The 121,896-nt window shown below is 42.1% G+C and overlaps 3 protein-coding genes across 18 annotated transcripts; 2 read left to right on the forward strand and 1 right to left on the reverse strand.

Moving 5' to 3' along the window:
* Positions 1-2,589: 2,589 nt before the first annotated feature.
* Positions 2,590-23,345, forward strand: GPR148 (G protein-coupled receptor 148). Of its 5 annotated transcripts, none has more exons than XM_045517437.2 (5): positions 2,590-3,192; positions 5,367-5,518; positions 12,054-12,147; positions 12,461-12,557; positions 18,371-23,345. In XM_045517437.2, exons 3-5 carry the CDS (start codon positions 12,123-12,125, stop codon positions 19,308-19,310), a joined length of 1,062 nt encoding a protein of 353 aa, XP_045373393.1. In that variant the 5' UTR covers positions 2,590-3,192; positions 5,367-5,518; positions 12,054-12,122; the 3' UTR covers positions 19,311-23,345. The 5 variants fall into 5 exon arrangements, with proteins under 5 accessions (XP_045373393.1, XP_045373392.1, XP_074220560.1 ...); XM_045517436.2 differs by having other exon boundaries at positions 2,590-3,182; XM_074364459.1 differs by lacking the exon at positions 12,461-12,557 and having other exon boundaries at positions 2,601-3,192.
* A 7,421-nt stretch (positions 23,346-30,766) lies between these two features.
* On the reverse strand, positions 30,767-69,367 carry SP110 (SP110 nuclear body protein). 10 transcript variants are annotated; one of them, XM_045517440.2, is made up of 19 exons: positions 69,210-69,367; positions 67,897-68,044; positions 66,153-66,321; positions 65,082-65,348; positions 62,347-62,424; positions 60,512-60,580; positions 58,396-58,545; positions 56,084-56,170; positions 52,476-52,541; positions 50,514-50,663; positions 48,474-48,539; positions 43,847-43,945; positions 43,280-43,422; positions 42,432-42,473; positions 37,607-37,719; positions 36,887-36,968; positions 36,533-36,604; positions 35,848-35,988; positions 30,767-34,776 (listed from the first exon to the last, which is right to left on the reverse strand). In XM_045517440.2, the coding sequence occupies exons 1-19, from the start codon at positions 69,227-69,229 to the stop codon at positions 34,663-34,665; spliced, it is 2,076 nt and encodes a 691-aa protein (XP_045373396.2). In that variant the 5' UTR covers positions 69,230-69,367; the 3' UTR covers positions 30,767-34,662. The 10 variants fall into 10 exon arrangements, 9 of the variants coding, with proteins under 9 accessions (XP_045373396.2, XP_010954334.2, XP_045373399.2 ...); XM_010956032.3 differs by having other exon boundaries at positions 36,887-36,995; XM_045517443.2 differs by lacking the exon at positions 36,533-36,604.
* Positions 69,368-73,131: 3,764 nt separating this feature from the next.
* Positions 73,132-121,301, forward strand: SP140 (SP140 nuclear body protein). Of its 3 annotated transcripts, XM_010956033.3 has the most exons (21): positions 73,144-73,532; positions 80,724-80,901; positions 81,837-82,005; positions 84,241-84,324; positions 88,765-88,848; positions 90,643-90,723; positions 91,866-91,928; positions 94,874-94,957; positions 95,159-95,275; positions 96,104-96,157; positions 106,394-106,459; positions 108,103-108,189; positions 110,582-110,686; positions 112,310-112,452; positions 113,588-113,635; positions 116,012-116,053; positions 118,329-118,444; positions 119,149-119,257; positions 119,533-119,610; positions 119,820-119,963; positions 120,855-121,301. In XM_010956033.3, the coding sequence occupies exons 1-21, from the start codon at positions 73,465-73,467 to the stop codon at positions 120,960-120,962; spliced, it is 2,028 nt and encodes a 675-aa protein (XP_010954335.3). In that variant the 5' UTR covers positions 73,144-73,464; the 3' UTR covers positions 120,963-121,301. The 3 variants fall into 3 exon arrangements, with proteins under 3 accessions (XP_074220562.1, XP_074220561.1, XP_010954335.3); XM_074364460.1 differs by lacking the exon at positions 119,533-119,610 and having other exon boundaries at positions 73,138-73,532; XM_074364461.1 differs by lacking the exons at positions 119,533-119,610; positions 119,820-119,963 and having other exon boundaries at positions 73,132-73,532.
* Positions 121,302-121,896: the final 595 nt, after the last annotated feature.

Below are 121,896 nucleotides of genomic sequence, written 5' to 3' on the forward strand. Positions count from 1 at the left end.
CATCCCTAGAAAATCACAAGCTACAGATTTTTTCATTTAAAGACACTTTTTGTTTATTTTTTTCTACTCTTAATTTGAAAGTTTTCTGTTGTTTTTCAAATTTATGAACTCAGTATGTGAATTCAGCCTTATATTAAAAGTAAAAACAATACAAACTTGATTAATACAAAAAGTCAAGGAACCCTCCTACACTTCTGGTAGGAATGTAAATTGATGCATTCACTATGGAGAATAGTTTGGAGGTTCCTAAAACTAAAAATAGAGTTACCACATGAACCTGCAATCCCACTCCTGGGCATATACCCAGAAAAGACAAAAACTTTCATTTGAAAAGATACATGCACCACAGTGTTCATAGCAGCACTATATACAATAGCCAAGACGTGGAAGCAACCTAAGTGTCTATTGACAGATGACTGGATAAAGAAAATGTGGTATAGTTAGACAGTGGAATACTACTCAGCCATAAAAAAAGGATTTTGCCATTTGCAACAACATGGATGGACCTAGAGATTAATGTAGTAAGGGAAGTAGGTTAGACAGAGAATGACAAATATCATATGATAATACTTACATGTAGGATCTAAAAAAAATGACACAAATAAACTTTTTCCACAAAAGAAATAGACTGAAAGACATAGAAAACAAACTTACAGTTACCAAAAGGAAAGGGGTGGGGGAGGGATACATCAGGAGCTTAGAATTAACAGGTACAAATAACCATATATAAAATAGATAAACAAACAAGGATCTGCTGTATATCACAGAGAACTATATTCAATAACTTGTAATAACCTATAATGGAAAAGAATCTAAAAAAGAATATATATATATATATATACACACACACACACACATATATACACATAACTGAATCACTATGCTGTACACTAGAAAATAGTACAACATTGTAAATCAACTATACTTCAACAAAAAATAAAAAAAATTTTTCAATGGGCAAAGGATGTCAGTGGTAATTCAGAAAAGGAGAAAAACAATAAGCAAATAAATATATGAAAAATAATCACTCCAAGCACTCTACGGCGTTTTAAAAATGCAAATTAAACAGCAATGGGTTACCACTGATCACACAGACAGAGACTTTGTGTTGAAACTTTAAATGTATTGAGGGTCTGGCCTGGGAGGAGAGAGGGAGTTTTTTCTGACATTCTCATTCTGTGTTGGTTAGAATATAATTGAAACAGCCTTTTGGGAAAGCCATTTGGCAATATGAATAAAAAAATCTTTCAAAAAGTACATACGTTAACTCAGAAATCCTACATTAGAAATGTGTTCTAAGGAAATGTGTGTTCTGTAACATTTGGGAGTCTCAACGCAGAATTGTTTATATAATACAGAGAAAGCTGGAAACGATGTAAATGCCTCAAAGTAGGGGATTATATACGTAACTTAATGTTTGTCCATAAAATAGACTATGTTGAAGCAAAGAGTAATTTTGTAAAAATATCATTATCTTGAAAATGTATGATGGTTATGCCTTATTTTTAAACAGGAAGTTATAAACAATATGTACAATATGGTCTCATTTTTATAAAAATATTGAGATGAGTCATTTAGGATGCACTCACTTACAAGTCATAGAAAACTCAATTTAAATTGATTTCAACAAGCAACTCCAGAAGTAAGACAGATTTGGGTGTTAGTTTAGTGTAGCAGCTCAGAAATTTCTTTGAAAACCTAATTTTTTTTTAATGTTTTTAAATTTTATTTTTTAGGGTTTTTTTTTTTTTTGGAGGGTAATTAGGTTTATGTATTTATTTTTAATGGAAGTACTGAGGATTAAACCTAGGACCTTGTGCACGCTAGGCATGCACTCTGCCACTAAACTATATCCTTCCCTCCAAAAACCTGATGTAAAAATATATCTCTTGTTTTTTACCTTCTGAAGCATCTGTTTCAACTGAGAGCTGGTTTGTCTCATGGTGGCAAATGGCTGCCAATAGCTCCCAGGACTCTGGTCCAAACCCAGAGAAGGATTGAATGAATGAATGAATGTCCTCCCTGCCCGACTCTTTAGCAGGGGCCCTAAACTTCTCTCTGATTGGCCCATCTTGATGGCATGCCTTTCCTGGTGGCCAGGGAGTGCTTTATATCCTTTGACTTAGATCTAGATTAGATGCTGGTAAAAGCATGAGATCATTGCAATTTAGTTTAGCCAAATCAGGATCTATACAAGAGCTCCGCATGGAATAAATCCCAGCAAAACTGCGTGGATGTTCTACAATGGTGTGGAATGGAATGGGTGTTGAGACACTCATCCTAAGATCCACTTAAACAAAGAGAAAAGGCTGGAAGGATGTACCCCAAAGTGCCAATGGTGGTTATCCTCAAGTGGCGGAAATATGGGGAATTAAAAATTTTCCTTTTTATGTTTGTATTTTTCCTTTCTGACAACCAACATATATTACTTAAAGAACTTTAAAAAATGAAACGAAAGCTAAAAATAGGAGGAAAAGCTGGTGTGTAACACTTGCAATGTAACTAACTGCTTGAGAGATTTAAAGCAGACGTGTTGGCAAACAGGAAATAGGAGTTTTCAGAGTAGTACCAACTGCCTTGCAGAAGTCTCTAACTGCCTTTCTCTTGCCTCTGTTATGAAATTGTGGTCATTTCTAAAGGCGTAATCCGAGATCTTTGAAGGCTAGCCTGGTTTAAAACCACTGGTTCCAGTGGCTAGAATTTTCCCCTAGTGTTAGGGCAGGAAGTGTTTTAGCTTTCTCTAGAAACATTTTCCCTTGTCACCTTTGAATACCACAAAGTGGGTCCCAACCCCACAAGGGGTAGAGCATGAATCTCTTTGCAGAAGGACCTCTGTGTGCAGAAGGGGAGGTGCTGGTCCGGGTTCCTCCACTTCCTTCTTAGACAGAGAGCGCTGAATGTCCTTTCAGGAAGTGAGCACCCTGGATAGTCCCTGGCTTTCTCTTTCTCTGTTTCGTCAATCACAGTGTGACACTGGCTCCAGGCACCACGGAAGGGGCCCCAGGTCTGAAGGCTCGGGATCCTGGGAGAAGTCAAAGTGAGGCATGTCCCTGGACTCTCTTCCGTTAGAAGCTGGGTATCGGGAGTCCTTCCCATGATTCATGAAGACGCGCCTGCTGCTCCTCCATATACTTTTTCCTGGAAAAGAGAACTCATTCCATTGGCAGGAAAGCCCTCCACAGGTAAAGGAAGGTAAGGGGTTCTCATGTCAGTCTGGGGATCCCATTTCTCACTTTTACTTCTGCTTTACATTGATTCCCAGCTCTGCATTTTCAGAAACTTGATTCTATCTGATCCTGCACTTCTGAAATCATCCCACTGGGATGGGAAGCAACAAACCAGCAGTTCAGTTTCAGCCTGAGAGCTAAACTTACCCAGAGGACCAGAGTGCCCCACTTTGAGTGGTCAGGGTACTCTGGTCTCAGGAAAATACCTGTGGGAGAGGAGATGAGGCCAGAGGGTGGATATTGGATGGTCTTAGGAACCATTCTGTATTTCCCCTGGGGATGTCATCCACTCCCTGCATCAGAATGTAAACTTCATTCCGGGAGGGACCTTGTTTGTCTTGGCCAATGTATGCAAAGCATCTAGAACAATCAGAGGTACTCAACGTATACGTGATGAATGAATGATGGGAAGGCCAAAGAGCTGGATGGATGAATCCTTATTGTTTCCCAGAGACACTGCCTGTGAGAAGTGTTCCTGGACCTTTCTGGGATGGCCAGACTCCTCTGGGTTTCCATGGTACTTTGAATTAAAGCACTTAACTCATAGTATTGAAGCTATTTGCTTACATATCTGTCTTCCCTAAAAGACTATGAGCTCCTCAAATGTGGGGATCCTGCTCTGTTTTTCCATTTAAAACTTTTCACAGTAGTCTGGCACATGGTAGCTCCTCATTGAATACTGTAATGATACAGAGGAAGCCTCATGAATGTCTCTCTACTTATGGGATATACTTGTTAAGTGGATCAGGAAATTACATTAATCAAAGCCCTTTTGCTTCTTCAGTGTTGACAATGCATTATTAACTTTTTACTGTTTGTTTTTCATTGCTTCCAAGGTTACACACTTCCTCCTCTTTTCAGCTGTTATTTCAATATCCTCTGTTGAATGTACAAATACACTGAATTCCATGGATTACACTTCCAGGATCCAATCAGTCACCTCCTGATGTTATACAAAGAGGCACCTTGGTCTCATCAGCAAACTGTCTCTAAGTCTTAGGGAAGGATGCGTTATTTCTGGGGGGGGGGGCGTGCCACCTAGAGACAGCACACCTCTCCTGGGTTACGTGGATTCTTACCTTGGTTACACAAACTTAGTCCCCAGTCGTGTCCCCACTCACTTCTGGCTCATCTCTTTTATCACCTATGGTCCTCTGTCTGGAGACTGCACTTCCTCCAGTAGGTACATTTGCCTCCGGACCAGGTCACGTTTCCTTGGAGTCTAGGTGGGGAATTGCATGGTATCACTCTGACAACTCTGAAAAAAGCAAATGGCCACATGTGGCCACCAGTCCTGGATCATCGAGAAATAATAGCCAATGTTTGGGATAAAGAACTTAGGAAGTCAAGACCTAGACTATGTGGCAAACACACACTGGGATCAAGGCAGGCTGACAGTCTGAAACAAAGGAGATACTCAAGTTAGGTAAAGTTGGCAATAACCAGGGATCGGTGATGTGAGCCTCATGCTTTGGCAGAGTTTGCGCCAGCCGAGGAGCCTACAGATAGACCATGGAGCCCATGGAAGTGGATGGTTTAAGTGGCCAAGGAGGTAGTGAAAGGAGAGGTGGGAAATTTAGAGTTCTATTGGAAGCTTCTTTGAGTGCAGGTGCGAGTCTCACTAGACCAGAGTGATACAGCTGTGCATTTGCTGGGAACCACCGCTGGGATTTGTTCATTTTGGTCATTGTTCCTTTATCTAAGGTCCACCCTCACCTCCAAGGAGGCCTTGCATCCTGTATTTGTGTTGTCACCTGGATTCCTCCAGTTGTGTCGTTCACGGAGAATTGCTGTGATGGCCGTTCCTTTGTTCTTCGATGGGGCATCTTCTCCATGTCTGTGTTCTGATGGCTTCGAAAGCCTCTTCGTCATTTGGGCCAAACCCCAAAGTTGGCCAGTATCTAGATCAAGCCAACTGTACCCTTCAAACACATGTTTCCTTAAATTAGATAATTTCTTGACTGTTCTTCGTTCTGTAGGCACCGTCTACAAGTTTGCCTTTATCAGATTTGCCGTTACTTCCTATCCATAGTGCCAGCCTTTTTTTGCACAACTGTGGTTTTCTGGAGGCCTCCTTTACCCTCTTCTGACTCCTTCAAACAGCCTTGCTAAAGTCTGATGCTTTTCCTTTTTTTCCAGGAGGGGTCTCCTGCTAGCCCCATGTCTGTGCTGCCCGGGATTCATCTCAACATCTCCTGCTCTGAATTTTCATGCAAGAGAAGAAAGAATACCTTCCCCAGATCCTCTTCTTGGGAAGGCGAGAAAGGAATTCACCTTTCTTTATTCTGAAGGTTTGTGGTTTTCATGCATTCTCTCAAAGTTAAAATATGTGAAACTTACCTATGTTTTTGCCTCACCTCTCATAAATGATACTATGGTTCATTCCTGCTCCTACTTCCAAATCAAAGAAGTAAATTTCTTGAGGCTAGAGGCCGTCTCTCACTCATTTTCGCATACCCACCAACATGGTGGGTGCCTGATACATGTTTATTGGGTGGGTGAAGTGGTGAATGTGTAAATGGAGAAACTGGGATAAAAGCATGAATTTTAAAATTCTGATTACAAATTTTTTGATCATTCAAAAGTGTTCAGTGATAATATAGATGGGGATTTCAAAGTTACTAATTTTCTTTGTCACTAACGCTCAGAATGTAAGTCCTTTTGAAGAATACAAAATATAGTTGCAAATAATGTTTGCAAAAATAACATAAATGACGATAATATATTTTCTATTTGGAAATAATTCCCTTAAATAAAAAGAAAATATATAATCATATTTTAAGATAATTTCAAGGATAAGTATTGAAATAGACATTTGCTCTATAAATATGATTCAAAATTCTATGCCAATTCTAAGAGGCAAATATAAATGCTAATGAGAATGAATAAGAACTTTAATAACTTGGTGTAAGTGGACTCTACCATGAAAGAATGCAAGCCCACTCATATGGTAACAGAAAATTTGCTGTGATAGTTCGGCTTATATCCCTGCAAAAGGAGTTTTATAAATATATATGTTCTGATGATTGTGAGAAATCAATTATACAATAATTACATAAAAATTCAAGTTAATCATCAATTATGTACTAAGTAAAAGTTCCCAGAGCAGGCAAAAAGTGAAGGCATTCCATGAATTTTCACTTTCAGTTATAAGATTTGTTTAAAATCATGTAGTTTCCAGCTCTAGAGAGCTGACTTTTCATGACCAGTATAATATGAATGGTGCAAAGATACCTAATAAAGGTAAGAATACTAACCAAGCAATGTAAATTATATGTAGATTTCAAAACTTAGGGAGTTCTTTTTTCATCAGTAAAACAAATTACAGCATATAAAAAAGGTTAGTAAGAATAGCTGTAATTAAGTTGTACGTTAATTTGGGGAAATAGAATGAAACCTGAAAGAAAGTTTACAATAATCGCCAATGCTGAGTCAGAGAGAGAAAACTGAAACACTTCAGGGAATCTGCTGATTTCAACTTTCCCAAGATTGTGCTGATAAAACATCTAGTTTACTGCTAAAGGCAGGTGTGGTCTGCTGAAATAGAAAGGGTGTGCCTTAGGATGGGGCAACTGTCTTAACTGCAATGAAAGAATACCCTTGACTATGGAGTAAAGGATTGCCTACTAGCAAAGCACAGAACTCACCATCTTGGCTGTTATGTGTTATTTTATAAGCTTTAATAATGTTAAGATCATGTACAGCTAAATTAACTTTTAACTAGCTTAATAATTGCAGCAATGTAACATTAAAATAGCTTCAGCTTTATTTCAAAAGTAAATGCTACAAGATGAACTCTTGTTAAAAACAAACTAATAGACCAAAGACGAAATCCTCTCACATTCTGAGCAGTACTATTGAGAACCATTTTCTCAGCAACATATAGATTGCCGTTTGCTCTTCGTGCTTTATAGACATCAAATTGACCTTTGGCGTCCAGAGAAATAGGTATGAAGGGAGAAAGGCCATCTGTTTGCTACCTGCCACGTAACTGTCTAGACATTCGGGATTGTGTAAACTCCCCGACATCAGAGACTTGGCCCATGTTGGTTACTGAGTATCCCTGCTCTTACATCCATGCACATAGATAGTTGGAATTCATCAATTGATTGAATAGCTAGCCATCTCTGCCACTTTTGTTCCTTGATTACTCCCATGTCAGTGCAGAGAGCTCCACCCAAGTAGAATTGAGTGACTTTTATTTTAACTACTGTACCATAATTTCATATAAACTTTTTACTTAAGTTTCTAAGATTCATGAAAATGTTATTTGTTACATATGACACTATTGTAGTTAGTATTGAACAATCTTTTTCTGAAATCCTGGAATGACTCCTGATGCCTTATTTCTGTCTGCAGATATATACAGGACAATGAAATCTGTCATTAAATTGTGTCCTCTTTGTTCATACAGACATTATTGTTAATATAATAATTCGGATCACAAACACCTATCATTATCTAAGTTATAAAATGAAAGAGCTTCACCACCATTTTTACAAGCTACCTTCTTTCCAATACTTCCTCCTTGAATATTTATTTATATTCCCAGTTTGAGGGTTTATTTCACCCTGCCCTTGTCCATGGACAGTCTGCTGTTCCAAATCTTAAGTTATTCACCATATGATATCACATATATGTGAAATCTAAAAAAGGACACAAATGAATTTAGTTGCAAAACAAAAATAGACTCCCACACATAGAAAACAAACTTACGGTTACCAGGGTGGGAAGAGGAGTGGAGGATAAATTGGGAGTTGGGGATTTGCAAATACTAACAACTATATGTTAAATAGAGGAACAACAAGGTCCTACTGTATAGCACAGGGAACTATATTAAATATCTTGTAATAGCCTATAATGAAAAAAGTATGAAAATAATATGCATATGTATAACTGAATCATTATGAAAAAATCATATAAGAAAATCATATAGGAAAAATTTAAAAATATAGTAGATGAATGAAAATATTTTAATAAATGAAGACTCATATAAAAACAAAAAATAGATAAGCAACAAAGATCTATTGTACAGCATAGGGAATTATAGCCATTATCTTATAACTTTTAATGGCATATCATATGTAAAAATATTGAATCACTATGCTGTATGCTTGAAACTAACGCAATGTTGTAAATCAAATATGCATCAGTAAAAATTCTGTTTTATCAAAAAAAAATAGAATAATGTCAAGTAAAATCAAAAGGAAAAATGCCATATAACTTTTACCTTCCACTCAGCCAGTTAATACTATAAGTGAACTTTTAGCAAAATTTAAAAATGTTGAAATATTGGGAAAAAAATTTCAAGATATTCAGTAAAGATGCATGTGTGCTTTTTTCATTTTTTAATTGAAGTATAGTTGATTTACAATGTTGTGTTAGTTTCAGGTGTATAGCAAAGTGATTCATACACACACACACACACACATATATATATATATTCTTTTACAGATTCTTTTCCATTATAGGTTATTACAAGATAGTGAATAGTTTCCTGTGCTATACAGTAGGTCCTTGCTGTTTATCTGTTTTGTATATAGTAGTGTATATATGTTAACCCCAAATTCCTAATTTATCCCTCCCCCCATTTCCCTTTTGGTAGCCATAAATTTGTGTTCTATGTCTGTGAGTCTATTTCTGTTTTGTAAATAACTTAATTTTATCATTTTTCTAGATTCCACATATAAATGATATTATATGATATTTGTCTTTCTCTGTCTGACTTCACTTAATATGATAATCTCTAGGTCCATTCATGTTGCTGTAAATGGCATTATTTCATTCTTTTTTATGACTGCATAATATTCCACACACACCACATCTTTATCCATTCACTTGTAAATCAAATATAGGTCAATAAAAATTCTATTTTATTACTTTAAACTCTTAGGTTGCTTCCATGTCTTGGCTATTGTAAATAGTGCTGCTGTGAGCATTGAGGTATACGTATCTTTTTGAATTAGAATTTTCATCTTTTCTGTATGCATGCCTAACAGTAGGATTGCAGGCTCATTTGGGAACTCTATTTTAGTTTTTAAGGAATCTCTACACTGTTCTCCATAGTGGTTGCATCAATTTAAATTCCCACCAACAGTGTAAAAAGGGTTCGTTTTTCTTCACACCCTCTCCAGCATCTTACTATTTGTAGATTTTTTGGTGATAGCCATTCAGACTGATGTGAGGCGATACCTCACTGTAGTTTTGATTTGCATTTCTCTGATAATTAGTGATATTGAGCATCTTTTCATGTACCTATTTGCCATCTGTATGTCTTCATTGGAGAAATGTCTGTTTAGGTCTTCTGCCCATTTTTTTGTTTGGGTTTTTTTTTTGTTATTGAGTTGTATGAGCTGTTTGTGTATTTTGGAAATTAAGCCCTTGTTAGTTGCATCATTTGCAAATATTTTCTCCCAGTCTGTAGGTTGTCTTTTCATTTTGTTTATGGTTTCCTTTGTTGTGCAAAAGCTTATTAGTTTGATTAGGTCCCATTTGTTTATTTTTCCTTTTATTTCTTTTGCCTTGGAGCACTGATTTGAGAAAGTCTTGCTACAATTTACGTCAGAGAATGTTTCGTCTGTTCTCTTCTAGAAGTTTTCTGGTGTCATGTCTTATATTTAAGTCTTTAAGCCATTTTGAGTTTATTTTTGTACATGGTGTGAGAGAGTGTTCTAACTTCATTGATTTACATGGGTCTGTTCAGCTTTCTCAACATCACTTGCTGAAGAGACTGTCTTCTCTCCATTGTATATTTTTGCCTCCTTTGTCAAAGATTAATTGACTGTAGGTGTGTGGTTCACGTTGCTTTTTAAGAAGTGTTTTTGAGCATTAAGTAGTTTAGAAAAGGTCAAGTTTTTATTAAAACAAGGTTGTGGGTCTCTAGATTAAGGAATCCTAGGAGCGCTTAGAAGATCAGAGTTCTGATTATAAAAAGTTGGGGAAGGAAGCTAGAGAATTTCCCTTTTTATAAAAAAAAAAAAAAAAGGCAGATTAACACTCAAAGTTTAACTGCCTGGGAAAGCACTCACTAGAAAAATGTGTAGTCCCTCTGTTGTCAGAAGTCCCGGGGTGTATCTTCAGAGGCTTTGTGGTCTCACCTGGTTCTCCACGTCGCCTCTGGGAGCTGCTTCCAGAAGGTTAACAACCACAGCTAATATTTACTCAGTGCTTATTCTTGCTGTCAAGTGCCTGACGTTCAGCAAACACCAGTTCCCTCCCTTCCTTCCTGCCTGCTTGGAGGAGGAGAACAGACGGGATCACAGGAGCTTCACAGACTAGATTGACTGTTAAAATACCAAAGAAGTAAGGCTACAATTAGAGCAAAGGGGAAGACATGTTTAAAGAGAAGGTGACATGTTTATTGTGGAAGAGGAGAAGGTCTGATCATCTGGGAAGGGTTTGAAGGGCCATTCTGGAAGTATCCACTTTTTCTCACTGGCCTTCTGCCGGGAGCCACTCATGCTGGAAATCATTTCTGAAGTTTGTTCTCAGCTAATGAGCTCTTCTCATTGGCAGTAAGTCAGATACTGGCCCGGGTCTTGGCAGACACTCACTGACTGACGGTGAGCGTCCAGGAAGGGAAGCCTTTCTCCCTTTCAGATGTCTGAGTTCTCTCCTCCTTCAGAAATTCCCAGGCGCACGTTCTGGGGGGAGTCTGGCTGGAGCCATGGGAAGCCATGCTCAGCGCCCTGGAGGTAAGGTGGCAGCCAATAGCTGCCTCTCCCTGCTGCATCAGCCAGCTCGGCTGCTATGACAGAATGCCAGTCTAGGAGGCTTAAACAACAGAATTTTAGTTTCTCATAGTCTTGGAGGCTGGAAGTCCAAGGTCAAGGTGCTGGCGGGGCTGGTTTCCTCTGAGGCCTCTCTCCTTGCCTTGCGGGTGGTTGGTCTCTTACCATCTCTTTACGTGACCTTTCCTCTAAGCACACACATCTCCAGTGTCTCTCTCTCTGTGTCCTAATCTCTTCTTACAAGGACACAGGGCATCAGTCAGATTGGATTAGCGCCCCCTAATGGCCTCATTTTAACTTAGTTACCTCTTTAAAGACCCTATCTCCAAATACAGTCACATTCTGAGGTTCTGGGGGTTAAGGCTTCAACATTTGAATTTCAGAGGGACACCATTCAGACCATAACAGCTAGTCAGTCTTTTTTATTCTTTTTTCTTTTTCAAAAAGAATTCAGTTCACATGCGTCAATATGGTACATCACTATGGCTGCAATATAATTGAGTTTTTTTTCAAACTCAACAAATGACAGTAAGAAAGTGTTATCTTGGAAATCATAACAACTGAGTTTGAAGCCAGACTTCACCACTCACCAGCAACTCCCTGAGAAGTGTGGGAGCCTTTTACAACTTTTAACTATTGACTTTTCCTGAATGGGGGCCCTGGGCCCAGGGGGTTAGGGAATGGTGTAGGGAGGTGGATTTCCTGGTTCAAATTCCAGTATCGCTGTCATGAGCTGATTAACTCTTGCGAGTTGCTTCCTTCCTCTATCCCTCAGTTTTCTTTACTGAAAAATGGGAATAATGATAGTATCTACTTAATAGGCTTGTTGTGCAGATGGAGAAGTCAGCCCTCACTAGCACTGTCTTACAGTGAACAGTCAACACATGTTATCTGCTATTATGTATATTCAAAAATATTTTGGGGGGTGCGGTAATCAGGTCTATTTATTTATTTTTAGAAGAGGTACTGGGGCTGAACCCAGGACCTCATGGATGCTAAGCATGTGCTCTATCTACCACTTGAGCTGTACCCTCCCCCTGCTATTGTATTTTGTCTGTGTCATAACCAAATATAATTTTCTTATGCTCCATTCCAGGCCTGTCACTCACATTTTTACATCCAGTGCTCCTTTGATTTTCTTCCCAAGTGTGCTGTCTGTTGAGGAATGGTTGCCTTGTGGACCCTCAGAGGTAAGAAAAGTGAGAAGTTCCCCCTGCTCAGTGACCCAGAGCTCACAATGAGGCCAGGGTGGCAGCTGACTCTCCACGAAGGGAATCTGTCTCACTCGGCCCAAGCTCCCCGCAGCGCTCCTGCTGCTGGCCGGGAGGGGCAGAGGATGGAGAGGGAGCATGAGCTGCCACAAATGCATTACTCCCTGGAGAAAGGGCTCCCGGAGCATGTCCTGATGCATGGCCGCTAGCACTGTCTTTTCTTGCCCATGTGGAGATAAACAAAGACCAACCACAGGAGAAAAACAAAGGCTATCTCTTCTGTGCTTGCTAGAACCAGGGAGTCAGCCACCATCATCCGCGTTTTGGCGAGACTCACGAGCACACAGAGGAGTGGGAAAGCTTTCTGATGGAAAAAGGGAGGCCTTGAGGTGAGCCCTAATGGGGGACTATGGGCCTGGGGAAGCTGGAGGTGGCCAACAGGAATTGGGGTGTCCTATGTGATCAGTTAAGGGTACCTATTTGACTTTGGTTGGTCCTAAGTTGGAAGCAGGGACAAAAATTAGGGAAGTTGTCTGCTATTAATCAAGTCCTGATTGTTTTGGACAGATTGTTACAGGGGTTGTTTGGCTTCCTGGTTTGTCACTAGAGACAGCTGTCTGACGCCCCCCAGGTCTGACTTACCGCAGGCTGCCTTCCTGGGCTGGTCACTGTAGATAAGGGCTTGGTTTCCTGGGCAGTTTGCTGCAGGTTGTGGGTCTGAATTCTGTTTTTATAAAGGGTCTGGCCAAATCTGTTCATATATTCAGTCCTTCACTGAGGGCAGCGTGTTGCCCTCAGGAGTTTGTCCCAAGCAGGGCGCTTAGGATGAGACCCCCAGGACTTCACTGATCCTGTCTGTACCCATTCCAGCCCTCCTACCCATCTGCTTCCTACAGGATTTGTGCAGGGAGTGGTGGTGGCTGATTCTGATTTTTTCAGGGCAATTGTGGACATAATTCTTTGCTGAAGTCTCTTAGCGCCAAGATTTTATTTCAAACTATAGAAATGATCCCTGAAAGTATAGTCTCTCCAGGATTTTATTTCAAAGCTGAAGCCAAAGTAAGATTTTGGGCCAGAAGGAAACACTTACTCCGCACTTTAGAATTCCAGAAGAAAAGGAATCTAAGAACTGTCATTAAGTGGAAGTAATATGCAGAGATGAGGGCTTATTATATGGGTTTGGTTGCCAAGTGCTGTTGATATGCAAATAAACCTCTGAGAAGGAATATGAATTTGGAAACCAGGAGATTCTTTCTGGCTGCACCATCCTGAATAAATTACTGATCTTCTTGAGGTCTCATAGATAAATTAAAGGCAACACCACTTGCCCTCATTGATATTGCACAGTTGCAACCCTCCTGGAGATTTCACGTGTGCAAAAAGTATTCTAAGCTATTTGCTGTGGTTGTACTGTCTTCATTGTGCAAATTTCTCCTTCAGGGGCTGCCTGCTCTGCAAAGCACCTGTCAAATACCACTGTGCCACTAGGCAGGGCATCTCCTATGGTTCTTAACCTGTGGCATGTGCTGCTCCTAAGTTTAATCATGCAAGCCTCCTTATCGCCACAAAATGAATTTGAACACTCCGGATGGTATCAAGGCACTCCACATCTGGTCCCGACCTTAGTTGATCCTTAGTCCTCTAAACAAGCCTTCACTCCACCAATAGCGATCTGCCCATTGTCCCCTGAACACCAAGGTCCCACCTTGGCTCCCACTGTTCTCTGTTGCCTGGAATCTGTACCTCTTCTCTCCCTTCCCCACCTCACCCTTGCCCTTCTTTGCTCTACTTTCCTTCTTTGGAAGGTCTGGTTCAGGTCTCGCCTCCTCCAGGGAGCTTTCTCTGACTGCCTTAGGCCACAGTGATCTCTTCTATCTCTGAACAGCCCTCCCATAGCACACCCAGCTTTCTTATGCATTTGATAAATAACTAAAACTAGACATGATGCTTTTGGTTATTGTTACATTGTATTTGGCATTTTCCACTGGACAATGAGCCTCTGTGTGCTCTGTGTTTTACCACCTTTCAGCCTCACTGCTTAGGGCGATGCTTTGTATGTTTCATGCTCAGTGGAGACCGGTTGAGTACAGTGATGAATGCGGTACCACGATGATTAGTGCCTTAGATATCGTAGCAAACTAAAGAAACTAGTCCTTGCCTGGTCTCAAAAATAAATTTTTCCCTGAAATCATTCCAGATGAGGGGGTGGTGAGGAGTGTTGTGGTGTAAACTTTATTATAACTGCAGCTGCTGTAACTCAGGGATGGCTTTAAACATTTTATTCCAAAGGACACACAATGACAGTCACTCATACTCTGTATAGGATTTCGAGTCTTAGAACACAGTTGGGTCAAGCCCAGCCCATAGCCATTGGGGAGGTGCTGTCAAATGAACTAGGCAGGTGTACGTGGGGAGGGAGGGAGTGAGGGAGGGGCAGGCAGGTGCAGGGAGGTCCAGCTGAGCAGGAATGAAGAATCCAGCAGGGATGCTACAGCTGACGACTGGGATTCTGGGCAGAATGGGGGCTGGGGAGCAAGACCAAATAATGGGGAAGATAACCATCAGCTGTGCCAGACCCGCCAGCCGTGAGCCCAGGAGTGATGGCGGCGCAGTCATCATTGTGGCTCCTGCCTTAAGCCTGGGGCTCGGGGGCTGGATTCCAGATCCTGGGAGGGGGTCTGGCAGGACAAGGTAGACCCTGTTCTAGAGAGTCAGGGGCTCTGTTTAAGTTGTTGAAATGGGAAGTAAGATGAGACGTTCTGGGGCAGAGGTGGGCGGTCTTGTTTTCAAGAACAAGTGAGAGCCCAGACACTGCAGGCCCAGGTTCAGGTTGGACATCGAGGGTGTGCGTGAGGATGACTCTGTAGATGCAGAGAGAAGGGACGTGGAGCTTGGCAGCACCGCAGGGAGGTGATACAAAGAGCCAAGGACCAGAGAAGCAAAGTGACTTCAGTATCCAAAGTCGTACTCTTCGCTGGGAGCAGGTCTAGGCTTAAAGCCCAGTTCGGGTGACTCCCCCAGTCTAAGGGAAGAGTGTTTGTTATGTCTCCCCAGAGTCTTCATGCAGCCTTGTGGGGGCCCTCGGTTTCTATGGTGGTCCCCTGAGGGCAGGTACAGCTGGGTGCTCTGTGAGTGAGAGATTAAGGAGGAGGCATTTCATGCAGGCAGGCGTGTTTTTTTCTGTTTATTATTGTGGGGTTCTTGTGGAAGATTTTGATGGGAAAAGTCTGCTGCTAAAAGAAATCTTAACAATGACAGTGACCATTACAATTCTATTTTTACAATTTTATAATTCTATAATTACGATTTCTATTTTTCTCTGAAGAGCTGGAGAGTAGAGAGAATAAAAGCCTGGAGTTCAACAACATGACAATGGCACAAAAATCCAGAACAGGGAAAATTCTCCACAAAGGGTGACAACACAATATATGTGTGTGGGGGGGCTGGGGGGACAAATGATGCCTTCAGCAAGGGATTTTGTAGGGAGCTATGGCATTTTAGATTCTCAGAAAGTTGAAATCATTGTATCACTGTAATCATTGTAATCATTGTATTGTGATTTGCCCCTTAGGAAATCAATAGCATTTATGGTGCCTCTTTAGGGTCAGTTTCACATACTTTGATCTGTAGGAGCCAGAATAAAGGAACAGAGACCCATTTAAGCTAGCTCAAATAGTAAAGGGATGTGTGATGTTTTTACAACTCGAGGGCAGAAAATTCAAGGCCTCTCGGTGGAATCGGAAGCTCAGGAGCCCAGGTTGCTCTCTGTCCTGCAAGGACTTTTGTGGTCCCTCAGGGACCTCATGGTCCTCTCTTCCTTCTGCTTCTCTCCTCCCTCTCTCTTCCACTCATCCACACTCCAGCATGACTGGCAGGTCAATTACCCGACATCACACTTGGACTCTGTGTGAATTCTTGGGTTGGATTTTTAAGAGACAGAATTTGGTAGACTCAGCACAGTCTGCAGTGTGATTTTCCCTGAGACAGATGTCTACTGCCAGTCCAATCAGCTGTGATGGAGGAGGAGGTGATGCTATAGTTCGTGAGGAAGCAAGCTGACCAGGCTGTGGTGGGGCCCATCGCCCTGAGTGTGGTGCAGTGGGGAGGCAATAGTTGGTATCTCTACAGCAGACTTTCACAGGGACAACAATGATATTGGAGTTTGGGGGCTCCCCAGGCTGCCACACAGTGTGTCATTCATTGCTGTACATGCTTGAGGTCTGTCAGGCTACTGCACACGTCTTATCATTTCAGTGGTTCCTGTCCCTCAGCAATCCTGAGATCCCAGCACTTTCCTGGGAAGGAAGTCTTCCAGCTCCTTAACAACAGAAACAATATTTCTACAAATGGGGCCAGTTGGTCTGTCAAATGACATTGAACTGAGAGAATGCATTCATTTGGCTTTGCATTGGACAGAACCCTCCTCGTCGTGGTTGAGACAGTGGGCTCTGGAGTTGTCCTCCCACATTCAAACCCTGGCCCCAGTAGGTAACCACCACATGGTCTTGAGCAGGCTACTTATCCACTTGAAGTCTCAGGTTCCCCATTTGTGAAAAGTGCATAATAAACCACGTGGAGGAAAATAAAACATACTCCAGGGTTACCAAGGAATTTGCTCAGATAACGGTTTTTGATCCCTAGGAAGTACTTGGTAAATGTCACCCACGATTGCCGTCATTACTGTGACTCTCCCTTTCGTGTCTTAGGGACCCAGATGAATTCAAGCATTTGCACCAGCGACTTCCTCACATTCCTCACAGCTTTGGGCCTAACTTCTCCCTCGGACCTTTGCAGGCATTAAATGTTAACAAGTGTTTGGTGGCCAATCAATTGACTTTAACGATGTCATGGTTTGTGCTCCAAAATGAGAAAAAGCTCTCACAATCAAAGATGGAAAATGATGCCTAAGCAGTAAAACTTTAACCTGCTTTTCAGCAATTTGCTGAGTACTGAGAGTACATCTTTCGAATCTTCCTTTTGTATGATTTGAGCCTGTGTCTAAAATTCTGATTCCAGTTCCCATGTGGAGTTCCCACTAACCCCCAACAAAGCCATTTTCTAACACCAGCTGGATGCGTGTCCTACAATTCAACCCACTGTTTTTTTCCTTTTTGTATGCAAGAAATTTACTAATTTTATTGAAATACAGTCAGTTACAATGTGTCAATTTCTGGTGTACAGCACAATGTCCAGTTATGCATACACGGACATATATTCATTTTCATATTCTTTTTCGTTAAAGGCTATTACAAGATATTGAATATAGTTCTCTGTACTATACAGAAGAAATTTCTTTTTTTTTGACCAGTTCTGAACCTGTATACCTGTATACCTGGAGATAGAGTCAGATCACACAGGTTAAGGGCTCAGTCCCACAAAACTGTCCCCACACCACCACTTCAGGCACCAGTTGCAAGTCCAGGTTGTCACCTGTGCTTCTGATCTAACCCCTCTTTGAGTTTAATTGATTTGCTAGAGGGGCTCACAGAACTCAGAGAAACATTTTACTTACTAGATCGCCAACTTATTACAAAAGGATATAACTCAGAAATGGCCAGATGGAAGAGAGGCATAGGGCAAGGTATGGGGAGGGGCCACAAAGCATCCATGCCCTCCCACGGCGTGCCACTGTCCCCCAATCTCCACGTGTTCACCCACATGGAAGCTCTCCCAGCCCTGTACTGTGGCTTTTATGGAGGCTTCACTACATAGCCAATGTTGATTAGATCACTGGTGATTGATTCAGCCTCTAGCCCCTCTCCGGGTACCTGGAGGCTGAGGGAGGGGGGTGGGACTGAAAGTTCCAAGCCTCTAATCACATGGTTGGGCCCTCTGGCAACAGTCCCTATTCTTACGTGACCTAAGGCCTTCCTGAAAGTCATCGCATTAACACAACGGAAGATATCTGCTGATCTCATCACTTAGGAAGTTACAAGGGTTTTAGGAGCTCTGTGCCAGAAACGGAATGAAGACCAAATATATATTTATTATCAATCGTGATATCACAGTGCCTCTTCCCTGAAATGAAGACTCCAGATAATGTCTCCTGTTTCTTTGATCCTTGTCAGCACTAAAGTTGTCATCCTCTGTGCTGAAAAAGGTGCAATCTGTTCCTTGAAACTATTCACAAGGTCAGAGAGTTGGAAAACCACACAAGAAGATGTAACCCAGATTCATTCTATCTTGGTCTTTTCTCCTGCAGGAAAAGCCAAGTTGCCCTCAAGATCATGAATGTGTCTTCTGAGCGCTGTAACATATCAGATTGGCTGAGGCTGGAAGCCACAGTGAAGGCCTCTGTATACCTGGTGACTTTCTCCTTTGCCACCTTCATCACTGTCATCATTATCGCCACAGTGTTGCAGAATTCCAAGCTGAGGAGAAAGGTCCGATACCTCCTCCTTTGCCACCATCTGCTGTGCATCTCCTCCTACTGCGGCCTGGGGGTGCTTTTCCAAGGGATGCGGGCCCTCCTGGCCAACAGCCCGGTGCTGATGTGCTGGCTGGTGTTTGGGGCACAGCTAAGTGTTGGAGAAGGGATTCTCGTCACCCTGGCCTTGATGGCTGTCAACGCCTGCCTAGCAATTTGTTGGCCCTTGAAATCTCTGTCCTTTGTAGATCTTTTCAAGTATAAGATTCTGGCTGGGGCTTGGCTAATTATTATACTAAAGAATGCTTGCTTATTTCTTATAGAAGGCACTAACCCCACCCAGGAGGCTGTTTTAAAATCTGAACCCCTTTGCCCAGTGATCTTGAATGGCGTTCCTGCCAGAGCCGTCGGCATGCTTTTCCTTTTCCTTCCTCTGTCTACCATTCTTATAAGTTACTCTCTGATCTACAAAGAAGGGAAGCGGGCTGGCCATTTTAATAGATCAAATGTCAAGGCGAGGAAGACAGTGCTAATTCACTTAGTGCAGCTGGCCCTACATGTGATACCAACCCTGATATTCATAGGTTTGGGAAAGATGTGTGGGGAATTTTTCTTTGCTTTAAATCTGGTGCTTTTTGGAGTCTTTGCATTTGCCCAGTGTTTTAACCCTCTGATCTATGGGCTCTGGAATAGAGAGTTGCAAAGCAAATTATGCCATTGGATGTGCTATCAACTGTGGTGTGGTCACACGGTGACCAGCAGAGGGCCAGTTTAAACCAAAACTCAGCGATTTTAAAGCAATAACTCCAGTCCCAATGGGCCATTAGCTAGGGTTGAGGATTGGCCATTTCCTCAACCTAAAATTGATGCCTTGATTTTGTTTTGAAAGTAACAGAGTAAATCAGAATTATCCATCTGGCTTACAAACTTTGCTGCGGCATACACTGAGTTGGCTCAGTGAAATCATTTTATGTCCTTGATTCTAAACCCAGATTATCATTTTTAGCAGCATGCCTTACTGTGTTTCAGGAGCTGGTCAGCTTTTGAGAATGCACTTGTTTTTAGAAACTGAGAAATAGTACATGGTTGATATGGATAGAAAAGGTTTGACTGTTCTTATAGTAATTAGGGGTAGATTTGTCTACATATAATAACAAATCAGCAACAAAATAACAGTGACTTTAAGAAGTTAGAGACTGATTTTTTTTTCTCATGTAAAAGAAATTTGGAGATACACAATCCAGGCCTATGTGTCAGCTCTTCAGGCAACAGGCTCATTCTCTTCTACTCTGCCATGATTAGTGTACTACCTCATGACCCAAGGTGGCTATTAGTGCTCCTGCCATCATATTCACACTCCAGCCAATCTGAAGGAAGAAAGGGGAAAGGAACCTCTGAATCTTCCTTCTAAAGACACTTTTTAGAAATTACAAAACACGTTTTCTTACACCTAACCGGCCAAAATTTAGTCATGTAACTATGATTTAGCTTTAAGGGACAGTGGGAGGAAATTTTAGCAGGGTTGGTGTCTCCAGTTAAAAATTGGAGTTCTTAATATTAAGAAAGGAAGGAAGAATGGATATTGGGAGGCAAAATTATTTCAGGGACCATTTTCCTTTCAACCAAATAAAACATAAGAAAGACAATGAATGGGTTATGATCATCATAAAAATATACTCTGTCTTTTAATATGATAGACAAATACAGAGCAGAGTTATCTGTTCAGGAGCCCAGGAAACTTTAATTGTGTTATGTCAACAACTCTCAAAGAGAATGGCATCAATTAGGAAATCACTGAACTGGTTTAAACATGGGAACTTATCATTTAAATCTAAGTAAGTTTGGGGCAATAGTATGAAATAAATTCTTTCACCGAAGTTCCCATATAATGTTTCCTTAGATAAAACACTCATTCCTGAATCATACAGAATTCAGTTCTAGAAATAGGAATCATCACTCTAGGTATTTTGAACAGAAAGGATTTAATACAGGAATTAAATGCTTATGAAGTCACTGGAAGGGCTAGAGGAATGGAAATCAGGGGACACCACTGACTGATGTCAAGAGCAAACACTGCAGCTGTGAATTGGAGGTCAAGCAGCTTCTTTCTTCCCTGTCCCCCTGCCTCGTGCCACTCATGTCCTTGCAACTTTGTTTGCAAAAGAAACAGCAACAGGAAGATGGCCTCCACCTCCTCCATCTTCCAAATCTCATGTGATTGCCTCTAAATGGTGGAACTCGACTGGTACCCAGACCCCAAGAGCAAAGGAGTCTGGGAAATGTGGCTCCTCGTTTCACAGACGTGGCAGTTCAGGAAGTTACCCAGAAGGAATGTGAAATAAGGATTGAATGAGCCAATCCATGGGCTCCACCATTATGATGTTTAGTTATATTTACTAGTAACAACAACAAGGACAAATGATGCCATGTATTGAGCAACTCTTATGCGCCTGATGCTATGCAAGCCGTTTTATAAGCACCATGTCAAGTCCTCCCAACCACTTTATAATGTAGGTTATTATTATTCCTGATTTACAAACGAGAAAAGCTGAGGCTTAGAAAAGCCATACAGGAGCTCAGGAGGTCAGGACCTTCCCTTTAAGATTTGTCATATACACGACATGGCCCCAGGGTGATCGTTTCTTCACTGTTGGGAGCTGGACCAATTGCTTGGGAAATTGGGACCTTGGTTCTCCACTTCGCTTTGGGTGTGGATGCCTGGCTTGTGGGAAAGAGCCTCTTTTTAACCCATTCCTTTAACCCATCCCTGGGCCACCGTTGATGCAACAGACACGTCAGTCAGCCAGCTAGACATGACTTTCTACAAACCTCCTCCCACAAAAACCAAGCTGTCTCTTTGTTCATTGAAATATTAAGCAATCTGAGAGCAGAAAGTAGGAGAAAAACGCCAAAAATTGACCAGGCTTAACTTGATTTCAAGTCCTAGATCTAATACACACACAATTCAATTTATCCTTAACCTTTAAAAATTCTGTTTTCTGATACCAAAAGGTAACTGCTACTTGTACCATTAACTGAATGTTAGAATGGTAGCTACATACTTTCAAATGCAAATTATTACTTTTAAAATTAAATTTTTCGAATTAGGAATATATAGTGTAAAATTCAAAAGACTCATAGTGGTATTTGGTTAAAAGTAAGTCTTCCTCCTCCCCATTTTTTGAGGCCCCCAGTTCTCTTCTAAGAGTGAACAACTGTTATCAGTTCCTGTGTTTCCCCCAAGAGATAATCTACAAAGGAGAAATTACTGAGAATTTCTCATTTGTAAGATAATTTTGGTTTTGGTATCCTGGACTTGGGTTGGAATGTTGTTTAAATTGGCATTAAGAATGATAGTTTATGTCATCAGTGACATCAGCAATAATCTTTCTCACGATGTGAAAAATCTTTGAGAAACTTAACCTTGAGCAAGATACAGAAAGAAAGGAGAAGGAGGAAGTGGTGGCTAAAGTTACTCGCAATTAGCTGAGAGTTCTTGTAAAGTGTTATTTTCCTCTATAGATATGATGCGATGATATTGAACTTGATGTCAGAAAGTGTAGGAGTTTGGGGGAAATGTTCAAATAGCTCTAAAAAAATTACTAACGGAAAAAATGTGCATTATCTCAAAATTCCTGAGTTCTTTTGAGCGTTTCATTTACTGTAACTGCAACTGTATTATCACTGCATGAAACTATTTCTGGCTTATATATAGCTATGTTCTACAAACACGTATTAGATAAATATGAATGAACTTGGGCAAAATTTTAAAAAATAGAAATAGAAAGTTAGTTTATAATATCCATCAAAAGAAAATGTTGAATGAACCCAGGCCATTTTTTAGAAGAAGTTCAAGACTGTAAAATCAGTCACATTAATGAATTTTAAGCTTTTGTCTTTCCTCTCTGAGGTCAAAGACTGTGACTAGAATTGCCTGCCTGTGGCCAAGCAAAGCCATATCTCTCCAATGGAGAGAAAACTGCACGTCTACCACTGGTGGGGGTGGGGAAAAGATGCAGCGCGTTCTTGTGAGCCAAGGGGACTTGTGGGAAGGATCTGGCCTTGGGATTGTTGGAAAAGACCTGTCCCAAAAGGCTTCATGCCTAAGGGGAGGGGCTCTCATCAGAAAGAGACTGGAGGTTACCACTGGCTGCAGAGGATGAGGATGGGGTGAGAAGCAGCTGACCAGGGACAAGGATTGCCCAAGGGCTTAGAAGGGATACATTTGACTGAGGGTCCCACAAAGTGCTACAGAAGAGAAAGAATCACCATTGGGAATCTGCCCCACTCAGAAGATGCAAACATCAGACTACATCTGCCTTCAATAAGGATGGTGTCTCCTGCCCCTTACATCTCCTCCCAGCCTCCAACTCTTCTAACTCTGGAAAAGTCACAGGCAACTGGGGGTTGGAGGAGCTGTAGAAACCTGAATTCCATCTGCAACTTTAATTCATCCTCGCAATGTAGCAAAACACCCACAGGTTCCAATGATTAGGGCATCTTTGCAGGGGAAAGGGTGTTATTCTGCCTATCACATTTATAAAATGAGCTTGTTCTTTGGAGCTGAAAATGATCAAAGGGCTTTTATTACTTAAGAATGACTAGATAAAATGTGTATCAAAACAGCAATGAAATAACGCCTCATGCCCATTTGGATAGCTACTACAAAAATAACAGAAAATAAGCACTGGCAAGGATGTGGAGAAACTGGTACCCTTGTGCACTCTTGATGAGATTGTAAAATGGTACAACTGCTGTAGAAATCAGTATGAAAGTTCCTTAAAAAATTAAAAATAGAACTATCATGTGATCCAGCAACCTCACTTTTGGGTATAAATCCAGAGAAGTTGAAAGCAGAGTCTAGAAAAGATATTTCCATGTTTGTGGCAGCACTATTCACAATAAGCCGAGAAGCAGAAACAACGCAAAAGTCCACTGATGGGTGGGTAAGCAAAATGTGGTATAGAATGAAATATCATGCAGCCTTCAAAAGGAAAGGAATTCTGTCACATGTTATAATATGAATGAACCTTGAGGACATTATGCTGAGTGAAATAAACCAGTCACAAAAAGACAAATGCTGTCTGATTCCGCTTATAGGACGTAGGTATATAAAGTAGTCGAATTCATAGAAGCAGGGAAACTTTGTGCAGGGCTCTCCAGCACTGCGTTCTGCTCTGCCCAACCCGTCACCCTCAGTGCTATCCGGAGGCTGTGGGTGGTGAACAGCCAGGGCTGGGTGGCAGCCAGGTCCTCATGCCTGCAGGACTTTCGGGCCCTGTCTTGATCTGGACCTGTCTCTTAAACAGGGCAGGGCAGTAGGGGTGGGCCAGGCCCTGGAACCAGATCAAGTAGGGTTGGTGCTGGCAGTACCAGCCAAGGGTTCTGCTTTCCAAGGTGAGGGTGAAGGCTCTCCCCTTGACCAAAACTTAGTCGTGCACTGCTAAGCCTTCTTCTCAGCTAGGCTTCTTCTCAGCTATCCATCCTTGTTGGGCCCACATGGGCCAGTTTTAGTAAGAATCTGGCTACGTCAGTTTAGAGAGAATTTCCCGTCCCTGATACCTGGTCACCCTTGATTTGTGATCACCCTTGACATCTGGCCAAATTCCTCACCCACCATTTTTGGTACCTCATCACCCTGCTTGCCTTCAGCAAGAATCCCGTTCAGTCTGTTTAACCAGAATCCACTCTCTTCCCCTACTTTTACCCTTGATTTTTCCTGTTAGTAGTATTTCATCCACTGACCTCCCCCCACCTCCACCTGCTCCTTGGCTGGAAATCCCCACTCATCCTTGTTATGTTCAGAATGGAGCTCAGTTCTATACAGCGGTCCCTTTCCCCCTATTGCAATAGTTCTGTTTTTACTGCATTAGCTACTGCCAGCCTCTGGTTTTCTCTAACAGTGGGAACACCTCTCAGGCGGAGCTTCGGTGAGCAGCGCAGACAGGGGGAAGTGGCACAGGGCTCTCTCTCCCAGGGGGACAGAGCTCAGCCAGACGTCCTGGTGGGAGGGGGGCATCCATCATCAGAGTGAAGCAAGGCCCTGGGCAGAGAGAGAACTGGGTACAGACAGGGTGCGCGGGGGCAGAATGGAGTCTCGGGGCAGAGCCAGGGCAGAAGCCGGGCTTACCACGTAGGGGCGTGGCCTGGGGCGGGGAGTCAGCCCGCCACTCATTAATGGAGGTGGGAGGCACAGGGAGGCGGGGTGCTGCCCTGGGAAGCTGTGGACCCCGCAGGCCAGCTGGCTGAGACTCACTGAGGGGATGGAGGCTTTCATTCAGCAAGTGTTTGTGAAGCACCTAGGAGCTCGATAGGGAAATATCAGCAAACGAAATAGAAGTTTTGCCCTTGAGGAACTTACATTATAGTGGCAAGAGACAGACACCAAACTCAATAAACCAAAGACTGGAGCGTTAGTTAGAACATGATAAATGGGGCACCGCGGAAGGAAAGCAGGCAAGTGAGAAGGCAGAAGAGCAGGTGAGGGGTTGCCGGGTAGGCCTTCCCGAAAGGTGATATTTGAACCTTAGGGAAGTAAGAATGAACCATGGGCATTTCTAGGGGGAGGAATCTTCCAGACACAGGGACGTGCTGGTGGAAAGGCCTTGAGCAGGGACGGCCTGGCGCTCCAGGCACAGTGAGGAGGCTGCGGGAGGAGGAGTGAGGAACAGAAAACCCAGCAAGTGGAGAAGGGGAGAGGAGGGCCCCCCTCGCGGACCCTGGGGCTTCCACCCTGCGGCGGATAAGATCTGATGGGTTTCACCAGCCCAGACTGGTGCGGTGCCGGGAATGGGCTTTGGGATGGGGGCTGGGCAGAGTAGAAGCAGGGAGACCGAGAGGCAACTACAGACCCAGGCAATGGTGGTTTGCAGTGAGGTGAGGCCGTGTGGCCAGTTCTCCACGTACGCCGCTCACAGGCAGAGCCAGCAGATCGCGGGCCAGCTCTTTGGGGGCTGTGGCTATTAGCTGACTTCCGGCTTCTTGTCTGGAATGTCACTGGGACTGGACCTCGGGCTAGATCAGGAATTTCCACCCTGGGGAGTTGGGGGAGGGATGGGGTCGGAAGTAAGCAGGATGCCTGGCTGTGAATGTGTCTGAGAAAAACATCCCTTCCCTCCACTTTAAAAAAAAGGTTTTGCACAATAAAAACTACCTCCAGGAAAACAAAGACCGAGAGCAGCCAACGCCAGGAATCCCAGCCTCGCGGCTCCTCTCAGTCCCCAGGCATCCACCCCTGGGCTGGGGCCGTGGTCACTGTTCTCTTTGGAGGTCCCCCTGCCTGACCTCTGTGGAGGCCGTGGATTCTGGCCAGCACGACAGAAGCTGGTCATTTTCTCTGTGCCTGGGCCAAAGCGGGAAGCTCCACGGGCCACTGACGGGCAGGGGGTGAGGGAGGCCCTGGGACACGCAGGTCAAGGGCGAGGAACTCTGGCTTATTGCAGGGACAGCAATGATGGAGCTTTACCGAGTCACCACTGTGCACAGGACACTTTGCATACATGGTTGGATCAAAGGACACTTCTCTCCTTCTGAGAAATTGGGATGATTCACTTGGGGCTGGGCACCCTCTGTTATCTGTCAGTGAAAGAAAACTTTTAGCCTCTGGAGCTGAAGGCAGGCATTTTAGCAGAATCAAGCCCAAGCCAGGCTTAGGAATTCTCAAGAATGATTTCCTTGACATAGACTGTGCTCAATGGTTAGAGAGAAAAAAGTTAAGGAGAAGGACTCTGCCAGCTAAATAGAACTATGAGTCTCCCTGGGGATCGGGAGCGGGAGTCAGGAGATGATTTCTTCAGGGTTAAGGTATGTTTTGACTTTAGGTAATTTAGGACAGAAGCTGAAGTCTAGAGTGGACTCCCCCTCCCCTCCTCCTCAATCTCCCCCTCACCTTCTCCAAACAGTGTGCCTTCTCCCCCACCCCCACTGCACCCCCTGAAAAGCCTGGGGAGTGGGAATTTGATCCTTCGTAGTTTTTTTTTTTTTTGGTAGGGGGAGATAATTAGGTTTATTTATTTATTCATTTTTAATGGAGGTACTGGGGATTGAACCCAGGACCTTGTCCATGCTAAGCAGTCACCCCACCACTGAGCTATACCCTCCCTGGGGACTGAAGCACTAAGAAGGAACAGGTGGTTATACTATTGGCAGCCCCCAGTCCACCCGCCACCTCTTGTCCGCCCCCCTCACCTGGTCCCTAGATGGTGGGTGTTCTCAGTGTTTCTTTCAAGATGTCACTGCTTCAGTGCCTCCTTGGGGCCTCCGGTCCTTAACTCTGGGCCCCTCTTGCAAAGCATTTCTACCCTGGACTTGTCAATATTCTGTATTCCTCGCTTTTTACAACTGCCTGTAGCCCAAATATAATGGGGGTGCCTGGCAGCCACCTCAGGGTGATTTCCCATTCAACTGTAACAGCAGCCCAACATCCAAGAAAAGCTTCAGAGTGACTGTAAACATCTCAGGTCTCTTGAGTTTGACCCCCACACAGCAAAGCATCTTAAAGATCCACTCACTCAGTTTCCCGAAGTCCTGTTGACAGCTGCTCAAGAAGGAGATTTCCCCCTCTCTCCTATGCGCCCCTCTTCCCTCCTGGCCCCAGTCTGGCCGCTGGGCTGCTTTTTCTCTTAGTTTTCCCTCCCTCTCACTCACAGCTGTTTTCTCTTCCTGGTTTAGTTTTTCCTTCTGCCAATGCTTTCATTCTTTTCTTATTACTGTTTCTGAGAACCGATTATACTTAACTAAACTAAAAAACGTTCAAATTAAACAAAATAACCACGAAATCAACCCAACCACACACACACATGGCTGGGCCAGCTCTCGCTGTGGAGTTGCAGGCTCCACTGCTGCCAGCATCACCCACACATCAGTTAGATTTGTTCCTCTCTTGAAAGATAAAGACCAGTCTTATCCTAGGGCAATGGATGCCAAACATAATTGGGGCAAAAAAGCATAGAAAAATTTAGAAAACTTGTTAAAAACACCACTTCCTGGGCATCAATTGTAAAGATTCAAAAAGAAAAAAAAGTAGAGATTCTCCTCCAGGGCTGGGGACCTCGGAATCTGCATCTTCACAAGCTCCTTGGTGACTCTGGAGCAGAGGTCCACGGATGCTTTCCATGGGAAGTTGTCAGATGTACAGCCATCTCAGGGGACTCCTCTCCAAGCACCTTCTGGTCAAATTTACTTTATTGAGACCAAAGACCCCTCTACTGGTGCAGCTTCCTCACCAGACTCTCACCTTCAGCGTCCTGGAGAGCAGATTTCCAGGGACATTCTTGCAAATGGGAGATGCTAGAGTTTAGGTCTGAGGATGCCGTTGGTCATCTCCGAGGTGGGCCTACCACCAGGCCCCAACCTGTTTAAATGAAAAGCTACACTGCCTGGCACTCTTTCCAGCCCATGTTGTTTACCACATCTCCGTCGTTACATTTTGCTAGCTGTGAGGTTGGAAGCTTGCGGCAAAGAACAGAAGGGACCTCTTGTCATGGTAAGGAAATCCTCACTTGAATGTCAGCGGTACAAGTGTACACCTAACCCTGACTGTCCGGCTGGTCATTCTTAGCTCGCCTAATCTGGGGGCGGGGGGGATCTGGCACACGTCCTTGGTTGGCTCTCCTGTTACTGAATGGTCAATTACAGAGCCTTTGAGAGCACCTTTGCCCCCTGAAAAGCCCTCACTCATTCCTTCTCCCTGTTCCTAGTTCCTGCGGGAGTTTTACTACCTAGCGTCTCTGGAGGGGGTTGACACTGGCCTCTGTGGTTGGGCAGCAGTGTCCCTTTGCCGTAGAAATCCAGACAGCCTGCGCCTTGACAGCTGGGCACAGTTGCAGCCCTGGATCTGAACGCTGCAACCACAGCGCCTGGATGCCTGCCTCTGCCCAGGCTGCCGAGCCTGGAGAACTGTCATTGCGCCTGAAGTTAGAAACCTCACCGTCGCCCTTGTGAAATAAGGATGTTTCTGCCTTACCCCACCCCTAGATGCTACAGCATTCGGTGTGTCAAGCCTTCACTCCACATTAAACAGGTACTGCCCGAGGGCGGCGGGACAGGTGAGTCCTGTATCAGGTGACATTCTGGACATGCAGCTGCCCCTTCCTCTGATCCTCTGGCCCTGGTCTGGTCATTGTCCTCACTGCTGAGTTCTTGTCTGAGGCTCCATGATGCTTTCTGCCAAACTGGCCTCCAGAAGTGTCACTTCTGGATGACGGAGGAGAGAGTTCCCACAGGGTCTGCTCAAACTCTGTGAATAAGCAGATGCTAGCGACTGCTCGTGGGTCAAAATGTCCCCAGTGCCAATGCGTCCTACCTCTGTTCTTGTCCAACCTGGATGCCTGTTGGCACACGGCCCAAGGAGTCCAGGCTGGGAGGGCCTCACTGGGCCCTTTTCTAGATGGCTGGGGAGATGAAGTGGTCTCAAGACCAGGGGAAAAGGCAGTAAGTCAATGGCTTCTTGGATTTCATCATCTCAAGTTTCACCCCCACCCCCAGTGGTAAAGGAAATAGAGTCTGTGCTTTTCTGTTTTTCAGGGACAACGACAGAACTGGGAATCCTGTAGCTCACATACCCAATTCCAAGCGGAGAGGGATTCCACGGGATGGAGTGGAAGCACCTTTAGGAGGAAAGAGAAGCAGTCAGGGATCTCAGGGTGTGGTGAGGGAAGAAGAGAGGCCAAGGTGCCCAGCAGGGCTGACCAGGCCAACAGAGGCAGACTACACAGCCACCTGCGGAAGGTGAGCTTGCTCGGCAGGGCCTGGCTCTGTAGAAGCTTGGAAAGCACCTGAGAAAGGCCCAGCCCAGACGCTGATTGTCAGTTAAGCCCACCTCTCCCGAGGGCAGGTGTGCGTGACCAGGAGACCGTGACTTCCCAGCTCCCAAGAATAATTTTCCAAGGTTGAGTTTCTGGTATCAGCTAGACGGGTGGCTATATGTATATATAATCCCTCCTGACAAGTTCTCAATAGAAAGCTTTTCTTTATCCCATTTTGCAGCTTTAGCTCTGCCCAGCTTCAGGGAACCACTTTAGAGTCATTTATAACCTCCTGTGTCACAGCTTGGGTGGAGGCGGTCCTGAGTTGACCTGGGCTCTCAGCAGCCCTAGCCAATGAGGAAGGGACTAAGCTGGACCAGGAAGGGAGAAATAGCCTGGGCACAGGACTAGAAGGGGTCCTTGGGGAGACACAATCGGCATTGTCTGTAGGGGCGTCGCTGACACTGGTTTCAGGAAGTCGATGCTGTAACTCAGTGGGCCTGTTCAGTGGGAGACCAAAAAGGGGTGGGCCTGAGCCTGCAGCTCAGAAGGACAGGATAGAGGGGGAAGCTAAGGACCAGCTGAGCTAAGCAGAATAAACCAAACTCTGCTCTTGCAGGAAGCAGTGCAGCAAAAAAAAGGCAGCCAAAGGGAGAGATGGTTCCAGGGATGGGGGTCTTGGTTGTCATGGCAACCAAACTGACAGTGGTTGAAACTTTCAACCTGAAAGAAAAAATGGCTCTTCAGTGTTTTATTTTGTTTTTCTCCCCATAATAGAGCAACCCAGAGCTTTGATAAGACACACACACACACACACACACACACACACACACACACACACACAGACCTGATTCAGCTTATCAGTGCCAGAATGAAAGACAGGGTCACAAATGGATGCAAGATAATTTAAAGCACAGCAATCCTGCCCACTGGGAAACCAGTGAGGAGGAGGGCCTTTTATCACAATGCAGTGAGATTATGCTAGAAAGAAAAAGCGTTAGTGCTCCCCCTCAGAAGGATTTGGAAGTCTGCAGCCTCTACCTATGGAATTATCATCCCTAGGAGCCACCATTCTCTGCCAGAATAGCACCAGGAGTGGCAGTTTTTATGGCCGTATTTGTCATCTTCCCATATAACAAAAGAAATTCAATTTCATTACGTGCTTTTCTTAAGTGCTTGAACTGCCTCCATCCTTTTCTGGCTCATCGGTGAAATCAGTTCACGTCACAGTTCACACTATTGTGGCAGCTCTAGGAAACAGGAACTAAAGGGACCTCTATGCATTCTCTGTTTGTTAGTCTGTGACCCCAGATACCTAAATGGAAACTCCAACACACCCTTCTCCCAGTTCCACATTGGGACGCTGGGAGATCCTGCTGAACAGTCTCTGCCTTGCTATGGGCGAGAGGATGGGAAGTCTGATGATGTTACTCACTCTGTATTAGTCAGTTTGTGCTGCCTGACAAAATCCCACAGACTCAGTGGCTTCAACAACAGACATTTATTTCTCACAGTTCTGGACAACTTGGGTGGAGACAGATCAGAACAATTTTGTAATTTGCAATGACTTTCTGTTTTTTTCTTGAGAGAAAAAAAGTGTTGTGGTGAGAAAAATTTATATCCTTTGAGGTTTGTTTAGTAGATAGCAATTAGCATTTCTAAAATGCTAAAATCATTAGGTTTAAAACATTGACCATAGGATTGTAATTGTTTAAAGTTAGTTGTTTAATTCTCACACTAATGACCTAAGAGGAAGTGTGCTTTCTGAAATTTCTTCTTTTTTTAGTAATAAATAGGGAAGACACAGAACAGGTATCCAGCATATGGATAATAGATGTTCTTGAAAGTAAGCTCAGAACAAATAAATCAGAAATATTTAATGGAGCTGAAAATAGAACCAGGTGTGGACACTGAAAGGGCTCAGTGTGCCAGGCAAGGTCAATGATAAAAATATTACACTGAATTGTATCCTGTCAAAAATAACTAAACACATAATTATAGAGGTAAATGGAGAATTTCGTAAGTGTCCACACACTAACAAGGAAGCAGAATTCTGGGTGAACTCAGACTTCACAAAATGCTCAAAGACAGTGGAATAAAGTCTAAGTCAATTTTGAAGGTGAGATGTTGTGATAAAATATATATATTAGCATAATATGTTTTTGGTTTTATTTTTGTTTGTTTGTTTTAGGGGGGAGGCAATTAGGTTTATTAATTTATTTTAATGGAGGCACTGGGGATTGAACCCAGGATCTCATGCACGCTAGGCATACACTGTACCGCTGGGCTATACCCTCCCTCCCAATATGTTGTTAATTAATGAAAACAACAGAAGACATTCTGAGATATGCCAAGACTCAGAAAACATACCAGCCATGTACTCCTCTTTTACAATTACTCAAAGATATACTTCAGTCGATAGAAAGGTGGAGCAAAAAAAGAGGTATGGAGGAGTCATGGCAAGAAAAGACCAGTGGGGAAACTAAAATAGTGAGAACAGAAATACATTAGTATTACTCTCATGAATATGGATGAACATTAATACAAATTTTTAGTGTTTGCTTTTCAATTATGTTCAATGATATTTGACATGACAAATAATTTATATAATGTAAAAATAACAAGATAATGACATAATTGAATACTTTAAAATAATTAATATAGAGTAAAAGACAAAAAATGTAATAATGATAATGAATATCCATATTATTAAACAGTGGATAGACAGGAATTAGGGCTGAGAGGTTTAAAAATGACAAACATCTTGGCTTAAATATGTAGCATATAAAAGATATTTAATTTTTGGTTCTGACACTTAAAAATAAGTTAAAAATATAGTTGGAAAACTTGCAGGTAAATATTAGAAAAAACCATTATAATGCCTTTCAGGATAGAAAATGAAAACAAACTGTTGACAAAAAATACCATTTTCAAAAGAGAAAGAATAAAATAATATGACAGAAATAAGACCAGCTATAAATGCTGTGGATGACTTCCTAGAAAAAGATAAAAGTGGAACTGATTCAAAAAGCAATAGAATATCCAAACAGTCTAATCACCACAAAACAGCAGAGAATGTGATTAGTATTACTTCCCCAAAGTAATAGGGGAAAGTCCTCCAGGCTGTATCATTTTATGAGTTGGTTAATTAAAAATGCTAAAAACTATTCTAGAACATATAAAGAGGTATAAAATTTTACAAATTATTTTGCCAAGCTAGGAAAACTCTAAATCTGACTATGGCAATATATGAAACTTAACAGACTAATCTCGTTTATAAATACACACGCAAAATCCTGAAAATTCCCTCTGCGATGGTATATTAAATATACAACAGAAACAAAAATAAATTTCACACAAATTTAGAATTAAATTTAGTTTTTTTATGGTGGTATGAATTAGAGATTCCAAAACTATTATCGTTATAGTTTAGAGTTGAGCAAATGAGTGAATATCCTGGGGAGAAAAGAGACACAAACAGGGACTGGAGGAAGACATGGAAGAAGCCCTTGGTGTTGGATAAGAATTAGAGGGATATAATATTTATAGACCATAGGATTCTCAAGGAATATTGTCTGCCCTGAGATTGAGGCACTTGACTGGATTTCTGAATTGCTATGGACCAGTGATGGCTATTTGCTACCCATTTCCCCGTTTGAATGCAAGTGTCCACAGTGGTTATTCTGTCCCTGTTTCATCATTAGGTTTGGAAAGTGAAGAGATTAACTTGTTCTTCAATTCACAAGTCTTTGGTTCCAGAGGATGGGTACCAGCATGCAGAGCCACATCCAATGAACCACAGCCAAGGAAACTTTATCTGATCTGAACCTGATTTAGACGATGAGGTCCTGGGCTTTGACCCAATGCTGCAATGAATGAGGCTCCTTGGGGAGGGGGTGGGAGGGAGTGTCCTTTGCTTGTAGCAAGGATGTGATTTGTTGTGAACTATGGTAGAGTGTTTCTGAAGACAGTGGCAACATTTCTTCCCAAGCCACATTCCCTTTGAAATGTGACTTTGTCATTCATCCCACGAAGAGGTACAGCCTATTTCCCCTCCTTTTGAATTTGGTCCAGTGGTTTGCTTGGACTGATAGTATGTGGCGGAAGTGACACTGTGCAAGCAAGCACGAAAGGGCTTAGTCAATACTGTGTGGAGCAAAGATAAGGCATCCACATGGACCACTGCCTGAATTCTGCCCCACAGAATAGTGAGCAGGAAAATGATTGTTCCTCTAGGCCACTAAACTTTGGGGTCATTTGTTACACAGAAAGAAAGAGCTGATACTCTACCAAAGAGTTCTGGGGTCATTTCAGAACGACTCAGGAGCCAACTTGAAAAGAGTCTCACTCACTGAAGATGGGTGATTTGAGCAGCAATAAAGACATTAACTGCAATGGTTTGGAACACATTAAATATATTTAAATCCATGAGTTCAAGATACTTTAAAGGAAAAAAAAAAAACCTCCCTGCTTATCTTTAGAGGCTATTAGGGAAACAACTCATTGATTTGAACACTTTAAATCAAGAATCTAGCATTTATCCTGCATTTCCTATACAAACTGTATTTCAAGCTAACCAAATATTGTGGAAGGGAAGCTCTTTGCAGAAGAATTTTGAGTAATAAATATAGAAGGAATAACAGCATCTGAATATCATCATTTTGCAAACCCCAATGAAATGGGTTGAGGCAATGAGCATCAGTGGCTGCTAAAATCATTAGGTGAAAGGGTGATAGAATGATGGGTCGGGCTGGTAACACCTGAACCTGCTGACTGATCTTAACATGACAGACGAAGACACAGATCCCCCTGTGAAGTCTGTTTACTAAAGAAACAAACCAAAATATTCCCTCCCCCCAAGGAATCAAATCTAAGCAAGCCTGTAGATCTGACTTTGAGCTTACAAAGATGTCAGGGAGAAAGGAACAGGCCACTCAGGGGATGCAGAAAAATCCAGAATATGAACAACTTTATAGGATGAAGTCCCCAGGTTCTCCAATGAGTTGATGGGAAGGAGAAAAGGCAGTGGGGAACCCACAGATGAAAAGAGCCTTGAGAGACAAATCAGCCAAATGCAGTGCGTGGAATTTGTTTGGAACCTAATTCAAACTGATCAACTGTAAAATGATTTATGAGACAATGGGGCGAATGTGAACTGTGATGGGTATTTCATGGCATTAAGGAAATATCCAATTTTTTGAGGTGTGAAATATAAAAAGAAACAATAAAAGGAGGTGGAGGGTGTACTCATGCTGAGAAGGGCCTGGATTTGAGTCAAGAGTGCAGCCAGTAACATCCCAGACTCGTTGGCAATCTAAGAATAGCCAGGGCCACATCATCTGGATCCTGAAATTGGGGTACCTTCGTCTTTCCAGAACAGGATCAAGGTGGAGCCTGGAAGCTGTTCTCATTGGCTTTATGAAAAACAAGCACTTCTTTGAGGTCCTTTTCAAATTCTTCCTCTAAATCCAGTCCCACTTGACCAAAGTTGGAAGCCTGAAAGAGAAAAAAGCAAACACACAGAGGTCTAAGGACCAAGGATTAGGTTCATCCTATCACTCATGCTTTTTTAGGAGCCCTGCCTTCCCTCTCCTCAATGCTGTGTTTCCCCTCAGCAGTCAGGCAGGATGGGCGGGGAGATGCTCCTGCTCAAATAGTCAAATGCACGAGGCTCTGCCTGGTTGTAAACTTGGACCTGACAGGTGGTCTGGACCAAAATGCTGATTGTGACCCCTGCAAAACCTGAGCCTGATGCAAAACAGATGATGATAAAGCTTTTCTTGAAAGCCCACTCTTTGATGGAAGGATGACCCTTCCATCCAACAAGGCTAAGGCCGTGCCAGGCATCAATCGAGGGGCTCCCTGCATTGACTGTGTCCCCCTCAAGCTCCACGCGTGGACTCCAGCTTACAGTCCATGGCTCATGAACATGCCAGCTCGTGGCATGCAGGAAGGGAAGGAGGCCGGGTGGAAATGAGAATCCACCTTAGATATTGCCCAAGAAATACCTGTACAGGTGAGAGTGAAAATCAGGATAAACTCAATACAGTAAAGTTAAGAATGCCTTGGGATGCAAGCTAGCTCAACCAATTACATCAGCTGAGGGCAAATCTGGGTGTCCAAGTCCACTGGGAAATTTAGGAGTAAAAGAGTCTAAGCATGAGCATCCTGAAAGTTTAACTTATTTCATTTTAATTAATTCACTTACTTATTTCTGTGTTTCTAAGGCTTGAAGGACCACATAAGCATTAAAGTTCTTTCCTCCAAGTTCGAACAAAAAGGCAGGACAAAATTAACTGTTCTTGGTGGGAGGAGCCTGCCTCTCTGGGACTGAGGATGGATTTTTTTCAGGTACCATTTCCAAGGGTCCTTCCCTGTCCTGCTGGCTGTTCTTTTTCACATCGTCCTCTCCACCTCTGGGAGTTGGAGGCAGTTTCCTTCTGCAAACCCTGTCTTTCTGAGCTCTCCCCGCGGTGGGACTGGGTACAATTCTTGCAAAGCTCTGCTGTCCCAGAAATGAGGGGAAAGTAGAAAGAATGTGAAAAAGAAGCAGGAAATGCTCTTTACCTTATAAAATGCTTGATGGTTGCGGAAGATCAGGCGCATGTCCCGCAGGAACCAGGCCACTGTATACACTTTCTCAGCCAGCCTTTCCTTAACCAGGTTCAACCACATGGCTTCCTTAAAGGGCTCGCCATAATCTCGAATCTACGAGCAAAGCCATCAAAGTGGTGAGGTCGCACAGCCATCGTCACTGGAATGGAGCCAACACAAGTCTTTATTTCCAGGGTAATAATGATAATAACAGCTATGGCTGTGTGCCAAGCTTTGTTTTAAGCACTGCCGCTACATTAACATAACCCTAAGAGACTGGTATTATTATAACCTCCGTTTTACTGATGAGGAAAACGGGGGATGGAGAGGTTACGTTGTCACAGCTAAAACGGAAAGCTAGGCTGGAACCCACAACTCATCTCCTGAGTCTGTGCTCTCAGCACTATGTTCTGTGTAAGAAAGACAGAGAAGGAGAAACTGAGGTTCAGGGCCGGTGAAGCAACTGGTCCATGTCCCAGAGCGAATACGCAGGTGGTGGAGCCTGAACCAGGTGCTGTCCCTCCAGAGTCTGCAGCTAAACCGCCTACTCTCCGCTCTCTGCAAACAGATGTGCCCGCAGGGCTCACATGCCACATTTCTAGAATGAGTTGACACAAGAGAGACGCTCGAAGGACGAGAATCATGTAATAGGACTTACGTTAGGTGGAGTCTCCGCAAAAAAAGAGCTTTGTGGGTGACAGTAGGCCTTCAAGAGGAGAAACTCACATTTCTGTAAAACGTGAAGAGGGCTTTAAAGTGAAACGCGGTTTGGAGAAAGCGAAGTCAAGCCTTTGCGCAGATACCACAAGCAGGAGCAGCCATGCACAGCCAGCCTTCCAGCCACGTTTGCCAAAGTGCCATGGGGTGGGCTGAATTCTGTTTGTCTGCTGTGTTTGGGCACTGACACTCCATCCTCGAAGTGAGCCTTTGAAGGCTTCCTCAGGGAGCCCTTCCCTGGACCCTTTGCCTGTTTCAGGGAAAGGAAGAAGCCTGGGGTTCTCATGTGACTCACCAGCTGATCCTCAGGCTCCATCTGCCTCGTCAGAAGCTCAGATTCCCCACGACACTGCTGGCTCCCTGAGGGCGCCTTCATCCTGCAGAAGGTGCAACTCCATGGGCTCCTGAGAGGTCAGGCATAAGTGAGCGAGGACAAGGGCCCTGGAAAAAGCCACCATTTCCACAAGGGTGAAGGGGACACCTTTCAGAGTCACCAAGGGGGATCTTCCATCGAGGGAGCAAGGGAGGGGTCAGTGTGTGGAGGGTGGTGTCACCGTGAGTGGCAGGCTCTCCTTTGCATCTCTGAGCTGCTTGGAGCACAAAAAGCCCTGCCAGCCAGGCCTGAGTATTGGAAACTGGGTCTTAACCCCCTGGGGGACCATCAGCCTGTTGAGATTGTGAGGAAATGGAAGAACCAGGCCCTGCTTCCTGCCTTTTCTGAATAATCCCGGAACACAAATAAGTGGTGTTTTTCATCCCTAACCCTCCTTGGACAAGAGTCTGAGTTACAAAACTCGGAAAGGACATCTCCCAGGGGCAGTGGCAGCATGGGGTCAGAGCGGCTCAGTCACAGACTCAGAGACACTGACTGCAGAGGGAAAGCAGGCTGCTGCCCCATCGGGCTGCGCTGGGTTGCACTGCGCTCCCGGGTCCCGCTCTTCCGGCTGGAGATGAGGGACCAAGAGGCGGAGTGTGGGTGGAGTGTGTGTGCACAACAGGGCTGCATCTCACTAACCTCTCGGCCTCCGCGGGGGGGATGTGACAGTTCTCATGGAAGGCCCTTGGACAGGTGTCACAGCAGAGCAGCAGTCCCCCTCTGCAGCACACCGTGCATTCCTTGGGGTCTTCCTGCTCGAAGGGGGAGATAATGCAGGCACCATTGGGATCAGCAAGAACCAGGGATGCTGACACGGCCAGGCCCTGGAGCACCGTGTGTGGCTTCCACCAGCCGCCTGGGGCCTGACCGATCACAGTGCGCACGGGGGTGCTGGTGGAGGCCCAGCTGGGCCTCGAATCTCGGAAGAGCAGAGGGCAAGAACTGTCATGACACCATTTGAACCACAGATTGTCAGAGCCGGAATGGGCTGGAAGGTCATTTGAGCCCTTTGTGCACCAAGTGTGGTCTAAGGACCAGCGGCATCAGCTGGTTAGACCTACTGAATCGAAATGTGCATTTTAACAGGATCCCAGGGGGTTTGTCAGGACATGAAATTGGAGGAAACACAGCTTTGGGCAACCATCTCATTTTGCAGCCTTGGAAAGGAAGAATGCTTTTTTTTCCCCCCAGTGAAAGCAACTTAGTACGTGAGCCATCTGGCACCCAGGCGGCCCGGGCCCGGGCTGAGAGCTTTTCTCGCCCTCTCTGTGCCGTCCTGGGCTGGCGTGCAGGCAACTCAGAGGACAGGCCCTGATGTTATGCTGACATGCGGAGAGACAGATACACAGAGCTGCTGTGTAAATGGGCTGTTATGGGGGCCTGAGAAACCACAGGGGTCTTTCTCGTAGCCTTCAAATGTAATCTAGTAAATTCTACTAGTGATTTACGTGAGGAACACAATCTTTACTGCTGGATAAAGACCCACAGGCAGGAGCGCCTGGTTCTGTTCCCAGCCCCACGAGCCAGACAGCGTGAGGCTCCACGCACACGAGGGCACATTTTCTCTGCACAAGAGGTAGGAGTCAGGAAGGCGGGGTCCTTCTGCCTGCGCCCGACTGTGGTACTGTGCCCCCCAGATGGATGGTGGGTGGTCAAAAGGCAGGAAATAAACCATGAGGAGGTGGGGTAAAGACTTGGAGGGGCTGGAAATCAGTTACATCTAAGGAGAGAGACCCACCACTACCCAAGTCCATAGCACAAACCTGAGGACCTGGGCAAGGGCATAAGGGATGGAAATGTTTTGTCCATTTGCAAAACTAGCCACTCAGCCAGAGTGAAAATTCTTCTTGATCGAGGACAATGTTCATCTCTCTTAACTGGGAGGCTTCCTGAGCACCCCGTCTGCTTACTAGGCCCCAGGGTCTCATAAGGAGGGCTCCCCCCGACCCTGAAGTTCAGGGGGTCTTTTTGGTCTTCCCATCCTGAACTTGCCAGTTTGCCTTCCTCTGTCCTCGAGGTTGACACCCTATGGCCACTCTTGCCCTCTGACTGGGCACCTGGCCTGCCCTGGTCCAGGGTACAGAGCCAGCTCCCCAGGTAGCCCAGCCCCCTCCTCCTAGCTGAGACCCTGATTGGGTCCAGAGCCCTGAGCACCACTGCCCCCCCGCCATGCTCTGGAGTGAAAGTTTCCAGCACACATGATATGATAAAGAAACGACAGAGAAAGGACATGCGACCCCATAGTCACATTCCATAATAAAGAGCCTAACTCTGCTTTTTATGCTTGACTGCTGATGGCGTCAAGCCACACCCCTACCCCTTGGCCTCCTGCCACATCTGGGCAAGGAGACAAGAAGCTCATGTGCTCCCTCCCTCGGCCGCAGTGAGAAGTGCAAACCAGACAGACCCATCCCACCTTGGCCCCATCCCTAACCATAATAAAACCTTGGCCTACGCCCTCTCTTTGCTTGGGTGCCTGCCCTGCCTCTGCCCGGAAAGTCTACGTATGTGTGTAATAAATCTTTCATTCTCGGTACACATGGTGCATCATTGATTTCAATATCTGAACCCAATTTTTGGCGGGAGGCTGATCTCACTTCCCGTCAGGCAACCACAAGACAATTGGGTTAGCAGGCAGGGGTCTGGGTGACCACGCCCCCAGGGGTCTTTCTTCTCTTGCTTTAGTTTGCTAACTGGCTCTGCTCCCCGATGCCATACGCTTTGAGTCATGTTGCTGCCTGCTGGGCCACGCACTGAGGTGGCAGTCATCCACCATGAGGCACCCTTCATCCTTTCCAAGTTTAAGAACAGGTCAAATCGGGCAGTTAAATGGAAAAAAAGGAGAGATAACCACTCCTGCTCTAAGTAGACTTTATATAAGTCTCTATCCTTGAAAGCCCTGTTTTAATTTATACTGAGTTCCATTAACTATTTTAAGAGGGGAAGCTTCATGAGTTCCATTTTATAAAGCCGATTTTAAGTGTCAAAGACTTAATTTTGTTTCATTTCCTTATTTGCTGGGTCAGAACACCCATGCTCACTACAAGATAATTTAGGGCAATGGGTGTTATGACCCTGGGCACTTAGGTGAGGCAATAGTGTCTGTGGTTAAGGTGAGGTACACTTGTCCTCTGTTTTATGTTTGGTAACTCCCCTAAGAGGATAGTGGGCACTTGGCTTAAATTTAATGAGATACAATTATTCACAAAGGAGCCCCGCCCATTAAAGTCCCTATACCTAATATAATTGCATTACTGGTGCCATCCACTCAGCAACTGGTAAATGCTTTGCTGTTACGGATTCGGCTCATCTGTTCTGTTCAGTGCCCATTTCAACAGCTGCAGCCGGCCTCACCTTTGCAGGGATCAACAGACCTTTACCTGGGCACCAGAGGGTACCTCAACAGCTTTGCCATCACACACGATCTCTGCAGGCAAGTTCTTAACTGCATCTGACTTCCCCCACCGGGAGCGCAAGCATGACACCATGCGGAAGGCAGCCTTCTCGTTTGACATACTGATTCAGAATATACAGTTACTCAGAGAGGAACTCACGAAAAAGGGAGGGTCAGCCCCCTACACATAGGACTAGGCCCTACCAGCTCATCAAATTTCTGGGCATTGTTTGGTCAGTTGAGAGCTGCTCCATCCCTGACACTGTCAAGAAGCAATCATGGACCCTCTCAATACTCAATCCCGCAACAACTGCCCAACATCTCTCAGGCCTCCTGAGCTCTGAAGGTAACAGATTTATCATTTACAGATTTTACTTATATCCATTTAAACTGTTAGCTGCAAATCAGCCTACTTTGAATGAGAACCCCTCAACAAAAGGCTCTAGAATTTGGCCAAAAAATAAAACAAACAAATTCAGAAAAGCAAAATCTAAGAGTTTTACACTATATGTCATTAGCATAGCGACTGCTGGCTGCATTCTGGGCCCTGCTGGAGATGGAGGCTCCCCAGGCCCTGAGCCCGTGACCCTCTGCACCAGCTGCCCATTTTGCTTTGTGTTGTGGGAGCAGCACCCCGCAGGGCAGCCACAAAACACGTGTTTGTAGTGTCAGCCTCAGGCCTCTTGCAGAGCTAGACGCCAAGGGAGGCCGGGTGTACTGCAGAGCGACAGTGATGTGTTGGATCACGTTGCTGGAGGAAAGTCCTGCATTGGTCCATTTGTAATCAGAACTAAACTTGCTTTCTTTATCCCAGTGTGGCCCCTGACAGGGGACACTGAAATGTCAGGTCAGGTGTGCTCCTGGCTATCATTTGCTGACATGGGGTATTATGAGTAAGAAGCAACTATAATACTGGGGCCGTTAATTAATGATCTGGATTTTAAATATCTTTATTTTTTTTTCTGGTTACAAAGGTAATAAATGGTCATTGTCAAAATTCCGCCTGTACATAAATATATAATATGGAAGGCGAAGGCCGCCTATAATCTCACCCCAGAATAACCAATTCTTTCAGATATTTTTTCAATCATAGCCTTATGTATTTGCATAAACAAAATTGGGCTCCTTTTGTTTATTATTATTACCAGTTTAAGTTTCCTGAAGCTTTCCTGACTTCAAAACCCATGGGTGGTTTTCCATTGACTGGAGGATGGGTCTCTATCTGCAAACCATGCCTTTTTCAAAAGTATCACTCTCTTGTATCAGTTTATTTTATAATACTGATGGACATTTGTGTTCTTCCCTATTTTTTTGCTATTACAAGGAGCCTCCCTAAACATATCAAAGTATTTCAAATCAGCATGGAAAAGACGATTTTACACAATCAACAGCTTTGGGGAACCATTGCCTTATAAATTTTTAATGAACCCAGCCAAGTATCAGGCCAACCTCCAGGGCAAGATGGGAGAGATGCCATTGCCTTTGCTGGAAATTCACATCTAATGGGAATTCATGAATGGGACTCGGGTCTGGAAGACACAACTAAGCACGTGAAAAAGGCGGAGGAGGAGCAGGGGGTACAGCCAACGGAGGACTGTCATTTTCACCTGGAGGGAACCTCTGCAGAGACAAAGCGCAGTTCAAACACATTCTATTCCGATGCTATCGATAGTGAGCATGTTGAATTGAGGGATCCTCAGAGTCCAATCAAGGATGCTCTTACTTTCTCATACTGTTCTTGTTTATTTCAATACCATATTTACTTTCAAACTAGAGCACTCTATTTCTGACACCTTTGGTTGGTAATCATCCAAATATACAGATCTTTTCCTAAAACACATAATTTGGTCCTAGCCTTTATTTTAAAGTTATTAGCTTCCCCATCTTAAATTAACTATGAAAATAACAGAGGCTAGATACCAATGCACTAAAGTAGTCGTCATGAAGATGCAATGCCGAACTGTGAAGGCGACTCAGGGCTGGGAAGGAGGACCCATGGGCAAGCCTTGGGACATGGAAGGTCGGTAACATGGTGACTGAGAATGTGGTAGAAATTCACCTGCTATTTACCTCTCTCTTGAGACTTCTTGGAGGACAGAGCAAAAGTCCATTCTGGGAAGAGAGAAGGGGGTCAATGAATGAGGTTGTTCTGGAGGCTTTTCTTTTGTAAATATCCACGTTTCCACCTGGTGAATATTTGCACCTGGACAGCCTACTAGGTCTCCAGCTTGAGGTGTCTAGAAGGAAAATGAACTCCCTGGTCCAATTGGTTCTTCTTCTGGACTTCATTCTTCCCCTGTTACTCTAACCCAAGACCTGTTCTTCTTTCTCAGTGCCTTTCCCACCTACTCTTTTCCCTTCCCATTTCTTCTTCTCTAGATAATATTCTTATGATTTCATCCCTGTGATCATTTTTTGGAGTGTCATTGAGAGGCTTTGTGTTGGGTTCTGGATCACAAAGACCTAGTACCTTGTTTACCGCTCACAAGATGGAGCCAGGAAGGGCAGCGGAGGGACTGACCATGGACAGTGTGGTCTGGAAATGCTTCACCAAGGGGCCCAGATGGAGTGTGGTCTTGAGGAGGCATTTATTGGGTGAAGGACACAGGGAAGCGATTACCGAGGTCTATGTCTTCATCTAGTTTCCTTCCAGCCCACCCCCTCCAACACCACCAGACTAAGCCTCTTAAATTCCTCCTACCTCAAAACCCTTTGCCTGCATTTAAAGTTCTCCACCATCAGCACCAATCTGTGTTCCTCACTTTCTCACCCACGATGTTTTCCTACGATCGTTTAGCTCTTTCTTAATCATGCTGTGGAATCCTAATGGGAATTTCTTCACACTTCTGTTATTGAAATTCCACTCATCCTTCAGGGAATGAAACCCGTCACCTATTTGCCCCTTGTCATTACAATACCTTCATCAGCTGTTCTAAGCTCTTTCCTCCGCAAAGCACACTCCGCTTCCAGTTTTTGGACTGTGCCCGTTTTCCTTCCATTTCAAATTCTCTGGGTGTGAACCAAACTCCCTTTTCATTCTGAATGCACTTCTTTGAGGATCCTGTGAGATAAAGACAGTCCATTCCAGGATCCACGTCCATTCTCTGTGAATTCACCCTAAACCTCCACATCGCTACTTAGGGCACTCCGCCTTTCCGGGTCCAGAGACTCCGTGTCCGCTAGGAGCAGGGGAGTCTGATTCCTCCCCTCTCAGATTGAAGGAAACCCTAAAACCTGCCCGAGGCGTGAGGGCTTGGGAGAGAATTTGCATTTTATGTGGCAAGGACATGGAGTGGAGGTGCCTGGTCACTAGGTGTACCATAACATTAAAAACTCTGAAAATTCCTTTTTAACAAGCACTGCTTTTCCTGCAGCCTAGCTCGCGGGGTCCACGTCCTGAACAAATTACACACGTGGGTATTTTCTTCCTTTCTAGGAATTCCTTCACCGAGGGGTTCTGAAGAGCAGAAGGTCAAGGAACTAACCTTGTTTCATTTTTTCTTTATATAAAATCCCTTTTGCCTTCCCACAGGTCACAGGAAGTTTAGGAGCGTGAAAATCCAGACTGTCTTCTTCGGGTTTTTCTGAAGGTAGAAAAGAACAGATCAGTATTCCTCAGCCTTCCTTCGACGTCCCTCGTGAATTTTCCTTCCCACGAATTCTGATAATAGTAATAAACATAAAAACGTAAGTGGCATTGGGGAGCATTCTCTGGTTAATCTGCAGGAAGTCTTCCATTTTGAGGGGCAATGTAGATACGTGTACAGAGGATCTCTAATTAATAAAACTACCACTGCCAACACTATACATCAAATAAAATATTTTAATAAAACGTATTGTGCTTCTTCGGTGAATGTGTATAAATTTCTCACCTAATGTTCCTTTATTCCATCAGCAGCCTGCTTAGTTAGCCCTCTGTGCTGATGGAAGTCGCCTACCCAAAATATTTCTTTGCATTTGTGTAGCTGGAGAAAAGGTTTTCGTCCATGATTGTACTGCCTTATTCTAACCAAGGCAGGGGTGAGTGAGGCAGTTAGCACTGCGGGGACAGTGTCCGTCTTCACTGTTTGCTGCTCCTTTTCATTTGGTTGCTTCCCTATATTTTTCTGAGTCAAAGAAAATCCTGGAGAGCTCTAAACTAGTCTGCACATTGTCTATGGAAAGATTTGGCAACTTGGAAGCCCTGGGTAGGGATCTGGGTTCTGATTCAGGAGAAGCAACTGTAAAAGGGTTAAAATAAACACCAGCAACTCCTGCCCCCCCCAGCCCCCACCCCAGCATCACTGTGGATGAATTCATTAAAGACAGACTGCAGGAGCTGTTTCTTAGGGACAAGGGCTCTCCATGTCTTGTGTGGAGTTACACAGGATGTTGCATCTGCAGTGAGACTAGGGGAATATCTAGTCCAACTCTCCCCCTTGCCTCAAACACTTATGGAAAGAGCCAAAGGAAAATATATGAAAAAGCAAGAGCATCATTGGAAAAAGAACAGAACAGCATCAACGGGAAAGAAACCATTCGTTACCTTGGAAAGATATGAACTAAGTAGAGTCCGATGAGAAATAGGAAGTGAGAGGGTAGTTGCCTCCAACAGAACCCCAGAGGATGCCCAGCCTTGGCGGAGCAGGGGCTGTAGCAAGGTAAGTAGGAGTGAAGGGCTGGCAAGAACTTTGGGTGCTTTTGCATGGAGTGACCAGCTCCAACACTCGTCTCCAGGCTCTGCCCACTACGTACGACCCAGTGGATGAGAGCACAGCCTTGGGAGCCAGACGGGGTGGGCTTGTGATCCTGGCTCTGCAATTTACTAGCGAACTTACATAGGTGTGTGCTGTTGTCGTCCAAGCTGAGTGGGGGATTTGCCACGACAGTTTCTGACCTTGGGTGACAGGTGACCCAGTACTGCGAATCCAGAGGGGGATTAGGATGGCCACAGGGACCCTCCATAGGTCTCTGTGCAAAGGAACTGCCTTCCCCAACTCCTTATGTAGATATAGGTCCAGTGGACACAGACATCCCCAACGTGTCCACAGGTGCATGTGGGAGCTGTGGGCGGCAGCAAGCCTTGGGTGCAGAGTCGTGGGCAGAGGCAGCACCCCCTCTTTTATCTGGTGCAGGCAGCTCACCGAGTCAGGAGCAACTTTGTTTCTGAAGTACTTCCAAAGCCAGCACCCTGCCCCTGAGGGAGGGAGACAGCTTTCTGATCTTTTCCAGTAATCCTGCATTTGGTTCAGTCTCATCCCTCATCCCAGCAAACAGGGCTTTCCGGGTGGAAGCCCGAGGGGAATGGCCCGCGTGGAGTTCTCCAGCATCTCCTAGGTCACTCGTAAATGTGAGCAAACATGAGAAGCCCCCTCGGAGAAGTACACAAGTAAAGGACAGGGAGTTCATGGAGATGGAAAGCCTGCTGGAGGAAATGAAAAGAAAAGCGTAACAGAGACTAGGAAGAGCAGAATGAAAAAAACCCAATTTGTGATCTGGAAGACTAACCCCAGGAATTCTTACAGCACATAGGGAAGAGGCACAAGGAGAAAACGATGGCTGGAAAGACATGGCCTGTGGAAAGACCTGGAGCTCTCTGATCCGTACACGAAGGGCACATGGAGCGATGGAGATGGAGCGGCTGGAGGAAAAGCACTAGTTAAGGAAATAGTGAAAGCAGCACACACGGTGTTGTTTATTTTCACAAGAACCTGTGACAAAGGGAAGGCAAAGGTGAGGATCCTCATTTTACAGGTGGGGGACTCAGGCTCAGATTTGGAGAGAGAATTCCTCATGGCCACCACGCTGTATGAGGTGGAGCTGGCATTGGAATCCAGACATCCTGGTGCTCTTTCCACGCCATCAGAAATGCCTCAACAACCACCAGGAAACTACTAGAACTCATCACTAAGTTCAGTAAACTTGCAGGCTGTAAAATTAATATACAGAAATCTGTTGCATTTCTATGCACTAACAATGAACTATCAGAAAGAGAAATTAAGGAAACAATCCCATTTACCAGCACATCAAAAAGAATAAAATACCTAGGAATAAACCTACCTAAAAAGGTAAAAGACCTGTACTATGAAAACTGTTAAGACTGATGAAAGAAATTGAAGATGACAAAAACAGATGGAAAGATATACTGTGTTCTTGAATTGGAAGAATCAATATTGTCAAAAATGACCATACTACCCAAGGCAATCTGTAGATTCAATGCAATTCCCATCAAAATCCCATCTGTCAGTTTTCACAGAACTAGAACAAATAATTTTAAAATTTGTATGGAAACACAAAAGAGCCTACAAATAGCCAAATCTTTAATCTCAAAAAAAAAAAAAAAAAAAAAAAAAAAAAAGAAGAGTGGAGCTGGAGGAATCACAGTCTCTGACTTTTAAACTATACTACAAAGCTACATTAATCAAAACAGTATGGTTCTGGCACAAAACCAGACACATAGATCAATGGAACAGAATAGAGAACCCAGAAATAAACCCACCCACTTATGGCCAATTAACCTATGACAAAGGAGGTAAGAATAAACCATAGAGAAAAGACAACACTTATTTTCTATAAGTGGTGCTGGGAAAAGCAGACAGCTACATGTAAAAGAATGAAATTAGAACATTCTCTACAACAAACTCAAAATTGATTAAAGACCTAAATATGAGATCAGATATTATAAAACTCTTAGAGGAGAACAGGCAGAACACTCCTTGACATAAGCTATCAGGTATGAAATAAGCGACACACATATGTTATACAATATGGGGAATATTTATCATAACTATAAATCGACTATAAACTTAAAAAATTGTGAATCACTATACTGTACACCTGTAACTTTTATAACATACTACATAGCATCAACCATACTTCAATTTAAAAAAATTTTAAATGGCATGTATAAAATTATTAAATACATGTTGCATATATATATAAAAAGAAATGCCTCAACAAGCCTCCACATCATATGACAGATAACAGCACAGAGGCACTGCGCTAAGTCATAAGTCACAGCCAGGGTGGAAGTCACAGCCCTAAGTGGGGGGGTTTACTTCAGGGCTATGGAGGCAGGAGAAGCTGATCTGATAGACAACTGTCAGCGTCTGTCTGGACTCTTGCCTCCTACTTGTGTTTCCTGAAAAGACCAGGGGGTATTTTTTCAGTGTAAAGAACAAAGAACTTGGGTTGATTTTAGGTCATGTAAGTCTCTTATGCTCTAATTGAATCTGTAAAATGGGCTGAAGAATACCAATTTGAGGATTAAACGGAAAAATGCAGAAGAAAGTGCTTTACCAACTGTAAAGTGATGTACACACAAATTGTTATCAAGGCCTCTGCATATGGCTGTGTGGGATGTGCACTGAGCAAAGACCCCACCTTTGGCCAGGAGTTGGGGTGGAGATGTTGGAGGATGAGGTGGGGGGAAGAGGGGAGGGGGTCCTTATTATATCAGGGACATAATCTCTTTGTATACTTCCTACATTCTTCCGGCAGAGGGCAGCAAAGGGCCTGGTTTCAAGAATCGGCGCTGGCACTTTTTCCTAGTTCACCAAATTCGTTGTATGGGTAAATGGAGGCCCTGATATTGGTATTCACGCTTGATGAGGAAGAATGAATAATGTATTGATTTGGCAGTTAATGAAGCACAGACTGTGAGGCAGAGGAGACACTGAGCAATGAGCAAGACGTACTGACCTCATTTGACTTTCAGGCAGTGAACAGGATGTACACAGATAGTTAATTACACCTGTGACAAATGCTACAGAGAAAAAGCACAGGCTCTGTGAAGGCATGTCAGGGAGACCTACTCCTGCCTGCCCGGACAGAGGAGCTTTGTTCAAGGTGAGGCCCGAAGAGGGGGCTGGCTCTGGGGAGGGAGTGTGTGGAGGAGGGAGGAGACACGCTGAGCAGGAAGGAGGGTGAAGCATTAGTGTCAAAGTGACCGATGCTTGGAGTAATCAGGCTGGTGGCAACCAGAAGTGAGGTGCCTGTAAGAGTGGAGAGGACCTAGGAGGAGGGGACAAGGACAGGGCGATGGGAAAGGAGGAGAGGAGGGCGAACGGGGCAGCAGCCCCAGGCCAGGGTCCCAGGAGTGTGAGGGTGAAGCTCTGCCTCTCACTTACTCACCCTTTGCAGGAACATTTCTCTGACACCTTGTTGAACTTGAACAGACAACTTTCCCCCTCTTCTCTTCTAAAAAAATAAAACAGTTAATAGTCATTTACAACTAGAAACACGGATTTATATGCTTTTTATGTCACTATTTTAAAGTAAGTTTTTCTAGAAGGAGGGTAGAGCTCAGTGGTAGAGTGCGTGCTTAGCATGCATGAGGTCCTGGGTTCAATTCCCACTACCTCAACTAATAAAAATTTAAAAAAAAAATAAAGTTAAAAAATAAAGTAATTTTTTCTGTCTTTCTGTCAATTTGGAGAGACAAGATAGATGTGAATCCTTATTTTAAAAAATCACATTGATCCCCCTCCCCCCAAAAAAGCAAGCTCAAGGTAATAGAAAGGTTAAAAGTATTACAGAAGACAAATTTTCACAATTTAGTATATATTAAAATAATATGTAACCATATATTGTATTAAATGTATATATACTTAATACAAATACTAGAAGTAAATTTAAGAAGCAGCCTTATAAATATTACATAGAAAGGGCTTTTTAAGGCATAGTACGGGGCATAAAGCAGTGATTTTCAGTGCTGGGTGAATTTGCCCCCTGCGAGATCCTAGATGGCAATGTTAGAAAATCTTTTTATTTGTCAGGCTGGGAAGTAGGTGCTACTGGCATCTAACGGGTGGAAGCCAGGGATGTTGCTAAACATTTTACAGTGCACAGAACAGTCCCCACAGCAAAGACTTATCTGGCCCCAAATACCAATAGTGCAAAAGCTGAGAAACTCTGGGCATAAACCATACTGGAAAATGTAAACTGATTGGCCTATCTAAATTAAAAAAAAAAAAAAAAAAGAATCTCTATAGCCAAAAACAGCTCAAGTAAGTTAAAATATAAAAACAAAATAAGAAAATTGCGGTAATAATAAAAGGTTAATTTCCCAATTGATTAAGTAAAAAACAAATAGTCATATGGAAAAAAGGGCAACTATGAATAGGTGATTTTCAAAAGAAAAAGTCTGAAGAAAAATTTATTTAAAAACAGGTATCTTAGTTAATATAGGCTAGATAATGCCACAGTAATTTATGATCTTCCTGGATCTTGGTGGTTTATTACAGGTGTCAGCAAACTATGGCCCAAGGGCCAAATCAGCCCAATGCCTATACTTGTAATTAACATTTTATTAGAACACAGCCAGGCCTATTTGTTTATTTATTTATCTCTGTTTTCACACTACAGTGATGGTGTTAAGTAGTTGTGGTATGGCTGGAAAAGCCCAAACTATTCATTATCTGACTCTTTCAATAAAAAGTTCTTCAAGCTTTGGCTTAGAAGTGACCCTTGCACTTCCATTAACGTTTCTTCGGCCAAGCCAAGTCACATGGCCATTCCCAAGTCCACAAGGCAGGGGCGTGTACCCTTCTGAGATGTTGGTGGGCACTACGACAACCTCCCGCAGCACGTTAAACCACATGCAGAGTGCAAAGAATTCAAAGGAAAACACTGGCAGATTATCAGTCTTGACCTTTGTGTTTGACAAACAGAAGAGTCTTGTTATGTCTAGTGTTGGTGAAGACATAAGGAAAAGGGTGTCCACAGCATGTTCCTGGGAGTCTAAACTGGCAAGAATTTGATCATCAGCATATGCTAATTTTAAATATGCAAACTCATTGACCAATCTACTTCATTGCTACAAATAAACCATTAAGAAATAATCCAGAGAACGTGTCTACTTCAAGGACTGGTGCCACTCCCATCACCAGATTAACTTGAATGAGAGAGAAGGCCCCAGGTTCCATGGAACAGAGGTAACTCTACTGATAAAAATGTAAACAGTAGACCCTGGGAAGTGGTGACGTGGGGCCACGGGGCACAGCTGAGGTGAACTGCACCCTGAGAACAATTTACTTCTTCCAACAACCACTCCCAGATCAAAGGATCCTTGCTCTGACTTCATCACTGTCCTGCTGTTTACACCCATGCCGGTACCCTGAGAGACCTTCCCACGGTGAGCATTCAGATGACAAATTCCATTGTCAGCCTTACCCTCAAGTGAAGGTGTCTGGTCACATTCAGGTCTTGCCTTCTGGGCCCTTGTCATGACATATGGGTTTCTAGTTGAGTCATCGCTTCTTTGAGTCGCCTGATTCATCACTTGGCGTTCCTCTTGGACTCTGTGTCCAGGTGAGGCTGCCCCTGGGCCCAACAGGAATTTGTGAATAGTTTTCATTGGAGTCACAGTGGACTTCCTCCTCCCCCTGTAAGTGACCTTCTCGCACTCCCAGTTCCTACACTTTGAGATCTCTGTCCTCCTAGCCTTACTTTTTTTTTTTTTTTGGCATTAATACTTAATTTTTTTTAACACCTTTATTGTGGTATGGTTCCTATACAGTAAACTACACATATTTCAGATTACACTTTGATGAATTTTGATAGATATGTGCATCAATGAAACCACCACCACAATCAAGGTAGCTAACATTTCCATCACTCCCCAAGAGGTGCAATTTTCAAATTCCCAATGTATCCCTTCCCACCTCCTTTACACCTGGTAACCGTAAGTTTGTTCTCCATGTCTGTAGCTCCTGGCCTTACTTTCATCTTGCTATTTCTCTATAATTACATCTCTCTTTTCTTGTGGTATCTTTCTTTCTCCACCAGACTTCTGTTTTTCTTCTTCCCCTTCAGCTCCTCTTTCTGACTATTAATTACTTGTGCATCAGTGAGAATCTAAGCTCCGTGAGGGCAGGGGTTTTGTCTGTTTTGCTCACTGTTGAGTCCTCAGAACCCGGACATGTGTCTAGCACACACTTTAACTCATTTCATCTTTGTAGAATGAATATATAACAGGTAGCCTCTTTTAGAAAATATTAGAATTACATATTTTTCATCCTTATAAGTTGTAGTGTCCAGGGTGCCCCACTTATTAAATCAATAAATTTCAGGGAAAGGGCAGATGCTGGCTAGAACAGAGAAGAAACCGCTCAGTTGAGATCATTTTAGAGATACTATACAAAACCTTGAAACACAAAAGTTGTTGTTTATGAAAGGGGATTTCTATGTTCCAGAAGTTACCTTTATATACTGACAAGAAAACCTTAGAGGTTTGACTGTCAAGTTTTCCTAGAAGTCACTGGTAGAGAAAACTCAGTATATGACAAGGAGGCGATGGGGCTGGGACCCCAGAGAAAGTGACAAGGAAAGAAGGGTGAGGAAGAAGGTCTGAGTCTTCTCCCAGTCAAACCCCAAGATTGAAGGGTATTGGGAACAAGAAGAAAAATTGGGGGAATTTCCAAAGCAGTGAAACTCATGTCATGATTCATGCTTGGAAGTTGAGAGGAGATTCCCCACCGAGGGTGCCCCATTCCCCCGTAAGGGCTGGGAATCCAAGAGAATCCCCACCAACTGGCACACTTGGAACTAAAGAAAAAAGGAGAAAGGAGAGGGGAAGGGCAAGAAGGCGAGAATGCAGAGGAGAAGGAGAAAAGGTGATGAAGACAAAGAGGGATCAAGCAGAGGAGCCAGAAAAATGCAAAGTTGCATAGTTTTGTTTCCTCTACTGCAAATAACATAATTTTCATGCATGGAAACAGTGCATGCTAAGCATTTATCCAGGTGGTTCTGAACACTCACAGTGACCACAAATTTAACTTTGGTTTGGGATTGGGAATCTGAATCCTGCCTGCACATTCAGGTTTGCTTTGTCACTTCTTCCTGGCTCTGAACTTGCACTGGACACAGTCCTAATCTCAAAATTGTCTGATGCCTCCTGTCTACCTCCACCCCATTCCTTCCCAATGATAACAGAAAAGAAGTCAGTTGGAACCAACATGGTTTTTCTCTTTTGAAGAGGAGTCCTTGACAGGGTGGCCTAGGGGTCAGAGGTAGGGCTGACCACGCTCTAGTGACCCCCAGGTGGCTGTGTGGCTGGAGAAGAGACCATCTGGGTGGTCAAGTGAGGACCCCGATGAACACCAAGGGAGTGACGACTTCGCTCTTCTTGCTTACCTCTTGGGAGGCTTTTTTTCTGTTTTTTTTTTGAACTGGACCAGCTTTGTATTTTTCTCTTCCTTTCTAAAACAGAAAAGAAAATCATCTCTTGTGGCTATGAATATTGATCTACAAGTTTGAAATGTCAATACTTTTTAAGGAAAATTTCTATCTTCCCATCACTTTTGAAGAGGCAAGAAAACCATGAGACCAATGTGTAAAAAAACCTCCATTTTACTCAGAAATGGAAAAGGGTTGAATAAAGAGGTAACAGAGATATACCAAATTATTAACATTTAAAATATGCAATTTTTCTAATTAATAACCGGTATTTTTCAAGACTAGAAGAAAATACAGAGATTGTTATAAACCATAGATGTAAGAGAACTTCTTAGCTAAAACTCAAGACCAAAAACCATAAAGGTAAAAAATGAACAAATTTGTTTAAAAATTTTAAATGCCCATACTTCAAAAAGCATCTCCACAATATTAAAACAAAAACAAAAACAAAAAAGCAGAAGTTCCAATCTGTGTAACATTAGAGGGTTAATATCCTTAATAGACAAAACAAAAGGTGAACAGAACACTAGGAAAATGGGCAAAAAGCATAAATTGAAAGCACTAAAAGGGGAAACACAAATGACAAATTTATTTAAAAAGCATCTTTGGACCACCAGTAATCAACACATGCATTGTCTCGGGGAGGGCAGAGCTCAGTGGTAGAGAGTGCGCTTAGCATGCATGAGGTCCCGCGTTCAATCCCCAGTACCTCCATTTAAAAATAAATAAATAAATAAACCTAATCAATTCCTCTTCCCAAAAATAAAGGAAAAAAAGAGGAAGATAAAATTATAAAAAAAAAAATGCATTGTCTGTTTTAATTATGCCCAAACTTTAAAAAAGTTTTCTCAGGTCTAGGTTGATGAAGGATGTAGTTAATGAGCACTCATGTGTTGTTAAAGGAAATGTAAACAATTGTATTTTCTGGAAAAGGGTTTGGTAACACATATGAAATTTAAGATATACAGACTCTAACCAAGTAATTTTGCACTTAGAAATTAATTCTGAGGATATTATTGGACAAGAATGCAAAGATACCAACACACAACATGATTTCTATTTTCATACAAAAATTGGAAACAGCCTAACTTACCACCAATAGCTTATTTTTTAAACAAATTATTAATCATCCAATAATGTACATATGACCAAAAAAAAAAAAAAAGGAAAATAGATAATGGATAACACTGACACAATGAAAAAAGTGTTTATAGAATAGACATTTAGTATGAGCATGTATATTTATGCATAAAAATGTATATATGTAAAGAATGTATACATGAATGTATGTGTTTTTGGAAGGTGTAAAAATAAAGTGGGGGAAGCAGATTACATAGGTATTTGACTTTCTGATTAACAACTTTCTGTACTGTTTGCAGATTTTATGAGGAACATTGTATCAGGCAGGACAGCTTCAGCACAAGCAAAACCAGATCTTGGTGGCTTGACAAACAGTGGTGTATTTCTCCATCCTGCGGAGTTCTCTGCAGGATGCGGGGGTCTCCAGGGCAGCTGTCCTCTACGTGTGGTGCTGAGATGCATCCAGGGCAGCTGTCCTGTATGGGTGGTGCTGAGATCCACGCTGCTCAGCCTTTTGCCACCTCCCTCTTCCACACACTTCCGCAATCAGGGGAAGGGGGTGTGGAGAGCTGAGCAGTGCCTCTTAGATGTTTTGATTCAGGAGTGACACCCATCGCACCAGCTCCTTAGCCAGAACTAATATCATGGCCCTGTCTCTGGCAAGGGGCTGGGAAGTGTAACTTTCTGAGCATCTGGGAAGGGGAGGAGAACCGGAAACAGGAGAGCCCCAGTCTGCCCACCACACAGCGTGCAGGGTGGCTACTGCCGGCTGTTCCTCTTTCCCTGTTCTTCTCTTTTCCTTAATAGTGAAGCCGCTGATTTTGAGCTGGATACCTGCCTGTCCTTCTAGAATAAAGACTACATTATCCAGCCTCCTTTGCAGTCAGATGTGGCCATGTAACTAGTCCTGGCAATGAAATGGTGACAGAATTACTAAAGGCAACCAACAGAAAGTGTCCTTCAGTGGAGGCAGCATGCCTCTTTCCTTTGGCTGGAATGTACACTTGAAGTCTGGACCCTAGTGCAGGGAATACCACACACTGAGGATGTTGGAGGAACAGCCAGAATGGAACCATGTATGGTGCCAGAATGAACCAGACCACCCACTTCTGTACAGGAGAGAGAAAGAAGCTCTCTTATTTCAGCCACTATTATGAGGAGGAGGAGGAGGCAGTTTTCCATCACACATGGCCAATTAACCTTAATGGCTACGGCATATTGCTTTTATAGTACGAAAAATTTTCTATGTTGAAAAAAATTAAATTACTATTATAAAAAATACACATTTTTTTTTCTGGCTTGGATGTTTTTTGTAGCCCGAAGGGGAGAACAACCAATAAGAGTAACATCCAATCTACCCTCACAGAGACCAAGTAAGTTCTTTACACTTACGCTTCTCCCCAGGAGATTTCCCCAAAGACAGTTTACTTCCATCATCCATGGGATTTAGAAGGTAATGAGAAAGAAAGTATTTTTTAAATAAACAATCTTTACATTTTGGGACGACATTCATTTCAGACAATACTGAGTTGGTGAAGCTTTGCCAGAATTGTTTCTATCCCTTTCTTACAACGGAGAATGACGGCTCATGAGGAGAGTTCTAGGGACCAAGATGCTAGCCCTGTGCTAGCCAGTCTTTATCCATGGGATCTTGGAAAAACCCACTAATCTCTTACATCTCAAGTTTGACTAAATCTTTTAACCTTCTTCAAGGGTTTTTGTGAAAACAAAATACATTATTCATGATAAAATTAGAAATATACATTGTATGAGTCAGTGTAATGTAGGAAAAACTGCTAAAATGATCATTTGTATTTTAATATGGTCATATTTAATCAATTCTTTGACAATAATTAGATGTTTGTCTTTTGAAAGTCACATCTGTCATGTGGGAGATCTGTGACTGTGTGACACAATGACTGAATTACCAGCAAGCAGAAGAACGCTCTGCTTTTTCTCTCCTCCAAGGACAGCGGTGGCAACGTGAGTAATGGTAGCGATGGTGAGGAGTGAATGCACGTGCACCATTTTACCAGCACACACCAACAACAACGCCAGGTGCTCGTGCTCGGTCATAGTATTACGTTCGCATTTATGGTGAGCTGTTCTCTTCTCAATTTCCCTAGAAAGGTCATATGAGAAACATGGAGATCGGGCTCTTAGGAAGAAATCTGATGGCTTGGCACTGCAATAAAGTACCGTGAATATACTTGACAGTGGTGAGATATCCTAAAATCAGTTCTTGGGGGTGAAAAAAAGTGCTCTTTATATGCATAAAGCATAAATAAATATAGTCAGTAAATAAGTGGATATATACTTGTGGTATTGAAATACCTGAGAGGTGGGGTTCCATGCTCAGAAAAAATGTCTAAATGGGCTCCCTTGGGTAGTGATAATGAAAAAAATGGCTGAGAAACTGACTCACTGTAAAAGAGCTCTAAATTTGGGCTCCTGATGACTGCACTCTGAGACTCGAAATCTCTCACCTTTACTGCGCATGATTCTTGGTGATCCGCTGGGTGGTTCCTGGGGTCTCTTTCCTTCATCTATTTCTGAAATGTCATCACTGATCTCTGAAAAAAAAACCAAACATCCAAATCAAATTTCAGTAAATGTCCTCTGGCAAGTCCATGGAGAATCTCCCAGAGACCCAGAGACAACCAGGCACACTGTGGAACTAAAGACTGGAGGTTCCAGGTCTTGCCTGAGCCCCCATGACGCCCTCCTGGGAATGCTTCTACAGCTGGGTCAGTCTGCCACTCAGGAGAGGGGCAGGCCAAGGCTGGTCTGCAGTGGTTCCTCTACTAACAAACATGTCCACTGGGGGACAGTCATTTGAGCCCCTGGACCAGAGGGGAATCAATGAACTTTTCCTAGTCTGTTGCAATAAAATGTCTTACACTAGACAAAGTGAAGTTGTGAATCCCTGGAGAGTCCTGGAAATCTTTTCAGGAGATCTTAAAGGTCAAAACTGTTTTCACAACAGGACATTCTTTGTCTTTTTGCCTTTGTTGACCTCTGCACAGATGGAGCAAGAGCCATGGCAGGTAAAAATTCTCGTGCCTTAGTACAAATCAAAGCAGCGTCCTCAAACCTTAGGAGCAGGCATTGCACTCTTCACCACCACTTATTCAGTGTGAAAAAAAAAAGCCAGTTTCATTTAAGAATGCTCTTGATGGAACAGTTAAAACTATTAATTTTTATTAAATTTCTACCCCTGAGGACACATCTTTTTAATAGTCTATGTGAAAAACTGGGGAGCACATATAAAGCTGTTTGCTGCATCTCGAAGTAACATAGTTGTTGCAAGAAGAATACTTGTATGATTGAATTGTAAGCTCACTGTAAAATTCAGTGACCTGGTATTTCCCAAATGTTTGTGATATTAAAAAATCTGGCATGAGTAGAAGACCTGTTCAGATGTAAGCTAGTGTAAGACATCTTATTGCAACAGAGTAGGAAAAGTTCATTGATACGGTTTCAGACTCTACAATTAACTTTTAAGGAGTGAAGATTACTGCTGCATCCTGCCTGCTGTCTGCCGTCCACGGTGGGGTGTCATTCCAGGATTCTTTTGCTTCAGACATGTAATATCTCCCATCCATTACACTATTGTTGTCTCAGGAGAAAAAAAAAAAAGGAATCTACCCCTTGTTGAGTTTTGGTGTAGTATCAAAAGTGAATATCCACAGATATTTCAAAAGACTGCTAAAATACTTCACCCATTCCAGCTACAGATGTGGGTGAGGCTGGATTTCCTTCTTATGCTTCAACCAGAGCAACGTATCACAATTGATTGAGCACAGCAGTAGATATAAGAATCCAGCTGTCCTTGATGGTGGGGGTACAGGTAGGGAATAAGTGAAAGGGTTTAAGAGGTACAAACATCCAGTTATAAAATAAATAAGCCACAGGGATATAATATACAGCAGAAGAAATATGGTTAGCATATTCTCCCATAATTGTATGGGGACAGATTGTAACTAGACTCATCATGGTGATAATTTCATAACATATGCAAATGTCGAATCACTATGTAGTAATCTGAAATTAACATAATATTGTGCATCAACAATATTTAAACTAAAAAAGAAGAAATTTAAAGTAGCTTTAAAAATAGAAAGCAATTGTTAACTGGATACAAATTGATGTTATTAAAAATGTTCCCTCTCAGCTTTCAATATAAAACAATACTAATATATACAAAAATATTAAGGAAGCCCATTGAAAAGATAGTTAATAAATGTTTTTTAAAAAATACAGCTGTCTTTGATTAAGCTAGACATTAAAGAGAGTTACAAAAATGTAAAATGATGCCACCTACTCAACTGACTTTTTAATTTGGGAAATATATTTATTTTTCATAAAGATATATTATTTATGATAGTAGGTAATTGGCTATTGTTATCTTTAAATGAATCAATACATAAGTATCTTAAACCTATCAGTTTTAATTTCTAATAAAGTACATATAGGTGGATGTAAACAACATAAACCAATGCTCTTTGAGGTCTTCAATAATTTTTAGTACTGTAAAGGAGTCTTGAGGCAAAAATGTTTGAGTGCTGCTGACCTCGTCCACAGCTGAGGTCAGCTATACCCTGTGAACACAGCTGTTTCTGCACAAAAACCCCTCATACGCAACAGATCCTTGCTTCTTCTTTCCTGTCACACCTCACTGTCTTTCTCTGCACCTCTTGTACCATTGACATTACATCTCTACCTAATGCTGTGTGGGCTGCAGGAGAGACCCTCCCACACTGAGCATTCAAATGGCAGATTCTGTCATGAGCCTTACCCTCTGGTTTTGGTGTCTGGGCACATTTGGTCCTTGCCTCCTGGACCCTTGTCATGACCTTGGAGTTCCTGGTTGAGTCGACCTTCCTTTGAGTTGCCTGATCCATCTCTGGGAGCCTCTCTTGAAGTCCATGTCCAGGTGAGGCTGCTCCTGGGACAAACAGCGATTTGTGAAGAGTTTTCACTGGGGTCCCAGTGGCTTTCCTCCTCCCCTTACTAGTGACCTTTTTTCTAATGCCCCCAGTCTCCACACTTTGAGATCTCTGATCCCCTCTGCCTCACATTTCTCCTGTTATTTCTCTGTAATTATGTTTTTTTTTCTGTGTGCACCTGTCTTCCCTCCCTCCTCCGAACTCTGTTAAAACCAACCACACAAATTTGGGGGGACTCCCAGAGCAGTGAGGCTAATTTCCTAACTCATAGCTTGTGACCCTTGATGCCACATCCAAGTAAACATGGCCAGATGGTCTGTTTCAGCAGGGGAGGAGTCTTATAAAGCACGTTTCCAGGTTCCCTAGGGCCTGTGTGGCACGGGAGACAGGAGAGATCCAAGGGTCCCGGGTGCCTCGAGTGGGGAAAGTGCAAGGGATCAAAAAGTCGAGAAGCCAGGGCCCTGCAGGGAAGGGTAAGGCTGAGACACAGAGGATTTCCAACGCCAAGAGGTGAGGAAAGGCGGGGACGATTAGCATTAGGGTTCTCTCCTCCCAAGGATATGGATACCTTTATTTTGCAAATGAATTTTATATTTATAAATATTTATATTATTAATATTATATATATACATATTATAAATATGTGATTTATATCTTTGGGCTATATTTTGTAATGAGTCCCAAACTGGCATACTGTGGGAAAATTAAGTTTCCTTGAGTTCTCAGCTCTTCCGTACAAAGCCCTACCCTCCTGAGACATGGACATGTATACAGTGTAAGGATCGGGACTGCTTGCTTTCACCCCCTCCAGAAACAGTTAACTTTTCATGTACCATGAAAACTCGATCTGCACCTGGTTAATTGCTTTCTAAAAAGGTCATAGAATTTCTCATCTTCTGACATGGCCAAATGGTTACAGCCAGCGATGGTTCCCAGAGTACCAGGAATACTGGAACTCTCTCTCCCTAGGTATTTCTGTTTCAAAAAGGATGAAGCCCAGAACTTGGGAACTTCTTGAGTAAAAGCTGGAGGTGCCTGGGGTTTCTCTGCCTCTTGGAAAGAAGCATTTACATTTTCTGAAATTGGGGTGAGGACTCAGGATCTTTTCAATCTCATCTCAAAGCAGCAACAACAAAACAATTTTTTTCTCTCCTTTCAGGAGGGGAGGAGGATGTTGCCCTTGTCCTGTGGATAAACAGAAAATTCATCATTCTTTCTCTCTTATCTATGGGATATAACCTGCCAGTCACACAGGAAGAATCCACCAGCTCTCTTCTCATGCCTCTGGGTCTGTGTGTGTGGGATAAATGCTGTACTGTTGAGCTGGTTGTGAATATTAATAAAGAATTCTTTCCCCTGACCCAGGTGCCTTTCTGTTTCTGTAGTATTCATATTTATATATATAAAGAACTTCATTCCACAAGGGGTGGAGGTAATATCTCAGAGCCTCACAGCTCTTGACAAAGCACATACCTGATACGAGTGCACAGATGGTTAGCACAAATCTTGAGATGAACAGGTCAAAAAGTGAATTATAAAAATTTCCCTCCAATACATTTGCATACTCTCACATTAATGGGACCACCATCTACCCAGCTATTTAAGCCAGAAGTTGAAGAGCGAGCTTTGATTTCTCTCTCTCATTCTCAGCTTCTAATTCATTCACTGTCTTGTCAATTCTGCCTCCAAACTGATCTTGAATAGGCCGCCTTCTCTCCACCTCCCCTGCCAGATCTGAATCCAGGCTACTATTTACCCTCATGGCATCTGTCCCCCAAATGGTTGCCTTACTTCCACTCTTTTCTATTTCCAATTCATTCTTCACATAGAACAAACATTGGAGATGTCACTTCACTGATTAGAGGTCCATCTTCAATGGCTCCCTGCTGCATTTAGAATAAAATTCTACTTCCCACACCTTGGCTTACAAGCATGCGCTGTCTTTAGCCTCCGGTCTCCTCTTACCTCTTGGGACACTTTTTTTCTGGCGTCTCCTTTTTGGAGTTGACCAGATATTTCTCTTTCTTTTCTTTCCTAAAAAAGAATGGATACAGATCATCTTTTATACCTACAAACATAGGCCTACCAACCTTATATATCAACAATTTTAAGCTTTTACTCTTGGTCTTCAAAACCACAGTGGCTAAGAGGTCATTGGCGACCTTAGGTGATGCTGAAATCCTAAAGTGGCAGAGGAGAGAGTGGCGTGAAGAAATGGAGACAACAGGTTTAGGTAACTCATTTCTGGAAGTTTGGTTGTGAAGTGGAGGGGAGAGCTATGAAGTGAGATGAGAATCAAGAGAAAGTTCCTCTTCTGAGCTGTGGTAGGCTTGGGCACTGGCTGAATGCAGATCTTTGAGAGAGGGAGATGCTGAATTCTCGGGAGAGAAGGCATCATGGATGTTGTCAGGAGAGGTGGAAGGATTTCCGTGGCGAGAAAGAGGAAGGGGACAGATGCAGTTGGGGTTTGCAGGATGGAAGTAGGAAGTGAAGGATGTTTTTCTATGAAATAGAAGGTCATCTGTTGAGCATAAAAGAGGTGGTGAAGCACCAGAGGTTTGAAAAAAAATTGCTCAAGGTTTTAAAGGATCATCACAGGAAGCGGAATTGTCATGCAGTGTTGAGGTCATTTGTGATGCCACCACGAAGACACAGTGGATGTACTCTGTGCAGCTATATGCATCTCCCCAGCAGTGCCTGATTTCAGACGCAATGTGCAGTAAGCAGTTAACAGTTTTCTCCAAGACCTGCCAAAGAGTTCTAGGAAAAGACACAGAGGCAAGGCAGGTCATGATGTCGGCAGTGACTGAAATGATGGATGTTGGACTCTGACCTGGTAAGAAAGATTGAGAAGAAAGGCAGGTGGTGGATTGGAAAAAGGAAAGACCAGTGGACTGGTCATTGAAGTGAGACTGAAGGACAGCTGCAAATAAGGCAGAAATCAGGGAGGGATACTTCTGGATTCATTTTTATAGACTGGGCTGAGGAGGAGAGATCAGAAGTTGAGTGATAGCTGTAGAAGGAGCAAACTTCAAGCATTAAGTGTCAAGAAAAGGAAATCTTAACTACTGGGAAGTTGACCCAGTTTTAAATGATGAGAAGGCCTGTGGTTTGCCTTTGGGTTCAGGAGGCTAAGAATGGGTGGAAAGGAGTAGATAAAGGGTTTGAGAGGTCAAAAGATTGGATGGGCCTGTTAGCCACGTGTACCTTGAAGGTGTCCAAGATGATGACAGGGCTTGGAGTGACAGGAAAACTGTAAGTCAGCCTTGAGGTCTGCCAGCGGGTGACGGGCAAGTCAGTGGGTGATAGTGATGAATTGAGAGTGAGCATTTCACTTGAATGGTTAAGCCTCAAACGAGAGGATGGTGAGCAAAGACCCGGGTGGGGCAGTGGCGAGCAATGGATGGACATCGAACCTGCCTTCTGCCATGAGGTGAGTGGTAGCAGAGAACAGGTAGCCTTGCCTTAAGAGGAAGAAGATCCTCCCAAGGAACCAACTTTCAGTTAGAGAGGAAGGTACAACTAACCCTCCAAGAAGTTGTATGTATATGAGACCTTGATGCTTTCAGAACAGGCAATTCCAATGGGGGCACATTTCAGTGGCTCTAAATGCCTTCTCGTTTCCCTGTAATTTTCATGAAGGCCTTCAAGGAAGACGCAGTGCACAGGAATTGCAGAAATAAACTATATTGAGCATTACGACTGTAATCACGTAATGGGTGCTTATGATAAGATCAGAAAACCAGAAAGCAGCTCCAAATTCACCCTCCTGACATCTGCAGGAGGGAAGCAACCCTTACCTTGCTTGTTGGAAGGTGTCCCGGCTGCCTCTTGGAGCTCCTTTGGTTCACTCGGTTCAGAAGAATCATCTCTTGCCACTGACAAAAGAAACAGAATTCATTTCAGGCTCAGAATGGGCTGGAGAGAAAGTTTAGAGGGAGACCAGTGGGCGGACCAGAAGGGTGGAGAGCGTGTGTAGCACAGGTTCGGGATCTGCCAGCCCGCAGGGTTTCCTGGCTCTGCCTTGGTTTGATCAACTTGTGGTTATTGCTACCTGTATGACTGTCACAGTGAACCGGGGAACAGTTGCCCCACAGAGGAGGGCTCAGTTTGAGCCTTTTAGAGAGGTTGCCCTTACTTAATGGCAGAGAAGCGCAAGGGCTCTCAGCTGCCCGGGGTGAGTGGTGACCTTGAATTTTGGTGGCCACAATGAGGGTGAATGTGTTTGCCATACAAAAAGTCTATGCTACTGTTTAGATGTCTGTGAATGGAGATGTTAAAACTGCTGTATCTGTGATTACTTCATCTTGAGAAGTTGTAAAGGAGGTTAAGTGCCTTATGTATTTCTGAGTACAAGGACTGACGAAGGAAGCAGGAGCTAGCCTGAACTTGCCAGCATTTGTCAACAGCAAGAATACACAAAGTTCTGCTAGTCTTTGCTGTACTGAGAAAGACTGAAGGGTTTGAAGCCATAACAAATAAAGGCCCATCTCACAAAAGGCAGTCACCTTCTTGGGTACACATGCTGGGTGATCCATCCTGAGTTCCAGCTAACTGAGGCCGCTGCCAAGCAGTCATTAGACCTTTTAAGTCATTTGTTGCCTTTCAAGTCACTTAAATTCTATCTACCCTTAAAAATCCAAACGATATAGAATGATGAGGGATGACCGTGGAAATTCCCCACAGTCAGGGTGGGGGCTGGGAAACAGGGCCGTCACGTCTCGGGTACTGATTCAGTGTTAAGCATGCAGAGTTTCTGTTTGCTTTGATGGAGCAGTTTTGAGCGTTACCTTACTGAAGCGGCCTCAGGGAGTGGCCTGCCCCGACTCAGACCCTGGACCTTTCCCACCCCCGGTTCCTGCCACAACCCCTCCTGGCTGATGGACGTTCTCCCTTTGCAGACCCCTTAGTGGTGTTTGGAGTCCAGGTGTGGAGGGTACTAGTGGGGCTCCTGTTTCTGGCCCTCGGTGCCCCCTCCCAGTCCACCCTTCCCAGACCCATCTCCCTCGCCCTCCCCAGGGACTCTGTCTCCCTTCAGGAGTTTGGGTCTGTCCAAGCTCCCGAGGGCGGGGTGAGTTGAGGGAACCTGGGCCAAGACAGTGATGGAGAGCGAAAAGGAGGGCCCTGTCCCTGGAAGATCTGAATGGCTTCTCTACCTGGTAGATGCGAAAGCTAAGGTGAGCCTAACTCATCCAAGATTATCTGGCACGAGGTCTGAGGGGGTGCGGGGCATCTCTTGAGTGTCTTCTTTGTCTTTTATTTGGGAGATCAGGATGTCAGTGGACACTGAACAGAAGAAGAAGAGGAATTTCAGATACTAAGACCCACAAGCAGGGACCAGAGGTAGGAGGAGAAAGAAGAATCTATTCCAGCCGGTAAAATTGATGGGCCAACCGAACACCAAGGCCCCAAGGCGGGGTAGAGGAGGGGAGTGAACAGTCATTTCATTGCTAATTTAATAACGGTACTTATTTCTTCTGAAAATCTAGAAGATGGAGTCTTCCATGGTCATCGGCTTCGTGGTTATGTCAACTTAACTTGGATGGTATTTTTAAATGAGTGGAGAAAACATTTGGACCCAAGAGGGCCCTTTATTCTCAGTACTGGAGAATTAGATCAGAGTCCATGATACCACTTTTTACAGCGGCCAATAATTTCTCAGCTGCACTTAATACAATTGAAGTGGTTTATATGGATGGTTAGGGGAGATGAATGACACAATTTTAGAAGCTAAATTAGATTCGGTAGACCTTTCAACATTTTATCATCTTTTCTAATAATTTCAAAAATGTTACTTGTAGACTCTAAACTGTATAAACATGAATATGGTTGAAACTGAGAGTTTCCTGTAATCAGTCGGGTTGAGGATGTGTGTGTTGCACCAGTTACTTGTCAAGTCAGAACCGTGTGTTTTGAGTGTTGGTTTGACTGGGCTGCTGGACATCACAGCATCAAACTGGCTGAGACGGCATCCCCGACAAGAGGTCCTGAGCCAAGTCGGTGCATTGGTCCCCCCACTGTTTCCTTATCTTTGTCACACCCGGTTCTTTTTCCTGGGGCTCCTGCCACAGCCCTCTCGGTTTGCAGGTGTGTGTTCTCCCTTCACAGCCACCTTGAGCTGGACAAGTCAGCCCTGAGCAGCATTACCCTGCATGGGGCCAAGGGAGTGCGGGCAGCTTTTGTGAATTTTCATCTCTTACTAGGGATGTTAAGTTCTCATTGGTCATTGAAGAGAAGAAGCAAAAAATCACAGGTTTCAGGGACAGAGTGTCAGGGAGGAGAGTAAATGGTAAAAGCGCCAGGAGCAGGCAGAGTACCAAGGGCCAGGGAGAAGGCTGGGCTGTTCTAAGGGTGGGAAGCAGGTGTTCTGGGCACTAGGCCCATGGCAGCACCCACAATCCTGCTTGGAAAGGGCTGTGGATGGTAGTGGGTGCACAGGAAGGGGCATAACAACCAAAAGATGGGAGGTTCCAGACACAGCCACCAGCGCCCCAGGCTGGGCATGCACAGGTGTTGGACAGGGTCTGTTTCTCACCTGGAGTGAGTCTGCCTTCCTTGATGACTCCAGCGAGAGACACAGGAAGGCCAGCAGGGCTGGGCGGCTCGTCCAGGGTCTCAGCACTGTGCTGGGCAGGTGCCGTGGGCTCACTGACGCTGGGTGCACAGGGTGGGCAGCTCGGTGCGGGGTGTTGGCAGGCGGGCAGTGGCAGCAGGGTCTGCAGGGAGCACCTTCCTGATGGGTTGGCTGGTGCTTCGAGGGGAATCTCCCTGATTCTGCTCCACCCTCCATGGGAAGTGACAACTGGGGTTGACGAAGGAGCACGCATCAGTACCCTGGAGCCTCGGAATGTTCTGGGGAAGGGGATTTCTTTAAACTTGCTGTTCTATAGGACGGAGGCATGGAGTTATTCACCCCCTCACAGGTGCCTAGAACTGATTCATCATCACTGTTGTCCACTTGCGGCCCCTATTGATTTTCTTTATTTGATTTGGGCATTTGGTGCTGTAACCACTGCTTCTAACTGTGAGATGACACCGAAGCGGTTTCACTCATGAAGTTGGGTTTGACTCTGTACCCGAGGATTTAATTTTTTAAAAAATTTTTTTTTTTTTTGGTGGGGGGTGGTGATTAGGTTTATTTATTTATTCTTGGAGGAGGTACTGGGGATTGAACCAAGAACCTTATGCATGCTGAGCATGTGCTCTACCACTTGAGCTATACCCTCCCCACAAAAGATACTTATTGTTATCCACTCCTGTCCACTTCTCTTCCTCTCTGGCAATCCTAGTCATTCCGCCAGACTGGGTGTCTGTCACTTTATGCATTTCCCTAGAAACTGTCTGGTAGGCTAAATTGTACAGTTTCCCCAAATTCATGGAACAAGTAGACAGAAACGTTTGTGTACTCTACAAATTCATCTTATAGAATCGGGGCCAAGAGACTACTTTTCCTGCCACACCCGTAAGAGAGTAGGGTCCATCCTTTCCAAACAGAAAGTGGGCAGTTAAAGTGCATATTCCACAAGGCATAAAACCAACCCAAACTTCTAGCATAGCAACTTCTCTTGTGCTTCTATAGCCCCAAAGATTTCAAGAAGTCTCATACCTCTTTCAAAGCTCTGAAGTGTCATCATCAGGTTGGGGTATTCACGCAGGTTAATTTGGCTGAACAGCAGCTCCAGAAATGACAGATTAAAGGTGGTCTGCAGTTTGGTTAGAATGTTGTACACTACTCTGGATACAGGGACCAGATTTCTACAGGCTTCCAGAGATTCCTTAATCAATGAAATGAAAGATTATTATAAATGACTATAAAATGGAATGGAGGTTTATTATACATTCCTGGTTTTCTAAACTGCAAGAAAGCGATTTTGTGCTCTTAAAGAATTTAGTGCAACATGTATAGTCAAATTCTCTAACCCAGAGAAATCTCAGTTCCATATGTTTGCTTTTGAAGCTTTACATATATTTGAATGGTTAGTCACAGGAATAAGTAATTTAGCCTTCTTGAAAACAAGTCCTTTTGTCAACCTTATTTTAGGTACATTTGAGGGAAGAGAGAAATTTTAAGGAAGGAAAGTGGAGTCAAAGGCTGCAACTGTGTAATTAATTCACTAAGGCTCTGGGCAGAGCTCTTCAACAATGGGCTTAACAGTGACAGTTTGGTGGGCTGCTTGTTAGCCTCTGCTCTCACTTTCCCTCTCTCTTGGACTTGAACTGGCCTAAATGGGAAATCATCCAGAGAAATCCTCTTGATGAGAGGATGGCTAAAAGGAGAAACATGGCAGGAGAGAAGTGACTGCAGAATACTTACTGGTCACCTACCAGGCTCAGCAACTAGCAGTAGGTAAGCCCAACATGGCAAAGGTGGGTGGAGGAGATGGGCGTCCAATAATAATCACAAATTAAGTAAATACCCAACTACTATTGATAGAAGTGTTGCGAAGGGAAAGCATGGGCTGTTATGAGGAAGAATGATGAGGGAGTCTTAATTAGATGAGTGGGCCAAGGACCCTACTTCTCTGAGGAGTGGCAGCTGGGTTATGATCTGAAAAGGGATTGGATCCAGCCAGGCCAGGACTGGGGGAGATTGTTCTACTACTGCTAGTGTTTTTCTGGGCTTGGGGTTTAGGAAATGCTTTAAGAAACCAAAATTATATGAAAAGGGTGCCATTTTTGTCACATAGCCAATCTCCCACTGCCCGCCTTGCTTTACATCAGAATGGACTGTGGGTGACAAGCTCTTAGGAATTGGGATGGTGCCCTTGGTGGGTTGAATGGTACTCCCTCCTCCCAAAGATATGTCCACTTGAAATCTGTGAATGTGACCTTATTTGGAAAAAGGGTCTTTGCAGACATATTTAAGTTAAAGATTTTGAGATGAGATCATCTAGGATTATGGTGGGCCCTAAGTCACAAGGACAGTGTCTTTGTAAGAAGAGAGAAAGGTAAAAGACATAAAAAAGAGAAGGCAACATAGAGATGGATGGAGACAGCAGGTGAAGTGATGTTTCTATAAGCCAAGATCACTGCGGACTGCTGGCACCAGCAGGAGACAGAGGAAAGTCGGGGAATGCATTGTCCCTCAGAGTCTCAAGGGGGAATCAACCCTGCCAACACCTTGATTTTGGACTTCTGGCCTCCAGAACTGTGAGAGAATCCATTTCTTTGTCTTAAGCCATTTTGTTTGAGGTCACTTACCTTGGACGACTTCTTTCCCTGATAATGAACATGTTAGGTTGGGCCTTCCAAATTCTAGAAGCCGTGAGGAGTTGTGGTTTGAGACCTCAATAATTGGACATTCTTGGTGGGGGCTGGACTGCCATGGCAAAGCGGTCAACGTGACTCACCCTGTACAGTTTCTCGGTGATGAACAAGTTGTCTCGGAGGCCTTCGAGGAAGGGAAATGGCTTGTTTATGGCATAAGCGATCTCCAGTTTCTGACATATGAAGTGTTGGAGAAGAGCCTCTTCTAAGGCCCTGGTCATGGTGAATCTCCTGTGGAAGGGGCACAAAAAGAAAACAGAAGCAAAGATTTTGAGGAGTTTGGGGAGCCACTCTCTGCATTGCATACACATCTAGAGACAGGCATTCTGGTCCCAAAGGCATCCTTTGGTCAACTGCAAAGCCATGCCTGCTGACAAGACTCACGGGTATAGGAAGTAGTGACGGCACCTAGCAACAATAGAGGCTAAAACTGACTGACAATATGACGCTGAAATCCCGAAGGGGCTACTGGTGAACCTACGGAAGTTATTAAATAGAGCTACTATTTCCTAGGGGCTTTCTGTCTGCCAGTCTTTGTTCCAAGGGTTTCACAGACCAGCACAGAGCCAGAAAAAGTCAGAATGATCACATGCTAAGAAGAGGAAGGGGTCCTGGATGACTAACTATACTACAACATTCAGAACAGAACATTCGCCATGTTCCTCATTCTTCATCTGTTATGCTTGCTGAGGTTGAACACAAAGCCCAGGGAGGTGAAGTAACTAGCCCAGGGTATTCGATGGCAAAGTAGAGCTCATCTGAGCAAAGACAGACACCTAGTAAGAAAAAAAAGCAAAAGACATAAACAGGCAATTAAGTCAAATGCACATATTCTGGAGGTTAACTTAGTCATCAGTTTCAAATGCCCTAAAAAATGTATTCCTTTGAGACCCACGTTCCAATTCTGGGAAATTATTTCATGAAAATAATCCTGACTGTGCTTAAAGAAAAAAATATTAAAAAGTTACTACACTAGAGAGAAAATTAAATAGAGGAAATAAAATTTCCTTATTTTCTCTTTTCTGTTAGCTTCCCAACTACCTTTAGCCTCTTGTACAAAGAATAATGAATGAGTTGCCCATTCAGGGCAGAGTGCAAGATCACGCGGCAAGGACAGGAGGGTACAAAGCAAATCTCGAGTTGCATCGACAATAACAGGCTGGAATTCAGGGGAAGAAGAGTTGAGCTGTGTGTTTGTTTCCCTTCTTCAGCCGTCTTCTTTTTAACATTCTCTTTTTAAATCCCACGTACCCTCTCTACCTCTTTGGAAAACATTATTTTACAAAGAGAGAGCCTCACAGTTTCAACCTGAGTTCCACCGTGCGGCTGCTGCCAGGGCATTAACCAGTAAAGTCAGTCGCCAAAACTAAATCAAGCAGCCGAGACGAAAACCCACCTGGAAGCCGAGATTGCCATGTTCGCCTGCCGCTTTCCAGGCCCAGGGGCTGGCTCGGTCCTGGAAAACTGGGAGAAGGGCAGGCAGAGACTGGTGGGTGAAACAGGAAGTCCGCGCTGTGCCTCGCAGGGCAGGGAGAGGGCCAGGCTTTGAGAAAAGGAAAGTGAAAGTACTTGGAGCAGATCGTGCAGAGCCGAAGGCAGAGTTGCCGCGCCTGCAGCCTCCCTCCACCTTCGGACGCTTGTGAGGCCCCAGGGCTTTGGGGGTTGGGGAGGGGTTGCTGCTCATCCGGATCAGCCTGGGGAGGTGGATTCAGAGGGGAGGAGGCACAGGGGTCTAGCCCCAGGGTCCACGGGAGCTGGGAATCCACCGTCTGTTCGCATGCTTACCCACCTCTATTTCTCTATCACTTCTCCTATACTTTTTGGGGTGATGAAAATGCTGTTATCCTGATTGTGGTAATGGTGATGATTACACAGCTGAATAAATTTACTAGAAATCGTCAAACTTAAAAAACAAACAAAAGGGAGGTAAAGTGACTCCGAAATGCCTATCCTTTGTCAGGATAAAATGATTACTAAGAAAACTGAAATGAAAGGAAACCTGAATGTAAACTGAAATCAGGCACTGGTAGGCAGGCCTCCAGGCAGGAAGGTGTTTCAGAGCCAGGCTGGCAGCCGGAAGCCGGGAGTGTGTGGAAGTCAGATAGAGGGCAGCATCTGGGCCAGGAGAAGACTCCAGAACAGCCACTCCAGGGGCTACATCCTGTTAAAGATTTCTAATGTCTCTCTCTACATCCTGTTAAAGATTTCTAATATGCACTGTCATGCAGAGTCTGTGAGAAACCCTTTACTGTAGAAATCTGTTTAGGTTTATTTAAATCAAGATTCTCAAGTGTATTTGATCCGTAGATCCCGCCTACCAGGACACCAGTAAACCTCTCAGGGAAAAAGATGGAACACACAGTTTTAGGGTCTAAGAAGTCTTGAAACCAAGGCTAACCTACATGGGCAAGAGCTCAGTTTTGTTGAAGTATAAAATGCATTCACTTTAAGTGTGCATTTTGATGAGTTTATACAAATGTAATTATAACCACAATTAAGATACGAACCATTTCCATCACCCCAGAAACTTCCTTTGTGCTCTTTGCAGTCTCCACCCCAACTCCAGCATGGGGCAACCACTCATCTACGTTTTCTATGATTACAGATTTGTTATCTTGGGTTAAAATTTTACGTAATTGGAAACACACAGTATGCGCTTTTTGGTAGATGGCTTCTTTTGCTCATCATAATGATTCAGAGATTTACCCTTGTTGTTGAGGGCCAGTAATTAATTCTTCTTTAGCAGGCATGCTGGCCACCTCTTGCCCATCCTGTCTGCTCACCATGAGATCACCAATGTAACTGACCATGTAGTGGTCTATGGGACATCCAGGTGGTCCAGATCTCTTTGGATTATATGATGATGAAGGGCGAGATGAGTTAGTGGAGTCTGGCAAGTTATTAGCAAATTAACTTATAACATGAGGTTGTGATCAGGACTCTCCAACTAACACCTCTATTCCAAGCATCAGCTTTTAGCACACTTAGCAAAATGGAGAGAAATTTTTCAGGTGGAAAGAAAGCACTGACTTGCTTTCAGAGATGATCAACTCTTTGGCCTGAATCTGGGTGGGAGAACGGAGCAAGGAGGCAGATCAGAATCTTCTTATGCTCCAGGTCATAGGGAGGAAAAAGAAGACAGCTCTACCCCTCCATTAGAGGCCAGGGGCCATCTGATGGCCCTCAGTGGGCTTGGTGCAGCCATTCCTAACTTACTCTCGAGAGACTGGTTCTCTAATGAACATAGAGGGAAAAAGTGGGAAACAGAAGCTAAAGTTCTTATTGTTATCTGGGGTAATGCAGCGTATTGCAAAGTAACATTTTCTTATAAATCCGACAGGAATACCCCTTAAGTCCTATTCTTACCACCAGTCAGCTGAGGAACACAAAAGACCTTGTGCTTATAAGCAAAAAAGCTGGCACCTTTATGTCAGAGAGAAGAGAGAGAGGGGATGCCAGAGCGGGCTGGTCTAGTCTGTGCCAGGCCTTCTCTGGGCCACTGTGCCCAGGACAGTGATGTCCAACGGAGGTGCAGCTTACTAGCCTCTTTGCCTCACAAAGCGAGGGGAGCGAGAACGCGGCAGGCAGTCCATGAGGGTGGTGTGCAGCACCTGGTAGGCACACAGACCCTGCCCACTGAAGAAGATGTCCTCACCAGTGTCCTGGAATCCGGAGTCTGTCCCAGCCAGACTGGTGTTCATTTCTTTGGGGGAAAGAAAGAGCAGATGCGGGCAGAGGGGTAGAAATCTTTTGCCCTCTATACTTGGCAAACATTTATGCAAATTTCCTAGCACGTCTATAATGAGCCAGAAGAAGCGGGATTCATTGGAACATACTTTGGGAACATACTGCTTTGAGGCTTCCTAGTCCTCACCTGCTTTGGCCCAATGCTCTGACCGAGACCCTGGACTCTACAGATACCCTGGCTCCCATTCACCTCTGTCTTTGACCCATTGTGCTGCCTGGATTTCTAGTTCTCTTGCTTTGTTTATTTATTTTATCTGTGTTTTGCTCCCATTTCTTCATCTTTCAACTTTATGCTGAAATAGTGTGTTTTTCTAAGTTACTTCAAATCCTTTACATAATGAGTGCCAGGTACAAGTGAAAAAATCGTGCACAAACATACATGTAACACACTTGTTACCTAGCATCACATTGTCCTGTAAGGTGTAGGCGGTCTCAGCTTCAAACCCTTTCCCCGTCCTCTCAGAAGCCTGTCACTTTCTTTGAGATTGCAGTGACTATTTGAAGCTCAGTTTTTCCCTAAGCACTTCCGGCTGCCTTTGTAAAGTGCCCACGTTATTCAAGAAAACTTAGAATTGCACATCAGGCTTCTCTGCCCAAATTTAGTTACTTCCTTCTGGTTGCAGGAGTAGGGAGGGTTCTTTCTGGCCTCTGGCTGCTTCCCAGATATTTGAAGAATATTTTCTCTCTCCAGTTCCGTGTCTGAACACTGGGTCTAAATTGTCCCGCCCATGGGCCTAAGGGAAGATCTCAAAAGTCTGGCTTTCCCTGTTTCCTTCTCACAGCCACCTTGGCAAGGGGCAGGGGGAAACATGCAATTTTCTTCCTCCCCGTCAACACTAAGGCACTTCGCCTCAGAACCAGTTTGAGTTCAAGAGACTTTCCTGCCCTCTCTCCCTCGCTGGAATGCCTTCTGTCCTTTTTTCCTACAAGGGGTCTGCTCTTTTCCTTGAATGCAGGGGCCGGCCCTGCTCCTCCTTCCCGGGCTGGGACGAGGGGTGGGGGGTTGGGGGGGGCGGAGGGAGGACTCTAGCCACCTCACACTGTTCTGCAACTTCACTTTCCGTTTACCCTTTAGATGCCACATCTGAGGGACTGAAAGGCAGACTTTCTTGTTAGAGATCCGAGAAAGGACAGAGGCAGTGAAGACCTAATCAAATGTGACCTTTGGCCAGTTCCATGGCCTGAGAAGATGACAAGTGGAGGCAGCTACCTCAACTGCAGGTTAGTCCAAGCATCTTGTCCGGGTCCTGTGTGTCCCCTAGGGCTGGCATCTACAGTCATTGTTTCTGTCTACCCAGCTTCATTCTACTGGTACACAACAGCATGAGATTACAAATAAATAAATAATGGGGAAATCAGATTTCTAAAAATTGTAGTGGATTACCCTTTGGGGAAATTTCAGGACATGACTCACATCACCGCCTTACTCACTCATACCTCTCACAACTCTGGGCTGGCACTGTTGGAATTCCCCGGTCCCTCTGACACTTGCTGCAAGGTTGGGTGATTTGTCATGCCCTCTGAGCTCTCTCATTTTCCCCATCCCTACCCCAAAAGACAGCTCTGTCCAGAAAAGGTCCCTTTAGAAAAACTAATATCCAAACTGAATGCCCAACTGTTGTCAAACTTTTTCTAGTTTCTGGGTAGTTGGGGACCAGTTTTGTCAAAGCCCACATCCGGGAGGCCCTGAGCCTGAGCGTCACCTTGGGGCCTCTGAACACTTGATAGGAGGAACTGAAAGTAAATGGGGCTATTTCTGGCGCTGGGCAGGCCCTAGGAAGGCAGTAGCATTGCTACCCACTGCGGCGCCATCTGACTGGTCCTCAGTGCCCAGGACCTTTTCTCCTGAAGGCTGAGGGTGCATCCCGCCTGCCCTCCTCCAACTGCTCCTGAGAGACAGGAAGATGAGCCAGAGAAGCTTGAAGCCCAGCCAGCCCTTGGCCTCCAGGCAGGCAAAGAACGGCACTGAGAGGTGAGGGTTGGGTAGTGCCTATGCCCCAGGGTGAGTTAGGAGGGGTTGCTTCTGCTTCTATTTTCTGGAAAAGATTGTACTTGAAATGGTTTGGTAGACTTCACTGGAGATTCCATCTAGGCCTGTGCGTTCTTTTTAGGAGGGCTATGAGTTATTGATTCAACTTCTTTAATTGATATAGGCCTAATTCAGATGATCTATCTCCCTGGATGAGTTTGGGCAGTGTGTCTTTTAAGGAATTTGTCCGTTCTGTCTTTTATCAAATTTGTAGGTATATTTGTAGGTATTAATTCTTTACTATTATTTTAATGTCCGTGGGATTAATAGAGATGTTCCCTCTTTTGTTTTTGATGTTGGTAATTTCTGTCTTCTCTCTTTTTTCTTTGTTAGCCTGGCCAGAGTTCTATCAACTGCATTTATATTTTCCCCCCAAAATCAGCTTTTGGTTGATTTCTTTTTCTTCTTCTCCTTCTTCTCCTTCTCCTTCTTCTTCCTCTTTTTTTTTTTTTTTAATGTTTTCCTGTTTTCAGTTTCATTGTTTTCTTCTCTACCTTTCATGATTTTCTTCTGCTTGCATTAGGCTTCAATTTCTCTTTTTACTCTGGTTTCCTCAGATGGAGGCTTAGATTATTGATTTAGATCTTTCTTCTTTTCTAATATATGCATTTTAAGGCTGCACATTTCTCTCTAAGCACTGATTTTGCTACATCTCAAAAGTTAAAAACTTTTTAAAGTTTAGTTTTATTTTTTGTTGAAGTATAGTTGATTTACAATGTTGTGTTAGTTTTAGGTGTATAGCAAAATGATTCAGTTATACATAAATATGTATATACATATTTTAAGATTCTTTTCCATTATAGATTATTACCAGAAATTGAATATAGTTCCTTGTGCTACACAGTAGGTCCTTGCTGTTTATCTATTTTATGTGTAGTACTGTGCATATATTAATCCCAAACTCCTAATTTATCCATCCCCTCAACTCTCTTTGGTAACCATAGTTTGTTTTCTCTGTCCATGAGTCTATTTCTGTCTTGTAAATAAGTTCATTTGTATAAATTTTTTTAAGATTCCACCTATAAGTGATATTTAACTTTCTCTGTCTGATTTACATCATTTAGTATGATAATTTCTAGGGTCATCTATGCCGCTGCAAATGGCATCATTTCATTCTTTTTTTACGGCTGAGTAGTATTCCAGCATTCTGAAATATTATATTTGTTGTTTTTTTCTCCTTATATCTTTTTCTCTTTGTATTTTAATTTGAGTAGTTTCTATTGACATATCTTCAACTCACTGATTCTTTCCTCGACCATGAGCTCATCAAAGGCATTTTTCATTTCTGTTGTAGTGTTTTTGATTTCTAGCATTTCCTTTTCCACTGTTTCTTCGAGTTTCCACCTTTTTGCTTACTTAGTCATCTGTTCTTGCATGTTGTCTACTTTTTCCATTAGAGCCCTTAATATATTAATTAGTCATAGTTATTCTAAATTCCTGTCTGATAGTTCAAACACCTGTCATATTTGAGTCTGGTTTTGATGGTTACTTTGCCTCTTAAGACTGTTTTTGTCTTTTGGCATGCTTCATAATTTTTTTGAAAGGCAGATGTGATGTATCAGGTAATAGAAACTGAGGCAAATAAACATTTACTGTGAGGTTTTATGTTAATCTGTCTAAGAGATGAGCCATGCTGAATTTTTTTCTAGCTTTAAGTGACAGAGGCTTCAAAATCCTCTAATGTCCCTTTTTTTGTCTCCCCTATTTTCTTTGGATTGCTCCAAGAATTCCTTACACAGAGCCTTGCGGCTCTTTCCGTTGTAATCCTCAGTTATTACGTTAGAGCTCTGTTGATGTAGTGGCAAGGTATTGCGGAGGGAAATTCTTTTTTGTTTAATTGAGTTATAGTCAGTGTACAATGTTGTGTCAATTTCCAGTGTAGAGCAGATTTTTCACTCATACATGAACGTGCATATATTCATTGTCGCATTTTTTCACCATGAGCTACCACAAGCTCTTGCACATATTTCCCTGTGCTGTACAGTATAATCTTGTTTATCTATTCTACATATGCCTGTCAGTAACTACAAATTTCAAACTCCCAGTCTGTCCCTTCCCACTCCCCTCCCCCTTGGCAACCACAAGTTTGTATTCTATGTCTGTGAGTCTGTTTCTGTTTTGTATTTATGGTTTTTTTAATTTGTTTTTAGATTCCACATATGAGCAATCTCATATGGTATTTTTCTTTCTCTTTCTGGCTTACTTCACTTAGAATGATATTCTCCAGGGACATCCATGTTGCTGCAAATGGCATTATGTTGTCATTTTTATGGCTAAATAGTACTCCATTGTATAAATATATCACATTTTCTTTATCCAGTCATCTGCTGATGGACATTTAGGCTGTTTCCATGTCTTGGCTATTGTAAATAGTGCTGCTATGAACATTGGGGTGCAGGTGTCATCCTGAAGTAGGGTTCCTTCTGGATATATGCCCAGGAGTGAGATTACTGGGTCATATGGTAAGTCTATTCCTAGTCTTTTGAGGAATCTCCATACTGTTTTCCACAGTGGCTGCACCAAACTGCATTCCCACCAGCAGTGTGGGAGGGTTTCCTTTTCTCCACAGCCTCTCCAGCAATTTGTTATTTGTGGACTTTTGAATAATGGCCATTCTGACTGGTGTGAGGTGACACCTCATCATAGTTTTGATTTGCATTTCTCTGATAATTAGTGATATTGAGCATTTTTTCATGTGCCTATTGACCATTTGTATTTCTTCCTTGGAGAATTGCTTGTTTAGATCTTCTGCACATTTTTGGATTGGGTTGTTTGTTTTCTTCTTATTAAGTCATATAAATTGCTTATATATTTTGGAGATCAAACCTTTGTCAGTTTCATCTTTTGCAAATATTTTCTCCCATTCCATAGGTTGTCATTTTGTTTTGCTTATGGTTTCCTTTGCTATGCAGTAGCTTGTAAGTTTAATTAGGTCCCATTTGTTTATTCTTGCATTTATTTCTATTGCTTGGGTAGACTGCCCACCCTAGGAGAACATTTCTGAGATATATGTGAGATAATGTTTTGCCTATGTTTTCTTCTAGGAGGTTTATTGTATCTTGTCTTGTGTTTAAGTCTTTGATCCATTTTGAGTTTATTTCTGTGTATAGTATAAGGGAGTGTTCTAGCTTCACTGATTTTCATGCTGTTGTCCAGTTTTCCCAACACCATTTGCTGAAGGGACTGTGTTTATTCCATTGTATATTCTTGCCTCCTTTGTTGAAGATTAATTGACTGAAAGTTTGTGGGTTCATTTCTGGGCTCTCTATTCTGTTCCATTGGTCCATATGTCTGTTTTTGGACCAATACTATGCTGTTTTGATCACTGTAGCTCTGTAGTATTGTCTGAAGTCTGGGAGAGTTATTCCTCCAGCCTCTTTCTTTTTCTTCAACAATGCTTTGGCAATTCTAGGTCTTTTGTGGTTCCATATAAATTTTGTTATGATTTGTTCTAGTTCTGTGAAATATGTCCTGGGTAATTTGATAGGGATTGCATTAAATCTGTAGATTGCCTTGGGCAGTATGACCATTTTAACAATACTGATTCTTCCAATCCAGGAGCATGGGATATCTTTCCATTTTTAAAGTCTTCTTTAATTTCTTTAATCAGTGTTTTATAGTTCTCCATATATAAGTCTTTCACCTCCTTGGTTAGATTTATTCCTAGGTATTTTATTACTTTGGGTGCTATTTTAAAGGAAATTGTTTCTTTACTTTCTTTTCCTGTTGATTCATCATTAGTGTAAAGAAATGCAACTGATTTTTGTACATTAATCTTTTAACCTGCTACCTTGCTGAATTCTTCAATTAGTTCTAGTAGTTTTTGCTACCCTTTTAGGGTTTTCTATATATAGTATCATGTCATCAGCATATAGTAACACTCTTACTTCTTCTTTTCCAATTTGGATCCCTTTTATTTCTCTCTCTTGCTTGATTGCTGTAACTAGGACTTCCAAGACTATGTTGAATAGGAGTGGTGATAGTGGGCAGCCTTGTCTTGTCCCAGATTTCAGGGGGAAGTTTTTGAGTTTTTCACCATTGAGTACTATGCTGGCTGTAGGTTTGTCATATATAGGTTTTATTATGTTGAGATATGTTCCCTCTATACCCACTTTGGTGAGAGTTTTTATCGTAAATGGGTGTTGAATTTTATCAATTGCTTTTCCTGCATCTATTGAGATGATCATGTGGTTTTTGTCCTTTCTCTTGTTGATATGATGTATTTCATTGGTTGATTTGCATATGTTAAACCACCCTTGTGTCCCTGGGATGAACCCCACTTGATCATGATGTATAATCTTTTTTATGTGCTGTTGGATTCTATTTGATAATATTTTGGTAAGGATTTTTGCATCTATGTTCATCAGTGATGTTGGTCTGTATTCTCTTTTTTGGTAGTGTCTTTGCCTGGTTTTGGTATCAGGGTGATGGTGGCTTCATAGAATGAGTTTGGGAGTATTGGGAGGGAAATTATTCTTTAATCTTACTATTAAATCTCAATCTTGCAGTGGAATTGTCCCTGGACTATAACTTTTAGAATGGTTTCTTAGCTGTTTCCTATTCCTTCACCCCATTAAATGAGACAAAAGGCTAGAAGGAGGTGGCTATTGGTCATTGCCCTTCCCTTAGGTCAAATAAGGCTTGGGCAAAGTGTTTTCCTTTAAAGAGTAGGCCTTTGTTATGGAGAATGTTCTGGGTTGTTTAAGAAAGTTTTCTTTTCCCCTCTCTCTCTGCCATACGCAGAGGATTTTTCTTGGCTCTTCAGCATGATACCTGGTGGGGTTCCTGGAGGTAAAACCCACACAGGGTTGGGGCCATACTAAGACTGTGGTCCCCAGCAGTTTCTCATTCTTGTGTAAATCCACACTCAGCTTCCAGCAATTCGTCAAACCTACCTTTCAAGTGTTCCCGTGGTCTTCAGCTTCAGTGGCTTCTCTTCCAAGCAGCTGATCTCATCTGTGATTGTCTGGATTTCTCTGTCAATCCAGATTTGGGGGTGACAGTTTGTCCTGTGCCTCAATTTTCCTATAGGCACATGAAATTCATTGATTTGCAGTCTGTTCAGCTTTTTTCTTTTCTAAGCATAGGAGTGATGACTTCCATGGTCTTTACATTGTTAGAGCTGAAACCAAAAGTGAACTTTAAAAATCACTACAAGTTTAGTTTTTTTCTTAAAACAAAATTTTTGTTTTAAAATTTTGATTTTAGTGTAATAGTATCTTATAGCCACAACATGTAACCTGTTCAATTTCTCTTTATTATTATTATTTATTTAGATTAATTCAGGGACAGATCTTGATATGTTCTCATATATTTTAAGATTGAGTTATTAATAAATATATTTTGTAATTTAAAAACCTTATATCCCAGATTTTTTAAAATATACTTGAGTAGTTAAAAATTGAAAGTGAAATTTTTTTTAAATTGAAGTACAGTCAATTACAATGTATCTGTCTCTGGTGTGCAGCACAATGTCCCAGTCATGCATATACATACATATATTTGTTTTCGTATTTTTTCCATTAAAGGTTATTGCAGGATATTGAACATAGTTCCTTGTGCCATACAAAGGAAACTTTTTTTAAAAAATCTATTTTTATATATAGTGGCTAACATTTGTAAATCTCAAACTCCCAAATTTATCCTCTTTCACCCCCTTTCCCCGGTAACCACAAGATTGTTTACTAAGTCTGCGAGTCTGTTTCTGTTTTGTGGATGAGTTCATAGTGTCCTCTTTTTTTCTTTTTCTTTTGTTTTTAGGTTCCGCATATGAGTGATATCGTATGGTATTTTTCTTTCTCTTTCTGGCTTAATGAGCGTGAAATATTTTTTAACGACCATGAAAGATTTGTCTATTAGCTGTCTCAAGTTTTATTTTTAAAATACAGATATTGTGAATTTTGCTTTCTATCCTGTTTGCATTTATCTAATGTCACTTGCCCATTTTTTTTACTTTTAACATTTTTTTTCCATAATTCTTATTTTTTAAATTGAACTATAGTCTCTTTACAATGTTGTGTTAATTTCTGGTGTACAGCATACTGATTCAGTTACACACATATGTATATTCCTTTTCATATTCTTTTTCATTATAGGATATTACAAGATATTGAATATAGATCTTTGTGCTATACAATAAGACCTTGTTGTTTATCTATTTTATATATAGTGTTTAGTATCTGCAAATCCCAAACTCCCAATTTACCCCTCAACCCCACTCCCTTTGCCCCCGATAACCACAAGTCTATTTTCTATGTCTGTGAGTCTATTTCTGTTTTGTAAATAAGCTTATTTGTGTCATTTTTTAAAAGATTCCACATATAAATGATATCATATGGTGCTGCGTCCAGCTCAGCTCGGGACCGTGTCTAAGGACAGGCGATGCATGACTTAAGAAACAAAGAGACAAAGTAAAGAGCAAAGACGGGACCAGGGGACTCAAGATCTCATGGATTTAGAGTGCCAAAAGCCTGGTCGACATCGTATTTATTAGGAGTCTGCAGCTCAGAAAAAAATGCAGTCAAAGAGGTGGAGCTTTAGATATTCCATGCGATAAGCACTAAGTTCTGCTTGCTGATTAGCTGATTAAATTCAAAAGCAGTCAGTTGGAAAATATCTTCTTACTCAGGGAGCCTGGATTTTTTTGTTTTCTTCAGGCTTTCAGCTGATTGGATGAGGCGCACTCACATTATGGAGGGCATATTGCTTACTCAAAGTTCACCAATTTAAAATAAAATGTAAATTTTATCCCCAAACACACCGCAGAATGACACATAAAATTAACCACCACAGTATCATATCAATTTCTGTAAAGGCTTTACCATTTTAAAATTCAGTGTTTCCCCTAGAAGGTTTAGGTGAAAGTCTCTTTACAGTAGTTTTGATTAACACAGGGTAAACTTTTTCACTTCTGTGTGCAAGTTCATAGAACTTCCTAAAGCTCAGTGTTTTCTTCTATTGCCCTCTTGATTAGTCTTTAAGTAAATACATTCCATCTACTCTGGTCTTCCACAGGAACACTATTTTACACGTGCTGGCTCTTCATGGGGCATCTTTCATGTCTCAAATCTTCCAGCCACCATGGGCCCCTTGGACGCTTACTGTCTATTTTCATATTGTGTCTTTGTTTCTCAGAATGTTCACAGTGGACCAGAACCTGGAGGACCAGAACTCAGAGGAGCAGTTTTTCTATGAGCTCTTGTTCAGGCTCTTCAGAGAAAACAAGGTGGAGATTGCAAGTGCAATAACAAAGCCGTTTCCTTTCCTCATGGGCCTCCGAGACCGGGGCTTCATCCCTGAGCAGATGTACGAAGTAAGTGAGGAGAATTCTCTCTTGATAATCAGCCCCACTCTATATTCTGCCAAACTTCAGGATGCAGTGAATAGACTAAAGGGCCACTGTAAACTAGGAGGTGACAGGAGAGGCGGCATCACAGACAACTTTCCCTCTTCTGTAGTAGACGGCGGGGGCCGGGGTAGGGGGGGGTATGGCAGTGGAGATGTGGCAACACTGGAAATGGGACTGAGCCCTGGGTATGGAGCCTCTTAGGTACATCTATACGATATGATCACAATAACAAAATTAAAGCAAATAAGTGAGCTAGGCAACCTTTCATTCACAAAGCCCTCTTGTTTTGCACACTGGAACCTGAGGTTACTGAACTCACAGGGAGGCTGTGTCAGGTTAGGATAAATTTGGAAGCAGATACTTACTGCTCTCTCTCTAAATCATTTCTTGCTCTTGAGGCATTTCGGGAGCCCTTAGAATGCAGGTAAAGTTTAGCAGTGGGTCTTCTTGAGGATGCTGAGGACAAGTCTTTTTGTCCTTGTGAATTTTCTTTGGGCCACATTCACAGCAGGGGAGAGTGGTTGCCTGGTTTCCTGGAGCCTTTCAGCCTAGGTCAATCTTGAGGGGAGAGCAGTGGTTATTGTCCAGTCAACAAAATGACCCTTCAATGCCAGTCAGGGCCACTCCTGACGCATCCTGGCCAGGCTCTTAAAGCCCTCACAAAACATTCAACTTCGAGCTTACTTTTATTCTTCAAAATTACTCTCCTAAGTGGACATCAGTATCAGAGAGACAGGTTCACACGATAAGATTCTATTTTGACAATGGAGGTTATTTAAGAAGTCATCCAAATACGTGTAACATTCTAATATGTCACAAGAGAACAGTAAGTCTACAACTAGAGACTCCTGTAACCCATGCATTCAAAGCTACATAATTCTCCATTCAATATTTTTAAGAATTTTCAAGAAGCTTGTAGAAATCTAATCCCGGTGGAGAGAGTGGTGTATGATGTTCTCAGCGAACTGGAGAAGAAATTTGACAAGACGGTTCTGGACGCACTATTCAGCAGGGTTAACCTGAAGGCCTACCCTGAGTTACTTCCGACTTACAGAAGCTTCCAAAATGGTAATTATAGCTTCCAACAACTTTTGCGAAGTTCAAGTCCACTTCATTCACTGATTCATTCATTCACTCTTAGTTAACATTTGACAGCTATTTTACTGAGTGATTACTATGTGGCAGGCAGAGAGAGAAAGTACAATGGCAAAGAAACCATGCGTGACCTGTGTCCTCATGGAGCTTACACGTAGTGGGGGTGACAGATGTTAACCAGATGATTGCTCAGCCAGGACCTGAATTTGGTGCTGAGAAACTTAGGATCTGAGCCTCGACTTTCAGGGAGGAATTATGCTCTTTTGTAGGAAAGCATGAAGCCCTCTCTGCTACTTGCAGACAAGTTCAAAGGTGAAGAGATTTTCTTTGTATTAAAAAAATTTTCATTCAGCGCAGTCCTGTGCCAAAGAGTGCAAAAGTCACAAGAGAAGGCCAGCAGGTACCCATGCATGGGGGAGGGAGAAGCATGTGAAAGCTACAAAGTGGGAAAGGAGCAGTGGGCCTGCAGAGTCATGTGGCCGAGACACGGAGCATAGGCTGTTTGGAAGCTCTTTCTGGAAAGGGGAGTTGGAGGGGATTTTTGAGGGTCTGACACCCTGTACCAAGGAATCTGAAGTTTATTATTTGGGAGATAAAGAAGTAATAGAAGATTTTTAAGCAGCAAGGAAGTAAAAGAAGTCAGCATAAAGAATGGGATGTGTTTACTTGTGAAAACCGTATCTTGTAAAATACGAGCTATCTCATTTCCACAATGAGATATATCTCAGTCAGAAAAAGGAATAAAGGAGATTGAATGCCTAGCCACAAATTTCAGGTCAATATCATATTTGTAACCAGAATTTCCTCAGGCTGTAGGTAGAAAGGGAATGGCAGTTACTTTAACTGCTCACATCTCAGGGGATCTGATCCTCTCCCTGTTCTGAAGCAATCCCCCTCCTGGACCTCAGCACCCACGTCACACGTGTTAGTTAGCTTCCAGGGCTTCTCGTGCTGGGGTGACCCACACATGAGGCTCGCCGCTGCCCGCGGGCTGCACTGCCCACTGCCTGACCCAGTGCAGCTGCCCACCTGCCCCCCAGGGGAGGTTGCTGCCGGGGCTTCCCAGACCCTGCCGTCCACGGGAGCTTAGAGTGGGGGTCCAAAGCCAAGAAGCTGGTGGGAGAGTGGTGCACAGATGCAGAGAAGCCCCCCACCCCATCACTGAAATGCCTGCTCTTGGGGCCTCCTTATGGTCTCTAAACCTCTCACCCACACAGCATTTACCCCCATGTCCTCCTCCAAAGTTGGCCTAGGCATGAAGTCACTATGTCCTGGGGATAGAAAAGCGTCTCCCTACTGCCCGATCCCCTGGTGGGGATTGCCCCCAGGAGGTGTGCTTCTGCTGTCTGTCCTTCTTGGTCAGCTTCTTTCTCTATTTCTTGGGTGACTTTCTCTCATGTCCTGTAAGTCTTGCTTTTCCGTCTATGTTTGCTGAGTCACCTTGACAAGCAGCTCTGAAGTGGGAGTGCTCTGGGCTGGTTTCCTGGGCTTTTTGTTACCACGTCCTGGGTCACTGTAACAGCTGTAAGGTAATATTCACTTCCGTTCTGTGCCTTTCAGAACATATTCACTTCCCTGTTTGTGCCTTTCAGAAAGTGTCTTTCCTTTGTTTCCTGGACCTCTCCCCTCCCATCCTACCCCCAGGAAGTACTAGTTCTTCTTCACTGTTATACCTCTTTGTAACCAGATCATCTTCCCTGACCCACGATCTTCTCTTTCCTTTCTTCTTTCCTTCCTTCCTTTCTTTCTTTAAAAATCCCAATTTTTGAAAGGTTTTTGGGTTTTTCTTTTATAATATAGGTCAACTTCTCTACAAACACTACTTTTCTCCTAAAGAAATTCCTCTGCTTCCTCCCTAGTTGTAGTTGCATGTAGAATTTATGAAACACATTCCACCTATATTATTTATTTTAAATTGGCTTTCATTGTTCTCTGATCATTTTGAAGGGTGTTAAACACTGTTTACAACTTTCTCGCCGCTAATTTTTTTTTTAAACTGAAGAGGTGCATTCTCTGTGGAAAAGCTGCATGATTCCAGGAGTAACATCAAGTCACAGGTCATGTGAAATCCACTGAAGCCCAGGGTTCCCTGAAAACTGGAAAGCTCCCCTGAACTACTGGAGTCAAGGATGTACCTGGATGTATAACTGAGATGCAGCTCCTGGTCACTGTCTGAGATTTCTAATTGCCTTTCCTTTCTCTTCTCAGTGATTCGTGACAACTTCTGTTACCAAGCCATTGATGAAGGAGAGACAAAGGAGATGCTTAACTTACGATTAAGCCAAGAACAAGGTAATTCTGACTTGATAGAAGCTAGTTTTCTCATCTACTAAGAGGAAAGGAGGTCAGAGATCAGGGGATTGAGCTCCCGAGTGAAGAGTGTACCCTGGGATGGGGATGCAGCAGAAGACGAAGGAGCCAAAGTAGCAGTGTGTTGTGTGGGTTCCCAATTAACCAACCAGATCTGGAATCCAAGAATATTGCCAGGCAGATATGACAATTAAGAAGATGGAACATGAACACAAGAGAGAAGATCTCACTGCAGCCATGAGGCAGAATTAAGGGGGAGAACTGACAGCAGTAATTGTGAGCTGGGAATTCAATAGATATGGGAAGGAATAGGAGTTCGGTGTGTCAAAAGAAGGAATTGTAAATATTACTCATAATAAAAGAAAAGAGAGTAAGAGAGTGAGTAGTAATTGTGTACAGAAGAGAATGTGGAAGGAAAGATGTTATGTGAAAGGAAAGGGAGAGAAGTAAAAAGAGGAGAAGAAAACAAAGGACAGTAATAACTTTAGCTGTGACCATAGTCACAACACCCAGCTTCCATGGACCACTAGGTGTAAGGTCAGCACTTCACGTGGATCAGCTTGTTTAATTCTCATCTATGCACTATGTACTTTTGTAACCAATAAGCACTGTTTCTAGCTTTTTAATCATCCTTTCATCCATATTATTACTAATAATGAATCATTAAATTCTAACACATAAGCTATTCCTTGAAAATTATAATTTCTTGCTAAGTTATTATAACCCAGAAATTCCTCTGCCAGTAGCATCTCACTTAATTCTCATAACAATCCTATCATAAGAGTTTTGTTATTCCTGTTTTTCAGCAGAAACTGAAGTGTAAGGACAGTTTGTGATTCAGTGAGCAAAACAGCCCCCAAGCCCAAGAAAAATTCTCCATCTTTAAGCCAAAATTTAGTTATTTGTTAAATGTTGATTTTTTCCCCTTGAAAATAGCTAATGTAAGAAAAAAAATAAGAATGTAAACGGCCTTGTAAAATGCCATTAAATGGGTGTCTTTTAATTTGGATTTATACTTTAGGTATTATATATTTTAAACATGTATTAATACAATTATAGAACATTTGGATCTATTTTAAAAAATATTCTTTTGAATAAAGGCAAATTGCCAAAAGTATAAAATGTAGATTAAAAAGTACAAAGTACATAAAAATATATTTAGAGATTTATCTACTACTGAGGGTAGTGGTAAAGAGAATGAGGTGGTGGAAGGATTCATAATAGTTATTAGCATAGAATAAAAAAGGTTCATCATGAAGGGAAGGAGAAACGAGTTCTTCAACATTCCTAATGTAATATAAGTGACACCTTAACTAGAGCTAGAATCCCAGAGCATCTTGGTGTTGGACACAGATGAGTATAAGGAAAGAAGATTCATCTCATGACCCAAATGGTACAATAAGAACCAAAGAAAGGACAAATGAGTGTGCCCAAGATTCTGAATAAACAGTAAGTCTGACTGACCGTCCAACATTTGCCTGGATGCCTGACTCTGAGTGATGGTAGCATATACAAGGACGGGATAAGGGCTGTGTCATTATGTGTTCATAATTCATAAAGGAGGCCTTGAGGAGCCCTGAATGGAGAGAGAGGGGTAGATCAGAGCCTGAGGCAAGGTAGGACCCTGGAATAGCATAGGTATAAAGAACTGGAGGGAAAAACTAGAGAGACACAGGGGAAAGAGCTGGAAGCCTCACTCGGGGAGAGAGAGGAAGAAACACAAGGTAACAGGAGTGGCCAAGGAATAAAATTGATCAAGGAGGTAAAAGACTTATACACAGAGAACTACAAAAATTGTTAAGGAAATTAAAGATAATTTGAAGAAATGGAAAGATATTCCATGCTCTTGGATTGGAAGAATTGATATTGTTAAAATGGCCATGCTACCTAAGGTAATCTACAGATTTAATGTAATCCCCATCAAATTACCCAGGACATTTTTCACACAACTAGAAGAGATGATCCTAAAATTCATATGGACTCACAAAAGATTCAGAATTGTCAAAGCAATACTGAAGAAGAGGAATGAAGCTGGAGAAATAAACCTCCCAGACTTCAGACAATACTACAGAGCTGCAGTAATCAAAACAGCATGATATTGGCACAAAAATAGATGTATAGATCAATGGAACATAATAGAGAGCCCAGAAATAAACCCACACACTTACTGTCAATTAATCTTTGACAAAGGAGGCAAAAATATACAAAAGGGAAAAGACAGTCTTTTCAGCAAGTGGTGTTGGGAATACTGGACAGCTGCATGTAAATAAATGAAGTTAGACCACTCCTTCACACCATATACAAAAATAAACTCAAAATGGCTGAAGGACTTAAACATAAGATAAGACACTATAAACTTCCTAGAAGAAAATATAGGCAAAACATTCTCTGACATAAAGCTTAGCAATGTTCTCCTAGGGCAGTCTATCCAGGCAATAGAAATAAAGGAAAAATAAACAAATGGGGCCTAGTTAAACTTACAAGCTTTTGCATAGCAAAGGAAACCATAAACAAAACAAAATGACAACATACAGAATGGGAGAAAATATTTGCAAATGATGACAAAGGCTTAATTTCCAGAATATAGAAACAGCTCATACAACTTAATAACAACAACAACAGAAAAATCCCAACTCAATCCAAAAATGGTCAGAGGGCTTAACCAAGCAATTATCCAATGAAGACATATGAATAGACACATGAATAAATGCTCAATATTGCTAATTATCAGAGAAATGCAAATCAAAATTACAATGAAGTATCACCTCACCTCAGTCAGAATGGCCATCATTAAAAAGTCCACAGATGATAAATGCTGGAGAGGGTGTTGAGAAAAGGAAACCCTTCTACATTGTTGGTGGGAATGTAATTTGGTGCAGGCATTATCGAGAACAGTATGGAGGTTCCTTAAAAAAATTAAAAATAAACTTACCATATGATTCAGCAATTCCACTCCTGGGCATATATCCTGAGGGAACTGTAATTAAAAAGATACATGCACCCCAATATTCATAGTAGCACTATTTACAATAGCCAAGACATGGAAGCAATCTAAATGTCCATCAACAGATGACTGGATAAAGAAGTTGTGGTACATATATACACAATGGAATACTACTCAGCCATAAAAAAAGAATGAAATAATGTCATTTGCAGCAACATGGATGGACCTGGAAATCGTCATTCTAAGTAAAGTAAGCCAGAAAGAGAAAGAAAAATGCCACATGATATCACTTATAAGTGGAATATTAAAAAAAGACACAAATGAACTTATTTACAAAACAGAAAGAGACTGACAGACATAGAAAACAAACTTATGGTTGCCAAAGGGGAAGGGGTAAATTGGGAGTTCGAGATTTTCAGATACTAACCACTATACATAAAATAGATAAACAACAAGTTTACAATATACAGCACAGGAAACTATAAGCAATATCTTGATGATGAAAAACAATATGAAAAGGAATATATGTATGTATATGTATGATTGAAATATTATGCTATATACCAGAAATTAATATAACATTGTAAACTGGTTGTACTTCAAAAAAATTTTTTTTTAAAGACTGATGGGAACATCGTTAGAAAAAGAAGTCCCATCCTGAGCTTTCCTTTTCTTAACATTAAACGAAATAAATAAAATATTAAAGATTAAAAAAATACTGACAACACCAAGTGTTAGTGAGACTATGGGGCACTTAGAACATCTTTATATGTATTGCTGGTAAGAATATAAATGATATGACCACTTTGTAAAACTGTCTGGCAGCCTCTTATAAAGTTAAATATAACTCATAACCCAGAAGTTCCACTTCTAAGTGTCTTCTCATAAGGAATGAAAACATATGTTCATGGAAAGATTTATACAAAGATGTTTATAGGAGTTTTATTTGTAATAGCTAAAATCTGGAACCAATTCAAATTCTCATCAATAAGAGAGTAAATGAACTGTGATATATTTATAAGTGGAATGCTATTCAGCAATATAAAGGAATGAACTACTAATATATGTAACAACATGAATGAATCCCAGAAACATTATGTTGAGCAAAAGAAACCAGTCACAGGAGTACATGCTGGTGTTTTTATGGATATGAGTGTCAGTACAGATAAGTACAGTACCAGAAAGAAAGGACTTACTAATGGTGATAAAAATCAAAACAGTGGTTCTTAGGGAGGTGGAAACTTAGTAGGTGGAAACTGACTGGCGTGGTGGAAATGTTCCATATCTTGACTGGGATGTTGGTCATGTAGCTGTTTTACACTTAAGATAGGTGCATCTCAATGAAAAAGAGGCAAACAAGGCTCTATCGGGCCTCAGGTGGGGTCCTTGGAGCTTGAACATGAGTTTATCTTAAGCACACTGAAGTCTCTTCTCCGGATACTGTCTGAGTTCTGTCATTTTCTCGTTGCTCTCCTCAGTGTCCTTGGAACACACACCTTTCCAAATGAATACTGTAAGCTGGTTACAAGATACACCCAGCTTACTGCCATATGAAAGACGAGGTAACTACAGTTTATCAATTCTATATTAGATCTTTGTTTTCTTGTCCTCATGGAAGCAAAGCCTACCTTCTGTCTCCTATCCTAGATCTCTGCTAGCCCCCACCTCTCCCACTTGCCCTTATCTGCTCGCAGACGGAACAGAGACACTGAGAAAAAGGATCTGAGCTCCTGAGTAGACAGAGTATCCATTGTTGGGGGACTATAAAAAAGAGAAAACGGAAAAGGGATATAGGGTGTACTATATGACAAATTACATACATGGATTCAATTTTGCAAAAGAAACATAAAATTCCACCCTTCTAGGTTGAGATAAGGGATACTTTTCAATCAGTTTCACAGAGTAATTAAGAGAAACTTGGAACTAGCATGCCATGTCAGGTTCACGTTGGAGAGCTGTCCAATTGGAGGTCCCTGGCACTGTAGTCAAAGTCCAAGAGGAGAGTTTTGGAGTTGATGAGAGAGGAGAGCCTGGAAGATGAAATCACACAGAGAGACAAAAGTTGAGTAATATTGGGAGACAGAGGTCAAATTAAGTGGGAGAAACAGATGGAAAGGGAGGAAGTGTAAGATACAGCAGAGAAGAAATAAACTGAAAAATCACCCAAGACTCAGAGATAAAAATTGAGAGAAAAAAATAAATACGGAAAGAGAAAGATTGAGAGGAAAATAAATACTAAGAAATGGGGAAAGATGGGGAAAGGTACAAAGGCAGCTATGTAGAGAAAGAGTTGAAGGAGAATGGATGGAAAATAGGCTGCAGGTGAAAGGATAAAATAAGGTTCAAGAATCTTAAACTTGGCATGTCAGAACTGAAAGAAGCATCTTCACTGCTCCAGCTGGATCTAATGCTCATCAGCATTCGTGTGTCAGTGACGGACCACCATTGTCTCATGGATTTTCAGGTTGGAAGCCCCTAGGAGTCACCGTGACTCCTCTTACCGTCAAATACATGCCTGTTACTCATCCAACATAGTCATTTCTCTTTCAGAGTATCTCCCATCTGTCCATCTGTCACATCCCCAAGTCTCCAATCGAGACCTCTGTCGTGGTTCTCAAAGCAACAGCTTTCTGTCCATGACCTTCCTCTAATTTTGCTCCCATCAAATGTGTTATTTGCACTTCAACTAGATGAGACATTTGAAAATGAAAATTATGTTGTGTTATTTTCCTAATTACCTTCTTAATACATGAATAAAAATTAAATAAATATTTCTCTTGGAGTGACATCCAAGGTCACCCACGTTAGGCCCCTGCCTATTTTCCCAGCCACATCCCCTGCCTCCTACACTATTAATTCAATATGGGATAAACTTCCCCCCCAATAATTTAAAATCTCTCTTTCGTATGTGAGACTTTCATACACTTTCTGCCTTATTCGAAACTGTCTTCATGTTCCACTACCTTCCACTTAACCACCCACGCTCATTAATTCCTATTTAAAACATACTATCTCAGGGAGGCCTTTCTTTAGAGAAAGCTAGAAGCAGTTGAGAGACAAAGGATGGATGGACAGAAAAATACGCAGAGACAATGGGAAAGATGGGCAGTAGAGAGAGTATTAAGTGTACTAGGAGTATGGGAAATGGTGGCTGGTTCTCGGCCTCTGGTGATTGTGCTAGTGGGGAGTCAGCCTGCAGGCCGGTGAACCCGAGGGGCAGACCAAGGTGGTCTGGGACAGGGACAGTCCCACCCAGAAGACACTTGAGCCCCCCATGTGAAGACTATGAGTTTTCTTGCCATGATTTCCCCGGGTTGTATACTGAGATCTCTGAGAGATTTCATCCCTTTCTGCAGAGATCAGCAATGCCTGTTGGGAGACTTGTGGTGGAGAAGGGCCCCAGGAAGCCACGAGCTCCCTACCAAGATGTGGGCCAGGTAAGGAAGGGCAGGATTGCCAGCCCTGGGCTGCAGGGTATCAGGTATCTGAATTTAGAGCTGAGCAGGATGACCCTTGTTAGAACGGATGTGCTGCCTCTTCATGTTTTGGTAGATCAGAACTAAAGAAAGACAGGCTTTTTTTTCCCCTTCACACTCTTTATGCTTTATGTTCACTAATATTAAAGACTCAATATTGTGATTTTAACCCTTGTCCATCCCTTGTTTTCTATAAAGAGTAAAAGGTAGGTATTTATCTAGTGTTTAATGGTAATAATTGTCATAATTTTGGACAGGCTTCAAAAGAAACATGGTCCTTGAGATCTACTTGTCAGAAGGAAAGATCAGTGACTCTAAAGCCCGAATCACAGTGTTGGCCATGCATTCTTCATCAGGTCGTTGGATTATATAGGACTTTATTCTTTTCAAAGTACCTTGCCCCATGAGATTTCCTCACAAAACTTTAGGACTTAGGGAAACAGCTATTATCCCTCCTTCAAGATGGGTAAATGGAAGCACAGAAGAAGGATACTTGCTTTTCCCTGAGATCAAAATAGGAGGAAGGACAGAGACCTGTGTCATGAGTATCTCATTGCAGGTGGTGGTTGGGTGAGGCTAATGGGGGCTCAGTGTGGTCACGTGGTGGGAGTCCAGAGGGAGACCTGCAGGCTCCCAGGGGCAACAGAACAGAGCCTGAAGCAGAGACTTTCACTTCTCAAATAGAGAGTGTCAGTAGGGAAGGGAAGAGATCAAGAGAGACTGAGGGAAGTAATGGATCCTGCTAAAGGAATTGGAGAGATGTAGAAGAACAGAGCTGGAGAGAATAAGCAGAAAAGGAGAGATCATCACAGACCAAAAAAATAGAGATAGGAGACATCAGGGGGAACAGAGTCCCTAAAATCAAAGGTGCACAATTATTCCCCTAGTGCAGAAGCAGAATTGTTTAGAGGCAAGTCCACAGATAGGAAACTGAGAAGCAGAGCCCAGAAAAAGGAGGCAAATGAGGTGGAAACAGAGGCAGAACAGGGCTCAGTTGGATCTCAGGTGTAGTCCTTGGAACCGATGTCTGTTTTCTCAAAGTGCACCTCACCTGTGCTCTGAGCATCCTGGTTCAGCTCATTTCCTTGTGTCTCTTCCTGCAGCTCCCCAAATGACCAATGAAGAACCAGAGGAGGTGCCCAGTCAACCACTACGTGATGGAGAAGGTAAATGTAACTTCAATTCCCATTTACCTAATTGAATCTTTGTTTTTCTGTCTACAGGGAGGGAAATCTCCCTTTCTTCTCCCGTTCTTCCCTGCTCCCCTTCACATACCCATATGGAAGAAATCTGTTTGCTTCCATAGCATCCAAAAATTATGAACACTAAAACCAAATTTGGGTTTTAGCAATTTGACATGTCCTAGAGAAGGCCCTAAGTTCAGGCACTTGAGACAAGTTTGCTTTCTGTAGGGGATGGAGTCTACAAGGGAGCCTGGAACAGTCATTACATAACCAGCCTGGTGTTTTACTTTATTTTGTCTTGTTTTTGTTGTATTGTACTTTATTTTTATTTTAGAGATAATACTTATGACCAAACAATATTGTCAGGATTTAGTAAGGAAGTATCCAAAATATTATTTTTTCTAGAAATGGATATTAGAACCAAAACCCTAGGATTCTCCTTCAATGAGTAAGAGTATTGTAGACCACATAGACCACTCTTTATCTGTTCATCTGTTGATGGACATTTAGGTTATTTCCCTGTCTTTGGCTATTATACATAATGCTGCAGTGAACTCGAGGGTGCAGCTATCTCTCAACATAGTGATTTTGTTTCTTTCGGATTATATATCCATGAATGAAATTGCTGGATTATATGGTAGTTCTATTTTTAGTTTTTTGAGGAACCTTCATGCTGTTTTCCATAGTGGCTGCACCAATTTACATTCCCTCCAACAATGCTCAAGGATTCCTTTTTCTCCACATTCTTAGCAGCATTTGTTATCTCTTGTGTTGACAATCTCCTTTTTCTAAACATCAACTCTGCCATATAACATAACCTGAAAATGGAGATAATATCTTATGATATTCAGAGTCCCTCGGGTTAGGGAAGGAAATCTTGGGGGTCATTTTAGAATTCTGCCTACTACAATGGGGCTTAAGTAAGTCATCAGAAAATAACTGTCTAGGTGAGCCATTGATTTTTCCAAGCAAATAATATAGGCTGTCAAAAAAACTGGGACATCAAAGAAAGCTGAGCATAAATGTATTAAAGAAAAGAACTTGGCTTTAGAAGAGATTATAACTAATTGTGTTAAGCACTACTAGAAAATAAGGTATACTTATTTTGTTTATTGCATGCAGATTTTGAATATGCATAGTGCAGGTATACCAATGTTCAGATCAGCTATAAATTGATCATATGTATGATCAATGTGTAGAATCAATTGATCAGGAATTCTAGAATTAGCCCTTCTTAATACACTTAATATGGTAGTTTTATTTGCAGAATAGACCCCTACCTATTAAATTTATAGGAGTTTCTTAAAGGAAAGAAAAGAGTGTTAGATAATGGTCTGAAAGTAGCAGTTACTGGTTGGGCCATGGAACAACTCGATCATTTTTTCCCTCTCCTTTCAAAGAAATACTATCAAAAGTGTTATTTACTTTTGATATGTCAAAAGTCCCCCACTGAAACCCAAAGATATCTCTTATGAAAATTTGCTATTTATTAAGTACAAGAGTTAGAATCATACTGGGAGCACAGAGAGGAAGTGCGAGTGGGCGTTTGTGACTTTGGCGAAGACAAGCCCACGACAAACAGCAAGGAGGCCACCACATCCAGCCATGAGTGTGAATGGTGTCTTGCACGTGATGGAGTATTTCACTCATCTACCAAGCAGAGGCTAAAAAGAAGACATATGATCAATTATATGGTAATAGCTGAACTCAGATTATGTACTAAACAGAATGATTTTCTTTCAGAAGCTAAGATGTCAAGTGTCTTCATGAAGGTTTTGGTGAGGGACCCAAGACAAAATGTGACCAAATATGTTTGCACCAACTGGCTACTGTCTAATGGACCCACATCCATTAATTAGTCTGGGGCTGGCTTGGATTGGGGATTTATCAGGTCTATGCTTCCATCTGCTTGCTTTGGATCACTATCTTCTAATAATCAAGAAGCACAGGAAAATCAGGAACAAACACACATGAGACAAGACTTTTAAAAAATAGACAATATAAAAGTGAAAGTAAATGAAGTAGTGGAAGAATAAGCACATTAACAGAATATTTGCTAAAAAGCTGTACCTCCAAACCAAAATGCCTAATTACTTTGTATCTGATTGCACACACATCTTTAAATAATAAAATAAATTCAAAAACAAGACCCCAATGAAATAAGTCAGAGCTATAGTTGTTCTTGAGACAGATTCACTTGGCATTTGATCAGATGGACAATCTAATCTGTGCACAAGAGGCTGCTGATTTACACCTGTTGGTCCAAGTGTCCCGTAGGACACTTCTAAGTAAGAGTCTTTAAGATGATCTTGCTAGGAACTCCATTTTCGAAGGAAGGGGCCACCATGCAATTTCTGAAGCTAAAAGCTGGACTTATTGCTTGCCTAGCAAGGCATATGGTGGGAGGAGGTACTGTATTTATGGGGCAAAAACCAGAAAACTGTTGATTTTATTTTGCGTTTCAGGAAACATGTAGTTCAGGGACTGTAGACTTTCAGAAACAGGAGTGTTTATGAATAGGTTAGCAAGACACAGGCTTTGTGGGATGTGTCTTGCTGACTGACTGTAAGGCTGTCACTGATTAGCTAGCTTTAAATGTAGTTAGTGATGTAAGCAGTCATTGCCAGATGGGATGAGTTTAAAGTTACTTCTGGTAATTACTTTCCACAGTTTTTAAAGGACAGTTAGTTTTTTCCTGGAAAGATAAGATCTTTTTACTTATTCATAGGGCTCAAAGTAGAAAAAGCAGAATGAGGTAAAAAAGATGGGAAAACATGACTCTGTCAGATCTCAGGTGTGATTATTGGAACAGATATACTCTTCCCCAGAAAGCAGTTCATCTTAGCTCAGAACATCAGTGAACCAGGAACTCTTCCCTAATCACTGTCTCAGGATCTGTGGACAATAATTTTCTTGTTTCTTTTTAGTATCTGGTGAACTGGAAGCTCTCCAAACGAACACAGAAGAGTTAGAAGAGCCTACTTGTAACCCACTATCCTGTGACGGACAAGGTAATTATGAATTAAAAAAAAAAAAGTTCTGATAAAGAGAAAAAGACAAGAGAAGGAAAAAGGGAGACTTAGAAGAAGAATCAGATGTGGAGAGGATCAATGGGAGATTCCAGAGGAAGAAATAAAAAGGGGGTCAACGAGGGTTTGGAAAAGGGGATCACTGGGGAAATGAGAAGTCTCCATAAGTCAGTTTTGTCCCAGGAGCAGAGCTATCAAAAGATGGACAGGAGAAGTGTTCCTGTGTTATGTGCTTCTCAGAAGATGTGCCAGGAGGTCCAGAAGCAAGGACCAAAAACAACCAAGCTGATGATGTGATGGGTAAGGCTGTCCAAGGGTCGCTGGAAGAGGGTGGCTCCACGGGTAGCACAGACCCAGGTAGGGTGGTGGCATGTGGTCCGGTCCATCCCAGTATCCTATTCTCTGCATTTGCTTGACCTGATCCTTTGGGGGAATAGCAGAGAAGCAAGAGATCATTATAAAATTGTGTTTAACAAGGTGGGCCATGTTGATTATATGTGGATGATATAGTAGAAATACACTCATAAAGATGGCAGTATATTGTTTATTAACCAGTATATTAATAATAAAGCCTTGTGATTTACAGTGATTTCCATCCCTGTCACACCCAATCTTCTGTGGGACCCAAGAAAGTAAAGTGTATGTCCACTAGTAGATAATAGTGTCATTTTGTCACAGCTTCAGAAAGGACTCAAAAGATAACTAGCTCTGCCACTTAATTGTCACAAAGCAAGACTTCAGATCAACTGTTCTTAACCCAGCACATATTTTTGATAAATGTCCTCCAGCATGTCACAGGTTTATGTAATGATTTCCTATAAACTTTTGCATATAAGATCTTATTTAGTCCTAACAAAACTCTTAACAACCAGACAAATATCCCTGAGTAAACTGAAGTACATTGGTATTTAAGAGTGTTTTTCAAAGTCCCATTGAGAAATAAAGGAAGACCCAGGGCCCATCCTGGGCTCCTACTTCTCAATTCAGCAGGTTTAGTTTCTTTAGGAAGAAGAGAAAAATGATAATCCAGTTATCTTTATAAATTCAAGCCTTCTTCAGTATGATTTCTCTTAAGATTTGTAACTTTTGTTTATTCATTTTTGTTTCCTTACCACCTGTTTTTTCCAGACACTGCGAATCTTGGAAGCAGCTCCACTTTGAGAAAACCCAAGAGGAAAAGAAGTAAGCGTACATAAAATTTTACTTGCTTTTGATGTAAAAAATGAGTTTTTCAATGCTGGAATTTCATTACTATTATTATTTATAATAGTAAGTGTTAATAATGTGACAGCTTCTCAAAGATGTATGTATCTTAATCTCTGGAACCTGTAATCTGTTATCTTACATGGCAAAAGAGATTTTACAGATATAATTAAGATAAGGATCATGAAAGGGGAGATTACCCTGGATTCTGGCTGCATCTACTATAGTCAAAAGGGCCTTAAAAATTGAAGAACTGTTCCTGGCTGTGAAGACAGGGAGAAATGACTATAGATGATAGTCACAGAGAGATGCAGTGTTGCTGGCTTTGAAGATGCAGGGAAGGAACAAGGAATATGGGTGACCTCTAGAAGCTGGAAAGGTTAAGGAAATAGAAACCTCCAGAAAGAAATGAGGAAGGCCTACTGAAATCTTGATTTTAGCCCAGAGAGACCCTAGTCAGACTTCTAACCAACATAACTGTAAAATAATAAATTGTTTTAAGCCACTAAACTTGTGGTCATTTGTTATGGCAGCAATAGAAGAGTCATATAGATTTTGGTTATTGGAGGTGGGGTGCAGCCGTAACACATTCCTCAAAAAAGGGAAGTGGCTTTGGAATTGGGAAATGGGCTGATGGAAATTGGACAATGAGAAATGATAGGAAATATCTAGATTGCCTTAAGCAGTTTGTTGGCAGAAATACGGTGCTAAAAACTGCCAGTGAGGACTTGGAAGTGAAAGCATATATTGTCTTAGAGAATATACATAAATCATCATGAAAAGACTGTTAGTAGAAATACGGAGGTTGAAGGTGTCACTGGTGAGAACTCTGAAGAAAAGAAGGGACATGTTTTTGGAAACTAGAGGAAAAGGGAATCCTTATAAGATTTCTCTTTTCTGTACTGTAGTTATGTGGAAAGCAGAACCTTCTGGATATATAGCTAAGGAGATTTCTAGGCATTTTGATAAAAGTGCAGGTGGCTTCATGTTGCTGCTTAGAGTGAAATGTGATAGGAAAGAGGTAAGCTGAAGGAAGAACTGCTAAACAAAAGGAATCAGGACTTGATAATTTGGATAATTCTTAGCCTATTCAGGTTGCAAAAGATGCTAAAATTAGGAAATTGTGCTCTGCAGGAAAATGTGCTGTGCAGTGACAACCAAAAGTATGGCTGTATAACTTTTTGCAGAAGTAGTGAAAGATCAGAGTACTTAGTCATATAGAAGGTTCTTTGAAGAGATTAAGTTTGTAACACTTTTAGATACCCTCAGCCATTTCAGAAGAGGTAAAAAAAAAATAGGTATGTTATTATTCAGGAAAGGTCTGTGGAGAAGCCTCTTGTCTAATGGAAGGGATCTCCGTGACATGCATAGGAAATCTATAGGTTCTTGAGAAGTTTATACAAGCAGAAACAGAGACATCCTTTTCTGGTCCTGGGAACTTGTAATCTGTTACTTTAAGTGGCAAAAGAGGGTGTGATTAAGTTAAGGATTTTGAGATGGGGAGATTGTTCTAGATTATCTGGATGCCCAATCAAATTAGATGGGTCCTTAAAATCAGAAAACCTTTTCTGCTGTCGAGAGAGATATGTGACTATAGAATAATGATCAGAGAGATGCAATGTGACTGGCTTTGAAGATGAAGGCAGGGAGCAATAAGCCAAGAAAAGTGGGCAGACTTCAGAAACTGGAAATGAATGGTAAAGAATGAATTATCCCCTATAGCTTCTAGAAAGGAACAAAGCCTTGTGGACACGAATATATTCTAGCTTAGTGACACTTGTGTCAGATTCCTGACCTTCAAAACTGTAAGATAACACATTTGTGTTGTTTTAGGCTATTAAGTTTATGATCATTTATAATAGTAGCAATAGACAACTAATACTTTCATAAGACCCTCCAAAAAACCAAAAAACCCTCAAGTATTTCACTTTTTTTATGGTTAGATTATATCTTTTAAAATTTCAAAATGCTCACATTAGTTTTTGTTCTTTTAATTTTAAAATAGGTAACTTTTCTACATTTCAATGTATATCTTTCCAGATTCTTTTCTATGCATGTATTAACACATTTATGTCATATATTAACACATTATATCACAAATCTAAATAAATCTATTCATACTGTTAAATCTCTCTTACCTTAAATCAGTATATTATGCACAAGTATATTATGCATTGTAAGTGTTATGTATAAACATTTAACATTTTGTCAACTTGACTGGAAAAAGTTTTATTTCATTCTGTTTTAATCTGAATTGCTTTCATTTTTGTTGTAGTTGAACATTTTTCATTTGTTATTGGTTATTTGTTTTACTTCTAAAAACATCTGTTGTGTATGCCTTGTCAGTACTGCTATCTGTTTTTAACCATGCTAAATAAGCATAGGAATGTTGATATATATTAAATTTTTTCTATATATGTTAATATTTTGTCTCATTTGATGTCATTCTTTCAGGTTTGTTTAAAGCATATTTTGTCCTAGAGAAATTTGAAAATTTTATGTTTATGTTATGAAAATTATATATATATAATATATATGATATATATATTATATATATATATATATATATATAATATATATATATATAAAATGTGTCTTTTTGAATTAGTGTTTTTGTTTTCTTCAGATATATACCCTGGAGTGGAAATCCTGGGTCATATGGTAGTTCTAGCTTTAGTTTTTTGAGAAACCCCCATACTGCTTTCCACAGTGGTTGTACCAGCTTACATTCTCACCAACAGTGTACAAGAGTTCCCTTTTCTCAGCATTCTGGCCAACATTTGTTATTTGTGTTCTTTTTGATGATAGCCATTCTAACAGGTGTCAGGAGATATCTCATTGTGGTTTTGATTTGCATTTCCCTAATGATAATGCTACTGAGCATCTTTTCATGTACTTATTTGCTATCCATAGATCTCATTTGGTGAAGTGTCTATTCAAATCTTTTGCTCTTATTTAATTTTGTTTTTTTGTTGGAAAATTGATTTTTATATTCTGGATACAAGTTCTTTATTAGTTATATGTCGTACAGTCTGTGGCTTCCCTTTTCACTTTCCTAGCAGTGTCAAAAAGCAGTATTAAAAAAATTTTAAGTCAGTTTTTTCTTTCATAATCTGTGATTTTTCAGTCCTACCTAAGAAATTTTTAAGAGCCTATATTTTCTTCAAGTAGTTTTATTGTCTTAGCTTTTATATTTAGATCTGTGATCCAGTTTGAATTTTACATATGGTGTGACGGAAGGATTGATTCTTTTTCTTTCTTTTTTTGCAAATGGATATCTAGTTGTTTCAGTATATGTGTGCATTGAATTAATTACCTTCACATCTTGTTGAAAGTCAGTTGCTCGTATGTTTTTAGGTGTATTTCTGGGCTTTCTTTTCTATTCTATTTATCTATATGTCAGTTTTTTGCCAATACTACACTATCTCAGTTACTATAGCTTTATAATAAGTTCTGGAATCAGGTAGTGTAAGACTTCCAATTTTGTTTTTCTTTTTCAAAATTGTTTTGGCTATTCAAGGCTCAGCACTTTGAAGCATCTTCTATCTTTCAGTTCAGCCACTCTCAAGATCATGTCATTGTCCAAAGCGCCTACTGAGCTCCAGCCATATGTCCATGATCTAGGCCACCAGGAGGAAAAAATGAAGAGCAAAAGATATCTTCCCCAGAGGTCTTCCCTTTTTGTGGGAATCTTTCCAAATGTCCTCCTCCTTCCACAACAATATTCTGCTCTCATCTTACTGATCAAATCTTAAACTGGTGGCCATGCTAGCTGTAAAGGACGTTATATATAGACCATGGTATTTTGTCTGGACACATTGACATCTCCAACAGTGCAGATATTCTGTTAGTTAATTAGAAATGGAAGATGGATATCTGGAACACAATATGAAGAACTGACCTCATCAATTCTTTAAAATTTGTTGTAAATTTCTTTACATCATAATTTGTGGTCAATATTTGTTCTATGCCACTTAAAAATGGTGTGCATTGAACTATTTGTTGAGATCTGGCTTCTCCCCATATATATATAATTTATCAAGCGCAACTTTGTTGTTGAAGTCTTCTAAATTAGGCTATACTTGTTTTATCAGGTTTGTATTTAGATGTGGTAAATTCTCCCACATAACTGTGTATTTGCAAATTCCTCACTATTTTGTTGTTTTATTTTAACTACTTTTATTCATGACTGTATAATTTAGTGGATTTTTTCTTCAATTATTGTGCAGTGTTCCTCTTTATCCCTATTAATGCTTTTGATTTTAAAATCTTTTTTTCAGAGTGCTGATAGTGTTACATGAACTTTTATGTTTTACGTTTTTTGATGTTTTTTACTCCCTTTACATTAAGCAGCTTTTTTTTTATGCTTCTTGTAATAACACTTATCTTTTTCTAATCTTCTCTGATAATCCTAAGATTTTAAGAGTTTTATTTGTTTACTTTATGGTGATTCATGATATATGTGGACGTATATCACTGTTCACCTTCATTTTTCTGTGTTTTTGTGTCTCTTTCCTGCTTTCTAATGCATTGAGGTAGAATTCTACATTCCTCTTTTTTTCTCTGCTGGTTTGGAAATTAGAGGTAAAATTTCTGTAATTTTTTTTAACCATGACTCGATCCAAAAAGATGACCAGGATCTTAGCATGGATTCACTACAGATTAACCATCCATCTATACCATTTCACTATTGTTGTTTAACATTTTATTTTAAATTTTCTTTTAATCACAAATTTTGAAACTGTTATGATTTTTGCAGTTGATACTTAAATTTAAAAATTTTAACCATTTTATGTACTCATCATTGTTTTTCTTTGATTTGGTTTTTGTCTACCTGAATTAAATCCTTTGGTTCTTTTAGTGAGTGGTCTTTCAGTGGTAAACTCTTCAAGTGTTGTATGTGCAAATTTGTCTTTATTTATTTTTATTGAAGTGTAGTCAGTTTACAATGTTGTATCAGTTTCTGGTGTACAGCATAATGTTTCAGTCATACATGTACATACATATATTTCTTTTCATGTTCTATTTCATTATAGGTTACTACAAGATATTGAATTTTTGGTCTTTATTTTAGCAAAGGTAAAATTCTAGGTTGACATTTGTTTTTCATCAGTACAGTGTTTACTACATTGTCACCTGGAATCTGTTTGTGACTGATGAAAATTCCTTTTTTCTTGTGATTGTCATTTCTTGGTAAATAACCTGTCCTTTCTCTCTAAAAGCTCTTTTCCCAACATTGAATCATGGAAAATTTAAACTTAGAGAAAACTTGGGAGAATTTTACAGTAAACACAACTTACTTTCACACAGACTCACAGTTAACATTGTACTAGTCTCACTTTGTCACATTTCTTTTCTCTATTTTTCTATCCACCCACTAACCTATCTTCAAGTCTGAAACATTTTAAAGTTGCAGATATCAGTACCCTTCTCCCCAAATTCTTCTGTGTATATATATGATATACACACACACACACACATATATATATATATATATATATATATATATATATATATAAAATGTATATATATATATATATCATTAACTAGAGTTCAATACTTGTTTGCAGTTCTTTTATTTTTTTCTTTTGAGATCAAGTTTATAATAAAGTGGACAAAAACTAAGTGTACCATTGATGAGTTCTAATAAATGCATTCTCCTGTATAATCCAAATCCTTATCAGGATACAGAACATGACTATCACCCTGGAGAAGATCCTTATGCCCTTTCTGGTATATACTTACCTCTTATTCATTAGTGGCAATCACTATTCTTAATTTTTTCATGAAAACTTAACTTGGCTTGCTTCAAAACTTTAAATAAATATGGTTTTAGGCATATTCTCTTTTGGTGTAAGGTTTATTTCACTCAGCATAATGTTTTTGAGATTAATCCATATTGTTGAATGTATCAGTGGTTTGTTTCCTTTTGTTACAAAGTAGTGTACATTGTGTGAATATACCATATTTTGTGTATACTTTCTCCTATTGGTAGATGCCACTAGTGTTTCCAGTTTTTAGCTAATATGAAAAACCTGCAATGAACATTGCTGTTGAAGTCTTTCTGTGGCTCCATGCCTTTACATCTCTTGTATAAATTCCTATAAATGAAATTGCTAATGGCTGCATCAGTTTTTTGTCCCCCCAAATCCACTGAGGGGGTAATATGGCACACACAGGCTGTGCCCAAGCTGAGGAATACCTGTCTTAGAGTGGGGCTACAAACAAACCTGTGCAAACCTTCCATGAGGGAGACCTTATCTTATTCGCTGGAATTTAAGCAAATTTTACCATCTTGGAATATTTCTAAGGAGGGAGGCGTTCTCTATTTTACATTGGTCAGGAAACAAACTTGCTCTCTGACTTGGAGGGCTACATTATCTCTAGCTTCCAAAGCTATTTGCTGTTCAAACATCCTTGAAAAGATGTAGGAATGCCACAGAGAATCCTTCCCACCTCCAACAAATTCACCTTATACATCAGATTCTGGCAAATTTCCCCATGAAGACACTACTTCATCAGCCACTCTAATTAATCCAACCAATGTGGGCTAGGATCAAATCCATTCAATTTATTTCCTGCTATATTTAACAATTTTCATAAACCATAAGTGCCTTAGGTCTTTAATGACCACCTCTAAGGTGGAATTCACCATGTTTGCATGAGAGAGGCAAGTGAATGCCTATCTTTTACACAAGAGGTACAATCCCAAAGGCACATATGGTGCACCTGGAAGGGAAACATTTACAGTTGCTGAGGTCCCCTAATGGGACACATATCAGCCAGGGGAAGGTGGACAGTGTCTCCAAGGTGGGCCCCTGGCCAACTGCCAGCCTTAGAGTTCTCAGTTCTGTTCATTGCCTCTATTATTGGATTTGGAGTGGGGGACATTTCCTAAGGACACTCCATCCAATCTGTATTCTTTCTCTATGACACCAACCAGGTGGTGTTCATCCCCCACCCCTCGCCATGGAATGATTGAGAATGGCGATGGGGTTGATGTCTGGAGAGATTCTGCATATGCTGATGGGCCAGCCCATTTTCTTCTATCTGGTGCAGAGTGGCAGACACAGCATCTTTGCGGTGGGAGAGCTGTACCAGGGCATTTTCCTTCTAGAAAGGGATTCAGGGTGGTTCTGAAAGACAGATATCATTAATGCTCCTTCATCTCCTGTATCTTCTAGAGCTTATGGGATTCCCTCCTCAGATGGCTGGAGTTTTCCTCTTCCTTCATTGCCACAAAGTCTTTGTGTACCATTCCAGTGGCTGTACCTTCATCTTTCTTTCCCAATCATTTCCTGTTCCTCCTCAGAACTTTCATTCAGAAGGGTCAGATACAAGTGGGACAAAGTCACGTTTATAGAATACAACCAGAATTAAATCTGAATGCCCTAGGCACTCCAAGGCTATGCCCTCCAGGCTGGCTGGGGAAAGAACAAGGCATCATTCCCAGGAATGTTCAGAACAGAATCCTGAATTTTCAGAATTGGCCTATAAAACACTGTTAATCCCCCACCACTTTTGTCCTGCTCATTATCCAGGGGGGAGATAATCCCTTTCTGGGAGACAGCTGCCTTCAGTGGCCAAAGAGCTTTACAGAGGTGTGTGGACAGGAGCGGATGAGGGTTGAAAAGCCAGACTTCACTGTGAAGAACTTTTACTGTAAAGGACACACCATTGTCAGACTGCAGGGGTCCAGGCAGCCAGGCTCAAGATACTCATGACTTTCTAGGGTCACAATGGTGTGGCCAGAGGCTGAACTGTAGACCGTGTTGAGGCACCACCCATAGCCCCAGGAGGAGCTTAAGCCTGGTCAGTGTGCCAGGAGGAGGCAAAGGCAAAGACCCTTGTGATGTGGCTCCCCCAGCGTAGGACAAATGAGTTAGCTTCTAGCAGAAGTCACAAGCCTAGCAATCAGCCATAACCCCTGGATCAGAATCACGTCAGCCCCCAGCAGTAAAGACACTTCGACATTTCCATGAGGGGCCCAGACTGGTCAGTCAACACCACAGTTCTTTTTCACAGTCATTGCCCTAGAGATACGTGTCCCTACTCTGCCCATCTGTAGTTTTTTCACATGGCAGCCCAAGCATGTAGTTCATGTGCAAAAGCCCAGTCATTTGAGTTTGTTCACCAGAGGACTGACCACATCCACTTTTGGTTCTTCCGAGCTGGCTCTGAGGCTGAGCGGCCACAGCAGCCCAGTAGACATCAGCTGCTGGCTTAGCCAAGCATCACGGCACCGGGCCCAGGCCTACAGGGGAACCGTGGTGAATTGAGGACCCCAGTGAGGCTGAGATTTGCTTCAGGCTGTGAAGTAAAATAGAAAGCCAAGGTGTCACTGGGGAAAAGTACCTGCATTCTTCATTCTTCTTTTTTTATTGAAGTATAGTTGATTTACAATATTGTATTAGTTTTAGGTGTACAGAAAATGACAGTTTATATATATATAAATTATATATTTCAGATTTTTTGTTATAGGTTTTTACAAGATATTGACTATAGTTCCCTGTGCTATATAGTAAATCTTTGTTGTTTATCTATTTCACATATAATAGTGTGTATCTGCTAATTCCATACTCTTAATTTATCCCCCTCTCCTTTCCCTTTTGGTAACTATAAGTTTATTTTCTGTCTCTGAGTCTGTTTCTGTTTTGTAAATATATTCATTTGCATTATTTTTAGAGTCCACATATAAGTGATATCATACAATATTTGTCTTTGATTTACTTCACTTAGTGTGATAATCTCTAGGTCCATCCATGCTGCTGCAAATGGCGTTATTTCATTCTTTTTTATGGCTAAATAGCATTGGTAATATTCCATTGTACATATATGCAATGTACATATATATCCATTCTTTATCCATTCATCTCTTGATGGACACTTGCTTTCATGTCTTGGCTATTGTAAATAGTGCCTCTAAAAACACTGGGGTGCATACATCTTTTCAAACAAGAGTTCTCATCTTTTCTGGATATGTGCCCAGGAGTGGGATTGCTGGATCATACGGTAGCTCCTACATTCTTGAATATACCATTTCCAGTTGAAGAGCAAGCCTTTTCAGTCATTCCTGCCTTGTAAGTCAGGACTGAACTACTTGCCCGGCACCAATGGTCTTCCCACATTGACACGTTTTCATATCATTCACAGGAAAGCAAAACACAACACAAAACCCACTGTGATTCCTTAAGTCCTCCGGGAATTTCAGGCACTGTATTAAATATAGGTTATTTGTGTTACAACTGTAAGAGTACAGAGATTATTTAATGAAAACTCTCCACATCAAAGTTGAGAATGCCTCCTGACTCCAGCATAGTATATTATCTGTGTGTACATTTTTAGCTTTTTTTTTTTTTTGTAGAAGTTTGTTATCTATTTCTTTTTTTAAAATTGAAGTACAGTCAATTACAATGGTCAATCTCTGGTGTATAGCACAATGTCCCACTCATGTATATACATACATATATTCATTTTCATATTTTTTCCATTAAAAGTTATTACAAGATATTGAGCATAGTTCCCTATGCTATACAAAAGAAAAAATTTTTAAAAATCTATTTTTATATATAGTGGCTAACATCTGTAAATCTCAAACTCCCAAATTTATCCCCTCTCACCCCCTTTCCCTGGTAACCATAAGATTGCTTACTACGTCTGCAAGACTGTTTCTGTTTTGTAGAAGAGCTCATAGTGCCCTTTTTTTTTCTTCTTCAGATTCCACATGTGAATGATATCATATAGTATTTTTCTTTCTCTTTCCGGCTCACTTCACTTATAATGATGATCTCTAGATCCATCCATGTTGCTGCAAATGGCATTATTTTATTGTTTTTTATGGCAGAGTGGTATTCCATTGTATAAGTATACTATCCATGTGTACATTTGAACTTTCATGAGAACACTTGAAAAGGGAACATACTGGTATATAACCATAACAATGAACTTTTGGTCTAAGACACCAGCAGGAGTTTAGTTTTTAATTAAAAAACATTTTTTTTTCAGGGGAAGGTCATCTCCTGTAGTCTCCCAAGTCTATGCAGAGTAAAATATAACTAAAATCAACCTCACATTGCTCCACTGGTAGTTAAGAAATTTGCCCCATTCTGTGAACCAATGTCTGAGAAAGTACTTGAAAACTACTATATATAAGGATTTGAGAATTATATTTACAGCTTTGAATGATTAACTTTTTAATCTTATTTTTTTTTTAAGAACAAAAGAAAGGGCATTCCTGGACAAGGATAAAAAGGAAATATCAGAGAAACACACATCGAGAAAGTAAGCAGCAAAGTGAAACTGTCACACTTGTTCACCTGTTTATAAGACACTGCTTGTTGCATTCTTGCAGCCTGTGGTCTCTGGAAGACCATAAGCATTTCCTAGCTACTCTGTCAGTTAGGATATAGGCTAAGAGACTGTAACAAAGAGGCCTTAAAAGACAGCGGCTTTAAAAATGGTTTATTTCTCACATGTGTAATAGTCCAGAGCTAAATGCTACAGGACTGATAGAGAGAGACTGCCATCCTCACTGTGTGGCTTCTTTCGCAGGTCAAGAAACTATTATTAATTTGGAAAGATGTCCCAAAGAAGGCAAAATGAATAAAGCAGACTGTGTATGTTTGTGTGTGCATGCAGTAAAGAAAACATATGTATAAACATATCTACTTGTGCAAATATATTTTTATATATTTATAAATCCTTATTTATATGAAATTATCAATCTCTATATATACAGAAGCATAGATTATATAGAAAAATTAGTGGTAGTACATTCATAAAAATATATACAGTAGGTTATATTTGGTTATTGGAGTATAGGTGATATTTATATTTTTGTGTTTTTAAAAAGTATATGTGTATATTCAAAATATTAAACTTGTTCAACTACTGTAATGAAAAAGAATTATTTAAATAGTAAAATATGCAAAAAGAAATGCCTAGGAGGATATTTTTGAACAAGTTAATCATGGCCATCTCCAGGTGGGGATGTTTATGCAATTTTTATTGTCTGAATTTCCAGTAATGTAATTACTTCTAATCAGACTCCTGAAATCTTATTTATTTTAGCAGTGGTTTAAGGAACTCCTTTCCTCTAGACAATGAGGGCTAGACCTCATTTTCTGCACAATTGCCAAATTTGAATCCATAGATCTATATGGTGAGATTTTACAGTCCAATTAAAATTTATAAATTTTTACCAATCTATGTATCTTATGACCTTGCCAATTTACACGGCTGGCTACCCTGAATGTGTACAATTGTTTGGAAAGAAAAAAAGCGGTTGCATCTATTTTAAAGATGCTTATTTTCAAAACATCAAATATTTGGATTTAATCATTAAAACATTTTCAATTAGGTCTATGTGCCCATAGATATATTCTAAACCACTTCTTTCCAAAGTGTAATGGAATCTTGTATGTAATTTAAAAGTCATTACTCGTAAGTGGAGAATGCTCTGGACACCTGCTTCAGATTCTGTATCAAAACTTCCTTCTTCGAGTGCATAATGCAAGAGGGTTCAGAATTCAAAACCAATATTCCTTCACTTGCTTTTTTTTTTTTTTTGCATACTTCTAAATTGAAATTTTTAGTTTCATTCATTAAGGTAAGATTGATTGCATTTTTATGCCTTTTTACAATCAGACAGTCATAAGGTGTGGTATTGTACATTGTAATATACATCACTTTCAGAAAAACTTTAGCACTTGATCTTTACAACAACCCTGTAATGAGACAGGTAACAACAGTCGGTCTACTTTATGGAGAAAGAGACAGAGACAGAGTTAAGTGGCTTTTCCTAGATTTCTGGCTCCTAGTTAATGGTTTTTCCTCTATGTTATACTCTCTTATAAGATTTCCTCACTTGCTTTTGGTCTCACATGTTAGCTGCTATTTGCTCGACTCTATTTTTCCCTGCCTAGCCCTGGATGACGGAAAAGCTGCTGGCCAGCTGGCTTCTAATGGAAAGAAGGTGAAAAGGCATCTGAAGAACCCTGCCAAGATCAGGGGTGAGATTAAGTTTGAGCCACTTCTACTAGCTCTGGGTGTCAATAGAAATTCTACTAAGGTTTTGAGGACCATAGATTCTCGTTAATTTTTTTTTTCACTTGTCAAGCCTACCAGTCAATGTAAGAGCTTTGAAATCTAGAAAACAAACCCATTTGGAGCCAGGAATGTAAATTGTTTGTATTTATATCATAGCTCTTATCTGCTCAGGACCTAATCTTCTTTTCCCCTGAGTTTTATCTGTTTTTCATGGAAATTCCTTTACCTTGCATTATTAACTTATTAAAATGGCTGGACTTTGTAAACTATAAGCAGAAAGCAAATTCATTCTCTCACTGCCCTTTCAAATCTACCTTCTAGGTGAGTTTTTCCTGTCTTGGGCAGGTCATAGAGCTTTTGTGTTCCCTTTTCACAGGAATGAGAGTCTTTTGCTAGTCACTGAGAGTCGTTTCTGGCCTGGTATTAAAACTGCAGAATTTCCTCTGATTTAAATCGCCTCCCCTCCTTCAGCCTGAACAACCTTGGTCTGGAGCACCTGCAGTGAGGAGGTGGCATGGGCGGGCTCTTCTCTCATCCTCTCTTGGCTCTACTCCCACTCAAGAGCTGCTGGTTTGAGCCCATTCAGAATTGGGGAGGTGGATGAGAGAGGAGAGATAAGAGTTGGAAGTGTCTTACCTGATGGACACAGCTGTGAGATGACATTGGACATGGAAAGTGCATAATCACTAGCCCTTTCCTCCATGTGATGCTTTCATCAACTCCACGGAGAGGGAAGAGGCGAGGTCAGGTACCAGCTTGACTTTTTTTTTTTGAAAGAAGTGTAACCTGGATGTGAGTGAGGAGCTAGGGCTGCCACAACCTGTTGCACCAATACTTTGTGCGATTGCATAGGTGTTTAGGTGCATTGCCTTTGGATGTGGAGTGCTTGGAAGTAGGGCATTTGCCCAGGAATTTTCAAGTTCTGCCACTGAAAGTCCTGCATCCTGGATACCCTTTAGTCCTGAACAGACTGGGGCAGTTGGCCACCCTCCTTGGCACTTAGTGAATTGTTCCCAACTGTTGGGACTTCTTTTAAGAATTTGAGAAAACTAAGAAATTTAAAATTCTGTCATGTTTACTTCTAGAAGTGAATACCAACCATAAAATTTTTAAAAAAATAATCTTAAATTTTAATCTGACTGCCATAGTATTTATTAGGGTTTGTTATGGGGCTTCAGTGTTATTAAATGGGTACTACAGCCTGAGGACACAGAAATACTTAAATCCTGCCACTCAGCCAATCTGTTTTGAAAGGAAAATACAATAGTGCTATGTTATGAATTAGCAGATTTTAAGCTCCAAATCTCCTTATACCAGAGTTCCATAAACTAGAGTGGTCTTCAGTGTATTTCCTTTTTCTCCCTTCAAATGTTGGGCCTAACAGTTTTGATGAAAGATAAATCCAACATCCCCACTACCCAGAAAAGATGTAAACAGAAAGCAACAGATAGAGAGCAAGAAAAGGTTGCACGTTACAGGTGGCCTAGAGTGATGACCAGAAATCTGTATCATTATCTTCTTTAGACTGTGTGGGCTTGGGCCTCTCACTTGACTGCTTTTGCTTCAGTCTCTTCATCTGTAAATCAAGAGAGTGAATTAGGCCAGCCATCCTTCTAGTCCATCCCAGTTCTACTAGTCTACCTACCTTAAAACTGGACCATGGACAGCTCCCCCTCTTCCCACCACAGCTCTAAAATGTTGACTGGAGGCACAGCATCAGCTACACATCCTCCTTGAGTTACTTTATTTGAAGACCTTTCAACTCTACTTCTGTGGAATCAGATCTCCAGCAGCCCTCCCCCCCAGTGCAATTTGCAGATTATTATAGAGTTTGCTGAACAAGTTTCAGCCGTTAAGAAAACTGATGTGGAGCAAACTAAAGAAAAGAAATAGAAGGCAGACATCACTTGCATTAGGTTCCCCCATCATTATGCAATCTCTGCTCACTCAGTCAGAGCTCAAGTAGGGAGATACAGGTGCAGTCTCTCACTTTGCTCCAGCTGTCTAACTGCAGTGAAATAGCATAGCTGGAGAGCTCCCTTCACAACATGATGCAGTTGTATGTTGCACTGCCATGTGATAATCAGTGGAGCTGACTGGATTGGTCATTAAGACAGTTTTATTGAAGCCAATTTCTCTGCTAATGCATTCTGTTTTGTATGCGATTTGAGGGATGAGATAGAAATAGACATTCTGCAGTTACGCATCAAAAATGACACTTGGAGGAAAGACTTCGACTGTGGAGAGTTATGGAATAAAACTTGCTAAATACCTTTATAGGAACAAACTTAGCATGGGAGGAGGGGTGTGTGTGTGCAATTGAAAGTGAGACAATGAAGGAATCTTCCCTTTCAGGATCAAGAAAATACAGGCATGAAAATGTGAATTTTCACTCTCCAGTACTTCCTGTGACCTGTGGTAAGGTGAAGGGGATGTTACATAAGAAGAAGTTGAAACAAGGTAGGTTTTATGATCTACTTTGCATCTGAAGGAATCACAAGAAGTAATGGAACTGCCCATATGAATTACTTGTGGCTGAAGGAACTGGGGCCACAGTTTGGCTTGAGAAAATGAGGAAGGGGTCCCTAAGATGATTGAGACTTTTCTGAGCCTGAAATTTTTCACTTAAAAAAGAAATCTGCCTCAGCTGCTTCAGTGTAGCTGTGAGGGATTAATTTACATAATTGAGGTAAAATATGTCAACGGCTTAACTGAGATATAATTCACATATCATGCAATTCACCACTCAGAGTGTAGAACTCAACGTTCAGTTTTGTTTGTATATTCAGAAGATTGTACAGTCACCACCACAATCTAATTTTAGAGTATTTTTGTCAGTCCCCCACTAAAGGAAACTCCATGTCTATTAGCAGTCAATGTCCATTCCCACCTCCACCCACCACCCAACCCTAAACTAAACAGGCCAGTCTGTTCATGGTTCCTCTAATCTATCTTCTGCTCCACAAACTGGCCTACTCTAGGTATTTCATACAAATGGAGCCATATAATATGTGCCCTATTTGTGCCTGGCTCCCTCACTTAGGATGAGGTTTTCAAGGTTCATCCATGTAATAGCATGTGTTAGTACTTCATCCCTTACTGTTGAATAATATAATATTTCATGGTGTGGATACACTATACTTTGTTTATCCGTTCATCAGTTTGGAGTGTTTCCACTCTTTGGCTATTATGAATAATGCTGTTTTGAACATTTGTGTACAAGTGTTTATGGGAACATATGTTTTAATTCTTTTGGGTATATACTGAGAAGTAGAATTGCTGGTTTGTATGATGATTCCATGTTTAACTCATTGAGGAAACACCAAAATGTTTTCCACGGTGGTTATACTATTGTATATTCCCACTGGCAATGTATGAGGGCTCCAATTTCCCTGCCTCCTTGCTAACACTTATTATCATCTGACTTTTTTATTATGGCCATCTTATTGGTATCTCATTGTGGTTTTGATTTGCATTTCTCTAATGACTAATGATGTTAAGCATATGATTATCTTTTATACATAACTTAAATTTTCCACCAGAGAACATTTCAGTTATTTTTAATATCAGCTATCCATGATTTGGGGGATGGGAAAATCTCTGCTCAATAATGCCACTAAACTGGATTTTAAAATGTAATAAAGGGCACAGATGCTGCTGAGGTGCCATTCTGAGCCTTAGGGTCCCCACCTGAGATCTCAGTCCCAACCTGTGGTTCTGCCTCCACAGGCCCCAGGGTTCATAGAAGATTCTGACTTGTTCTCTACTCCCCAGCAAATTGAAATCCTCTCACTCTTCTGAATCACTTTCTTCTTTGTAGGTGATTTTGAAATACTTTTAAGAGGTTGATTTTGATGGTGATTATCACTTTTTGTTGTTGTTAAAGAAATATTGCCACAAAGCAGTAAATCTTCTTTGAGGGGACTTACAGCTAGGTTTGGGGATTCTGAAATCTGAAAGGGGAGGCAAGATTCCCCTGTTATAGATCTTGAGACCAAATTGGGTGGGTCCGGATCCAGTGTGGTGGGAGCCCACCATCTGAAGACAAAGAGGGCTGAGGATCAACTTACCCTGGTCTTGCAGGAGTCTTGGTGAAATGTATACTGGGGGACAATGGGAACTGGTACACCCCCAGGGAATTTGAAATCCGAGGAGGCCATGGAAGATCAAAGAACTGGAAGCTGAGTGTCCGCTGTGGTGGGAGGACCCTGCGATGGCTGATGGAGGTATTCCAATGACTGGGCACACATGACTTCCCTTGTTGCACCCTAAGAATAAGGTCACCATTTGCTCACCAAGTATTTGTTGAGTTGTAGCTAAAGCCCTGATGCCTCTGTGTTTATCCTCTTACGTGGGGAGAGGTGTTCCCCACTCGTAACCTCAGTACAATGCAGAACACAGATGTTGTAGAAGGGGCTCTGTCAGGATGGATGCAGGAGCTTGGAGGAGAGAAAGGCCATTCTGACTCAGGGACATGCAGACAGCTTTATGCACTTAAAGAAGAAAGTCTACAGTCAAAGAAGTAGGAAGAACACACTCCAGAGAAAGAATGGCATGATAACCAGACCATGACTAAAGTAGCTCTGTGGGTTGATGTAGACATGTTGTGTGTAATAAGGCATAATCCATCCATTGGAGTTGTTTGTGGATGGATTTAATGCCAGGCTAAGACATTTAAATTCATAATATAGACAATGCAGAATCAGTGAAGACTTCTGAGGTGTGAAATGACATATTTAGGACAGTATTTTAGACAGCCTTGGGGCCTTGAAATGACTTCAGTGTCTTTCAGCCCAAGAAAGCTACTCTCAACTTGCAATGCTCAGCTCAAATGCCATTCTTCTCTGGATATTCCCTGACTGACCTGGCCCTGGTCATCCCTTCCCTGGGTTCCCTGAGCCCATTACTGAGGCCCTCCTTATACTGTTTTCATTTTATCCTTCCATACATTTTCTTTTATTCTGTAGAACCCTCTAAATTTTGTATATCTTTGTGTGCACAAGATTGTCCAGGGTGCCTGACACCCAGTAGGCATGGGATAAGTATGTTTTGATTGACTAGCCCTGGTATATGGACTCAAGCGTAAGTGGGAATGGAAAGGCAGTGAGAGGTGTCAAAGAGATCATGAAGGAGAACTCTTAAAACTTAGGGAAAAAGCACAAGAGAAAAAAATCCTAAAGATGATTTTTCAGTTACCATTGATTGAATTCTAGAAGTACAGATGATGAAACGGAGATGTTTCTCATTGAGACACCTTGGTTTTGTGCTGACAGTGAGACTTTCAGGTAGAAATATTCGGGAGGAGGTTGGAAATGCCAGACTCACAGGCTAACCATATGCTTGGATCTTTTTACCTTTCAGAAAAAATGTCTCTATAATCCTCCAAGGATACATTGGAGAAAAAAAAAGGTGATCACTATATAACTTTCTACAAGTTCTTATTACATAACTGATTTTACAGTGATTATACAGTGTATCATTTTGTTGTTTCTTAATTGATTAATTATTATTAAATATTCTCTAACACCCCACTTCTACCTCTTAAAAATTTTTGGCATGTGCCTTCAGTGTTACTACCTTGTATGTATGATCTTCCTTGAATGGTAAATCATTTGAGATGGAGAAGATAAGGAGCCATCAAAATAGTCTTCATGAATGTGCTTTAGCTATAGATGCAGATGTAAGGGTGTCGACGTAAAAGCAAACATAATTCTGGAATACATGAAAATATATCATAATAAAGTGATATAGTCATCTTCAACTCAAACCCAGATTTTTAAAAATTGATGTTACTGTTTTCTAACTTTAATGAAACCTGAAGGAGCAAAAGTTTTCACAGTCATTCCAATGATCCCAGTCTAAGATACTCTATCATGGTCCATATATCATTTCATGAGATGGGCAACAAAAAGCTTATCTCTTTTCTGATCCTTTGCATCCCCTTCTACCTTCCAATAAAATGTAAACACAGACATACAGAATCCTTTTTCAGGGGGATATTATTTGCCTGTCATGAGGATGGTGCTGTTGGGGAGGAAGCTCTCTTTGGAGAGGGATATATTGTATAGGAGGGGCTGACCTGGAAAATTGTTTGTCAGATACCGCTCCTTTGGCTCCACCAGAAGGGGCTGTGCTGACCTCCCTTCTATTTATGAAAACAATTCCTTCTTTATGAAGGTAACAAACAAATATGTAAGGTGCAATGTAGATTTTGGACAAGATGATGGTTTTTCCAGACTGAGTATGAATGAGAACATGAGAAGAAGGAGGTGAGAAATGCCATTCTTACACACTTCAGGTAGAAATGGCCATTCAAGGCATTCACAGACTTTAGCTGGCCAATGGGACTTCATGTTTCACTGGGAATGTGAAATCCAGGCCTTTACATTATCTGATATTCTGGATAGTTTGAACTCTCAGTCCTTGGAACATTTCACCCACTGGATTTCCTAAAGGAAAACTATTATTTGACCATAGTGAGTATGTTAAAGACGAGCATCTGTACCATTCCCCAGGTGCCAAGAGTTACTCAGTTAAATTATCCAAGTTAGCAGGCAACTTCCTACCAGCTGAATCTGCTCTTATTCATGGGGGCAGCACTTCTCAGGAGCAACCTGCAGTTGCCTCTGTATTTTCTGTCTCCCCATGAGCAAGAACAGAAGCTCCCCAAAGTGGCAGATCTCAAGACCCATTAGTACCTCTGTGGGTTCTGTGCTTCTCAGAACCTCTGTTGCCCCTTGGCTTCTGGAAACTTCAGCGTCACTCTCAGCACCACATAATAGCTTCCCGGCTCCTGACAAAGATCACTAACACTTTTTGATGACATCTGCTGTGTTGTGAAATAATCCAGTGTACTTCTCTAGAACAATATTTTATTGCAGGCTAATATTTGCTTAAGAGATACCAAGTTATCCCTTTTCCTAAATGAAACAATACTCATTTACTCACTCATTCAGCATATTAATGAGTGCATAAGAAATGCCCAATGGCCATTGATCTCAAGAATTGTTTCAACTTCATTGTCTAACATGGAAGAATAATAAATGGGGAATTTAAGGGGTGAGGAATTTTAGGCAATGCAAAAAGGTGGGACCGTGACATGACCACCTCCCAGGTCATTGTACAATGAATCACACTTTTCCGTGACCACTCTGCCCTGGGCTGGAGATAAAAGCTGATGCTGCCTGCACCTCAGGAGGGAAGGAGGCCAGGTCATTCTATTGAGTATGTAAAAACAATAGAAGGCTAGTGGGTGATAGTTACCTCTAAAGAGTCAGCTAGCTGACTTCTTGGGATTTGGAGGGAGGGGCTGTGCACTAGGGGACATGTGACAGGTGGTGGCGTTCTTCTCTGGCACACTTGCATGGCTTCCAGGACTCTGGGCCCTGGGCGCTGCTGGGGATGAGTCCTCGGCCTGATACTCTCACTGCAGGTCCTACAGGTGGGGTGACATTTTTGAATATAGAGAAAACGCTTAAGGGCCTCTCAAAGTAAGAGAACCAGCAGAGTTTCTCCAACTCCATCTGTGGAAACCTGGGCCAAATTCACTGCATGGCTTCACAAAACCCCACCTTGGATCTGAGAGCCAGAAAATGGAACTTGCATTGGGCCAAACAGTGGTACTTTGCCTTTCTTATTCTCTAAGTAGATATGTGTCCATAAAAACAGGTATGAAGTAATGGGTAGACTGTGGCTTGAATACCTCAACAGATTGCTGTTTAAATAAGTGATGAATGCAAACATCGCATTTCATATTGTCATCTAATGTTTCTCTCTTTTCTGCAGACAATACTGAAGTCTCAGGACACTACCTTAGTTGACCCTTGTGTAAGTACTAACTCCCACCTGTAACCCCAGAATAATGCTGGCCCTTTCCCTCAGCGTGCTCTCTGTGTCACTGTCACATTGTCACACTTACTCTCAGGTGGGACATGTCGCTGTGTGTGATGAGCAGGGAAACTGCAGCTGCATCACTCACATCAGGTACATGGTTCTCAGGTTGGGTGTCTCAGACTGAAAACATCCTTTCCATTTGCTCAGTGGAAACTTGCTATTTCCTCATTTCCCCTTGGAAGTGAGTATGGGAGGCAAAGCTTGAGACCGCTGGGGCCTCTGGAGCCAGGGTGTGAAGAGGTGACAGGCACAGCTGGCCTGCAGATGAGGGATAAGGAGCAAATCTGAGGGGATGGCAGCACTTTAAAGAAGACAATAGGGAAGAAAAGGAAAATCCCATATATCCACTCCAAGGTGCAGGCAGACCTAGATGATTTTAAGCATCAGCCAGAGGACCAAGTCAGGTAAGTTCAAGGTGTGGACCCTGTTATGTGTCCTGCAGAGAAATGCACTCAGGGTTAGTGGGTTCTTTACAGAAGCTCTGTATCCAACCTTGAGGGAGCCCTCAGGGTGCTGAGGTGGTCAGGACTGAAACCACCACCACATAGCAAATCACAGGACATTTTTTGCTCACATTGGTATCAAATGGCTGACTGCTTTAAGTTCTGACAAAATAATGATGACTCCACTCTCTAAGACAAATCATGTTTTGATTCCTTTTATTGCAACATCATGGACATTTTAAGCAGAGTTACCTTTGAACAACTCCAGTGGGGAGCGCTCATGTGGGATATTATGCAGTAACACTGATACATGACTTCCAACAGAGGAAGAATAGCCACATAGTTTTTCATGTACTTTATGTCCAAAACAACCCCCCAGTAAGATCTTATCCACACTGTTTTTGACCATTGGTCAACTGAGGGAGTCTGCAATCATCTAAACAGTGCTGAAGTCCAGTGTTTGTGTGGCTTTTTTTGGGGTGGATATAGACACAGTCAGGTCTCACAGTGGGGAGGAGAAGGCAACTGTTCCAGCAAGAGTACCCTCATTGTTGTTAATAAACTTTCCTGGGACTGATATTACAGGCCAGTTCAACATTGACCTATAATATCCCCATTCCTTAATAACAAACTTTGCTCAGGCTAAGTCTCAACTTAGGCTGCAACTAAGACCTTCAGAAAATAGCATCGCCTGGATCCCACACTAGAGGAAATTTTGATTCAATCAGCCTAGGCAATGACTTGGACATTAGGATTGTTTAAAAGTCCCTAGATGATTCTGATAGACAAAATTCCCATTCTATGGGTTAAAGATAAATACCAACAGCTCTCCCCTACCCGGGTAAGTTGATTCAGAATCTCTGGCACTGGGACCAAGACATTAGTGTTTTATATACTCTGCCCTAAAGGGTCTAATGCGTACCTGGGCCAAGAAACAAAGAGCCAGGTAGATCTGCTAAAAGGTGTACAAATGTGAGGTTCTTACACTAGTTATATTTGTTATCCCTTGTTCTTTTGGGAGAGGGGTCGTCACTTTCTGGAGAGCTGTGATGGTGGTCTGTGTGTAACTGCACTGATGAGAAGACATGGCCCCGGGATTCTATGCCAGAGCTGTCTCAGTCCCCACTTGGGGGTGTTCTTGGGGATCCCCCAGAACATTGAATGGGAGCACTTGGCAAGATGGTTCTTGGGAATGGCACTTCCTCATAGAGGGCCATTTTCAAATACAAAAGAAATGGCCAGAATTCCAATTCACCCAACACAAGAAGTTTCACCCAAAAGCCCAGAACAAGACTCAAAATAACTGTTAAAATAATCTTTTATTACTTCCCACACTAAAAAGTTTAATCCATCTTTATTATTAACTTCTCAATATGTCACCCTTCCAAAAGTCAATTTCGTCATTGTGGTATAGGCAAATTCATTGAACACTTTATTTCAGGAACTTGTCTTATCTGCAAGGTAATAAAGTTATTCAGACTTGTATAACAGTATCTTCCAGTTTTGTTGCTAATCTTTCTGTGTTAGAATCTCAAGTTTGTTACGGAAAGCTTTTCTGGTCTGACTCACAGGCTCCTCCTCCTGAACTTCACTGCAGACCACAATTTCTTCTTCTGAAATCTCTACTCCACACTGTTTTTTAATATCTCAGTGAAAAGCACATTAAGTGTCTACGCAGACTCACACAAGGGCAGTGAGTTCTAGATTCTCACAGTGCTGGCCTTCTGGGGTCTCACTGAGGATACAGATGCTGTTTTACCTTCCAGCCAGGAAACTCAGATTTGTGTGAGATGTGCCGGGATGGAGGAGAGCTGTTTTGCTGTGATACTTGTTCGAGATCTTTCCATGAGCACTGCCACATCCCACCTGTGGAAACTGAGAGGTTCGTGAGATGTAGCCTCCTCCCTTCTCACGAGGGACCCTTCCTCCTGCTGTACACGCTCTCCCTACAGAGCTTTTCACTCTGTCTGGATGGGGAAAGAGCAGGGCCATAGGTGCAGAGTCCAGCAGTGTGATCCAGAGAGCTGTCTAAAGGTGCTGGCAGCAGCAGGTCGGCGTCCTCTGCCCTCCTGTGGGATGCTGGGGCTGGTAGCCAGGTCCTTTGCCCACATACTGCTACTGTCCTTCCCTGGAAGTTTCCCGGCACGGACTCCCGTTGGCCAGGGTGGAAGGGCCAGTTATTTGCGTTCCATACTCAGTCAGAGAAGGCAGGAAACATGGCCTGGTTCCCTCATTTTGCCACTTTCCTAATGGGCTGAGGGAAGCCCGAGGGCCCCAGAGGTTAAGGCCCAATTTCAACACTCAGGCCTGGCTGGCAGGATTCCTTGTGCTCCCAGCAGCTCAGACAGAGATAGGGGAGCCCACCTCTCACCTGGGCTCCACCTCCTCACACTGACCCACCGTGGCTCCTTTGATGGGATAGTCATTGGCTCAGACCCCATGAGGGGGCCTTGGAGACCCTGGGGGTGCCCCCATTCTCCCCTAACTGTGTCCATCAACATTCCTGAAAGGCAGACAGAGGCAGACATAGGAGTGGTGGCTGTTTCTAGGGGCCCTGTCCCCGCTCACTTATGCCTGACCCCTCAGGAGCCCGTGGAGTTGCACCTTCTGCAGGATGAAGGAGCCCTCAGGGAGCCAGCAGTGTTACACAGAATCTGAGGTCCTGGCGAGGCAGATGGGGCCTGAGGATCAGTTGGTGAGTTGGATGAGAACCCCAAGCCGCCCCCTTTCCCTTCATACGTGGTAAGTCAAACGGGCAGGGTCACGAAGGGCAACCAAAGGGTAAGCCAAGCCTCACTCACACTGAAATCACACCAGGACTTGTCTGCAGTCATTGCATGTCTCTTTCCAAGAGCCACACATGTTTGGGGAACCTTCCAGACACTGTTGTGAGCCATGCCTCTGCCTGGGCATGTACATGAGCTCACTGTCTCCAAGCTGCTTTTCACTCACAGCCGCCTTCTTTTGCAGAAGTGTGAGTTCCTCCTCTTGAAGGTCTATTGCCATTCAGAGAGCTCCTTTTTTGCGAAGATTCCGTATTATTATTATGTAAGTAAGAACAAACCATGATTACAGGCTGCCATGGTGATATCCGACCTCGAAACGGGCACCTGTGGGGTTTGAGATTGGAATCCATGGGAGTGAGAACATGCAGTTACCTTTACTTAGTTGTGTCTCTACTGAATTTGATGGGAATCCTCATAAGGCACACGCCAAATTCTGCCAGAAAGTCCCCTATTGATTTTATTTTTCACCAGATGGCAGGGGCTTCTCGAAATCTAAAGGAACCCATGTGGCTGGACAAAATAAAAAAGAGACTGAATGAGCAGGGTTACCCCCGCGTGGAGGGGTTTGTGCAGGACATGCGCCTCATCTTTCAGAACCACAGGGCATCTTACAAGGTACATGGCTCTACCTGCTTCCATTTTTATCTTCTGTCTGCTGAATGGCCCTGCCCTCATTGTCTGGTACCTGGCAAAGTTTACAGTTTCCCTCACCCTATGACAAGCCTACAAAGCAAGGGTTCTGGACGTCAGTAGCTTTTCTGTTCAGGACTGAAGCTCACCAAGGTGTAGTAACAGTGAGTCAGAGGTGTCCCTGCAACCAGAACCCCAGGCCCCTGAGAGCTCATTCCATCCTACACGTGCCACTGAGAACAGTGGAGCCCTGCCTGCTCCAAACCCAGGGAGAGGAGACTTGAGTCTTAAAGTCATACTGTGCTTCTTTTTGAGGGGGAGGTAATTAGGTTTATTTATTTATTTTTAGTGGAGGTACTGGGGATTGAACCCAGGACTTTGTGCATGCTAAGTATGCGCTCTACCACTTGAGCTATACCCTCCCCACCATACTGTGCTTCTTATCTCTCTCCAACATACACTCATCTAACCTCTCAGAAATCCCAAACTCCAGATTCCATTCACATGTGGGGACCATATAGTTAACAGTGGTCACCAGAGGGGAACAGTAAACTAACAACGGAAACGGAAGATCAGAGATCAAACTTACACACATTGTACTATTTGCATCATTACAAGGAACACAGATTACTTTTCTAACTCTCATGAAAATAAATAATCCAATCAAAGAAGTAAGAGTCCCCAAGTGTGGTAATGATTTTGTTCATTTCCGTTTAGAAAACATGTTACTCTTCTCTGCATGAGTTTTTAAGCATAGCCTGGTTCCTGTAACTTGGGGTGTTTAAGACAAGAGTCCTGATCATTCTCAGTTGCAAGGTGCCCAATGAAACTGATGCTAAGGCTCACTACTTTTCTCTTCATTTTATTTTTTTCCAGTTCAATGACTTTGGCCTAATGGGACTTAGACTGGAGGCAGAATTTGAGAAGAATTTTAAGGAAGTGTTTGCTATTCAGCAAACAAATGAGAACAGTTCATTGGTATAGTGGGTGCTGCTGCCGTCCTGGAAATCCCCTTTGTGCACAGATGACTCATCTCTCAGCCCCTGCCACCCGCACCCGTCTCCTCAGAGCATTGCCTTCCGCCAGATCTAGCCAGCTTCACCTGAAGGTTGCACTTCCTTGGCCTGTGGGCCGGGTTCCTGCCCCAAGGTGAACCCGACCCCGCAGTATGATTCACACTCCTGTGCTCCCCATGGGATCAGGCTGGAGCTAGTCTGCAGCTGTGACCACATCCTTGCTTAGCTTTTCCCATAGTACTGTCCCGCTCCCTCATCCCTTTCTCCTGAATTAATTCAAAATAAATCGCTTATTCAAGAGACTTCATCTCAGGCTCTTCTTCTAGAAAACCCAACTTAAGATAACGATCCTGTCAAGCAGGCCCTAGGAATGGGTTCTGCAGCTGGATCACAATCTGGCCAGTGGTGACAGGTGGAATGCTGATAGTCCCCAGTGGGCTTTAATAGTGCTGTGGCCAAACTTTCACTTGCAGGAAACTGGATGAGATAAAGGGGAAAGATACAGCAGGGGCTGAGTGAAATCATGTGGCATTTACAAAGGGAGAAATAGTAACCATAAGAACTGTAGATTTTGGTGGCTACTGCAAAGTGCCACTAATGTATTGAAAAGAGGAAATGACAGGCTTAAATCTATTCATCACCACCTAAAGCAAAGAGACTCTCCCACCTGCATCTGGAAGGCAGATAGTAAGGAAGGCCTGACATAGGCCCTACTTTCAGGTTGGCAGAACTTCAGAGAAGAATGAAGTCTGAACTCAGTATGGCCTCCCGTGCTAGTCAGGGCCCTGGTAAAGAAGGGGTGACCCCTGTATCAGAATTGGGTTTTCTAGGTAGATGCAAGTAAGAACTCTGAGCTTCAGTTTCCCCTCTACCCGCTGGATCTGCAGAAGAGTCCCCTGTCC

This window comes from Camelus bactrianus, chromosome 5, assembly GCF_048773025.1.
Source record: "Camelus bactrianus isolate YW-2024 breed Bactrian camel chromosome 5, ASM4877302v1, whole genome shotgun sequence".
Taxonomy (NCBI): domain Eukaryota; kingdom Metazoa; phylum Chordata; class Mammalia; order Artiodactyla; family Camelidae; genus Camelus; species Camelus bactrianus.

Bases quoted from the DNA above. Each gene is read 5' to 3' on its own strand.
- GPR148 (XM_045517437.2), top strand. From the start codon at position 12,123: ATGGTTGCCTTGTGGACCCTCAGAG. The intron at 12,148-12,460 runs GTAAGAAAAGTG...TGTGCTTGCTAG, and splicing joins TGCCTTGTGGACCCTCAGAG to AACCAGGGAGTCAGCCACCA. The intron at 12,558-18,370 runs GTGAGCCCTAAT...TTTCTCCTGCAG, and splicing joins GGAAAAAGGGAGGCCTTGAG to GAAAAGCCAAGTTGCCCTCA.
- SP110 (XM_010956032.3), bottom strand. From the start codon at position 69,229: ATGGCAATCTCGGCTTCCAG. The intron at 62,425-65,081 runs GTGAGAAACAGA...TTCTTTTGTCAG, and splicing joins GGAAGGCAGACTCACTCCAG to TGGCAAGAGATGATTCTTCT. The intron at 56,171-58,395 runs GTAAGGCTCATG...TTTTTTTTTCAG, and splicing joins CCAGACACCAAAACCAGAGG to AGATCAGTGATGACATTTCA.
- SP140 (XM_010956033.3), top strand. From the start codon at position 73,465: ATGAGCCAGAGAAGCTTGAAGCCCAGCCAGCCCTTGGCCTCCAGGCAG. The intron at 119,258-119,532 runs GTGAGTTGGATG...CTTCTTTTGCAG, and splicing joins TGGGGCCTGAGGATCAGTTG to AAGTGTGAGTTCCTCCTCTT. The intron at 119,611-119,819 runs GTAAGTAAGAAC...ATTTTTCACCAG, and splicing joins AGATTCCGTATTATTATTAT to ATGGCAGGGGCTTCTCGAAA.